General features: G+C 40.1%; 3 protein-coding genes and 1 long non-coding RNA gene across 5 annotated transcripts in view; 2 read left to right on the forward strand and 2 right to left on the reverse strand.

Annotated features, from left to right (window-relative positions):
- LOC137253720 (carboxypeptidase B1) overlaps positions 1 to 5,687 on the forward strand; it is a 7,561-nt gene extending 1,874 nt beyond the window's left edge. The window contains exons 2-3 of the mRNA XM_067791126.1: positions 4,998 to 5,102; positions 5,169 to 5,687. Coding sequence (XP_067647227.1) covers positions 4,998 to 5,102; positions 5,169 to 5,514 — 451 coding nt within the window. The 3' untranslated portion in view covers positions 5,515 to 5,687. The remainder of the gene's footprint in view (positions 1 to 4,997; positions 5,103 to 5,168) is intronic.
- Positions 5,688 to 6,510: 823 nt separating this feature from the next.
- On the reverse strand, positions 6,511 to 11,046 carry smid (nuclear valosin-containing protein-like smid). 2 transcript variants are annotated; one of them, XM_067757334.1, is made up of 11 exons: positions 10,888 to 11,046; positions 10,589 to 10,712; positions 10,384 to 10,472; positions 10,106 to 10,289; positions 9,818 to 10,021; positions 9,303 to 9,736; positions 8,730 to 9,235; positions 7,692 to 8,649; positions 7,294 to 7,623; positions 7,003 to 7,221; positions 6,511 to 6,942 (listed from the first exon to the last, which is right to left on the reverse strand). In XM_067757334.1, exons 1-11 carry the CDS (start codon positions 10,942 to 10,944, stop codon positions 6,871 to 6,873), a joined length of 3,177 nt encoding a protein of 1,058 aa, XP_067613435.1. In that variant the 5' UTR covers positions 10,945 to 11,046; the 3' UTR covers positions 6,511 to 6,870. The 2 variants fall into 2 exon arrangements, with proteins under 2 accessions (XP_067613435.1, XP_067613434.1); XM_067757333.1 differs by having other exon boundaries at positions 9,797 to 10,021.
- Positions 11,047 to 24,051: 13,005 nt separating this feature from the next.
- On the forward strand, positions 24,052 to 109,615 carry LOC137254335 (putative leucine-rich repeat-containing protein DDB_G0290503). Its single transcript, XM_067791989.1, has 6 exons — positions 24,052 to 25,746; positions 36,995 to 37,418; positions 37,495 to 37,595; positions 37,661 to 37,826; positions 39,587 to 39,811; positions 107,445 to 109,615. The coding sequence occupies exons 1-6, from the start codon at positions 24,127 to 24,129 to the stop codon at positions 109,085 to 109,087; spliced, it is 4,179 nt and encodes a 1,392-aa protein (XP_067648090.1). The 5' UTR covers positions 24,052 to 24,126; the 3' UTR covers positions 109,088 to 109,615.
- LOC137233862 (uncharacterized) lies at positions 73,582 to 84,226 on the reverse strand. Its single transcript, XR_010947577.1, has 3 exons — positions 84,081 to 84,226; positions 74,372 to 74,522; positions 73,582 to 74,301 (listed from the first exon to the last, which is right to left on the reverse strand). It is a non-coding gene; the product is annotated as an uncharacterized lncRNA (long non-coding RNA).
- Positions 109,616 to 144,179: the final 34,564 nt, after the last annotated feature.

A 144,179-nucleotide genomic window follows, 5' to 3' on the forward strand; every position in this document is an offset into this window, starting at 1 on the left:
CCTCTTCCGCAAGTTTTGGATAATTTACTTTAAGTAATGGATTCACCGGGCAATTCCCGGCATAACGGTCCGACGCCTGTTTATGGAGTTCACCAAGGACCTGCTTGTGTTTTTTCACTTCATACGGCTGGGTTCTCAGGTGCCGTATTTCCTCAAAATGCTTACGGAGATGACTCCTTAAGCCCCTAGGCGGTGCTGGTTCATCAATCAGATGTCTGTTGGGATGCCCAGGTTTCTGGGTATTCAACAGGAACTGTTTGGTCAGCATCTCATTTCTCTCCCTGATGGGGAGTATTCTCGCCTCATTATGCAGATGGTGTTCTGGGGACATAAGAAGACAGCCCGTGGCGATTCTGAGAGCAGTATTTTGGCAGGCCTGTAGTTTCTTCCAGTGGGTGATTTTTAGGCTTGGCGACCATATGGGTGACGCGTAGCACGTAATCGGCTGGCTAATTGCTTTGTATGTAGTCATGAGCGTTTCTTTATCTTTTCTCCAAGTACTGTCAGCGAGGGATTTGAGGATTTTGTTACGGCTCTGAATTCTCGGAACAATTGCGGCTGCGTGCTCAGCAAAATGTAGATCCTGATCAAACGTCACACCCAAGATGTTGGGGTGTAGGACAGTCGGTAGCGTAGTGCCATCGACGTGGATGTTTAAAATGGTCGACATTTGGGACGTCCATGTTGTAAATAAGGTCGCGGAAGATTTAGTCGGTGATAATGCCAGGATTCGCGAGGCGAAAAAACTGGAGAGATCAGGGAGGTAGCCGTTTATTTTATTGCATAGCGCATCGATCTTTGGGCCTGGGCCTGTGGCCATTATTGTGCAGTTATCGGCGTAGGAAACGATTGTGACTCCTTCCGGTGGTGAAGGTATCTTAGATATGTAGAAATTAAACAAAAGTGGGGATAGGACACCACCCTGTGGCACTCCTTGTTTAATTCTCCTTGGTTTTGATGTTTCGTTTCTAAATTGCACCGATGCCTGCCGACCACCCAGATAATTTGCCGTCCACCTTTTAAGACATGGGGAAGGGTAGACCCTTCAAGGTCCTGCAGTAACGAGCCATGGTTGACCGTATCAAAAGCTTTTGATAGGTCTAGCGCTACGAGTACTGTTCTATGGTGGGGGTATTGATTTAAACCGCAATTTATCTGGGTGCTAATGGAATTTAGCGCGGTGGTAGTGCTATGGAGTTTTCTGAAGCCATGCTGATGAGGGGCTAGCTGCAAATTTGCTTGGAAATAAGGGAGCAAAATGGCTTCAAGCGTCTTTGCCACTGGCGATAGGAGAGATATCGGACGATACGACTCACCTATGTCAGCTGGTTTCCCAGGCTTTAGTAGCGGGACCACCTTGGCCATTTTCCATTTCTCAGGTATGACAAAGGTGGAAAGAGGCAGATTGAAGACATGCGCTAAATATTTGAAACCCTCTTTCCCTAGGCTTTTAAGCATCGGCATGGCTATGCCGTCTGGGCCCACTGCTTTGGATGGTTTAGCACGACCAATGGCGTCCTCAACCTCTTTAGCGGTGATGGTGATTGGTGACGCGCTGAATTTGTGTTTATGTGCGTGTCTATTGGCTCTCCGTCTATCTTTGTCGACCGTAGGATGCATTATATATTGTCGGCAGAAAGCGCTCGCGCATTTTTTCGCGTCCGACAGCACTTTGTCGCCAAAGGCGATGGAAACTTTGGCTTTGTGCTTAGTCGGATTCGATAGGGACTTTACGGTGGACCAAAGTTTACCCACACCGGTAGAGAGGTTACAACCTCTTAGGTGCTCGCCCATTTCGCCCGCTTGTGTTCATCCACAAGCAATATGATGCGTTGGTTTATATCCCTTATTTGGGGGTCGCCTGGATCAAGCTGTCTTATAAGGTCACGTTCTCTCGCTAAGTTTGCGGCCTCCGCCGGGAAGTGGGCCGGATTTCGGGAATTCTCCCGGCGGGAATGAAATGTGCCGAGGCGGATTTAATGACCTTACGGAAGGCACGCTCCCCTTGGCGGGCATCAGTCGGGGTAGGGAGGGCAGCAAAGCGGCTGTCTGTAAAGGATTTATATTCTTCCCACTTTCCTTTTTTGAAGTGTATGAAAGTGCGTTTTTCAGTGACGATGGAGTCGGCGGTACGCTCAAGCGAAATAAGTATGGGCAGGTGGCGGATGCCAATGTTACCATCGGCTGCCAGTTGACGCAGTTTACGAGTTCTGCGCTCACTATTGAGATATCTGGCGAGCTGTGACAGCTTCCTACCATACGTGTGGGGGCGTCTCCGTTTATTGTGCAGAACGTCGTTTCTTCTATTTGATCCGCCAACATCTCACCCCTACTGTCCGCCCGCAAGTTTGAATGCCATAGATCATGATGGGTATTGAAATCGCCTAAGATAATGCGATTGGTGCCAGTGAGTAAGGTCCTGATATTAGGGCGGTATCCACTGGGGCAACAGGTGGCAGGAGGAATGTAGATGTTGATGATTTCTAAGTTTGCATCGCCTGACCGGACAGATAGGCCTTGACGTTCTAAGACATTGTCCCTGCGGTCGATGCCAGGATCAAATATATAATATTGCACAGAGTGGTGTATGATGAACGCGAGACCGCCTCCATTTCCGCTCTCGCGGTCTTTCCTGTGGACGTTATACCCAGAGCAGGTCTGCAATGCAGATCTTGCTGTGAGTTTAGTCTCTTGAATCGCAGCAATGCGGATGTTGTGCCGCTTCATGAAATCGACTATCTCCGTAATCTTCCCAGTTAGTCCATTACAGTTTAACTGCAGAATTCTGAAGTGCATAAGAGGAGACGTCGCCACTCTGGGGGTAAGTGACGGGTGACTACGCCTGGGTTGTGGAAGGCCAGGACGCAATTGCTGTTGTGGCCCAGGGACTGGGCGTCCTTGGGCAAAAATTTGGGGTACCCGGATGATTTGGGTTTGCGACCTGGCAACATGGCGCGATGAAACCCGTCGTGGGGTTGCCGTCGCGGAGACCAGAACATCTAGGAAAGTGGCACCACCCAAGGCAGGAGCTGCATTGGGCGGATGTCGCAAACCTATATATTCTGTGCTGGCAGACGGTGCAAACGGAGGTAGGGACTAAGAGTCTGTTTCCCTGACCTGCACGATTGCTGCCGGAAAAGAGGGGGGGGGGGGGGGGGGGGGGGGGGGGGGCGAAGAAGGGGGCAGGGGCTGATGCTCAGCAGTGCTACCAACTCTACTACGAAGGTAGTAGTTATGAGTGGTATCAGCTGTTTGAGTTGTTGGCGCCGTGGGGCGCGAGCAGCAGCGGGTACTTGTTGTGGCTTGCAGAGCAGCGGGGTTGCTGGAAGGTAGGGGGGGAGGGGGGGGGGGGGGGGGGGCGCTTAGGTGTAGACTACGGGACGCCCTTGGGCGTGAACAGCAAGGAGCCACAAAAGATTTATAAAAGTTACGTGGACGTTGGGTTTTGAGATCAAGCCCAGAACAACCTGTCCGATGCAACCATCCCTTGCACGAGACACACTGAACAGAGTATGACCGTCCTAAAAAGATTCTTTTCCGGCAGATGGAGCAAAACCATTTCTCAGGACCGGGGTCAGGAGACGGACCCGCATTGGATTCGATGCCTTCCCGGAGTAAGAGAATATGGAGCAGTCCTGCTGCAAGGAGCTGCTGGGAGGATGACAATTTGTGGGAGGGACGAAACAAATTTGATGGGGTCACACTGAAATGACAGTCCCTGATCGGTAAAAATCCCGAGTCGCTCCGGTACATAGAACCGACTGCCTTGGGAAGTGACGGGGCCTACGTGTTTTATGCCGATTTCGAACGGCATCTGCAAGCAGATGTATTTTGACGGAGGCCCTTCGTGGGAGAAATGCACTCGAGAATGTTTGCCAAACCACTGCCGTGGAGTGTCCCCGGTTAGGAAAACTTTTTTTCAATTGAAATAATTTGTTATATGTTGCTTTGTTCGGACTTTGAACGTGGATCCTCGGTGTAATGGGTGCAGCCCCCTACCACCAAACCACGGAGGCCCGTGAGGACCTCACATAGACTGAATGAGTCCATAGAATTACGAAAAGTTTGCTCAACCACCAAATTGGAAAACCCAATCCGAATCCAGAACCTACGTTTTAAATAACTCATTCCTCTTTGCAAAGACTATAAGCTTCTAGATCTGATAGCTTTGCCACTCCTTATAACTGGACTCTTAGTGGGGCGAGCGCAAGGCACTAGTATAAAACGTGCTCGATCGTTTCCTCCAATCCGCACTTCCTACATCTGCTATCACTGCCAAGGCCTAATTTAGAAGCATGTGATGCCAGAATGCAATGAAATGTTGGAAAGACTATAAGGGCATGGACCCGGAATGGGAATGCATACAGGACGCAGAATGAACTAGGCAGAGGACAAAAGCGCATTGTGATTTCTACTGTAGTGTGGCCAAAAGATAAGCGCATTTCGGAGCCGTGGTGTCAACCCTTTCACGGGTTGCCAGCACAATTTATAGCTTCTCCAACCCAAGCATCAAGCTCACCTACCCGTGGCGAATCCTCTTTCTTCAACAGGCGAGGCTCTGGCGACTCCAGGTTTCCCATGGGGACGGGATGGCCTATAAGATTGTTATCATATTAAATCGTTGCGAGATGATCGGTACGGAACGTGCCAGATCTATATCCGGAAAAGAATCATCGCCATCGATAACACTCTCCAAAACCTTCGGGGAGCGTCTTAATCGCTACAACAACAACAGCAAAAGTTATTAGTTGTGTCAGCCATGCACGAAGTTATTAGTTGTGTCAGCCATGCACGAGATCATCAACCAGCCTTACAGGAACTGTGCCCTTATTACGGGTTTAGGCAATCCAAGTGCATGTCGTCATATCACAGTACTTAGTGTTTTGTATAGCGGTCATTAAACGAGGTTAGACTGGCCGGAATTAGGTTTCGGGTTCCAAATCAGGCACAACTATTTTAACGTTGCTTAAGTACAGTTCCTTCAACTTTTATTGCAGACAGCTTCCCGAATCATGGCAAACTTTGGAAAGGTTGGCCTTAGCCGGACGCAAAGCTATCAAATCCTACAATGGAAGACATTATCGAGTCGGAAGCATAGCAAAGTTTGTTGTTGATATCGTAAATAATTTAGTTTTTTAACATTCTTTTTCGTCATACAAATTTATTAGATTAAGCAAACGTCATATAACCGGTTCGATTGTCGACTATGCCTTCGGTGTCATTAATGTACCCCTATCATTGGTAATGGAATTGCCATCACACGACTTGGGTTTCCAACCGCCAGCAGAATCAATTAGTTCCATTGGTCATGAATCTTGGTTTGGTATACGTGAAATGTGTAAAACGGCATATGATCTAATGCCACCATTTTTAAATCTACAAGCAGCTATATTGGCCAATAGTAAACTGTGTAAAAGCATCAATGACAAACAGCAGGAACCAATGCCAACAGTAGCAAATATTTCAAATCAATGCAATACAGCGCAAGTGCCTGTAAAAGGTTTAAAAAAGTAATTATAACGGCCATATAGATCTTAATAGCGCTCACTAAAAACCGTATGATCTCAGTATATATATGCAAAATAATAAACATAAAATATCTATAAAATCTGAAAACTTCTGCAGCACATCTGAATATCTTTTCTGAAAAATGTGTTTCTGTTTTAAGTTGACACATTAGCGTACGATTTTACAATGCATATGTACCATGTATTTAAAAGGTAATAAAATAAGTAATATTTTGAAGTACTAAAGAAAATCGATGGTCGGTCATGGTATTTTTTTATTGTTTTTATTTTATATACGCCCATTTTATAAACACATGTGTATTTGCATGAGTTGGTATCTTTATCGGTCGGCATATGTACTGAATTTTCATATCGGTAACTTAATTCACAAAGGCCCAACCAACTGCTTTTTCCGAAACCTCCCTTTTCATAGATTTTGGTATAATATATTAAATTAGACAATCACAAACAAACGATGGAATTATGTCACTTTTAAATATTCATATCTGCTTGCAAGTAATATGGAAATAAAATTGGGCCATTCACAAGAATGCAAAATTATAAGATTTGAGTTTCCATAGTTGCCCATAATAAAAAATTTGATTAAGGCGAATATGAGACCTTTTTAACAGCCTAAATGTTCTTGCTTCTCCTATCAAATTTTGAATTTTTTGATTAGGATTTTTGTTAGTTGAGTTAACAATGTTTCGTTGGACATAAATCTGAAGCATCTAACTCTTTGTCTGATAATGAAGAAGTTTTATATGATTACTTCCAAGGCGAATTCAGTACCAGGTATTGTTATCCCAACAGCAGATTGCTTCTTTTTTATTATTATTTTTTTTTTCATGCAACGCCTTGTCAGTTAATCGAAATCAATGAAAATTTGCTTTTGACATTCTTCTGCACGGCAAATTGGTTGAATTCGCTTTGCCATCACCTTGTATGAATTCGTCTTAACTACTGCTAAAATGTAATAAGAGAAAGTAAAATGTTTTCAATGTTTTGTGAGTCTTGCAAATTTTATTATGACCATTTTTTAATATATTTCAAGAAAAATTCTGATTTTCTTTTTTCGAATATATTTTAAGTTCAACATGCATAGTTTTTTTTTATTTATATTTACGAGTATATTTTAACGCTTGACAGAATAAAGTAAAAAACTTTTTGTGATAAAAACAGGATACTTAAAATTTGCTCTCCCTTAAATGTTGTTGTCCTGTAATGTACTTGGATACGTGAAAATTATGTGGGTAGGAAAAACTGGCGTTTTTTATGTGAGTACATGAATATGTAGTAGAGCTATAGTATTTTGTTATCGTTGACTACAACGAACTAATTGTTTTTCCTATATTTATAATATTTATTCAGCACATTCTGCTGTATTTCTGGGTGCTGCATATTTCAAACGCAATTTTTCATAAGTTTTACGATCCTAAAATAAAAAAAAAAATTTGTTTAATAAATTTTTTGATTCCAATATGCGCTGTCTTACCTGCACTGTAACTGAAGGTCGCACCAATTTCAGTGCGTAATCGAAATGTTTCTTTCGTACATGTAAGTCTGTGGATTCTGGATTATGTATTGACTCTTTTAAAGCTACCATGGAAGCTTGCCGTACCAGACCAGCTAAATCAGCACCAGTATAACCATCCGTGCTGTCAGATAAAGCAACGAAATCAACATCTTCAGCTAATTCAGGTTTTGTGCGATTCTAAAATGTAAACAAGCAAAAATTTATGAAAAATCTATATATATATCAAACTCAAAAAAAAAGAATCCTCACCTTCGTTGTCGCTTTAAGTATTTCAATTCGTTCCTCCTTTTGCGGCAGGCCTACATACAGTATTGTGTCTAAACGTCCAGGACGTAATATAGCTGGATCTATTATATCAGGTCGATTACTCGCCGCTAAAATATACACGCCTTTGCGCTCCTCAACGCCATCCATTTCTGTAAGCAATTGATTTACTACGCGTGTACCCGCACCACTTTCATTGCCATCGGAACGTTTCGGGCATAACGAATCAAACTCATCGAAGAAGATAACACAAGGGGCTGAATTACGTGCACGTTGAAAGCATGCACGCACTGCTCGCTCACTTTCGCCAACATACTAAAAGAAAAAACACAAGCATTTAGTTAATATTTTACACCGTGTGTTTTAAAGTTGTCTATTCCTACCATATTCATTAATTCGGGTCCCTTAACAGATATAAAATTTATTCCAGCCTCATTGGCTATAGCTTTAGCAAGCAGTGTTTTACCACAACCAGGTGGTCCACACAACAGCACACCAGAAGGTGCTGTCAATCCTAATGTAATTAACTTTTCGGGGAATTTTACAGGTGCCAAAACCGCCAGCTGCAACTCTTCCCGTATATCTTGCAATGCTCCTACATCGTTCCACGTTACATCCGGCACGGTTATAAAGCCTTCACGTTTCGATGATGGTTGCACGACTTTTACAGCCTCAAAAAAGTCATCTAATGTTATACAAAAATCTGAGGCGCATGTTAAATCTGCGGGCGGATTTTCCAACCAGTTTAAAAGTTCAAGGAGTGATGGTTCTGAAATGTTTTGGGGATCAATGGTATCAGCGGCCTCACGAACATCATTAGCAGATGTCTTATCTGCTGCAGTTGCGTTTGCAGTTTCTGTTTTTTTATTTGCGTCTTTTGTGGCTTCATCTGATCCGTCCAATTCTTTTCCAGTACTATCCGCCATTTGGACATTTTCATCTTTCTTTTCAGCATTTTCTTCCTCGGTTTTACTGGCATCTTCTTTTGTTTCTTCATTTACAACTTCATCAACATCCATTGCTTCTGAACCCTTTTTAGGTGTTTTGTCTGTTTCTTCTGCTTTTGCTGCTGTACCATTAGTACTGTTTTCGACGTTTTCCTCAGCATCTGCAGAAACCTCATTGGAGTCCCTTTTGGGATCATCAGATTTTTCTCCCACAACAACTATTTCTTCCTCGACTGTTTTATTTTGCTTTTTATCCTTGGCCAATTTTCCGGTTTTCTTTTGTTCAACTTGTTTGCTATTAACATCTGTACCCTCATCGGCTTCATCGTCTAAATCAACTATAGTTATGTTGCGTTGTGATTCTAATTGGAAAGCGCGTATGCATTCTGCACATCTATAATAAACAAAATAGTTAGAAATTGATTTTGATTTTATTTAACAACTATGTGTTTTTTAATTCTACGCAAACCATACTTTCTCTTCACAGCAATTGTTGCAGCACGTGAAACTAATGCCAAGAGATCAGCACCAACATAACCCGGTGTTAGTTCTGCTATTTTATCGAAATCACATTTCGGCTCGATCGAGAGACCATAACAAATAATCGTTAATATATCTTTGCGATCCTTACGTGTTGGTATGCCTATAGCAACTTCATGATCGAAACGTCCAACACGTCGTAGAGCCGGATCTAATACATCAGGTCGTGTGGTTGCACCTATAACTAAAACGCTTTGTCCGTCTTCGGTTAATTTCAGATTATCCAAACAACTTATCAATTGTGACACAACTCTACGTTCCATATCTTTTTGTGCAAACGAACGATTCGATGAGATAGCATCAATTTCATCAATAAATAAAACGCTAGGTGCATAAATTGCCGCTTGCTCGAATACATCGCGTATACGTTCTTCAGATTCACCCGAGACGCCAGCTATTAATTCTGTAGCAGCAACCTCTATTAATGGCAAATTTAATTGCTGTAAAGAAAATTTGGTAGTATATATAAAATAAAAGTTTACGTTTATAAATTGCATGTATATATACCCCAGCAATTGCATGCGCAAGTAACGTTTTTCCAGATCCAGGTGGTCCGTGCAATAATAAACCACGAGGTGGCATTAAACCCAAAACAAAATATATATCCGGTGCTTTTATATGCATTAATAATTCGCAAAGTTCTTTTAAAGTTTTCTCCATACCACCAATATCTTGAAAAGTTTCACGCGATTTACGTAGTACTACCTCTTTCTTGAATTTACGTTGCCGTTGTTGATTAATTTGATTGGAAGCAACAGTTGAAAATGGTCCGGCATCGTTATTTTGTTGTTGTTGCTGCTGCTGTTGTTGTTGGTAATTGGATAAACGATTCCAACGTTGATTTTGTTGATGTTGCAATTGTTGCTGTTGTTGTTGACGGTATTGTTGTGTATGTTGGTCATTTCTATCATATGGTTGAGACGAAGCCCTATCGTTCTTTTCTAATAATATTAAGTATGCATTCAAATTTTCGTTCGTATATTGTGGAGATATACTAATACCTCCGTTCAACAGCAACTTACGCTTTTTATTCGGTTGTTGTTGGTTTTGTTGATCAGAAGATTCCGGAAATTCGTGGCGCTTATGTGCTCCAGTTGCTGTTACAGACCCAGCACTGCCAATTGCATCTGTAGTTACTGTACTAGACGATCCCTTGGTAGAGTCATCTTTAATTTTATTTAATATAATTCCAGAAAGGGATTTTTTACTATTAGCAGCGGTGGCATCTATTTTTTAAAATTGAATTGAAGTTTTAATTAAATATACTATTTCAAAGGAAAATAAAATTTTATCTACTACATTTCACTTACTTGTGCCATCAGGTTTTCCATTGGTACAATTATCATCCACACTATCGTCATCACTACTAATATCAATAGCTTCGCCAGCGGTCTGTTTGTTTGCTGTTGCTGACTTTGGGGCGTTACTATTGTCCTTCGGTTTTTGATATAGGCTATTCATTAAATTATTCATCAAATTACTGGATGCAGAGTCCTTAGTAACAAAAAAGTTTAACGGACATTATAAACATACATAACTCCGTCTGTAACATAATAACCATCATTGATATAATATTCCGCATACTTACGTCCATTACTTCTAGATCAGAACCATCAGATTCATCCCCGCTTGAAGGCTGACTTTCCAAACCATAACTGTGCGAAACAATGCGATACGCTGTTAAGTAGTAAAAACGAGTTAATTGAATAATTTTTGCATATTCAAGGATGATGTGATATACATTTGGATATGTATGCATGTCAAGCCAAGTACATAAATCACACAGTACTCACCCTGTTCAACTAGAGCTCGAAATGGTGCTTGTTTACGACGCGTATACTCCGGATAGCGTTCCATCAGCTGCCTAGTCATCACGCTGACATCCAAAAATTTCTTGTCTACATTTTCCTCAAGATACTGTAATAGAAATAGTATTGATTGTATAAATCAAAAAGAAAACATATGCATGTTAATTCCTTATAGCCGCGTAAAGAACGCTAAAAAATGGCACTGACAAACATAACCTCAATGATGTCGCCGATAATTATAATTGTTGGTACACATATTAAAAACTTTCATTTAGCTATAATACCTGTTTAACACGATTAATAATATGCGGATCGTGGAGCATAGGCTTGTTTTTCTTCATTATAATGCTTTTTTATTACGATACTGAACAATTATAAACGATTGACCAAGTAAAAGTCCCGACGCCCGCTGCTAGTGATGGAACGATATTTCGCTATTGGCGATTGCATCGCCGTGAATGAAAAATCGCTAATAGCGATAGCTATTAATATCCAAATATATCAGTGATTGGCGATTTTCCTTCAGCATGAAATTCTACTACTAAAATAGTGATAGCGGCAAAGTAATCACTGATAGTGAAATATCGATCATCGCTACTACCCTGCAAAAATTGTTGAATTACGTGTTCCATTTTCTTGATGTTGGAGTACTCTAACAATACTCCTTTCCAATGCGTTTGCGGCCCACCATCAGCCGATCTTTGCTCGTTTTTTAACGACAGTGATCACGACACGATGACGATCGAACAGAGTTGCCAAAAGTAAAATATTGCATGCAAATAACTAATAATAAAATTTTACTTTGGCAACTCTGATAAAATGCAACAGCGCACTGGTTTTATGTATACATACTAAAGTATGTATAGAGAAATATTAGTTTCTTTATTCACGCAAATGCTAAATAACATAAGAATATTCGTAGTATAAAATATAAAAGTTGTATTGCCCCTCTTCATTTACTTTCATTTTAAATTTAATTCACTTCGATAATTCTTTCCGACACAATTCCTTTTTAGTACTTTGGTATATGATCCTCTGTGGGTACTTCATGGAGTACTACAGTGAAAGTACTTTGGAAAGTACTCTCACGTATGTACTCTATGGAATACTCACAAACAAAGCGAGAGTAGGATCACCTACTCCTCTCCTAGGACATCGCAATGTTAATTGGCGCACATTTTTTGTATGAATACAGAATAGATTTGGAGCAGTCCTATACTCCCAAAGGAGTATTCCTTACATTATTTATATAGTACTCGCGTTTTTTGAAGGGTAGCTATCCAAATATATCAGTGATTGGCATTTTGGCAGCATTTCGCCAATAGCGTTATTTCTTCATGAAGCTATATTTCTTCACTCGGTTGTGTTTACTTTTAGCTAGTTTGCTCTTTCAGGCGACGTTATTTTGAACTGATATTTTTATAAACGACGTTTTGATCTGGTTGGCAGTAGCCGTTAGCAGTTTTATAAAATTTGTGTTTTTAAATAAAAGAATTATATATATAAATAATAGAATTATATATATATCGCTCATCTTATTGTAAACAGATTAACTCAAACTTTAGGTTTTTTGGGAGAATGCAATTCAAGTTTTGTCATATTATATGGCTGAATTCTCCAGCTAGTTCCTAGGGCACTGAAGTGGGTGGCTAATTTTTATACTCAGTTGAGCAGAGCACACAGAGTATATTAAGTTTGATTGGATAACGGTTGGTTGTACATATATAAAGGAATCGAGATAGATATAGACTTCCATATATCAAAATAATCAGAATCGAAAAAAAATTTGATTGAGCCATGTCCGTCCGTCCGTCCGTTAACACGATAACTTGAGTAAATTTTGAGGTATCTTGATGAAATTTGGTATGTAGGTTCCTGAGCACTCATCTCAGATCGCTATTTAAAATGAACGATATCGGACTATAACCACGCCCACTTTTTCGATATCACAAATTACGAAAAACCGAAAAAGTGCGATAATTCATTACAAAAGACTGATAAAGCGACGAAAATTGGCAGATGAGTTGAACTTATGACGCAAAATAGAAAATTAGTAAAATTTTGGACAATGGGCGTGGTACCGCCCACTTTTAAAAGATGGTAATTTAAAACTTTTGCAAGCTGTAATTTGGCAGTCGTTGAAGGTATCATGATGAAATTTGGCAGGAACGTTACTCTTATTACTATATGTACGCTTAATAAAAATTAGCAAAATCGGAGAAGGACCACGCCCACTTTTAAAAAAAAATTTTTTAAAGTAAAATTTTAACAAAAAATTTAATATCTTTACAGTATATAAGTAAATTATGTCAAGATTCAACTCCAGTAATGATATGTATGTATGTATGTATGTATGTATTTATTTGAAAATTTGTTCCTAGCACAACAATTTTGACAAATTATTTAACAGTGCTAGTCATGAATAGCATGAGCTATAAAAATTGAACATTTATAATAATAAATTAGATTAATCAAATTAAATTAAATATAGCGGACAATAGTGAAATATTTATGTATGTAAATGTAAATCTTAAAACTAAAGAAAAGTAGTTAATAAATATTAAAAGACAGCAGTAGTGATGATAACCTTTGGCTGGTTATAGATTGAATAGTATTTAACAAACAAAGAAAGAAGACACAGAGAAAGGAAAAGGACTTAGAAATGAACATTTTAACAACAACAATTTGCGATCCAGTTTAAGAGTCGTTAAAAAATGATGTTAGCTCTTTTCTGAAGTGCAGAGCATTACTTAAGAGTCGAAGACTAGTAGGTAGCGAGTTCCAAAGACGTATTGCAGTAACAAAGAATTGGCGCTCAGAGGTTAGCGAGCGGTATCTGATGTGCTTAAGAAGAAGCACCGATCTTGATGATTGCAGAAAAATAAATATGGTGCAACAAAATACAAAAATAAAAGAAAATTTAAAAATGGGCGTGGCTCCGCCCTTTTTCATTTAATTTGTCTAGGATACTTTTAACGCCATAAGTCGAACAAAAATTAACCAATCCTTTGGTAGGGGCATAGATTTTATGGCGTTAACTGTTTTCTGTGAAAATGGGCGAAATCGGTTGATGTCACGCCCAGTTTTTATACACAGTCGTCCGTCTGTCCTTCCGCATGGCCGTTAACACGATAACTTGAGCAAAAATCGATATATCTTTACTAAACTCAGTTCACGTACTTATCTGAACTCACTTTATCTTGGTATGAAAAATTAACGAAATCCGACTATGACCACGCCCACTTTTTCGATATCGAGAATTACGAAAAATGAAAAAAATGCCATAATTCTAAACCAAATACGAAAAAAGTGATGAAATATGTTAAGGTAATTGGATTGTTTTATTGACGCGAAATATAACTTTAGAAAAAACTTTATAAAATGGTTGTGACACCTACCATATTAAGTAGAAGAAAATGAAAAAGTTCTGCAGGGCGAAATAAAAAAACCCTTCAAATCTTGGCAGGTATTACATATATAAATAAATTAGCGGTATCCAACAGATGATGTTCTGGGTCACCCTGGTCCACATTTTGGTCGATATCTGGAAAACGCCTTCACATATACAACTACCACCACTCCCTTTTAAAACTCTCATTAATACCTTTAATTTGATACCCATATCGTACAAACTCATTCTAGAGTCACCCCTGGTCCACCTTTATGGCGATATTTCGAAAAGGCGAACACCTATAGAACGAAGGCCCACTCCCTTTTAAAAATACTCATTAACACCTTTCATTTGATACCCATATCGTACAAACAAAGTCTAGAGTCACCCCTGGTCCAGAAAGGCCCACTCCCTCTTGAAATACTCATTAACTCCTTTCGTTTGATACCCATATTGCACAAACGAATTCTAGAGTCACCCCTGGCCCACCTTTATGGCGATATCTCGAAACGGCGTCCACCTATAGAACTACGGCTCACTCCCTTTTAAAATACTCATTAACACCTTTCGTTTGATGCCCATATTGTGCAAACAAATTCTAGGGTCACCCCTTGTCCACCTTTATGGCGTTATCTCGAAACGGCCTCCACCTATGGAACTAAGGATTACTCCCTTTTAAAATGCTCATTAGCACCTTTCATTTGATACCCATATCGTACAAACGCATTCTAGAGTCACCCCTGTTCCATCTTTACGGCGATATCTCGAAAAGGCGTCCATCTATAGAACTTAGGTCCACGCCCTTTTAAAATACTCATTAATACCTTTCATTTGATACCCATATCGTACAAACGCATTCTAGAGTCAACCCTGATCCACCTTTATGGCTATATCCCTAAATGGCGTCCAACTATAGAACTATGGCCCACTCCCTCATAAAATACTCTTTAATGCCTTTCCTTTGATACACATGTCATACAAACACATTCCAGGGTTTCCCTCGGTTCATTTTCCTACATGGTTATTTTCCCTTATGTTGTCACCATAGCTCTCAACTGAGTATGTAATGTTCGGTTACACCCGAACTTAACCTTCCTTACTTGTTATATTATATTTTTATAATAGTTTGAAGAATTTGTTATATTTTTACTCTGCATTTTTCATTAAAAATTAATTTACTTTACTATAAAAACATTATGCAGCCAAATACAATTTTCAGAACAAATTCATACGGAGTATTTCTGAATACATTAGTGTAGTATACAAATAATAGTAATAAATCATGTTTTTATGGTGTTGCATATACGCATTTATTTCGGGTTGGTTGATTCATCTTACATTTAAAAATCAAAGCATTTTCAATTAACAAAATTATACAACAAAGATGCATAGACATCTATTTCAGCTAGTTTCATCTCATTGAGTGTAATACGAGACTGAACCTAATGTCGTCAGCCACTTAATAATATATATCATAATGGCTCATAAAATTATGATTTCACACTACATCAGTTTACAATAAAAGGTACATATTTTTTTCTTTTTATTCCAATTTTGGTTCATATATTCTGTATACTAAACTAAATTAATATATAACATTCAATCTACTCCGGTAAACAAACTTAAATATTCATTTTTTGTATCCAAGTATACAAATTGCAGATTCGCTTATTAAAAATTAATGAAAGCGATCGCTATAGCTGTAAAAAAGAGCCCTGATTCAAAAATCGCCATATCTATTTTCACTGATAGCTCAATCGCTGTATCGTCCATCACTACCCGCTACTATAGTGTTTTTTATATGCAGCGTTGACAACGAATTGACCATAATACCTGTATGACACTACTATATTTTCGTGTATTTTTTCTTGTATTTTATCTTCAATTTTTTGTCGCACTCCCTCCCAATGCGGCTTCAGTACTGGTGTAAGTGTGCAAACTATATTTCAAAAAACTAACGAAATACAAGAAAAATACAAGCTAGTTCATTAAAAACAAACGAGCCAGTTTGTTTTTCGATAGGTTTTTTTGACATTCGGTCGTTTTTTCTTTATTTTTTTCTGAAAAATGAAAATTTTGTTTTTAGTTTGAAAATTTGGTGCATAAAAACACAATTAAAATCAACTTTCTTGTGAAAAAAGTGAACCATTAAAGACCGAAATAATTTTCGCGTGTTATTTGCATTGTTTTTACTGTTAAAACTGTTAATGAAAAAATAAAATGTAATACATAAACAAAAACATGCCAAACTCACTAATTATGGGGGAATAGTGGTCGCGCTTTTTCATGATAGAAATTGTTTTTGTTTTTTGAAGTTCCGATAAAGTTTCGTCAGTTTTTTTAGCTTGGAATCCAAGCAAAAAAAAATAGTGTCATATATGCTTAATGCCCAGTTCACATAAAGTGGCAAATATCCGTGAACCTGTGATTTTGTCACAGCTACTGAAATATTACAGTACATTTCAGCGACAGCTTATACGGCCCATACATGACATAAAAACCATGCGCAAATATAAAACACTGCGCAATATTCATTTTTAAAGTAGCGCTACAAATGAAACATGTATTTTAATTGTATAAAAAAAGCACTAATTGTATAAAAAATCACTATTTTCCATAGTGCTGGTAATTCACGCGCACAGAAGCGTTTATTTTCCATTGTATTGTTACGAATATTAGCAAAACTAAGGAGTGCTGCCATTTCCAGGCCGATGCTAAGCAGTGACGTGAATTCACATCAATAATTCAATCATTATGCATCTACATAAACGAATCAATAATTGCGTCTACACATATGTATACATTCCGACGAGCAAAATTTACATACAAGGCAGCGAGAGATGAGATGTCACACACAGATGAATTTACTTATACGCTTATGTGTGTGCGGGAGACTGTAAACTACAAACTCACATATGTACATCTGAGAAGCGCTAAAAAGTAGACAATTGTAAACAAGTAGAAACTATATGAGAACTATACACACACGAATATAGTTGGTAAGTTCTGGAAGTGGAAGAGCCTAGAAGTATGCAGCGTAAACTATAAAAGCGGGGCAGGCGAGTAAGAAGGAATTCAGTTTGAGTTGAGCTATCAATCAGTTTGATTAAGCACGCGATCTGGCGGCCAATAGTAGAGTTTCATTTGAGTTATCAATCAGTTTGGTTATTAAGCCAGCGAGTAGCAAAGTATAAGTGTTATTGTGAAGTACTTAATAAAGGCAATTTTTTTCCATCATTCAATATTGGAGTTATTTATTCAACAGTTTAGTGATTCGAACTTAGCAGAGGATTGCAAATAAGAGGAATTGCAAGCAATTTCGTTACAATTGGTGTCAGAAGAGGAATTGTTGAATAAATTCCAGAGGACAACAAGGACATGGCAAAGTTCAGTGAATTGAAGATCCAGAAACTAAAGAAGGATTTGGAGAGCCGTGGATTGAATACAAGCGGCGTTAAACTTGAACTTCAGGCACGGCTACGAGAGGCAATGGAAGCAGAAGGAATTGATGTGGAAGAGTATGACTTTCATCTTGATGGCGAGGAAATAATAAAAATGGAAGAAACAGCGCAGACAATGGCGAACACAGACCTGAACATGATATTGGCTGCAATATCTGCTCAAACATCGACAATGTCATCACAGATGGAATCTCAAGAGACACGTATAACATCAAAGATTGAAGCACAAGAAACGCGTATGTCAGAAATGTCGACACAGATTACATCGAAGATGGAAGCACAAGAAACGCGTATATCCGAAATGTCGTCGCAAATGTCATCTCAGCTGGAATCGCAGGAGAACCGTATAACAGCGAAGATTGAAGCACAAGAGGCACGGATATCCGAAATGTCGGCTCAAATTTCAGCACAGATATCATCGCAGATCTCTGCTCAACTGAAAGAGCAAGAAGGACGTATTTCCTCGAAGTTGGAGGCGCAAGATACAAAAATTTTACAGTTTGAAGAAAAAATCGAGGCCGAGGTGGATGCTTTGAGAGGACGTATCGAGCAGTTGCAACTAAATCGCACAGCAGTTTCAACTAGTAATCCAAAGGTAAAAACACCATCCTTTGACGGTTCTGTTCCTTTCCAGGTCTTTAAGCTACAGTTTGAGAAGGCCGCAGCAGTGAACCAATGGAATGCTGAAGATAAAGTTGCAGCTCTGTTCGTGGCACTGAAAGGGCCTGCCGCGGAAATCTTACAGACCATCCCAGAGTACGAGCGGAACCACTACGAAACATTGATGAGCGCTTAAGAGAGACGTTACGGAAGCGAGCATAGCAAACAGATATTCCAAATTGAGTTGCAAAACCGCTACCAAAAAGCTAATGAGACATTGCAGGAGTTTGCTTCAGATATTGAAAGATTGGCTCATCTTGCAAATGCGGATGCACCCGTGGAATACACTGAAAGGGTAAAGATTCAGAGCTTTATAAATGGCATACGAGATGTGGAAACGAAGCGGGCTACATATGCGAATCCAAAACTAACATTTGCTGAAACGGTATCGCATGCTCTGATTCAGGAAACAGCGTCGCTTCTGTGTAAGCCAGTTTTCAAAGCACGCCGTGTGGAAGTAGAAAGGCCAGAGTGGGTAGACGCAATATTGGAGGTGCTGAAAGGATCGCAAAAGCGGAGTGAAAAAGTTATCAAATGCTTCAAATGCGGAAAGTCCGGTCACATTGCACGTCATTGCGATCTTGGTCCTAATAGTTCCAACAATGTGGGTGGCCGTAAACGCAAAGCTGGAGGAGATGAGCAAGAGCGAGTAAGAGATAAAGAACGAAAACTTGCCCCGGCTATTGAATGTCCTGTGATATCTGTGTCGCAAATTGGAAGGAAATCAAGCAGTCTTACCGTCAGAGGGAATGTGGATGGCAAGGAGCGTGTACTGACTGTAGATACGGGCGCATCTTATTCCTTGATTCGATCTGATTTGGTCTACAAGAGAGTAAAGTCATTACCTGGAGCGAGGTTGCGTACGGTCACAGGCGAATATAACCAAGTCCAGGGAGAAGTAATATGTGAAGTCCTAATTGGGAAGGTCATGGTTCTACACAAATTCGTTGTGGCGGAGGTCGTTGATGAAGTTATATTGGGAGTGGATTTCTTGGTTGACCATGACATCAAGATCGATATGCAGAGAAGGGTGATGCATTATGAGAACCAAGATGTGCCACTTAACTTCAGTTTGGAAAAAGGGTTCAGCAGTAAGCGAGTGCTGGTGGAGGAGATTCGACAGAGACCACGAAAGTCAAGGAAAGTAGATCGAGCAAAGGTTGGTGGATCGAATGTGCCAAATAAAGCGAAATTAAAAGTACCTCCGAGGAAAAGACCGGCATCAACAAACCCTAATGGACGCACTAAAATGACTGAAAGAATTTTTCAGAAAGAATGCAAGGATGGTTTCAAGCCAGCGCGCACTTTTGTTGGGAAACGTCGGAACGGTACTGAGTATGTGAAGCCAATCCGTCAAGAACAAGCTCCACAAAGTATTTCTTCATTGGCCAAGCAACAGAGTGCGAGAGAACGATCCAGAATAATGAGTAGTAAGATGGAACGACAGGGAAAATAATTCGGAAGGTTTCCGGAATGGAGATTTGGTACTGTTAAACAACCCTCACCTGCGGAAAGGTGTTCCAGCCCAATTTCGGTGCAGTTGGGAAGGCCCGTGCAAAGTTGTGAAGAAGATCAGTGATACCATCTACCGCATACAAACCACTGGGAAACCACGGATTAGAAGGGTGGTACATTTGGAGATGCTAGCGGCGTTTAGATTGGGAGATTTGTCTGATCGGGACGATCAGACTTAGGTGGAGGGCAGTGTTACGAATATTAGCAAAACTAAGGAGTGCTGCCATTTCCAGGCCGATGCTAAGCAGTGACGTGAATTCACATCAATAATTCAATCATTATGTATCTACATAAACGAATCAATAATTGCGTCTACACATATGTACACATTCCGATGAGCAAAATTTACATACAAGGCAGCGAGAGATGAGATGTCACACACAGATGAATTTACTTATACGCTTATGTGTGTGCGGGAGACTGTAAACTATAAACTCACATACGTACATCTGAGAAGCGCTAAAAAGTAGACAATTGTAAACAAGTAGAAACTATATGAGAACTATACACACACGAATATAGTTGGTAAGTTCTGGAAGTGGAAGAGCCTAGAAGTATGCAGCGTAAACTATAAAAGCGGGGCAGACGAGTAAGAAGGAATTCAGTTTGAGTTGAGCTATCAATCAGTTTGATTAAGCACGCGATCTGGCGGCCAATCAGGCATGCTTAACCAACGAAACGATATCATTTCGTTACGATAATCAACGTTAATAAACGAAACGAACTCATTTCGTTTCGTTTATTAACGTTAAGATCGTCAAATTAACGAAATGATTTCGTTTCGTTTTCTGCCATATCAAAACGAAATCAAATCGTTTATGTTGATTATTAATTTCAAACTATGCTGGCAAAGCTGATTGATGGCGGAGTCATTAAAGGTGAAAGCATTAGCCAAGCTGATTGCAACTTTTCTCTTGAATTTTGACAGTACGAACATTTCTCAGAGTATTTTTGACATTACCACCAACGAATTACACAAACAAATTACATAGAGTTTGTGTGTGTATGTGCGCTCGTTGTTGCCACCTTACGGCTTCACCATGGCCGTAGCATTGCCAGCACAATTCAAACATAAAGTATCACGTTTTTGTTAACGTTTTTAACGTTAACGAAAGCTTTTCGTTTCGGTTAAAAACGAGATACAATTTATTTTGATAATTTCTTTATCGATAATATTTCGAAGTGTTTCAACGGAAACGGTGGAAATTTTTTGATAAACGATTAGCTTAACGTTAAGGTGCATCCCTGCGGCCAATAGTAGAGTTTCATTTGAGATATCAATCAGTTTGGTTATTAAGCCAGCGAGTAGCAAAGTATAAGTGTTATTGTGAAGTACTTAATAAAGGCCATTTTTTTCCATCATTCAATATTGGAGTTATTTATTCAACAGTTTAGTGATTCGAACTTAGCAGAGGATTGCAAATAAGAGGAATTGCAAGCACTTTCGTTACAGTATTTATAAAATATATATTTTAATTGCAATCCCAGCTCAACTCATTGCAGCACTGCGCAATATTCATTTTTCAACTAGCGCAACAAATGAAACATGTGTTCTAATTGTATAAAAAATTATTATTTATTATTGAATTTATGTGAATTCCTGTTACAAGCAAGAGATGGTCCTTGCGCCTTCGATATTAACATTTTTAAGCAATAATTACTGATGTTATATTATCAGGAACCACAGGTAAACTGTGTAAGATTCACCACACACGAAGAAAAAAGCATGTGCAATATTTGCAGACATGCGTAAATATCAAAATCGTTTTGATTTTAGCGCAGTTCTCTGCGCAAATAGTGCAAACAGTGCACGCACCGGGCAAATCCTCGTGCAAATTGGTAATTGGCACAAGGATACTTGAGCCGTGTAATCGGCGTATTACAAGGAATATTCGTGACTGATTACCTGTGACAGCATTATTTCACGTTACCAGTCACATACTCAAACATAGCTCTCATCACAGGAACAAATCGCTTTTATGCTAATGCTATGAACCAATATAATGAGCAAGTTACTTAAGGGTAATTCTTTACTTCAGCTCACAACTGCTAAAACTCGTCGAAAAATATCGGAAGAGGTGTCAAAAGACGCGTTTTGATCTCAGGACCACGAATCCGATAGCGGAAACTCCAATTTATTTCTGTCAAAAGATATTTCCAAAAAACCGAAAAATGGCCCAGAGTGCTCCGAAACCGATTGTGGGGTCCATAGTATTTTTGCGCAGAATAAATTATAAATAAATTATAAATAAAATTATAAATAAAATAAATAAATTACCCTGGGTGGGTCTAACACCGGTTTGGAGACCAAATCTATATCCGCGCAAAACACTTTTACCCACAGTTTTTCTTGTGGGTATGACATCATCAAAATTGCAACAATTTTCAGCTTTGTTTGGAAATATGGTAATAGTGCAGTTTACGGTACCCACCGAAATTTGGGCCAAAATTTTCGAGTGACGTATCAAAAGATATTAACGAAAAACCGAAAAAAGACCCGCGGGACCCTCCGAAACCGGGGGTGGGATCCATAGTATTTTTGCGCAGAACACCTTTCTGCATTGGCGGTCTTCGGCCGCGCTTATAAAAAATAACCCTCGACTACGCCATGCCAAGTCCGGGTGTGTGGTATAACCGTGGCTACCGCCACGGTGATGCACAATTTTTTTTTGTGGGTACAAACACAACAACACCACATTAAAATCGCCAACTTCAACTGCAAATATCTCCGGAAAGAGATACAATTTTTCTTTTCCGCCTTGGATTATTGTTATCGAGATTAATACGCGTCTTTTGATACCTCACTCGAAAATCTTGGCCCAACTTTAGGGTGGGTACCGTAAACTGCACTACTACCGGAAATATCTCCGAAAAGAATTAAAATGTCCAATTTCCGCTTTCGGATCCGTGATCCAAGGTCAAAAGCGCTCATTTGACACCTCTTCCGATATTTTTGGACGAGTTTTAGCAGTTGTGAACTAAAGTAAAGGATTGCCAGAATAATATAAAACGGATTCCTGTTGGTGTGGTATTTGTGTTTTTTTTTTTTCAGTCACAGTCACGGTTAAAAGCCGCTTTGACTGAGAGGTCACAATCACTGGTAATATTTTTCCTCAAAAATCACGGGATCGGCCAACATTAAAGAAAACATATGTGCACAGAGTTGCAAGTTTGACACTTGATATCTTGTAGTTGACGTACGATGTAAAGCTACACGATAAAGCTGCAGACATTGGTGCTTTATCGGTAACCGTGTCGGTAACCTTATAACAGCTGATTCGACCAACCTTATGAGAATCAACGCAATCGATTATTGGTGCCGCTAAGGTCGTAACCGTATCGTAGCCAACCAATTGGGTTTGGGTTTACCGTCGTAACGATAAACAGCTGATTACGTTAGGGATACGACTACAGCGATACGACAAACGGCACCAATGACTACAGCTTAAACGGCAACGTAAGATTCAGAATACCATGAGCACACGATATCGTCCAAGCAGGTATCGTTCGTTGAGGGGGTCGTTCCCCAAACAGAATAAGGCTGTAATTCTGCGCAGGAAAAATTTCACGACGACAATAGAACGCGTTGACAGTCAGTCACGGCGATTTCTTTCAAATTGTCGCTGAAAATTACTGTGATATTTATGTTCTATGACAAAATGATAGTTAAACGAGTTTTTACCAGCTCTAATCTGTTTTTTTTTTATTTGTATTTTTCTGTCATATTAGAAATTGTGGTAAAGAATTTAGTTTTGACTTCTGAGTTCAGTTGAAATTAAAATAATAATAAATGGGTGGCTGTCGGTGCACGTTTCGTGATTGTCCTGTTACCACTACAAAGTTTCCGGGCATGCATTTCTTCTGCTACCCCGTAGCCAACAAGGAGCACTTTGTGCGATGGCTCAAACTTTTTTTTTTTTTTTTTTAGAGGTTTAAGTTACTCCCGCGCCATGAAATTACTACGATTATGAGCTATTTCGCCATACACGCACGAACAGTTCGCGCAAATGTTCGCCAAAAATTAAAATATTTTGATTTTTGGCGAACATTTGCGCGAACTGGCAAACACCACCATACACGACGGAAAAGGTCGCAGAAACATGACATAACGGGAATGTTCGCGGAAATGTTCGTGTCGTGTATTTGGCGCTTTAGGTTGACATTGCTGACAATCAGATGATAGTCAATGTTCTTGTGGGGTTGTTACCTCTGGCTTGTAGGGCACTTGTACGAATTCACAATGGCACCTATTGTTGCTGAAAGTTATCAAAACTTCGAATGCTAAAAAAATCGAGCTATTCTATTTTTCGCGGCAATGTTCGTGTCGTGTATTTGGCGCTTAAAAAGAAAATCGATTCTTCAATTCTTCAAAAAAGATCGATTGAATCGATTAAAAATCGGATCGGATTCCAGCTCTAATTTCAGGCATATTAGAAATTGTAAACAAATTAGTTTTAACTTCTAAGAACAATTGAAATAAAAATAAATAATACACAATGGGTGGCTGTCGGTGCACGTTTCGTGATTGTCCTGTTGGCACTAAAAAGCTTCCAGGCATGCATTTCTTCTGCTACCCCATAGCCAACAAGGAGAGCTTTGTGCGATGGCTCAAACTTGCTGATAAAATGGATTTTATTAAACTTCCAAGTATTGTTCAAAAGAATAAGAAAATATGTGCTCGGCATTTTCGAATTGAATGTTTTGTTAATTATAAAATGGAAAGATTAACACGCGGAAAATATGTTGAACCAACACTAATGCCCCTAAACGGAAAACTATTTTTGGATTATGAGCATGAAGAGATGATCGGTGGGCCCGAATTGGTTAAAATTTCACCACCTGTACAGGCACACTTAATTCCATCACCTGGTTATGTATACCCTTTTACACTTCACGATAATGTTGATCCCAATGAATACATAAAAACACGATTGATTGATCTGGTGCTCACCGAAAATATTATCGAACTGTTACCAGCTACAACAAGTGCAGCACTAAAAAATAGTGGTATTAAAAGAATATTAGATGAAAATTGTGAATTAATGAAAAATTCCAAGAAATTTAAAATTTTTAATTCTGAAGTAACCAATAGCTCCTCATCACCACCATTATCATCCATAGCAAGTAGAGGAACAAAAAAGAAAGAGGAAAATGTTTTTCAGCTTGATGTCAAAGGATCTGATACGTTGGTAGATTGTCCAATCATGACTGATGAGAGTATTAGTGCACAACCAAAAGAAATTGAAACTATCACCATATGCAGTAAAGTGGAGGAAAGCGAGGACAATAACGAAATGGGCGAAGAGGAAGAGTTAAAGGATGTTTTAATTAACATGAACAATGTAGAGCCTAATCAGAATAACACAGATCCATTAGATAATCTTAAAGTTCACGACCAAAATCAAATGACTGCACATATTAACAAACTAGAAAATGAACTTATTAAATACAAAGCGAAACTAAAGCTTAAAATAAACGAATTACTTAAAACAGAAAGTTTTTTGGAAGAAGTAAAACATGAATATAAACAACTCGAACAAAAATATGAAGAATTGGAGAAGAATCATGAAGAAGTTATGGATGAGACAAACAAAAATAATTTAAAGGAGCTATTAACAACGGAAATCGAACACTTACAAGAGGAGAATAAACATTTACAGGAAAAATGCGCTAAATATGAAAAAGAAAAACAAGAACAAAAGCAAAAGAAAGTGGGGAAAGCGGCAGTTATTACAAGCCAGGCAACATCGTCTTCAACTGCTGCTGAGAAGCTTGTGATTTTCAATCAACAGCAATCCGTTACGTCTGCGGCAACTAATAGTGGCAATGTACAAATTCGGCATACAAATGCAAACCTTTCAAAGGCGCAACTATTTAATGGCGTGAAAAAATATGTTTCTTTATCAATGGCTGCGTTATTACGTATGGACATGTTTGGCAATGCAGATCGTGCATGGAAACCGGATGAAAGACGTGTTACAGTTGATTTACTACAACTTGGCGATGAAATATATAAGTACGTAAGCGATGAGTGGCGATTACGTTTACCAGCTATAAGCGAGGCACGTTGCTGGCGTGATTATGCTGTGAATATGGTAAAAGATGAAGAAGATCTATAAATGAAACTAAATTACATGACATTGCAAATTAAATGACTATAAAATATAATTTTTAAAAATGAAACTAATTAAGATGTATATGTAAGTACATACATAATTTATTATTAATTAGTAACTTTGAAGTAATGTCCAATATATAGATATATATTTTGCGAAGTTAATGTTCGTTCTGGGCCAACTAGACATTTTAAGCCTATTTTCCTGAAACAATGTAAAACCAAATTTTAAATAAATGAGCGCTTCTGTCAACATTACAGTTTTCACTCCAGCGCAAGATAGTCCGGAATCACGGTTTGGCAGTAAACAATAATTTATTCTCTCAATAATTGACAACCGTATTACTTTCCTTTGCAAACTATTCGCTAAATCTAAAAATTCTCTGTAGCTGAGCAGTTTTAGATCTCGATATAAAATTAAAATGATGCGGAACGCAGCAGCACTTTTGTGACTACATAAACCTTGTTACAATCGTTTATGTTCCTACACAGGGGGTAAATTCATGTTCGATGAAGTGATGGAGTGAAAAAAAATTCATGCTCGCTGTGAAATTTATTTTTTCATTTTATCACATCACTTTTTCATGTTAGGCGATTCGTGTTCTTTGCAATACTCGCTGTGAAAATCTTATAACGAGCACTGTGGTGAGTAAAAAAATAATATTTTCTGTAAAAAAAAATTTAATACATAAAAGTAGTAAATATGTTCAACTTTTCAATAAGAAAAGAAATAAATGCCCAATATTCGCCTTTTGATTTCTAGAATAGCGGAGGTAAGTGGGAGACGTGTGGAAAAGAAGGAAAGGAGAAGAATTGGAAAACGGAGAGGAGAGGGGGAGACACTGCAGTATATAGATAAATAGATATGTTGTGAGGTTAAGTACTGCGACCTATTGTTTTATTGTGCCCTCATTCTCTTCACAACACCTCGTCCAAACCGAGTTCTTTGAGAAAATCTCGGCTTCAAAGAGCGTACGTGACTACTTTCTAATTTTCGTGATCCTAGGATCCTAAGTCTTCCTATCACGACTGCATCGCATTCCATCAGGATGTGTTGTGCAGTCTCATCTGCGATCACAAAATCGACAGGATCTACTAGACGATATACCTAGTTTATGCATGTGGCTCATTAGCCTGCAGTGACCTGTGAGTATGCCTGTTAAAATTCGAAGGCTGCTTTTTGGGAGGTTGAGGCTTTGAGTTGTACCCTCCTATCCTGGACTTTCGCGTCAGTGTTGTCTCTGAGGCACGCTTCTTTTTGCCTGAACTCTTCCCTTATGGCGTGTCACCCTATTGGCATAATGGGCTCCGGTCCTATTGGCTTTTCAGGTACCCAGGTTAAACGGATGATGTTATTGGCCCCTAGACTCTTTAACCTCTACGCGCTCAAGGACTGTTGATGATTTAATCTCAACTGAAGATAGTGCCTTGAGCGCAGCCTGACTGTCGTTGTGTATAGCGATCCTCTGGTTTGTATATCTCCGCTGTAAATGTATCTCAGCACACCGGCTTATGGCGAAAACTTCGGCTTGGAAGATGCTCGAATATTTTCAGAGTGGTAGGAACATTTTGGCTCGGGGGTTGCAGATCCCAGCTCCTGTGCCCTTCGGTGTCTTCGAGCCATCGGTGTACCATATTATAGTGTGTTCCTGGTGAAGCGCTTCAATTCTGGAGGTGTCACAGGTACACTTGTTCCCGAGCTTTATTTGAAGCGCTTCTCAAACTTAATTAGCTTCCTCGGGTCATCACTGGGAAGTTGGATGAGTGGAATCCGCTCCTTCAGCTTCTCCATGTTCCGTGCCTGTATGGCTTTGCCTCTTCCACATCCCTCTTTAGCTATGTTTACTAAGGTACTCCTGGCTGCCCGCTCAATTATTATGTGTAGAGGCGTTAAATTAAGCATCACCTCTATTGCCGCCGTCGGGCATGTTCACATGGCTCCCATAATGCAGACACATGCCAAGCGTTGAAGCTCCGTGAGTGACTTGTACAGTCACCATGGTTGTCCTTGCTGCCCACGCAACTGCTCCATACACTATGAATGATATGATAAATTCCTCTGCCATGCACCAGAATTCTGTTAAATTCTTCTGCCACGCACCAGAATTCTGTTAAATTCCTCTGCCACGCACCAGAATTCTGTTAAATTCCTCTGCCATGCACCAGAATTCTGTTAAATTCTTCTGCCACGCACCAGAATTCTGTTCAATTCCTCTGCCAAACACAAGAATTCTGTTATTCCTCTGGAAAATTGCAAATCTGTTAAATTCCTCTGCCACGCACCAGAATTCTGTTAAATTCCTCTGCCATGCACCAGAATTCTGTTAAATTCTTCTGCCACGCACCAGAATTCTGTTCAATTCCTCTGCCAAACACAAGAATTCTGTTATTCCTCTGGAAAATTGCAAATTTGTTAAATTCCTCTGCCACGCACCAGAATTCTGTTAAATTCCTCTGCCATGCACCAGAATTCTGTTAAATTCTTCTGCCACGCACCAGAATTCTGTTCAATTCCTCTGCCAAACACAAGAATTCTGTTATTCCTCTGGAAAATTGCAAATCTGCCTTATCACCTAAAATTGTCCTATACACCTAAAATTGTGCTACAACAAATTAATGTAATTAATTAGTGCGCCTAAAATCAGGCAAAAGAAAAACCAAAAATATTGAATAGTGTTGTGCAAGATATAAGCAGCATTAAAAAAACATGTCATATGTGTTTCAGAAACATGGTTTTCTTCGTTTCATAAAAATGATATGGTGAAGATAAATGGATACCGGCTTTTCAGAGTTGATAGAAGTGGTCATGGTGGTGGTGTTGCGATATATGTAAAAAGTAGTATGTCCTGTAAATTGTGTTGTTGTTCTAGTCCAGGTGATCCTGTGGAATGTGTGTTTGTTCATATGTTTTCTGAAAATAATAGTAGGCTTCTTATCGGCTGTGTATACAGACCGAATCGACTAGTAGATTTTTCCGCGTTTATTGAATTTCTTCAATCGTTACTATTAGACTATGGCAATATTATCATCGCTGGAGATTTTAATAGTAACCTACTGGTGGATGCCACTTTAAAACAAAGCATGGAATCTCTGGGACTTTTTCCCACAAACTGTGATATACCAACGCATTTCACAAATACTAACTCTTCTCTATTAGATTTATTTTTTGTCAATGATCTTCATAAAATGATTCACTACACGCAACTATCCGCCTCCTGCTTCTCAAAACACGACCTGATATTCCTAAACTACAACTTCCAAACATCATGTAGGCCAAGTTCGTTCGCGTATCGCGATTACAGAAGTATAGATTATTATTCTCTTGCTGAGTCCATTGAGTCGGTTGATTGGAGCTTGATTCGTACGTTAACATCGGTTGATGACCAGACAAAGTTTCTGCAGGATAACATAAATAATTTATTCGATGATCACGTTCCACTAAAAATAAAAACACCTAAATACAATAATAGCCCTTAGTTCAATGCTACATTAAAACACCTTATCCACCTTCGTAACCAAGCCTACTCGCGGTGGAAAAGGTACAAAACAGTCGAAGCGTATATCTGCTTTAAAACAGCTCGGCTTACTGCAAACAAAGCCATAAGGCTGGCTAAGGCAAATTATTTTAAGTATAAGTTTAGTTCTGCTTTGAATACAAAAGAAAAGTGGAATAAAATCAAACAAATAGGAATTGGTAAGCCCAAAAGTGACCTGTCTCATCCCCCTGATGTCGACATCAACGAAATAAATAATACTTTTGTAAGACTACCAAACTCAGCCGACAATGTGTGTATTGATAACTACTCCGTGCGTGTTAATGTTGACACTAGCCCTTTCGAGTTTGTTTGTGTTGATAATTGTGATGTTGTCCAAGCCATAACTTCTGTGAAGTCTAACGCAATGGGGCTTGATGGTATATGTTCAAAGTTTTTAAAAGTCATTCTTCCCAAAATCCTTCCCCACATTACTTACTTGGTCAACTCAATTTTGACGACCGGTGTCTTCCCAATATACTGGAAAGCTGCAAAAGTTATTCCAATCCGTAAACAAAATAATGAGTATCGACCAATAGCCATACTCCCTTTCCTCTCTAAGGTCGTTGAACGTGTTCTACATGGGCAAATCGTATCATATGTACATGAATACAAGCTCCTGTCAGACAGTCAGTCTGGTTTCAGGTCAAAGCGGAGCTGTACAACGGCACTATTATCTGTGACAGAAGAAATTCGTGAGCGAGTGGATGAAAGTTACATTGCCTTCTTAACATTTTTTTGTATATGTATATTTACTCAGTTTATTTAATATGAGCGAATATGAACATTTCAATATAAAATGAACAAAAAGAACAAAAAAGAATAAGCAAAAACAGAGTTGCCAAAATGATAGTAAATTAATTCAGTGTGTGGCGTTACCACTTCGTTTCATACATAACACATTTCTTGACCACTCTAAAGCTTTTGATTCTGTAGAGCACACTCTGCTCTGTAGGAAGCTGGTAAACTTATTTAACTTCTCTGGTCATGCAGTTGCCCTTATAAGATCATATCTTGGCGATAGGACTCAAGCAGTATGTATAGATGGTGAAAAGTCTGACTTCCTACATGTCTTAAGAGGCGTCCCTCAAGGCTCTATCCTGGGTCCTCTGTTATTTGTTCTGTATATCAATGACTTACCCGATGTCCTTAAGCATTGTAATGTTCATATCTACGCTGATGATGTGCAGTTGTTTACGTGTTGTCCTCGTGATCAAACTAGCTTGTGCATAAGTAACTTAAACCACTATTTGAATCAAATATTTTCATGGGCTAATATGAATGGCTTATGTATAAACCCGAATAAGTCAAAATGTATTGTTATTCATAGACGGTCTTTTCCCACTAATGATTTAGAGAATGTAGTGTTCGACAATTCCGTTATAGAATACGTAGATACGGCGTAAAACTTAGGTGTAATTTTTAACAAAACATTGACATGGAAAGACCACATTTTTAGAACGGTTGGAAAAGTGTATGGAATGCTTCGTACACTATGGTTAACAAAGTATTTCACGCCTTTGCACATAAGACTACTTCTGGCTAAAGCGTACTTAATACCTACGCTACTCCATGGTTGTGTGATTTACTCAAACTGTGACTATCTGTGCAAGAACAAACTAAATGTTGTTTACAACAACATTGCTAGATATGTTTATGGGTTGAAAAGACTTGACCACGTATCACAACATGCTGAAAAGTTGCTAAACATTTCTTTCGAAAATCTTTTAAAAGTCAAAACACTGTCCTTCCTCCATAAATTGATACACACGAAGGAACCTGACTATCTATATCGTAAGCTTATTTTTCTGCAATCATCAATATCGGTGCTTCTTCTTAAGCACATTAGATACCGCACGCTAACCTCTGAGCGCCAATTCTTTATTACTGTAATACGTCTTTGGAACTCCCTACCTACAAGTCTTCGACTCTTAAGTAATGCTCTGCACTTTAAAAAAGAACTAACATCATTTTTTAACGACTCTTAAACTGGATCTCAAATTGTTGTTGTTAAAATGTTCATTTCTAAGTCCTTCTCCTTTCTCTGTGTCTTCTTCCTTTATTTGTTAAATACTATTCGATCTATAACCAGCCAAAGGTTATCATCACTACTGCTGTCTTTTAATATTTATTAATTACTTTTCTTTAGTTTTAAGATTTACATTTACATACATAAATATTTCACTATTATCCGCTATATTTAATTTAATTTGATTAATCTAATTTATTATTATTATAAATGTTCAGTTTAATAGCTCATGCTATTCATGACTAGCACTGTTAAATAATTTGTCAAAATTGTTGTGCTAGGAACAAATTTTCAAATAAATACATACATACATACATACATATTTTAACAACATCTACAATAAAAATATAAATCTATATTATCAACACTTCCAAAAACTGCGTTCCTACTGTTTTTGTGGAAGCCCTCAAGTCGGTGTTTATTGTCTTGGAATTTGTCAGCAGTGTTCTATTAAATTATCAATGTGGAATAGCATCGATCAACTTTTTTTTAAAAACTGTGTTTTTACAAGAAGGCTTCATTTATTATTAAACTACAATTAGCGTCTTCATTTATTCGTGATGTGTATGACGTTGTTGTTGTTGTTGCATGACGTTTGCACTATTTATTTAATTACTTACTTACTTAATTGGCGCTTAACCGTCTAAACGGTTATGGCCGTCCAACAAGGCGCGCCAGTCGCTCCTTCGCTCCGCCAACCGGCGCCAATTGGTCACACCAAGGGAGTTTAAATCGTTTTCCACCTGGTCCTTCCAACGGAGTGGGGGCCGCCCTCTACCTCTGCTTCCATAGGCGGGTTCCGATAGAAACACTTTCTTGGCCGGAGCATCATCTTTCATTCGCATAAATGGCCTAGGCAGCGCAGCCGCTGCGTTTTAATTCGCTGGACTATGTTGATGTCTGCGTATAGCTCGTACAGCTCATCATTAAATCTTCTTCGGTATTCGCCATCGCCAACGCGTAGAGGTCCATAAATCTTTCGAAGAACTTCTCTCGAACACTCCCAAAGCCGCTTCATCTGCTGTTGTCATGGTCCATGCTTCTGCCCCATATAGCAGGACGGGTACGATAAGTGACTTGTAGAGTATTATTTTCGTTCGCCGAGAGAGGACTTTACTTTTCAATTGCCTACCTAGTCCAAAGTAGCATTTATTGGCAAGATTGATTCTTCGCTGGATTTCAGTGCTGATGTTGTTGCTAGTGTTGATGCTGGTTCCCAAATAAACGAAGTCTTTTACTATTTCGAAATTATGGCTGCCAACAGTAGCGTGGTTGCCAAGGCGCATATGCGCTGACTCTTTGCTCGATGACAGCAGGTACTTCGTTTTGTCCTCATTCACCATCAAACCCATCTTTACCGCTTCTTTTTCCAGTTTGGAGTAAGCAGAACTAACAGCGCGGGTGTTTAGGCCGATGATATCAATGTCATCAGCATATGCCAGTAATTGCACGCTTTTATAGTATATTGTTCCAGTGCGGTTAAGTTCTGCAGCTAGTAAAATTAAAGAAATCGCACGATAGGGGCCGCCCTGTCTGAAACCTCGTTTAGTTTCGAACGGCTCGGAGAGGTCCTTCCCAATTCTGACTGAGCTGATGGTGTTGCTCAACGTCATTTTGCACAGCCGTATAAGTTTTGCGGGGAAACCAAATTCAGACATAGCGGCATATAGGCAGCTCCTTTTCGTGCTGTCGAAGGCGGCTTTAAAGTCGACGAAGAGGTGATGTGTGTCGATTCTCTTTTCACGGGTTTTTTCCAAGATTTGGCGCATTGTGAAAATCTGGTCAATGGTAGATTTACCAGGTCTGAAGCCGCACTGATAAGGTCCAATCAGCCGGTTCACGGTGGGCTTCAATCTTTCGCACAATACACTTGAAAGGACCTTATATGCGATATTAAGAAGGCTGATTCCACGATAGTTGGTGCATTTTGCAGTATCCCCCTTCTTGTGGACTGGGCAAAGAACACTTAGATTCCAACCGTCGGGCATGCTTTCGTCCGCCAATATTTTGCTAAGAACTGCTGCATGCGCCTTACAAACTCCTCGCCGCCGAACTTGAATAGCTCCGCAGGCAATCCATCAGCGCCCACGGCCTTGTTGTTTTTCAATCTGGTTATTGCTATTCTAACTTCGTCATAATCGGGCGGGGGGACATATATTCCATCATCATCGATTGCGGGATCGGGTTCTTCATCTCTGCGCGGTGAATTGCTGCCTCCATTTAGGAGAGCAGAGAAGTATTCCCTCCATTATCTAAGCACTCTCTGGACATCAGTTACAAGGTCGCCGTTTTCATTCCTACAGGAGTTTGGTGTTTTGGTAGAATTTTCGGGCGTTATTCCTGGTGGCTAGCAGCTCAAGCTCCTCGCACTAACGCCTTTCTGGTTCTGCTTTTTTCTTCCTGAAAAGGCGTCTCGCTTCCCTTTTCAACTCACGATAGCGTTCACACACTCCTCTTGTGGCGCTCGCTTTTAACGTAGCCCTGTAGGCAGCGTCTTTTCTTTCGGTTGCAACGCGGCATTATTCATAATTAGATTATTGACTAATTAATTATTAATTATTTGATTAAAAGAGTCAGCAGATATTGCAGTTTAGTAGAGACAAGGAGTAGCAGTATCAGCTTTTCATAACGGCATTCAAGCTTATTGGTCAAAATTGTTATGGATATGTATTTTTATTTATGCCACATTCATTGAGCTCAATTGAAATTATATTATAATTACCATCTACACACATCATATCTATCTACCCTTTGCAATAAAAGTCATCAAAAAAAGCCATTGCACATATCTCATCGCTCTATTGGTAACACAGTGAATAAAGTTGTATCATAACGATAAGAAATTAAAATTGAACATAAACCATGATTCAATCACAAGAGGTTTGCTCGACATACACATTTTTTGACAATTGCAGCCATTTTGCTCCCAAATCGAATTGACATCCGTTAACTGTGTTGTTTCTTTGCGAATTTCGGAAAATATTAGTAGTAGAAATAGGAAGCAATCAGTTTACAAATACCCGATAAGTACTTAACTGCATAATTCCTTAGAACATTTATTTTAATTTTATAATGAATTTATTAACTAATGGCAAGGATATATTAGTGTGGCTGAACATTGAAAATAGGTAATTTTATGAAAAGTGACGACACCAGGGAATCATCCACTTCCATAATCCTATGAACATACGAAAACTAAACCAATTCAAAATTCATCATTCAACGTCAAAGCTTCGTCTATTAAATCAATTCACGTAAAAATGTCATTAGTAAATAATGGAGATGCCATAACGAAATGTACTCATTGGGCATGTTAACTTATTCAGGTAAAAGTTTAGAACAGGAGTCTACTACTAATACGCGTCCAAAACTATCGAGAGAGGTGACCAAGACAACAATAATCCTAAGGCAGAAAAGAAAAATTGTATCTCTGTCCGGAGATATTTGCAGTTGAAGTTAGCAATTTTCATGTGGTTGTTGAAATTTTTTTGTGCACTGAAAAAGATTTTGTGTACAAAGGGATTTTGCATGCATTTAAATTTTGATCCCACCTCATTGATGGAACGGCCAGGGTATTTTTTATAAGCCCGGCTGAAGGCCGCCAACGCAACCCGGGCCATTTTTGGGTTTTTCGTCAATATCTTTGGAACGAGCTATATTTCCGCTTTCGCATTATTGTTATCTAGGTCAATACGCGTTTTTGACACTTCTCTCGATATTTTTGGGTGCGTATGAAAAGTTCTATTAATTCCGTATGTTCGGAACATTCGTCTCTATTTAAGAATTTGGAGAATCGGTTCATATTTAAAATATTGTGCATATTCGGACCCCGTGAGGTAGTATCAAATGAACGTAATCCGAATATTCTGAACTGAGGCTTTACCCGGAGCGCTTCCATGAATACTTAACGGAAAAGAGCAAAAAAAAGGTGAATACTCCCTGTGTAGCAGGGCCGTACAAATCTTAACTCTTCTGGCAAAGTCAAGGTAGGAATATAAAGTCCTAAGGCAATAAGCCATTTTCTTTATTTTTGTTTTTGTCAGTTCATTGCGGCTGCTGAGTAGCGTAACACCCCATATCGGCTGCCTGTTCAAAATCATGCTATCTCAAAATATTTTTCAAAAATTTCCCAATTCAGTATTTGTCACAAAACCGCCCTATATTAGAATTAGATCGAAGAACGCCTCAGAATGCTTTTCGTTAACTCCCTCTTATGACAAAATGCATTAAACTTATGCTCATGTAGGGAGTTTTGTAAACAAATTTTGAGATAGTGCATTTTTGAATAAAATACAAACGTACGACATTCCTCAAACAATTTCTGAAAGAATGACCAAACCAACATAACTTTATCAATTCACTCATTTTCACAATATTTAGTAGACATTGAATTATTTCCCCAAAAACTTTTCGCATTTACAAATTTATTATCACTACTAATATACAACCAAAGATACTTGTCTACTACAATTTCACTGAAGGGGATTGAATTACTCCCCGTTTTCCTTACTTCGTAAAAGCAACCCGTCCAGATTTTTCAATTCGGGAGTGTCAAAGGTCTGTCATCATTGAAGAACAAACCCCTAGTAATTGAATCATGAACATAAACAAGCGATCATCTAATTGGAATTACGGTCATATGCATATTTTCAACAAATCTCATTATCAATCATCCAACTAGTTATGAGCAATCAATTGCAACAACGAAAATTCAATCAAGAAGAAAACAGCAAATTAAATTTAGAAGTGTGAAAAATGCCCCTTTTTTATACAATATTAAAAGAGCGGGCAAATTTTAAAATATTGTAACGAATTTAGTGCAATTCCGCTTATTTGCAACCTTCTACTAACGTTCGTATCGCTAAACTGTTGAATAAACAACTCCAATATTCAATAATGCAAAATGGTCTTTATTAATAAGGCCGAGCTTCTCTTCCAATTTGCATCGTGCTCCTCTTGATTTTCCCTACAAATTGGCCGGACGGGACCTACATGTTTTATGCCGGCTCCGAACGGCATCTGCAAGGCAGATGAGTTTTCACTGAGAGCTTTTCATGGCAGAAATACACTCGGAGCGCTTGCCAAACACTGCCGAGGGGCGAACCCGCTTAGACAAATTTTTTTCTAATTGAAGAACCTTATTTATAAAATTTTGATGTAGCTTTGCCCGGGGTGTGAACCCAGGGCATACGGTGTGGTAGGTGGAGCACGCTACCATCACACCACGGTGGCCGCCTAGTGTCACTAATATTTGTCACAATATTAAAAATTAAGCAAATTAAAAACAAGTTTTAATTATACACTTAACAATAATATACATTACAATATTTTATTTTAAAATAATCATATATATATTTACATTTTAAAATTATTAATTCCTTCCTCAGAGATTTTTAATATTCATTAAATATGTATCATACACCACCACACGAAAGACATTCATCTACACCAACACATAATAGAAATTATTCACTTATTGATTTACAAGATCCTAGTCTTCAAAATGATCTTGTAAATCCTTATGAGAATCAAAATAACAATGAAATTTTTGCCACTTCAGTGAAGTTGTCTCAGTTTTGGACAAATTGTCCTGAAGCGTGGTTCATCCACTTGAAATGCAATTTAATAGCAAAAATATTAGTCAGGAAATAACCAAATATGAGTATGTAATTACTGCACTTACACAGGATATCATTATGACAATTTTAGATTTCATTCAGAACCCTCCTGAAAATAATAAATTCACTGCATTAAAGAAAGTTTTAATTGAACGACTTTCTTTGAGTGAGAATGCCAAATTTGACAAAGATTTATCTGATTCTGAGATGGGAGAACGTAAACCATCTGAATGTTATCGGTCTTTAGTATTACTCTCTGGTACTAACTTCAGCCAAGAAGTTCTTAAGAAACTTTGGATGAGAAAACCGCCAAGGAATTTGAATGTAATTTCAGCTAGTTCAAATTCTAGTGATATAAACGAATTAATGAAATTAGCTGACAATGTATGGGAGGTTGTCAATAAAAATGAAATCGCTTCTGTTAATAATTTTCAAAATTCAAAAAGCGAAAATACATTAATATCTAATTTGGTTCAAACGACTAATCTTATGTGTAAAGATTTTGAAAAATTGTCTTTAGAATTATCAGAAATTAATCAAAATTATTCAAGGTCTCGTTCTATAACTAGACATCGTTTTAGAAGTCTTTCCAGATACAGGTCCAATTCTCGTTAGAATCCTAATTGGCTCTGTAAATATCATTATAAATTCGGGAACAAAACTCGAAAATGTGAACAACCATGTGCCTTTTCAAAAACTAATAATTCAACAAACTAAATTATTCCTTTGTTGCAGCGACGAACTCGTCGCTTATGTATATTTGATAGGGATAATATATTAAATTTTCTAATAGACAGTGGTGCAGAAATTTCGGTACTTTCAGTTTCAAAATTTGTAAGTAAAAAGAAATCTTCCGATATTATTTTGACAGCGGCTAATGGTACTACTATTTCTACATACGGTAAAAAGCTTTTGAATTTAACTTAGGGCTAAGGCGTGAATTTCCATTTATGTTTTTTAATTGCCAATATCGCGAAACCAATCATAGGAGCTGATTTTTGGCTAAATATGGCTTGCTAATCGATATAAGAAACAAACGTTTAGTTGACCCGTTGACAAGCCTTTCAGTCAACACCATCTCTTGTTTTTGTAATGTTCCTCTTCCAAACATTTTTTCAGAAGTGTAAGATCGCAAAATAGAATGTAAGTTGTGTAACAACCCTGTATTACAAAACAGGTCATTTTATATTGTAACAACCCTGTGGTTGAAACATAAAGATAATGCAACTCTGAAAATAAAGAAGAAATAAAAGAAGAAGAGGAAGAGTACTTCCGGTTGAAGAGAAATCCAAAACTCGTATTTTTAACTTGCGGAAAAAATCTAGCGCAATCACTAAGGAAAACTCAAGTTTTCATCTCAGGTGTGAAGCTCTAAATCGACAAATCAATTATTTTATATAAAACAATATTATGGCCGCTCGAAATACACTATTGAGCTCGCTTAATGAGTTGGGGTGGATTTTCCATCTACGGCTACAAACGCCCAATTGCGCCGACTTTTGCAGGACGTAATTGGAGATGGAGCAAGCAATCTACCCATCGTTGTTCACGATAAATAATGCTGCTGCTGATATTGTAACCACTGCTGTTGTTGTAGCGATAAGGTTGCTCCCCGAAGGCTTTGGGGAGTGTTATCGATGAGATGGTCCTTTGCCGGATACAGATCCGGTACGCACCGGTACCACAGCACCATTAAGGTGCTAGCCCGACCATCTAGGAACGATTTATGTGGCCACATTAAACTTTCAGTCCATGCCCCCCTCCCCACCCCCAAGTTCCATGAGGAGCTACTTGGTGGCCGACGCAGTAACCACCATCACAGGAGGTAAACAGGCATCACGGCCATCTGAGGAAAATAAATTGAAATGTTTTAATTGCTCCAAAAACGGGCAAATTAAACCTAACTGCCCCTACCCGTTGCGGCCAGAAGGGTCATGTTTCCGCTGTTGGCGGATGACCATCGAAGGAAGAGTACTTCCGGTTGAAGAGAGAAATCCAAAACTCGTGTTTTTAACTTGCGGAAATAAATCTAGCGCAATCGCTAAGGAAAACTCAAGTTTTCAGAAGATAATAAATTTTCAAAATTATTTAAATCTTTTCCATCCTTGATTTCTGATCCAGATTATTCGAAGCCAGTCAAACATACTACTGTCCATAGACTTGTTACTGAAGGAAACCTTCCTTTTTCTAAGCCCATGCGCCTAGATCCGATTAAATTCAAATTGGCGAAACCCGACTTTGATTTTTTTTTAAGAACTAGAATTTGTAGACCATCAAATTCAGCCGTTGCATCCCCTCTTCATTTAGTGCCCAAAAAGAAGCTAATGACTGGCGTCCTTGTGGAGATTTTCGTAGCTTAATGTAGTAACAGTTCCTAATCGATATCCTTTACCCCATCTCCACTATTTTAATATGAATCTTAGAAACAAAAACATTTTTTTTAAATTGACTTAGTGAAAGCGTACCATCAAATAACAATGGCTGTAGAGGATATATACAATATATACAAAACCGCAATAACAACGCCCTTTGGGATGTTTGAATTTTTGCGAATGCCTTTCGGACTAAGGAACTGAGCCCAAACTTTTCAGAGATTTATAAACGAGGTAATTAGCGGTCTAGACTTTGTTTTTGCCAATGTAGATGATTTGCTTTTTGCAGGTAAAAATGAAGAACAACATCTACAGGATCTTAGCATACTTTTCAAGCGTTTAGCTGAGTACGGTTTGAATATAAAACCTAATAAATGCATCTTTGGATTTGCCAATATTGATTTCTTAGGATACAATATTTCTGGTTTTGGAATTAGACCATCAGATGAGAAAATTGCAGCCCTACGTAACGTTGAACTTCCAAAATCAATAAAACATGCACAAAAATTTATAGGTATGATAAACTACTATCACATATATTTCAAATCTTGCTGAGCGGACTTCGGTTTGTAACGTCGTCGCGTTAAGTTCGTTTTTCCCACAGCTCAACCTGTGCAAAAAATAGGACGTGATGCATGCGGTTGAGAACAAAATGGAGGATGGTGCGGAAATCGAAGTGGCAAAGATCAAATTAAATATTATCGTACTTGGAGTAAACCATTAAATCAAAATATATCTAAACATCATTTTGCGAAATTGTTTAAAAATATCCAGGTGCTATCGTGCCTAAAAATTCAAAGGAATAAATAAACCACATGTGTAGTGCAAACATATATGTATAAAACCTTCGTTTTATACGCTTTTCAGTGTCAAACACGGACAATTGCTAGCGGGCAATTATCCAATATAATAAATTTAATCAGTATTATTATATTAAAATAATAAATTTAAAACAATGCAAATTTATATATACATAAATCTATCTCGCTATGTACATACATACCGATTTGGAAATATATAATGTCACCGAGGACAAACGGAACATATAACTGTAATGAACACGAAGAAAAAAAAAACCTAACATAAATTTACAGTAATATACATATAATCAATCCACATAAACGTGTTATAATATAAAACATTTTACGACAAACATTTTCTTATTAAAACAAAACAATTTAAAAATAAAGACTGAAATTACCAAATGGTGGACTAGTTGAGAGGTCACATATGTGCGTTACAACCATAAAGTTACATTGTATCAAATTTGACAATAAATCTTGAAAAACATGAAATACCAATAATATATTAAGCTGCAGAAGAAAAACGGAAAAATCAAAGGGGCATTTAATGCCCTGCTATAGTCATCATATAAAGTTTCACAACCTCTTAAAACAAATCAAATTGAATATAACCTGGCGTACCTGTTTTCAACTTTACAATTAAATAAATTTCTAAGATTGGAGCTACAACGTTACAATTAAAAAATTAATAATCCACATAAAGAAAACAAGTCACCACTGGAAATTAACCAAAAGCTGAATTATCTAACAAATTACATGACACAAGATGACTATTTTAATATTATTAAAATGGGAGGATGCCTGAAGCCTCTGGCTTGGGCGTGATGGGGGTATCACTTGCTGGATGGGAGTGAAATTATGTGACATACATACATAAAAATATAATTCACGATGAATTGCAAATTTTGAAAAAGCACATGGCAACAAGCCATATATTTAGCAAAAAACTGACGTGATTTTTTTAAAAGTTGCATGTCATGTACACATAACCAGAATAAATATAAAATATAACACCTGAAAAGACTAAAATACTTTTACAAAAATGAAATAAACGAAAAATAATTACCATGATTGAATGGACTAGAGCATCTGTACATATTATATTAAAACTCACCGGATTATACAAATTACTGGATTCGAATCATACAACCATAAAGTGATATTGGAGATTGGAAAATAGAAAAAAAAAAAAATTTATGATACATACATACGTAAAAATATAATTCATGATGAATTGCAAATTTTGAAAAAGCACATGGCAACAAGCCATATATTTAGCAGTTACAAGGAAAAAATTTGTGCTACGGGTTTTTACTTTGCGACATATGTTAGCTGCTTATGTACGTCTAAATGTTGCAAGTATATTACCCTTATACGTTTGTTAACCTGGCGATATAAGAGGCAATTTAAAAGTCCTCTTGCCATTTATTGGAATTGGAACATTCAATTCCTAAAACGGAAAAAAAAATCTTGCTGAGTAGACAACCTGTTTATACAATTTAATTTATAAAACGAATAAGAAACGCGACAAAACATTAATTTGGGAAGACACATCAACTAAGGCTTTTGAATGTATTAAAGAACAAGTAAGGAAGGCTAAGTTCGGGTGTAACCGAACATTACACACTCAGCAGAGAGCTTTGGAGACAAAATAAGGGAAAATCACCATTTAGCAAAATGAACCTAGGGTAACCCTGGAATGTGTTTGTATGAAATGTCTATCAAATGAAAGGTGTTAATGATTATTTAAAGCGTAGTGGGCGTTAGTTCTATAGGTGGACGCCTTTTCGAGATATCGCAATAAGGGTGGACTAGGGGTGACTCTAGAATGTGTTTGTACGATATGGATACCAAATTAAAAGTATTAATGAGGGTTTTAAAAGGGAGTAGCCCTTAGTTGTATATGTGAAGGCGATTTCGAGATATTGACCAAAATGTGGCAGGGTGACCCAGAAAATCTTCTGTGGGCTACCGCTAATTTATTTATATATGTCATACCACGAACAGTATTCCAAGGGCCTTTGATTTCGCCCTACAGAACTTTTTCATTTTCTTCTACTTAATATGGTAGGTGTCACACCCATTTTACAAAGTTTTTTCTAAAGTTATATTTTGCGTCAATAAACCAATCCAATTACCATGTTTCATCCCATTTTTCGTATTTGGTAAAGAATTATGGCATTTTTTCATTTTTCGTAATTTTCGATATGGGAAACGTGGGCGTGGCCATAGTCGGATTTTGGCCATATTTTATACCAATATAAAGTGACTTCAGATAAGTACGTGAACTAAGTTTAGTTAAGATATATCGTTTTTTGCACAAGTTATCATATTAACGGCCGAGCGGAAGGACAGACGGTCGACTGTGTATAAAAACTGGGCGTGGCTTCAACCGATTTCGCCCATTTTCACAGAAAACAGTTATCGTCATAGAATCTATGTCCCTACTAAATTTCACAAGGATTGGTAAATTTTTGTTCGACTTATGGCATTAAAAGTATTCTAGACGAATTAAATGAAAAAGGGCGGAGTTACGCCCATTTTGAAATTTTCTTTTATCTTTGTATTTTATTGCACCATATCATTACTGGAGTCGAATGTTGACATAATTTACTTTTATACTGTAAAGATATTAACTTTTTTGTTAAAATTTGACTTAAAAATTTTTTTTTTTTAGAAGAGGGCGTGTTTGTCATCCGATTTCGCTAATTTTTATTTAGCACAAATATAGTAATAGGAGTAACGTGCCTACCAAATTTCATCATGATATCTTCAACGACTGCCAAATTACAGCTGTCAAAACTTTTAAATTACCTTCTTTTAAAAGTGGGCGGTGCCACGCCCATTGTCAAAATTTTTCTAATTTTCTATTTTGCGTCATAAGGTCAGCGACAGACGGACGGACGGGCGGACGGACGGACATGGCTAAATGAATTTCTTTTTTAACCCATATCATTTTGATATATAGAAGTCTATATCTATCTCGATTAGTTTATGCCGTTACGGATTACCGTTATGCGAACAAAGTTAATATACTCTGTGAGCTCTGCTCAGCTGAGTATTAAAATTTGCACCTACGATATTGTTAAATAATTTTAATAAAGATACAAAACTTTCTTTAAATTTTGATGCATATTGTTGTTGTTGTAGCAGTACTTCGCCCCACGTAATAAGTGCGACCGATCACAAATTGTCATCAATATCCTCTAACGGGAGTCCAAGGAAACTTGCAGTTTCAACAGGGGTGGACCATAATGAAAGGGATGTTAGAGGCGTTGGTTCCACAGTACAATTAAAGATATGGGTTTGGTTTGGTTTGTTTTTGTATGTCGGGTTGATTCTGGATGGGTAAGAGTTTACCCTGTACAGTATCCAGAACGAAGTTGAGCTAGAGTGACTCGCGTTTCCCTGGGGAGTATGCGTTCCTCTTCCGCAAGTTTTGGGTACAGTTCTTTGAGTACTGGATTCACCGGGCAATTCCTAGCATAGAAGTCCGACGCCTGTTTGTGGAGTTCACTGAGGACCTGCTTGTGTTTTTTTGCTTCATACGGCTGAGTTCTCAGGTGCCGTATTTCCTCATAATGCTTACGGAGATGGCTCCTTAAGCCCCTAGGCGGTGTTGGCTCATCAATCAGATGTCGGGATGCCCAGGTTTCTGGGTATTCAACAGGAACTGTTTGGTTAGCATCTCATATCTCTGTCTGATGGGGAGTATTCTCGCCTCATTATGTAGATGGTGTTCTGGGGACATAAGAAGACAGCCCGTGGCGGTTCTGAGAGCAGTATTTTGGCAGGCCTGTAGCTTTTTCCAGTGAGTAGTTTTTAGGCTTGGCGACCATATAGGGGACGCGTAGCATGCAATCGGCTGTCCAATTGCTTTGTATGTGGTAATAATAAACCCAACGGATTAATGGAGGGCCCAAAGCCCGCCCAACCGGCATGGGGGCGCATCCGCATGACGCACGGATTTGTTTTTGTTTTTGCTGAGTTGTTGATAGGCGGAGGTTTATTAAACGTTGAGATCTAAAACTGCTCTGCTACAGAAGAAAAATCATCAGCTGAGTATTATATACATAACAGTTGAAAATTATACATATAGTAAATTGTTAAATAAGTTAACGATTTAGTATATAAAGATTTTAATGGTTTTTAATTTTTTTATTTTTATTTTGTTACGAGTTAAGATAGGATAGGACAGTTTTCCTTATAGTAAAAAGTGAATCCCTTATATAAAATGAATTCGAATGATAGTTAAAATCATGACACAAACACCGGAAAGGTTCATTTAATTCGAAATTAGTTCTGCACTGCCTCAAAAGAAGAGGTTTGTAATGTCTTGACGCTCGTGATGGGACATTGAAGTTTACTTCGTTCAAAAGAAATGGGCTAGAGAATAGTCTATTTAGTAGTTTAGCCACAAATAATACGCCTGGCATTTCTCTACGACTAGCGAGAGTTGGAAGATTGATAAGCTTTAACCGGCTGGTATAAGGTAGAAGATTATATGCAGAGTCCCAATGAAAATTCCTTAAAGAAAAAAGTAAAAATTGCTTCTGTATTGACTCAAGCCTATCTGCATGAACTTGATATCGCGGATTCCAGACTACTGATCCGTATTCTAGTATCGGTCTAACTAATGTGGTAAAAAGGGCTTTAGTTACATAAGGGTCACTAAATTCTTTAGACCATCTCTTCACGAATGATAGAACACCTCTAGCCTTATTGGCAGTAGTCATAATATGAAGGTTGAAACTAAGTTTAGCATCCATCGTGACTCCCAAGTCAACAAAATAATTTACTGATACAAGACAAAAATTATTAATTACGTATGAGGCTGCTGGCAAAGATCTCCGAGAGAGGCATATCAACTTACATTTATTGATGTTCAGCGGTATTGAATTCGCGTTGCACCAAGCAACTAAGCAGTTTAAATTCGCCTGAAGCAAGGGACATTCTTCAATAGACACATAAGACCTAAAAAGTTTTACATCATCAGCAATGAGCGTTTCTTTGTCTTTTCCCTCAAGTACTGCCAGCAAGGGATTTGGCTGCATGCTCACCAAAATGGAGATCCTGATCAAACGTCACACCCAAGATTTTGTGGTGTAGGACAGTCGATAGCGTAGTGCCATCGACGTGGATGTTCAAAATGGTCGACATTTGGGACGTCCGTGTTATAAATAAGGTCGCGGAGGATTTAGTTGGTGTTAATGCCAGGTTTCGCGAGGCGAAAAAACTGGAGAGATCAGGGAAGTAGCCGCTTATTCCGTTGCAAAGCTCATCGATCTGTGGGCCTGGGCCTGTGGCCATTATTGTGTAGTCATCGGCGTAGGAAACGATAGTAACTCCTTCTGGTGGCGAAGGTAGCTTAGATATGTAGAAATTAAACAAAAGTGGGAATAGGACACCTCCCTGTGGCACCCCTTGTTTAATTCTTTTTGGTTTTGATGTTTCGTTTCTATTATTTCATATGCCTGCCGACCACCCAGATAATTTGCGGTCCACCTTTTAAGACATGGGGGAAGGGTAGACCCTTCCAGGTGTTGCAGTAACGTGCCATGGTTGACCGTATCAAAAGCTTTTGATAGGTCTATCGCAACGAGTACCGTTCTATGGTGGGGGCTTTGATTTAAACCGCAATTTATCTGGGTGCTAATGGCCTTTAGCGCGGTGGTGGTGCTATGGAGTTTTCTGAAGCCATGCTGATGACAGGCTAGCTGCAAATTTGCTTTGAAGTAGGGGAGCAAAATGGCTTCAAGCGTCTTGGCTACTGGCGATAGGAGAGATATCGGGCGATTGACTCTCCTATGTTAGCTGGTTTCCCAGGCTTTAGTAGCGGCACCACATTGGCCATTTTCCATTTTTCGGGAATGACAAAGGTGGAAAGAGAGCTAAGGTGCTCCACCCATTTCGCCCGCTTGTGTTCATCGACAAGCAATCTGATTCGTTGGTTTATATCCCTTATTTGCGGGTCGCCGGGATCGAGCTGTCTTATAAGGTCACGTTCTCTCCCTAAATTTGCGGCCTCCGCCGGAAATGAGGCCGAATTTGGGGAATTCTACCGGCGCACAGTGTTTCGTGTAGAACAAGCTAGTGGACAAAATTATTTTCAGTTTCATATGTAGTCATTACAAGTATAATATTTTTTCAGCCATATGTGCCTTTTTTCTTATTTCTTTCTAAAATTTTACTTCTTTTTACTTCACTTTACTACTTACTGATCAAGGAAAAAGTTATAGCGTAAAGTTTTCTTTTATAATTATGTTACCATTCATTATCGTCACTGTCATTCGATGAGTCACTTGTGAGTCATGAGCATCATTACTCTGAAAGCTTGAAACAACTGGGGTATTTATTGACTCCTCAACATTATCGGAGGACAGTAAATGTAAGACTTCTGAAGCCAGGCTTTTAAATTTTTTCTTGGGTATCTCCCTTAAGCTGTTAACTAAGGGATCCGATGTTATAAGTAGCATATTCATAAGATCTATATTCGTGGCTACACGCGACTGCTTTTGTGTGTTATCATCCCTGAATCGTCTCAAATTTTTGTTATGGGCTTCTTGTGCTTCTTCAGAAAGTTTACCAATAGGCAAAATTGCTGATTTTATAATATCAGTACTATGCACTAAGATTCTATGAACTGTAGCAGGCATATAAAACCACGGGTAGAGATCTATGTATAGTTTTTTAGTCTCACTCGCAAATATGCCAAATCTTTGGATATTGATATTATACCCAGATGCTAATGTGCGAAGGAGAGTATCGAATCTTTTGATGAGCATTACATCCAATCCCGTAATCTCAGCACTAGCGTCAGAATTTTCGAAAAACCTTCGAGCAGTATTACCATCATTGGTATTGCCGAATCCTGATTTTGGTTGATCTACTATCAATCCAAGTTCACTTTTAAATTTATTCTGGATTTCGTTGGAACGTTGCTTAACACTCTCTTTATCTGCCTCATTCCTAAGTTGCCATTTTTTTACTTCGAGGCGATAACTTATGTGAAGCAAGCATTCAAAACATCTTATCCAGGCATGGAGAGTAGACAAGCCAAAACCAAGATTATCTCGGTTAGGCATAAAAACCCGTGTCTCATCATTCATATCTTTTGGAGTGGCACCACAAATATAACACTTTTGTGCGGAAGAAGTTTCAGTCAAAGCATTGCAAACTTTTCCGTCAATCATTGTTAGGAGCATGTTGTGATTTACAGAAACCTCGCATTCTTCGAGAAAGTACTTTTTTGGCAACAAAGCATTTACCTCCTCTAAAACTTTGTTCGTTTCAGAAACAATAAAATCTTTTGTTTCCTTAGAGAAAATAAATTTAATTGGACGACAATACATCGTAGAAGGAGGTCGAGGATTCTGCCCATCAATGTTACCTTTTCGTCCTGTAACTGAAGATTAACGAAAGAAAATATAAGCAAAAACTCCTCAGTGTCAGCACTGCATGTGAATTTTTGCTTATATGTACTATAACCAGAACTTCCATCACAACCCCACCTGCTGATTAAAATAAATGACACAGATGTAGGTAACAAACTAACAAGAACTTCTTGATTTGCTTAAATTAAACGTTCAACAGTTTTATCTAATACGGCTTGAACTTTAATTTCAGCACTTGTTTCAGCCACATCAATCTCATTTGGGTTGCATTCTGCCTTAGCTTTTCTTAAACTATAAAATGATGGATAAACCTTGTGGCCTGCCTTTTGATATTCCACTTCCTAGTCGTTTTGTACCCATGAGTCGTCGACTTGCTGTCTACATAGTATGCCAAAGCTTCTACACTGCTAAAGCATCTTGCACCTTGCTCACATGTTACCTTGTTCGCCGTTTTTTGTGAACTTTTTATAATATTAGCAATATTCCTGTTGCAGGACATCCGCGTTAATACTTCTGCCGCATAAACTAACTCATCAGCACTTCTGGATTGCAGTAGGTCGTTCACTCGACGACGGTTGGGTTTTTGACTGGAAAGCAGAAAGTCCTTCTTTGGTCCTTGGGGTACTGGGTTACCTGAAGACGAATCCGTCATAATTGTAAACTTGAAATCTGTTCCCGAAAACCACTCCGAGTTTTTATTACAAAATCGCTCCCGATGTCTTCCAGAGCTATTCCATTTCTCATCGATGTTGGACGAATATTTTGAAATTTGTTGACTTAAATTTCTTAATGAATGCTTAGCTACTTCTCTTAAATCAGCCTTAAGTAAAATACAACTCAATAACTCCTTATTTCTCGATTCTTTCGAATATTTCAACCAAATTTCAAAAACTTGGTACGGTTAATACTAAATCTACAAAAAACAAGTAAGGAAGGTTAAGTTCGGGTGTAACCGAACATTACATACTCAGTTGAGAGCTATGGTGACAACATAAGGAAAATAACCATGTAGGAAAATGAACCGAGGGTAACCCTGGAATGTGTTTGTATGACATGTGTATCAAATGAATTATTAAAGAGTATTTTATGAGGGAATGGGCCATAGTTCCATGGGTGGACGCCGTTTCGAGATATCGCCATAAAGGTGGACCAGGGGTGACTCTAGAATGCGTTGTACAATATGGGTATCAAACGAAAGGTGTTAATGAGTATTTTAAAAGGGCGTGGGGCTTAGTTCTATAGGTGGACGCCTTTTCGAGATATCGCCATAAAGGTGGACCAGGGGTGACTCTAAAATGTGTTTGTACGAAATGGGTATCACATTAAAGGTATTAATGAGGGTTTTAAAAGGGAGTGGTGGTAGTTATATAGGTGGTCGCCTTTCCGAGATATCGGCATAAAGGTGGACCAGGTGTGACTCTAGAATGCGTTTGTACAATATGGGTATCAAATGAAAGGTGTTAATGAGTATTTTAAAAGGGCGTGGGGCTTAGTTCTATAGGTGGACGCCTTTTCGAGAATCGCCATAAAGGTGGACCAGGGGTGACTCTAAAATGTTTTTGTACGATACAGCTATCACATTAAAGGTATTAATGAGGGTTTTAAAAGGGAGTGGTGGTAGTTATATAGGTGGTCGCCTTTCCGAGATATCGGCATATAGGTGGAGCAGGTGTGACTCTAGAACGCGTTTGTACAATATGGGTATCAAACGAAAGGTGTTAATGAGTATTTTAAAAGAGAGTGGGCCTTAGTTCTATAGGTGAACGCCTTTTCGAGATATCGCCATAAAGGTGGACCAGGGGTGACTCTAGAATGCGTTTATACAATATGGGTATCAAACGAAAGGTGTTAATGAGTATTTCAAAAGGGCGTGGGGCTTAGTTCTATAGGTGGACGCCTTTTCGAGATATCGCCATAAAAATGGACCAGGGGTGACTCTAGAATGTGTTTGTACGATATGGGTATCAAACGAAAGGTGTTAATGAGTATTTTAAAAGGGCGTGGGGCTTAGTTCTATAGGTGGACGCCTTTTCGAGATATCGCCATAAAGGTGGACCAGGGGTGACTCTAAAATGTGTTTGTACGAAATGGGTATCACATTACAGGTATTAATGAGCGTTTTAAAAGGGAGTGGTGGTAGTTGTATGGCCGCCTTTTCAAGATATCGTCATAAAGGTGGACCAGGGGTGACTCTGGAATTTGTTTGTACGCTATGGGCTTCAAATGAAAGGTGTTAATGCGTATTTTAAAAGGGAGTGATCCTTAGTTCCATAGGTGGACGCCGTTTCGAGATATCGCCATAAAGGTGGACCAGAGGTGACTCTAGAATGCGTTTGTACAATATGGGTATCAAACGAAAGGTCTTAATGAGTATTTTAAAAGGGCGTGTGCCTTATTTCTATAGGTGGAAGCCCTTTCGAGATATCGCCATAAAGGTGGACCAGGGGTGACTCTAGAATGCGTTTGTACAATATGGGTATCAAACGAAAGGTGTTAATGAGTATTTTAAAAGGGCGTGGGGCTTAGTTCTATAGGTGGACGCCTTTTCGAGATATCGCCATAAAGGTGGACCAGGGGTGACTCTAAAATGTGTTTGTACGAAATGGGTATCACATTACAGGTATTAATGAGGGTTTTAAAAGGGAGTGGTGGTAGTTGTATGGCCGCCTTTTCAAGATATCGGCATAAAGGTGGACCAGGGGTGACTCTGGAATTTGTTTGTACGATATGGGCTTCAAATGAAAGGTGTTAATGCGTATTTTAAAAGGGAGTGATCCTTAGGTGGACGCCGTTTCGAGATATCGCCATAAAGGTGGACCAGAGGTGTAGAATGTGTTTGTACGATATGGGTATCATATTAAAGGGAGTGGTTGTAGTTGTAAAGGTGGTCGCTATTTCGAGATATCGCCATAAAGGTGGCCCAGGGGTGACTCTAGAATGTGTTTGTACGATATGGGTATCAAATTAAAGGTATTAATGAGGGTTTTAAAAGGGAGTGGTTGTAGTTGTATAGGTGGTCGCCTTTTCGAGATATCGGCATAAAGGTGGACCAGGGGTGACTTTAGAATGCGTTTGTACAATATGGGTATCAAACGAAATGTGTTAATGAGTATTTTTAAAAGGGATTTGACCTTAGATCTATAGGTCGTCGCCTTTTCGAGATATCACCATAAAGGTGGACCAGGGGTGACTCTAGAATATGTTTGTACAATATGGGTATCAAATGAAAGGTGTTAATGAGTATTTTTAAAAGGGAGTGGGCCTTAGTTCTATAGGTGGTCGCCTTTTCGAGATATCGCCATAAACAAGGAGCAGTGGTGACTCTAGAATGCGTTTGTACAATATGGGTATCAAACGAAAGGTGTTGATGAGTATTTTAAAACGGAGTGGGCCTTAATTCTATGGGTGGACGCCTTTTCGAGATATCGCCATAAAGGTGGACCAGGGGTGACTCTAGAATGCGTTTGTACAATATGGGTATCAAATGAAAGGTGTTAATGAGTATTTTAAAAGGGCGTTGGCCTAATTTCTATAGGTGGACCCCTTTTCGAGATATTGCCATAAAGGTGGACCAGGGGTGACTTTAGAATGCGTTTGTACAATATGGATATCAAATGAAGTGTTGAGTATTTTAAAAAGGAGTGGGCCTTAGTTCTATAGGTTGACGCCTTTTCGAGATATCGCCATAAAGGTGGACCAGGGGTGACTCTAGAATTTTTTTGTACGACATGGGTATCAAATGAAAGGTGTTAATGAGTATTTTAAAAGGGAGTGCGCTTTAAATCTATAAGTGGACGCCTTTTCGAGATATCGCCATAAACGTGGACCTGGGGTGACTCTAGAATGTGTTTGTACAATATGGGTATCAAACGAAAGGTGTTGATGAGTATTTTAAAACGGAGTGGGCCTTAGTTCTATAGGTGGACGCCTTTTCGAGATATCGCCATAAAGGTGGACCAGGGGTGACTCTAGAATTTTTTTGTAGGACATGGGTATCAAATGAAAAGTGTTAATGAGTATTTTAAAAGGGAGTGCGCTTTAAATCTATAAGTGGACGCCTTTTCGAGATATCGCCATAAAGGTGGACCAGGGGTGACTCTAGAATGTGTTTGTACGATATGGGTATCAAATTAAAAGTATTAATGAGGGTTTTAAAAGGGAGTGGTGGTAGTTGTATATGTGAAGGCGTTTTCGAGATATCGACCAAAATGTGGACCAGAGTGACCCAGAACATAATCTGTCGGGTACCGCTAATTTAAATAGTTATCCTTCCAAGATTCCAAGGGCTTTTGATTTCGCCCTGCAAAACTTTTTCATTTTTTCTACTTAATATGGTAGGTGTCACACCCATTTTACAAAGTTTTTTTCTAAAGTTATATTTTGCGTCAATAGACCAATCCAATTACCATGCGTCATCCCTTTTTTCGTATTTGGTACATTATTAAGGCATTTTTTTCATTTTTAGTAATTTTCGATATCGAAAAAGTGGGCATGGTCATAGTCGGATTTTGGCCTTTTTTTACACCAATATAAAGTGAGTTCAGATAAGTACGTGAACTGAGTTTAGTAAAGATATATCAATTTTTGCTCAAGTTATCGTGTTAACGGCCGAGCGGAAGGACAAACGGACGACTGTGTAAAAAAACTGGGCGTGGCTTCAACCGATTTCGCCCTTTTTCACAGAAAACAGTTATCGTCCTAGAATCTAAGCCTCTACCAAATTTCACAAGAATTTGTAGTGTTTTGTTCGACATATGGCATTAAAAGTATCCTATACAAATTAAATGAAAAAGGGCGGAGCCGCGGCCATTTTGAAAATTTCTTTTATTTTTGTATTTTGTGGCACCATACCATTACTGGAGTTGAATGTTGACATAATTTACTTATATACTGTAAAGATATTGTCACGGATATTACCACCCCTAAGTTATCCCATCACTAAGGCGATGCTAAGGCCATGCCAAGCAGTATTTACGTTAATAATCAAATCAAGTATACACATATATAAGGCAGCCCAGAGAGATGTCACACACAGATGCATTTACTTATACGGCTATGTGCGCGCGAGAGACTGTAAACTACAAACATTCACATCAATAATTCAATCTTTATGTGTTTACATAAACGAATAAATAATTGCGTCTACACATATGTACGTATACGAGCAGCGGAGCGGCAATGCACAAACACATGCATATATCTTATCTCAGTGGCCACAAGAGAGGGCAATAATTTGTGCACGTAGTTGTGGCTGGCGATTTTGTAGCCGAAACAACTAGTAACTTCTGGAAATCGAAGAGCCTAGAAGTATGCAGCGTAAACTATAAAAGCGGTGCAGGCGAGTAAGAAGTAATTCAGTTTGATTTGAATTGTCAAGCAGTTACGAGTAAGACGATATCTAGCGAGCAATAGCACTATTATTTTGAAAGTCAGTTTCTTTAAGCTATCAGTTTGGTTATTAAGCTATTCGTTGCACAGTTTGAATGTTATTGTGGAGTATTTTAATAAAGGCCATTTTTCCATTATTCAATATTGGAGTTATTTATTCGACAGTTTAGCGATACGATCCTAGCAAAAGGGCAAATAAGAGGATTTGCAGGAAATTCGTTACAATTGGTGTCAGAAGAGGAATTGTTGAATAAATTCCAAAGGACAACAAGGACATGGCAAAGTTCGGTGAATTGAAGATCCAGCAACCAAAGAAGGAGTTGGAGACCCGTGGATTGAATACAAGCGGCGTTAAACTTGAACTTCAGGCACGGCTACGAGAGGCAATGGAAGCAGAAGAAATTGATGTGGAAGAGTATGTCTTTCACCTTGATGGGGAGGAGACGACAAAAATTGAAGAGAAAAACGAAACATCGCAGACGGTTACCAGCACAGATTTGAACATGATTTTGGCTGCAATATCTGCTCAAACATCGACAGTGGCTTCTCAACTGGAATCGCAAAAGACAGATATAACATCTCAACTGGCATCTCAACTAGAAGAACAGAAAACGTATATGTCATCACAGATGGAATCCCAAGAGACACGAATAACATCGAAGATTGAAGCACAAGAAACGCGAATGTCAGAAATGTCGACACAGATTACATCCAAGATGGAAACGCAATTGGAAGAACAGAAGACATATATGGCATCCCAACTGGAATCGCAGGAGACACGCATAACATCAAAGATGGAAGAACAAGAGGAGCGCTTATCATTGCAGGTGGCACAAATGTCTTCACAGTTAGAAGCACAGGAAGCAAGGGTAACATCAAAGCTGGAAGCGCAGGATGCAAAAATCGCTCAATTTCAGGCAGAAGTCGATGATTTGAAGGGTCGTATGGAGCAGTTACAATTAAATCGTCCAGCAGTTTCAGCAAGTAATTCAAAGGTAAAAACACCATCCTTTGACGGTTCTGTTCCTTTCCAGGTCTTTAAGCTACAGTTTGAGAAGACCGCAGCAGTGAACAACTGGAATGTGGAAGATAAAGTTGCCGCACTCTTCGTAGCATTGAAAGGACCAGCTGCCGAAATCTTACAGACTATTCCAGAGTACGAACGGAACAGTTATGACGCATTGATGGCTGCTGTAGAACGGCGATACGGAAGCGAACACAGGAAACAGATATTTCAAATAGAATTGCAAAACCGCTACCAAAAAGCTAACGAGACCTTGCAGGAGTTTGCTTCTGACATCGAAAGATTGGCTCATCTTGCAAATGCGGATGCACCCGTGGAATACACGGAAAGAGTGAAGATTCAGAGCTTTATAAATGGCATACGAGATGTGGAAACGAAGCGAGCTACATACGCAAACCCAAAACTGACATTTGCTGAAACGGTATCACATGCATTGACTCAGGAAACGGCCTCACTATTAAGTAAACCAGCATATAAGGCTCATCGTGTAGAAGTAGAAAGGCCAGAATGGGTAGACACAATTTTGGAAGCACTGAAGGGATCACAACAGAAAAATGCCGGAGTTATTAAGTGTTTCAAGTGCGGCAACCCAGGTCATATTGCACGACATTGCAGCACCGGTCCCAATAGCTCCAACAATATGGGTGGCCGTAAACGCAGAGCTGAAGGAGATGAGCAAATCTCCAAGTCCACTCAATCGTTAAACTAAAGCGAGTCAGCCGCAAGGGGCGACAGCTGGCTCCCTCAATTGAATGCCCCATAATCTCTATCTCACAAATTGGAAGAAGGTCAAACAATCTTACTGTCGGAGGACATGTGGATAAAAAGGAACGTTTACTGACTGTAGATACGGGTGCATCTCATTCCATCATTCGAGCGGATTTAGTCAACAAGAAGATAACACCATTGCATGGAGCAAGATTGCGTACAGCCACTGGAGAAGACAGCACGGTTCTAGGAGAAGTATCATGTGAAGTCGCAATTGGGAACGTCACGGTAGTACACAATTTTATAGTGGCAGAGATTGTTGATGAAATCATAATTGGAGTGGACTTCTTAATCGACCAGGGCATCAAGATCGACATGCAGAGCAAGACGATGCGATATAAGAACATGGATGTACCACTTAATTTCGGCTACGAGAGAGGCTACAGCAGTAAACGAGTGCTGGTGGAAGAGAGTCTGCGAATACCACCAAAATCCGAAGCAGTCATCTGGGCAAAGGTTGATGGAGATTGTGGGACAAACAAATTGTGGGTTGTCGAAGCAGCAAACAAATCAGCACTGAACATACTTGTAGGAAAAACCCTGGCTATGACAAAACAAGATGGACGTGTTCCGGTAAGAGTACTCAATGAGTTCAATTCACCACTCAAACTGACTAAAGGAGCTATTTTGGGAAGATGCCAAGAGGCTGAAGTAGTTATTAACTGTGAACAGCTCAGGAACACGTTTCAGCTAGTAATACTAGTCTTTCAAATGACATCACGGCATGGACGTAGGGGCTAGAGGAAGCATATCAGAGTAAGGCAAAACAACTGCTCCTAAAGTACGCGAACATATTTGACCAGGATGGTTCTAAACCAGGCCGCACCAACGTTGTGAAACATCAAATTGACACTGGAGATGCGAGACCGATCCGTCAAGCTCCACGTAGTGTTCCACTGGCGAAGCGGGAAGTTGTGAGTCAAATCATTCAAGAAATGAACGATAGCGGCGTCATCGAACCATCAGCTAGTCCATGGAGCTCACCGGTAGTACTTGTAAAAAAGAAGGATGGAAAAATGAGGTTTTGCGTGGACTACCGGAAGTTGAATGACGTAACGAAAAAGGATAGCTACCCATTGCCAAGAATTGACGACACTCTGGACTCGCTATCTGGTACGAAATGGTTTTCCACGCTGGACTTGAAAAGCGGCTACTGGCAAGTGGAGGTGAAGGAGGAAGATAAAGAGAAAACAGCCTTCAGTGTCGGTGATGGTCTTTGGCAATTTACAGTGATGCCTTTTGGACTTTGTAATGCACCAGCTACTTTCGAGAGACTCATGGATCAGGTATTGAAAGGACTACATTGGAAAACATGCTTGGTGTACCTGGACGACATCATCGTATTGGGCAAGAATTTCGATGAACATCTTAAGAACTTGGAGGAAGTTTTCCAGAGAATAGCTGGCGCTGGTCTGAAGTTAAGTCCCAAAAAGTGTGCGCTGTTTAAAAAGGAAGTAAATTATTTGGGTCACAAGGTAACGACAGAGGGCATCTGCACTGCGAACGAAAAGATAGAGGCTGTAAAGGATTGGCCAAGACCACAGAACCTACATGAATTAAGAAGTTTCCTTGGGCTGTGCACATATTACCGCCGATTTGTACAAAATTTTTCCAGCGTAGCCCATAGCCTCCATGAGCTTACAAGAAAAAATAAAGCTTTTGAATGGAAGAAGGAGCAAGAAGTGGCTTTCCAAACATTGAAGGAGCGTTTGTGCACTGCCCCAATGTTAGCATATCCGATTCCAGGAGATACAGATGCGAGTGGATATGCTATAGGAGGCGTTTTATCACAACTGGTCGATGGACAGGAGAAGGTAGTTGCATATTACAGCCGTTCGATTGGAAAACCAGAGAGGAACTACTGCGTTACGCGGAGAGAGCTGTTGGCATTGGTAGAGTGCGTTAAAAATTTTCACAAATACCTCTACGGCCAGCGATTCCGTGCCAGGACAGATCACGCAGCTTTAAAATGGCTACTGCAGTTCCGTAATCCGGAAGGACAATTGGCACGGTGGATCGAGCGACTACAAAGCTATGACTTTTCCATTGAGCATCGAAAAGGTAGTACCCATGGAAATGCCGATGCAATGTCACGGAGACCATGTAGTTTGGAATGCAAGCACTGTTCAAAAGCCGAGGCTAAAGAAGACATTATAGATGTCCGGCTAATGACTATAACATGTACAGATGAATGGGACAAGGAACAGCTAAGAAAGTGCCAGCTAGAAGATGCAGATCTGTCACGTGTTATGCAAGGGCTCGAACGAAATGAAAGACCAAACAGAGAAGAGATGTCAGCAGAGAGTCCCATTGCGAAGTCATATTGGGCACAGTGGAACAGTTTAGAATTGATATCCGGTTGCCTTCATCGAGTATGGGAGAGTGAGGATGGTAAATACAAGAATAAACTGATAGTTGTTCCCAGAAAGAGGATTCCTGATGTGCTCAGCGAGCTGCATAATGGTCCAAGCGGAGGTCATCTTGGAATCACGAAGACGCTCGAGAAGATTAAACAGAGATTCTATTGGGTTGGTTGCCGTCAGTCGGTCACTGAGTGGATTGCGAACTGCGAGGTTTGCAGCAGAGCGAAAGGGCCCAGAACACGAAGTCATGGCCAGATGAAGCAATATAACTCAGGTGCGCCATTTGAAAGGATCGCTATGGATGTCGCCGGTCCATTTCCTACTAGCAAAGGCGGAAACAAATATGTACTGGTAGTTATGGATTATTTCAGCAAATGGCCAGAGGTATACCCAATCCCAAATCAAGAAGCGGAAACGGTAGCAGAAGTGTTTATAAACAATTGGGTTGCAAGGTATGGTGTACCAATGGAGTTACATTCTGACCAAGGCAGGAATTTCGAATCAGCTGCGTTCCAGGAAATGTGTAAGTCATTGGGCATTCGAAAAACACGGACAACTGCATAGCATCCTCAATCCGATGGTATGGTAGAACGATTCAATAGAACATTGGAGGAGCACTTAAGGAAAGTAGTGGACAAGTACCATAAAGAATGGGATACCCGCATACCATTATTCTTGATGGCTTACCGATCAGCAGTGCATGAGACAACGGGCCAAACCCCTGCAAAAGTAATTTTTGGCAATGACCTTAGATTGCCAGCTGATTTGAAGTATGGAATAGATGCCGATGCGGAGAGCAATGTCAAGAAATCCACTGGTGTCTTGGAAGAAGAGCTGAGAGAGATACACGATCTGGTAAGGCAACGAGCAAAGATTATGAGTGACAAGATGAAAGCGAGGTACGATAAAGCAATTAATCCGGAAGGGTTTCAGGAAGGAGATTTGGTGCTGCTATACAACCCACAACGTAAAAAAGGTTTGTCCCCGAAATTGCAGTGTAATTGGGAAGGCCCATACAAAGTTGTAAAACGGATCAACGATGTAGTGTACCGCATACAAACCATCGGTAAACCACGAACCAAAATGAAAGTGGTCCATTTGGAAAGGCTGGCAACGTTTAGATCGAGAGATTTGTCTGATCGGGACGATCAGACTTAGGTGGAGGGCAGTGTCACGGATATTACCACCCCTAAGTTATCCCATCACTAAGGCGATGCTAAGGCCATGCCAAGCAGTATTTACGTTAATAATCAAATCAAGTATACACATATATAAGGCAGCCCAGAGAGATGTCACACACAGATGCATTTACTTATACGGCTATGTGCGCGCGAGAGACTGTAAACTACAAACATTCACATCAATAATTCAATCTTTATGTGTTTACATAAACGAATAAATAATTGCGTCTACACATATGTACGTATACGAGCAGCGGAGCGGCAATGCACAAACACATGCATATATCTTATCTCAGTGGCCACAAGAGAGGGCAATAATTTGTGCACGTAGTTGTGGCTGGCGATTTTGTAGCCGAAACAACTAGTAACTTCTGGAAATCGAAGAGCCTAGAAGTATGCAGCGTAAACTATAAAAGCGGTGCAGGCGAGTAAGAAGTAATTCAGTTTGATTTGAATTGTCAAGCAGTTACGAGTAAGACGATATCTAGCGAGCAATAGCACTATTATTTTGAAAGTCAGTTTCTTTAAGCTATCAGTTTGGTTATTAAGCTATTCGTTGCACAGTTTGAGTGTTATTGTGGAGTATTTTAATAAAGGCCATTTTTCCATTATTCAATATTGGAGTTATTTTTTCGACAGTTTAGCGATACGATCCTAGCAAAAGGGCAAATAAGAGGATTTGCAGGAAATTCGTTACAATATTAACTTTTCTTTTAAAATTTGACTTTAAAAATTTTTTTTTTTAAAGTGGGCGTGGTCGTTCTCCGATTTTGCTAATTTTTATTAAGCATACGTATAGTAATAAGAGTAACGCTCCTGCCAAATTTCATCATAATATCTTCAACGACTGCCAAATTACGGCTTGCAAAACTTCTAAATTACCTTCTTTTAAAAGTGGGCAGTGCCACGCCCATTGTCCAAAATTTTACTAGTTTTCTATTCTGAGTCATAAGTTCAACTTACCTACCAAGTTTCATCGATTTATCCGTATTTGGTAATGAATTATCGCACTTTTTCGATTTTTCGAAATTTTCGATATCGAAAAAGTGGGCGTGGTTATAGTCCGATATCGTTCATTTTAAATAGCGATCTGTGATGAGTGCCCAGGAACCTTCGTACCAAATTTCATCAAGATACCTCAAAATTTACTCAAGTTATCGTGTTAACGGACGGACGGACGGACATGGCTCAATCGAATTTTTTTTCGATACTGATGATTTTGATATATGGAAGTCTATATCTATCTCGATTCCTTTATACCTGTACAACCAACCGTTATCCAATCAAAGTTAATATGCTCTGTGAGCTCTGCTCAACTGAGTATAAAAAGAGGGTTACTTTTAATTTAACAATAAATCTTTTGAAGGGTGAGTATTGTAGTGTATTAGTAATAAATTAATTGTATTAATTTAACTTTGTAAATTTATTACTTTGAATTTTTATAATTTTCAATATGTATCTAAATGTTATTTTTATACTCAGCGTGCTTTGCACACAGAGTATATTAACTTTGATTGGATAACGGTTGGTTGTACAGGTATAAAATAATCGAGATAGATATATACTTCCATATATCAAAATCATCAGTACCGAAAAAAATTTGATTAAGCCATGTCCGTCCGTCTGTCCGTTAAAACGATAACTTGAGTAAATATTGAGATATCTTCACCAAATTTGGTACACGGGCTTATCTGGAGCCAGAATAGATTGGTATTGAAAATGAGCGAAATCGGATGATAACCACGCCCACTTTTTATATATAAAACATTTTGGAAAACACAAAAAACCTGATTATTTAGTCAATAATACATCTAGAATGCCGAAATTTGACATGTGGACTGAACTTGAGACTCTTGATAAAAATTTTAAAATGGGCGTGGCACCGCCCACTTGTGATAACATCAATTTTAGAGAGGCTGCCTGTACTATAAGGAATGCTTTGAAAAAAAATTAACGAAATCGGTTAAGGACCACGCACACTTTTATATAAAAGATTTTTAAAAGGTTCGTGCACGAATAAAATAAGCTGTATCTTTGCAAAAAAGAGCTTTATAACAATGGTATTTCATTTCCCAAGTGGATTTATAACAATAAATAGGAAAAACTTCAAATTAAAAAAAAATAGACTAAACAATTTTCTATGTTTCGGGAGCCATAACTCGAAGAAAAATTAACGGATCTTAATAAAATTGGGTACACAAATTTTCCCTATAGCAGGAAATATTTCTAGAAAAAATAGAAGAGATCGGTTAAATACCACGCCCACTTTTATATTAAAGATTTTTAAAAGGGTCGTAGACGAAATTAATAAGCTATATCTTAGCGAAAAAGAGCTTTGTATCAATAGAAATTTACTTTCTAAATTGAATTATAACATTAAGTTGAAATACACTTAAATTTGAAAAAATGGGTGTGGCACCGCACCTTTCTTGTCTAAGCAATTTTCAATGTTTCGGGGGCCATAACTCGAAGAAACTTAACATATCGTAATGAAATTGTGTACACATATTTTCCTTATAGCGTAAAATATTTCTAGTGAAAATGGACGGGATCGGGGTCGTAGACTAGAGTAATAACCTTTAACTTAGCAAAAATAGTTTTGAATCAATGATATTTCACTTATCAAGTTTTATTGTAAGAGGAAATGGGGAGACATTATTTTTTAAACGGGCGGCGCCACGTGTTATGTAGAAAAGTAAATTATCTGAAATGAAATGTGCAATTGAAGCTCACGCTGAGTATATAATGTTCGGTTACTCCCGAACTTAGACACCTTTACTTGTTCAATGTTGAATTTTATAACATCAACAATTTTCAATCTTTGAAATTTGGTTAAACAAAAAGATTTGAAATAAACTTAAACCAAAATACGTTTTCTATTAAAAAAAATGTTAATCGTAAACTACAATACTTAGCCCTACCTCAGTACACCGATCTTTCGTTAACCTCAATGCCCTTTGCATCATGTCGCAAGGGATGCTCTCAAATCTGTATCCTACAATTATAACAATATCATCCGCGTACCCCTGACATCGGATTCCATTTTCTGAGAGCCTCTGTAGAAGTTCATCTACTAACAGGCTCCACAGCAGGTGTGACAAGATGACCCTTGTGGACATCCCTTCGTTGTCTTGATCTCTACTATACCGTCCCCACTCGAAGTTCGTTAATCCCCGTAAGCAGTAGGGCCTTTATCCACATACGGATCGGACGTTTCTCTCCTCTTTAGTGCCCCATTCTCACTCTCGTGGGCCGTGCTGTCGAATGCCCCTCTATGTTCTAAAAATTCGCATAGCGCAACCTCCCCGCATTCGAACGCACTTTGGATTTCTGTGGACAGCTGATCCAATGCAGTTTCTGTCGACCTGCCTGTCCTATATGTATGCTGATATCGATGTAGTGGTATTCTATCGAGAGCCCTTGATCTAATCTCGTGGTCTACAATCTTCTCCATTGCTTTCAGAGCAAAGGATGTCAGATTCTGCAGTGACCAGCCAACTTAAATTTGCGGCTTACATTTAGCTCTTGACAAAATACTCCCGACCAAGCTGAAAAAGTAAACCGGTCCCCTTCCCCGGATGAGTCCTCTTCCCCATTCCTCTCCCGGGGAATAACTGGGGTGAAGGTTGCACAGGGAGCAGTTATCGGCATACAATAGTCCGCCCTGTCAGGGATAAAGTGTTGTTGTTGTTGTTGTTGTAGCGATTAGGTTACTCCCCGAAGGCTTTGGGGAGTGTTATCGATGTGATGGTCCTTTGTCGGATACAGATCCGATACGCTCCGGTAACACAGCACCATTAAGGTGCTGGCCCGACCATCTCGGGAACGATTTATATGGCCACATTAAACCTTCAGGCCATCCCTCCCTCCCCACCCCCAAGTTCCATGAGGAGCTTGGGGTCGCCAGAGCTTCGTCTGTTAGTGAAACGGGATTCGCCGCTCACAACCCCTTGAATCCCCAGGGATAAAGTCGAAGGCTACAGTGTCCGAAGTCAGAAAGCCCATAGCCCATATCAGTGAATCTCCTCCTAGTAAATAACAAACAACTTCTTAAAGAATTTTGGCAATTAGTGCGGCTAATTTATTATTGGTTTCTTTTTGGGCATTTAGCATCTCTTTAGCCTCATTCTTATGGCTCTTGCTCTTCTCCATATTTTTATCTCCCTCCCTCTCATTCTCCTTCCTCTCGCTCTCCTCTCCCTCCGCCTTTCCTCTCCACCTCTTTTCCTTCCTTCTTCTTCCCCTTTACCTTTTCCGTTCCGTTTTTCTTTTGTTTTCCATTTTCCCTCCCATTATCCTTTCCTTTTCCGTTCCGTTTTTCTTCTCCTTTCCTTCCCTTTCTTTTCGTTTCCTTTTTCTTCCCCTTTTTCTACCCCTTTTCTTCTCCTTCACCTCTCCATCCTCCTCTCCTTCTCTTCCATCTTTTTATCGCTTTCCTTCTCATCCTCCCTCTAGTTCGCCCTCCCGATCTCCTACTTCATTTTCGTTTCCGTTCCCTTTCCCTTCTCTACCTTCTTCCTCTCCCTATTCCTATGCTTTTTCTACCCTTATCTGTATTCTTGTATCTATTCTTATTCGTAGGATAGGGGCCATTCCCAAGAAGTGGGTTTACCTCAAGTGGTATACATCACTCTTTTATCACTGCTATAAATATATTAGCCTTTACTCGCGGCCTCCTTTGCAAGGAGAAAATAAAATATATGGACTATTCACGTTAACCTGCTGATCAAAATAGGTATTTGTTTTAAAAAATTGACTGTCTAATACATTTCATTTTGTAATAGAGTAAAAAAATTACTAAATGAGCTGATAACCTGAAAGGATCCCCGAATAATCGAAATGACCCCGACGTGATCCCGCACGGATCCTGAAAACCATCCAGACCCTGACGGTATCCCGGAATGGATCCCAAGCACCATCCAGAAATGATCCCGGAAGGACCCCCAAATGGCCGTAACATAGTCCCGAAAATGTTCCAAAATAACCCCGACGGTATCCTGGTCGGACCCCGAAAACTATACAGAATTGATCCCGGATGAGTCCCAAAATGATCCCGAAATAGTACCGAAAAAGTCTCGAAATGACCCCGACGGATCCTGAAAACCACTCAGACGGGATAAAAAGTATCCTATTCCCGACTCCTGATTCTAAGTCACCTTTCGCACCAATTTCTAACCAAATCTGTTCATCCGTTCTTGAGTTATAGTGTAACTAACACCACTTTCTTTTATATATATAGATTTTTCACAGGCAAATTCTACGGTGAAAAAATATTCGTTATATGAAAAAAATATCACTTTTTTTACTGAATCGCATATCAGCTGAAGTGGTGCAAAATGCTTTCACTTCACCACGCGAACGTAAACGTACATATACATATGCGTGTAAAAAAACGGCTATTGTTGCACAATCGCTATTTGGATCACTATTCAATGGAAAGCGAGGATAGTCAGTCAGTCACGGCGATTTCTTGCAAGTTGTCGCCGAAATTTGCAGTGATATTTATGTCGCTGTGATAAAATAACAAACGAATATTTGCCAACTCAACCGTTTTTTAGTATATTTACGGGGTTGGATTTTATATAAGGTGCCACGATTTTCAAACTTTTGTTGATTTGTAGGGTTAGAGGGGGTCCTAGAAATCACAAAATTATCATCCGCAACTCTAGGAAACTCTTAGTTTATGAAATATAAGCTTTTTAATTTCCAAATTTAGTAAAATTTCAACTAAGTCATGCACTTAAAATTGGGTTCGCACATGTCGATAGTGGTATCAAAAGACGCGAATTTGCGTCAAGATTCAGAATCCGAAAACAGAAACTATACTTATTTATCTCGTTTAAAAGTTATTCGCGGAAAACCCGTCGGTACTATTGTCGCTTTTTTCGTTGTTGCAATTAAACAAACGAAAACATAGGTGGTAAATAGTGTTGCCAGCTCCGCAACAAAATCTTTTTATCATGGTAGAACATTATAAGGTGGTGGCACGTCGACATAAATGCAAACAAACATACACTATCAATGTATTTTGGGCTTTAGTGCAGAATACATACATTTGTCACAAAAAAATAATTTATATGAGTATCGGTAGTGGTGTTTATGGTGAGTTCAACCGTATAATTTTTTTTTGGTGAAAATAGATACTATAGGGGTAATTCCACGTCAAAAGGTACGCAGAAGGGTGTACTACGCAGAAGAACATCACCGTGGCGGTAGCCACGGTTATACCACACATCCGGACTTGGCATGGCGTAGCCCAGGGTTATTTTTTATAAGCGCGGCCGAAGGCCGCCTATGCAGAAAGGTGTTCTACGCAGAATTAAAATTTAAAAAATTTCCACCAAAAAAGAGCTTTTTCAAATTTTTGGTAAATAAAGACTGGATAAGTTAAAGATATATATACATCAGATGAAAGGTATTTTTATAAGTTATTTTTCGATTTTTTTTTAATTTCAAATCAATCCACTAGTTTCGGAGATAGTTTGATTTGAAAAATTCATAATTTCGCCTTATGACATGAAATTACCCCCAAACCTTTCATTTGCACCAAAAAAGAAATATACCGTTGGAATCAAAATAAAATCCTCTACAAAGTCCGATTTTTTATTTTATTTTTTTGACAAATGTATGTATTCTGCACTTAAGCCCAAAATACATTGATAGTGTATGTTTGTTTGCATTTATCTCGACGTGCCACCACCTTATAATTTATTAAGTCAATTAAATCGAGCTGAAAAAAATTTGATTGCTGCTCAATTGTTTACCAAGGGAATACCGCTAAATAAAGCTCGGGAAAATTTTAGAATAGCCCCCCCCCGAGTTCGGGGTTAAACTTGGTATCAAATGAAAGAGGGAGTTCTCCCGATCACAAATATGTATATTTTAAAGTGCGCAAACTTATAATTTAAAAGTTATTTGTTGTTAAAATTTAGCAGATTTCTAGAGCTCTTTAACTTAAGCGGGAGTCATTGGTGCCGTTTGTCGTATCGCTGTAGTCGTATCCCTAACGTAATCAGCTGTTTATCGTTACGACGGTCAACCAAAAACCAATTGGTTGGCTATGATACGGTTACGACCTTAGCGACACCAATAATCGATTGCATTGATTCCCATAAGGTTGGTTGAATCAGCTGTTATAAGGTTACCGATACGGTTACCGATAAAGCACCAATGTCTGCAGCCTTACAATTTACACATCTTTCAAAACCTTAATCCACATACATATCTATATAAATTGGCAACGATAAACTTAAATTGCATTTTTATAAATTTCACATTTCATTTTTGCATTGTTTCTACTTATTATAAATGTTTTTATTAAATCAATCGCGCTTTTGTAGTATCAAAGAGGATAAATACAATAAGAGCCGTCACTCGTTATTTTTTAGGCATTTACTCGATGTATACTGAGAGGTAGTCGCTACTTTTTTTTGGGCGAGATGTTTATAAATGTCTTCTATACATTTTCGTGGGGCTTTTGTGTTTATTTTTCCGACTGTAATTAACTAACTTATTTAATTCTCTTTCCAAAAATCACAGTTGCACAAGGGGCCTACACGGCATGGATAAATGCGAGACAATTAAAAATGTCCCTCTCAGAAAACATTCGGCATCAATTTTTTCAATTTCCAGCGAAATACTCGTCACTAAATAACGAGTGACGGCTCTTATCGTCTTAATGACTTTTACATTGCTGTCGTGAAAAAGGTAACGCATGCGCTCTCTCAAAATAGTGACTCGCTTTCTCGCTCTTACCTATTGTGTTTTCGACAATCCTTCTCGCTGTTGTTGTTGTTGTTGTAGCAATGCTTCGCCCCACCTAATAGCCGCGACCGATCACAAATTGTCATCAATATCCTCTAACGGGAGTCCAAGGAAACTTGCCGTTTCAACAGGGGGGGACCATAAGGAAAGGGGTATTAGAGGCGTTGATTCCACATTACAATTAAAGAAATGGTTGGTGTCATGTGTGGACACATTGCAAGCGGGGCATACATTTTGTATGTCGGGGTTGATTCTGGATAGGTAAGAGTTTAACCTGTTACACTATCCAGAACGAAGTTGAGCAAGAGTGACACGCGTTTCCCTGGGGAGTATGCGTTCCTCTTCCTCGAGTTTTGGATAATTTTCTTTAAGTACTGGATTCACCGGGCAATTCCCGGCATAAAGGTCCGACGCCTTTTTATGGAGTTCACCAACGACCTGCTTGTGTTTTTTCGCTTCATACGGCTGGGTTCTCAGGTGCCGTATTTCCTCAAAATGCTTACGGAGATTACTCCTTAAGCCCCTAGGCGGTGCTGGTTCATCAATCAGATGTCTGTTGGGAAGCTCAGGTTTCTGGGTATTCAACATGAACTGTTTGGTCAGCATCTCATTTCTCTCCCTGATGGGGAGTATTCTCGCCTATTTATGCAGATGGTGTTCTGGGGACATAAGAAGACAGCTCGTGGCAATTCTGAGAGCAGTATTTTGGCAGGCCTGTAGCTTCTTCCAGTGGGTAATTTTTAGGCTTGGCGACCATATGGGTGACACGTAGCACGTAATCGGCTGGCTAATTGCTTTGTATGTAGTTGTTGTTGTTGTTGTAGCGATAAGGTTGCTCCCCGAAGGCTTTGTGGAGTGTTATCGATGTGATGGTCCTTTGCCGGATACAGATCCGGTACGCTCCGGTACCACAGCACCATTAAAGTGCTAGCCCGACCACCTCTGTAACGATTTATGTGGCCACATTAAACCTTCAGGCCATCCCCTCCCTCCCCACCCCCAGGTTCCATGAGGAGCTTGGGGTCGCCAGAGCCTCGTCTGTTAGTGAAACAGGATTCGCCGCGAACAGGTGAGGTTCACAATTGAGTTTGGAGAAGCTATATATTGCGCTGGCAACCTGAAGGGTTGCGCTACACACCCCTTGAATCTGGTATTTTAGTCGCCTCTTACGACAGGCATACCTACCGCGGGTATATTCTTACCCCCTTACCGTAGTCATGAGCGTTTCTTTATCTTTTCGCCAGGTGCTGCCAGCGAGGGATTTGAAGATTTTGTTACGGCTCTGAATTCTCGGAACAATTGCGGCTGCGTCCTCACCAAAATGTAGATCCTGATCAAACGTCACACCCAAGATTTTGGGGTGTAGGACAGTCGGTAGCGTAGTGCCATCGACGTGGATGTTCATAATGGTCGACATTTGGGACGTCCATGTTGTAAATAAGGTCGCGGAAGATTTAGACGTTGATAATGCCAGGTTTCGCGAGGCGAAAAAACTGGAGAGATCAGGGAGGTAGCCGTTTATTTTATTGCATAGCTCATCGATCAAAGTATACGATGGTGTTGATATAACAATGTGTTTTAAATGTAAAGGATACAACCATAAAGCTAGTGAATGCAAAAATGAAGATGTTTGTAGCAAATGCTTGGGTAAACATAAACCCATGGAGTGCAAGGAACAACCAAAAAACATGTGCATAAATTGTATTAGGGCTAATGAGAAATTAAATCTAGGGCTTGATACCAATCACCCTTGCAATAGCAGACATTGCCCTGTCTACTTAAAACACTTAAATGTAAAAAAACAAAGGCTAGGATACTAGCAACTAACAATCAGGCCACTGGCTCACCTGGAGCACGCTAATGTTATGCAACGTAGAGTATCAAAGTACCAAAAACGATCCACAAAGGACATCAACAATGACTTTAAATGCATCTATTTAAACATAAATAGCCTAGTAGCTAACAAATCAGAGTTGGAAGTGTTGGCTGAAGTTCATAGACCAGGCATCATACTGTGCTCTGAAACTTGTACAACCAAAGATATTCTAGACAATGAATTAAAAATAGCAACCTATAAAATGATAAGATGTGATTCCCATAGTAGGCACACAGGAGGTGTGTTAGTTTGTGTACATAGTACAATTGATGTTAAAGTAATCTATAATGATAACATAAATGAAAACGTTTGGTGCATTGTAATAAAACTGAAGAAGGTTGATAAAAAGTGGCAGATTGGAGTTCTTTACCACTCGCCGAGCACTAGTGATGCAGCTTTCGTTGAATACCTAAATGAAATTCTAATTGATAAATATGAAAAAAGTAACCATAATATAGTAGTCGGTGATTTTAATATTAACATGAACTGCATTTCAACATATAGTACTAAATTAAATGAGATATTTGCTGTGATGGGGATGAGCCAAAAAATAGAATTTAATACGCGAATCACAGATACAAGTGAATCGAAAATTGATCTATTATTTTCAAACTCGGATGAAATTCTCTGTAATAATTTGCAGGAATACAAAATATCTGATCATGAAACTATAAAATTTAATAAAACGTCCAAAGTATACAAGATGAGACTGACCAAAAAAATCATAGCATGGGACAAATATAATAGTGATATTTTAATAAGCGTCCTTAGCACAAATGAATAAATATAAATACAATATGTACACGCGTGCGTTACAAACTGGAGAGTGGGATGAATATAAAAATATAAATAGGTCTTACAAAAAATTAGTCAAATTGAAAAAAATAAAGTATATGGAGAATAAAATCATTTTGAATGAATATAATGCTAAAGAAATGTGGAAATATCTCAAACAAACGGTCAACCAAACTAAAGATAACGAAGGGATAAAAAAGGTGATACTGGATGGCATACTGGTTGAAAACGAAACCGATCTGGCGAATGGTCTAAATAGATTTTTTGTAAACAGTGTAATTGAAATTAATAATAACATCGAAACCTGTCAAGTAGCACTAGAGGATACACAAGTCCATTCAAAATTAAAGTTTGCTGAAATTGCCACCGATGATGTTATTAATATCTTAACAGACTTTAAATATAAAATAGGTGGAAGAAAACTGCTATCCGAAGGTGTACTAAAAGATTGTATATCGTATACCGGATATTTCTATGCTCAAATAATTAATAACAGCTTAGAAGATGGTGTAGTACCTGAAATGTGGAAAACGTCAACAATAATACTTGTGGAAAAAGTTAAAAAGACAATGCAACCTGAAGAACTTAGACCCATAAATACCCTGCCAAGTGATGCTAAAATTCTCGAAGTCGTTGTTAAGAATCAGTTGGTGAATCATCTTGAAGTAAATAATATATTAGTCTACCAACAGTCAGGATTTAGGAAAAAACACTCCTGTGAGACAGCGCTGAACTTGGTGATATCTGATTGGAAAGAAGAGCTAAACAACAAAAATGTAGTGGTTTCAGTTTTCCTTGACCTCAAAAGAGCTTTTGAAACGGTGGATAGAGAGATATTAATAAAAAAAATGCAGCGGACTGGCATAACTGATATTGAACTTAAATGGTTCCGCAACTATTTGAAGCAGAGAAAGCAGAAAACAGTTATAAATGCTGTGACGTCGGATGAATTAGAGGTACCCATAGGGTTACCTCAAGGCTCAGTATTGGCACCTATATTATTTCTTATATACATAAATGACATAGTCAATGCTATCGAAGGTTGTGAAATTACACTTTTTGCGGATGATGCATTAATTATGATAAGTGAAAATAATATTAATACTGCACTCGCCAAAATGCAACATGAAATAAATAACTTGTATAAATGGTTGTGTGGTAATAGACTGAAACTAAACATAAATAAAACTAAATATATGATAATAACAAGTAGGAATATCAATGAGGAGGATATAGCCGAGCTAAAAATAAATGATGAAATCATACAAAGAGTTAACAGTATAAAATACTTAGGAATAATAATTGATAATAAACTCAAATTTGAAGATCATATAAATTATACAATTAAAAAAGTTGCTAATAAAATAGGAGTGATGCAGAGAACAACGAAATTCATTCAGAAAAAGTACAAAATAATCTTATATAAATCAGTTATAGAACCGCACTTCGTGTACTGCCTGTCCATTCTATTCATAATATCGGATAAAGAAGTAGACAAGCTCCAAAAGCTTCAAAATAGATGCATGAGATTTATTCTTCAGAAACCTAGAGATACACGAACGGCTGACATGTTGAAGACTTTAGACTGGTTAAGTGTGAAACAAAAGATTTTTTTCCACTCCATGAAATTCATATTTAATATTAAAATGGAAATATACCTGAGTATTTAAATAAAAATATAGCATTAGTTGAGCAAACTCACAACATAAATACGAGGAGCAAACATAATTTCAAATTGCCGTTTTTTAGAACTGAAATTGATCAACAGAACATTTTCTACAAGGGTCTGAAAAGTTACAATGAACTGCCTATGGATATAAAAAGTTGCAACCAAATAACAGTATTTAAAACAAAATTATATGAATATTGTAAAACCTTAGCTATAAGATAAAAAACTGTAATATTTTCAAATTTACGAATTAGGCTTCTGGCCGTAATAAATAAATAATCTAATCTAATCTAATCTTTGGGCCTGGGCCTGTGGCCATTATTGTGCAGTCATCGGCGTAGGAAACGATTGTGACTCCTTCCGGTGGTGAAGGTAGCTTAGATATGTAGAAATTAAACAAAAGTGGGGATAAGACACCACCCTGTGGCACCCCTTGTTTAATTCTCCTTGGTTTTGATGTTTCGTTTCTAAATTGCACCGATGCTTGCCGACCACCCAGATAATTTGCGGTCCACCTTTCAAGACATGGGGGAAGGGTAGACCCTTCCAGGTCTTGCAGTAACGAGCCATGGTTGACCGTATCAAAAGCTTTTGATAGGTCGAGCGCTACGAGTACTGTTCTATGGTGGGGGTATTGATTTAAACCGCGATATGTCTGGGTGCTAATGGCATTTAGTGCGGTGGTAGTGCTATGGAGTTTTCTGAAGCCATGCTGATGAGAGGCTAGCTGCAAATTTGCTTGGAAATAAGGGAGCAAAATGGCTTCAAGCGTCTTTGCTACTGGCGATAGGAGAGATATCGGACGATACGACTCTCCTATGTTAGCTGGTTTCCCAGGCTTTAGTAGCGGGAACACCTTGGCCATTTTCCATTTCTCGGGTATGACAAAGGTGGAAAGAGACAGGTTGAAGACATGCGTTAAATATTTGAAATCCTCTTTCCCTAGGCTTTTAAAAGCATCGGCATGGCTATGCCGTCTGGGACCACTGCTTTGGATGGTTTAGCGCGACCAATGGCGTCCTCAACCTCTTTAGCGGTGATGGTGATTGGTGATGCGCTGAATTTGTGTTTATGTGCGTGTCTATTGGCTCTCCGTCTATATTTGTCGACCGTAGAATGCATTATATATTGTCGGCAGAAAGCGCTCGCGCATTTTTTCGCATCCGACAGCACTTTGTCGCCAAAGACGATGGAAACTTTGTCTTTGTGCTTAGTCGGATTCGATAGGGACTTTACGGTGGACCAAAGTTTACCCACACCAGTAGAGGTTACAACCTCTTAGGTGCTCCTCCCATTTCGCCCGCTTGTGTTCGTCCACAAGCAATCTGATGCGTTGGTTTATATCCCTTATTTGGGGGTCGCCTGGATCAAGCTGTCTTACAAGGTCACGTTCTCTCGCTAAGTTTGCGGCCTCCGCCGGGAAGTGGGGCCGAATTTCCGGAATTCTCCCGGCGGGAATGAAACGTGCCGAGGCGGATTCAATGACCTTACGGAAGGCACGCTCCCCTTGGCGGGCTTCAGTCGGGATAGGGAGGGCAGCAAAGCGGTTGTCTGTAAAAGATTTATATTCTTCCCACTTTCCTTTTTTGAAGTTTATGAAAGTGCGTTTTTCGGTGACGATGAAGTCGGCGGTACGCTCGAGCGAAAAAAGTATAGGCAGGTGGTCGGATGCCAATGTTACCATCGGCTGCCAGTTGACGCAGTTTACGAGTTCTGCGCTCACGATTGAGATATCTGGCGAACTGTGACTGCTACTCCTACCATACGTGTGGGGGCGTCTCCGTTTATTGTGCAGAACGTCGTTTCCTCTATTTGATCCGCCAACATCTCACCCCTACTGTCCGCCCGCAAGTTTGAGTGCCATAGATCGTGATGGGCATTGAAATCGCCTAAGATAATGCGATTTTTGCCAGTGAGTAAAGCCCTGATATTAGGGCGGTATCCACTGGGGCAACAGGTGGCAGGAGGGATGTAGATGTTGATGATTTCAAGGTTTGCATCGCCTGACCGGACAGATATGCCTTGACGTTCTAAGACATTGTCCCTGCGGTCGATGCCAGGATCAAATATATAATATTGCACAGAGTGGTGTATGATAAACGCGAGGCCGCCTCCATTTCCGCTCTCGCGGTCTTTCTGTGGACATTATACCCAGAGCAGATCTGCAATGCAGATCTTGCTGTGAGTTTAGTCTCTTGAATATCAGCAATGCGGATGTTGTGCCGCTTCATGAAATCGACTATCTCCGTAATCTTCCCAGTTAGCCCATTACAGTTTAACTGCTGAATTTTGAAGTGCATAAGGGGAGACGCCGCCACTCTGGGGGTAAGTGACGGGTGACTACGCATGGGTTGTGGAAGGCCAGGACGCAATTGCTGTTGTGGCCCTGGGACTAGGCGTCCTTGGGCAAGCATTGGGGTACCCGGATGATTTGGGTTTGCGACCTGGCAACATGGCGCGATGAAACCCGTCCGGGGGTTGCCGTCGCGGAGACCAGAACATCTAGGAAAGTGGCACCACCCAAGTGAGGAGCTGCATTGGGCGGATGTCGGAAACATATATATTCTGTGCTGGCAAACGGTGCAAACGGAGGTAGGGACTAAGAGTCTGTTTCCCTGACCTACCGATTGCTGCCGGAAAAGGGGGGTGGGGCAGAAGACGTGGGCAGGGGCTGATGCTCAGCATTGCTGCCGACTCTACTACGAAGGTAGTAGTTATGAGTGGTAGCAGCTGTTTGAGTTGAAGGCGCGGGGCGCGAGCAGCAGCGGGTACTTGTTGTGGCTTGCTGAGCAGCGGGGCTGCTGGAAGGTAGTGGGGCGCTTAGGCGTAGACTACGGGACGCCCTTGGGCGTGAACAGCAAGGAGCCACAAAAGATTTATAAAAGTTACGTGGACGTTGGGTTTTGGGATCAAGCCCAGAAAAACCTCTCCGATGCAATTGTAAATGTTCTGGGTTCTCTAGACGATGCATAAAGTTTAGATCCTTTTTCCAACAATGTGCTGAATTTAATTGAAGTTCATACATTGGGCATTGTCTCATGATAAATTTTCCATAAATATACTGAGCACTCTTTATGTAGGCTCTTTTCTTAACATTTAATTCTGGTCGTACCGGATATGACAGTTTTGCTTCAGGTCCACACTCATACTATTTTCAGATTCTGTTTCATAATTTTCATCATTCTCAACATTGGACTTGGCATCAACATCATTATCATCATCGTAATTTTTTGATAACTCTGTTTTAAGCTTCATATTTATCAAAGGTTCAGCTTCCTTAGTATTATAATTAGAAACATCGTCATCTCCCGTTAAGTTTTTATGGAGTTTAGTTTTATTCCTAGGTTTAAATTCTTCACTATCCGTACTAGAATTAATACCATTATCAAAATTTTTCGTAAAGTCTGTTTGAGTTTTTAAATTTGCCAATGGTTCGCCTTTATCAGTATTAGAATCAGAATGGCCTTGGCCATCTTCACGGGGAATATATTTATATTCGGGCGAATAAACAAATGGACCACTTATAATTGCACACCTGATGTTTATTCGCATACATATGTTGCATATGTGAAACATATAACGGTGTACCAGTGGCTTGTTATGCAGCTGACGCTGGATGAGGCATTGGATTTTGTGTTGCAAAGTAGGCGACATACGTTGCTGTTGATGGATGCGCATATTGCGGATATGTTGGTGGTTCACAAGTCATTAATTGATTAGAAGTTTCAACTTGTTGCGATTGTTGTTGTTGTTGCTGGTTGTTGATGTGGTGTTAACGTTTGTTGTACTATTTATTCGGGTGCTTGCACATATTGTTGGTGTTGTTATGGTGCTGGAAAACCTTCCGATGTTGAAAGTCGTTGATTAGTGTAATCTCCACGTAGTGAACTACACCCACGACCGCGTCCGCGGTAACTATTACATCTGAAGCCGCTTAAGTTACAGGCATAGCTGACATCGCTTATATAACCGGTTGAATCTAAAGTAAAAACCAAAACAAAATATTAGAATCAATGTTTATGAATAACATATTTAAAATAGGCTCTTACAACAACGTGATCGGCGGCTACATCCCCGTGAAAGTAGTGTGGTGTTCCTCCTTGTATAAACGTGGGTACTGGATGTGCTCAACCGTGCAGTTTTCTTCTAATTTGAGCAAATGTATGTTCTTACAGCCACAGCTGGAATATTTGGGTATTGCTATACGCACATCGCCAAAATCAAAATCAGTAAGAATAGATTAAAAGTTTTTAATATAAGCCGAAAAGTGTTCTATAAATAGGGTTCCACAATTAACTCTTTTCTGAGAGGCCAAAGTCACAAGAGACATTTCACATAACTAGAATTAGAACCTGGTAAAGTAACTTCAAGTGAACCTCCACCATGCCTATGCATCTTCCGATGGCAGGGGTACCCAAAGATACTTTGCTGTTGCATTCATAGAGAACATACAATTGTAACAAGGGACAATTGATTGATGTTACGAAGTTAGACGTGCTACGAAATCAAATAAATACAGATGACTGTTTAATCTATTATGCGAAGTTGTTGAATGGATGTTCAAATTGAAAAGGGCAAAGTACTGCTAAAACTGCTTTCCCCGAGAAACCCGGGAACGAATTCATATGACTACGCCTATCCTTGTTGTTGTTGTTGTAGCAATGCTCGCCCCACCTAATAGCCGCGACCGATCACAAATTGTCATCAATATCCTCTAACGGGAGTCCAAGGAAACTTGCCGTTTCAACAGGGGTGGACCATAAGGAAAGGGGTGTTAGAGGCGTTGGTTCCACATTACAATTAAAGAGATGGTTGGTGTCATGTGGGGACACATTGCAAGCGGGGCATACATTTTGTATGTCGGGGTTGATTCTGGATAGGTAAGAGTTTAACCTGTTACAGTAACCAGAACGAAGTTGAGCAAGAGTGACACGCGTTTCCCTGGGGAGTATGCGTTCCCCTTCCGCGAGTTCTGGATATTTTTCTTCAAGTACTGGATTCACCGGGCAATTCCCGACATAAAGGTCCGACGCCTGTCTATGGAGTTCACCAAGGACCTGCTTGTGTTTTTCGCTTCATACGGCTGGGTTCTCAGGTGCCATATTTCCTAAAAATGCTTACGGAGATGACTCCTTAGGCCCCTAGGCGGTGCTGGTTCGTCAATCAGATGTCTGTTGGGATGCCCAGGTTTCTGGGTATTCAACAGAAAATGTTTGGTCAGCATCTCATTTCTCTCCCTGATGGGGAGTATTCTCGCCTCATTATGCAGATGGTGTTCTGGGGACATAAGAAGACAGCCCGTGGCGATTCTGAGAGCAGTATTTTGGCAGGCCTGTAGTATCTTCCAGTGGGTAGTTTTTAGGCTTGGCGACCATATGGGTGACGCGTAGCACGTAATCGGCTGGCTAATTGCTTTGTATGTGGTCATGAGCGTTTCTTTATCTTTTCCCCAGGTACTGCCAGCAAGGGATTTGAGGATTTTATTACGGCTCTGAATTCTCGGAACAATTGCGGTTGCGTGCGCACCAAAATGTAGATCCTGATCAATCGTCACACCCAAGATTTTGGGGTGTAGGACAGTCGGTAGCGTAGTGCCATCGACGTGGATGTTCAATATGGTCGACATTTGGGGCTCCATGTTGTAAATAAGGTCGCGGAAGATTTAGTCGGCGAAAATGCCAGGTTTCGCGAGGCGAAAAAACTGGAGAGATCAGGGAGATAGCCGTTTATTTTATTGCATAGCTCATCGATCTCTGGGCCTGGGCCTGTGGCCATTATTGTGCAGTCATCGGCGTAGGAAACGATTGTGACTCCTTCCGGTGGTGAAGGTAGCTTAGATATGTAGAAATTAAACAAAAGTGGGGATAGGACACCACCCTGTGGCACCCCTTGTTTAATTCTCCTTGGTTTTGATGTTTCGTTTTTGAACTGCACCGATGCCTGCCGACCACCCAGATAATTTGCGGTCCACCTTTAAAGACATGGGGGAAGGGTAGACCCTACCAGGTCTTGCAGTAATGAGCCATGGTTGACCGTATCAAAGGCTTTTGATAGGTCTAGCGCTACGAGTACTATTCTATGGTGGGGGTATTGATTCAAACCGCAATTTATCTGGGTGTGCTTGGAAATAAGGGAGCAAAATGGCTTCAAGCGTCTTTGCCACTGGCGATAGGAGAGATATCGGACGATATGACTCACCTACGTTAGCTGGTTTCCCAGGCTTTAGTAGCGGGACCACCTTGGCCATTTTCCATTTCTCGGGTATGGCAGAGGTGGAGAGAGACAGGTTGAAGACATGCGCTAAATATTTGAAACCCTCTTTCCGTAGGTTTTTAAGCATCGGCATGGCTATGCCGTCTGGGCCCACTGCTTTGGATGGTTTAGCGCGACCAATGGCGTCCTCAACCTCTCTAGCGGTGATGGTGATTGGTGACGCGCTGAATTTGTGTTTATGTGCGTGTCTATTGGCTCTCCGTCTATCTTTGTCGACCGTAGGATGCATTATATATTGTCGGCAGAAAGCGCTCGCGCATTTTTCCGCATCCGACAGCACCTTATCGCCAAAGGCGATGGAAACTTTGTCTTTGTGCTTAGTCGGATTCGATAGGGACTTTACGGTGGACCAAAGTTTACCTACACCGGTAGAGAGGTTACAACCTCTTAGGTGCTCTTCCCATTTCGCCCGCTTGTGTTCGTCCACAAGCAATCTGATGCGTTGGTTTATATCCCTTATTTGGGGGTCGCCTGGATCAAGCTGTCTTATAAGGTCGCGTTCCCTCGCTAAGCTCGCGGCCTCCGCCGGGAAGTGGGGCCGGATTTCGGGAATTCTCCCGGCGGGAATGAAATGTGCCCAGGCGGATTCAATGACCTTACGGAAGGCACGCTCCCCTTGGCGGGCATCAGTCGGGATAGGGAGGGCAGCAAAGCTACTGTCTGTTGCAGATTTATATTCTTCCCACTTTCCTTTTTTGAAGTTTATGAAAGTGCGTTTTTCGGTGACGATGAAGTCGGCGGTACGCTCGAACGAAATAAGTATGGGAAGGTGGTCGGATGCCAATGTTACCATCGGCTGCCAGTTGACGCAGTTTACGAGTTCTGCGCTCACGATTGAGATATCTGGCGAGCTATGATAGCTTCCTACCATACGAGTGGGGGCGTCTCCGTTTATTGTGCAGAACGTCGTTTCTTCTATTTGATCCGCCAACATCTCACCCCTACTGTCCGCCCGCAAGTTTGAATGCCATAGGTTGTTGTTGTTGTTGTAGCAATGCTCGCCCCACCTAATAGCCGCGACCGATCACAAATTGTCAATATCCTCTAACGGGAGTCCAAGGAAACTTGCCGTTTCAACAGGGGTGGACCATAAGGAAAGGGGTGTTCGAGGCGTTGGTTCCACATTACAATTAAAGAGATGGTTGGTGTCATGTGGGGACACATTGCAAGCAGGGCATACATTTTGTATGTCGGGGTTGATTCTGGATAGGTAAGAGTTTAACCTGTTACAGTATCCAGAACGAAGTTGAGCAAGAGTGACACGCGTTTCCCTGGGGAGTATGCGTTCCTCTTCTGCGAGTTCTGGATATTTTTCTTCAAGCACTGGATTCACCGGGCAATTCCCGACATAAAGGTCCGACGCCTGTCTATGGAGTTCACCAAGGACCTGCTTGTGTTTTTCCGCTTCATACGGCTGGGTTCTCAGGTGCCGTATTTCCTCAAAATGCTTACGTAGATGACTCCTTAGGCCCCTAGGCGGTGCTGGTTCGTCGCAGATGGTTTTGTGGGGACATAAGAAGACAGCCCGTGGCGATTCTGAGAGCAGTATTTTTGCAGGCCTGTAGTTTCTTCCAGTGGGTGGTTTTTAGGCTTGGCGACCATATGGGTGACGCGTAGCACGTAATCGGCTGGCTAATTGCTTTGTATGTGGTCAAGAGCGTTTCTTTATCTTTTCCCCAGGTACTGCCAGCAAGGGATTTGAGGATTTTATTACGGCTCTGAATTCTTGGAACAATTGCGGTTGCGTGCGCACCAAAATGTAGATCCTGATCAAACGTCACACCCAAGATTTTGGGATGTAGGACAGTCGGTAGCGTAGTGCCATCGACGTGGATGTTCAATATGGTCGACATTTGGGGCGTCCATGTTGTAAATAAGGTCGCGGAAGATTTAGTCGGTGACAATGCCAGGTTTCGCGAGCCGAAAAAACTGGAGAGATCAGGGAGATAGCCGTTTATTTTATTGCATAGATCATCGATCTTTGGGCCTGGGCCTGTGGCCATTATTGTGCAGTCATCGGCGTAGGAAACCATGTGACTCCTTCCGGTGGTTAAGGTAGCTTAGATATGTAGAAATTAAACAAAAGCGATGATAGGACACCACCCTGTGGCACCCCTTGTTTAATTCTCCTTTGTTTTGATGTTTCGTTTCTGAATTGCACCGATGCCTGCCGACCACCCAGATAATTTGCGGTCCACCTTTTAAGACATGGGGGAAGGGTAGACCCTTCCAGGTCTTGCAGTAACGAGCCATGGTTGACCGTATCAAAAGCTTTTGATAGGTCTAACGCTACGAGTACTGTTCTATGGTGGAGATATTGATTCAAACCGCAATTTATCTGGGTGCTAATGACATTTAGCGCGGAGGTAGCGCTATGGAGTTTTCTGAAGCCATGCTGATGAGGGGCTAGCTGCAAATGTGCTTGGAAATAAGGGAGCAAAATGGCTTCAAGCGTCTTTGCCACTGGCGATAGGAGAGATATCGGACGATATGACGTTAGCTGGTTTCCCAGGCTTTAGTAGCGGGACCACCTTGGTCATTTTCCATTTCTCGGGTATGACAAAGGTGGAAAGAGACAGGTTGAAGACATGCGCTAAATATTTGAAACCCTCTTTCCCTAGGTTTTTAAGCATCGGCATGGCTATGCCGTCTGGGCCCACTGCTTTGGATGGTTTAGCGCGACCAATGGCGTCCTCAACCTCTCTAGCGGTGATGGTAATTGGTGACGCGCTGAGTTTGTGTTTATGTGCGTGTCTATTGGCTCTCCGTCTATCTTTGTCGACCGTAGGATGAATTATATATTGTCGGCAGAAAGCGCTCGCGCATTTTTTCGCATCCGACAGCACCTTATCGCCAAAGGCGATGGAAACTTTGTCTTTGTGCTTAGTCGGATTCGATAGGGACTTTACTGTGGACCAAAGTTTACCTACACCGGTAGAGAGGTTACAACCTCTTAGGTGCTCTTCCCATTTCGCCCGCTTGTGTTCGTCCACAAGCAATCTGATGCGTTGGTTTATATCCCTTATTTGGGGGTCGCCTGGATCAAGCTGTCTTATAAGGTCGCGTTCCCTCGCTAAGCTCGCGGCCTCCGCCGGGAAGTGGGGCCGGATTTCGGGAATTCTCCCGGCGGGAATGAAATGTGCCGAGGCGGATTCAATGACCTTACGGAAGGCACGCTCCCCTTTGCGGGCATCAGTCGGGATAGGGAGGGCAGCAAAGCTGCTGTCTGTTGCAGATTTATATTCTTCCCACTTTCCTTTTTTGAAGTTTATTCAAGTGCGTTTTTCGGTGACGATGAAGTCGGCGGTACGCTCGAACGAAATAAGTATGGGCAGGTGGTCGGATGCCAATGTTACCATCGGCTGCCAGTTGACGCAGTTTACGAGTTCTGCGCTCACGATTGAGATATCTGGCGAGCTATGACAGCTTCCTACCATACGTGTGGGGGCGTCTCCGTTTATTGTGCAGAACGTCGTTTCGTCTATTTGATCCGCCAACATCTCACCCCTACTGTCCGCCCGCAAGTTTGAATGCCATAGGTCGTGATGGGCATTGAAATCGCCTAAGATAATGCGATTGTTGCCAGTGAGTAAGGCCTCGATATTAGGGCGGTATCCACTGGGGCAACAGGTGACAGGAGGGATGTAGATGTTGATGATTTCTAGATTTGCATCGCCTGACCGGACAGATAGGCCTTGACGTTCTAAGACATTGTCCCTGCGGTCGATGCCAGGATCAAATATATGATATTGCACAGAGTGGTGTATAATAAACGCGAGGCCGCCTCCATTTCCGCTCTCACGGTCTTTCCTATGGACATTATAACCAGAGCAGGTCTGCAATGCAGATCTTGCTGTGAGTTTAGTCTCTTGAATCGCAGCAATGCGGATGTTGTGCCGCTTTATGAAATCGACTATATCCGTAATCTTCCCAGTTAGTCCATTACAGTTTAACTGCAGAATTCTGAAGTGCATGAGGGGTGACGCCGCCACCCTAGGGGTAAGTGACGGGTGACTACGCCTAGGTTGTGGAAGGCCAGGACGCAATTGCTGTTGTGGCCTTGGGACTGGGCGCCCTTGGGCAAGCATTGGGGTACCCGGATGATTTGGGTTTGCGACCTGGCAACATGGCGCGATGAAACCCGTCGAGGGGTTGCCGTCGCGGAGACCAGAACATCTAGGAAAGTGGCACCACCCAAGGCAGGAGCTGCATTGAGCGGATGTCGCAAACCTATATATTCTGTGCTGGCAGACGGTGCAAACGGAGGTAGGGACTAAGATTCTGTTTCCCTGACCTGCACGATTGCTGCCAGAAAAGAGGGGGGGAGAAGAAGACGGGGGCAGGGGCTGATGCACAGCATTGCTACCAGCTCTACTACGAAGGTAGTAGTTATGAGTGGTATCAGCTGTTTGAGTTGTTGGCGCCGTGGGGCGCGAGCAGCAGCGGATACTTGTTGTGGCTTGCTGAGCAGCGAGGCTGCTGGAGGGTAGTGGAGGGGCGCTTAGGCGTAGACTACGGGACGCCCTTGGGCGTGAGCAGCAAGGAGCCACAAAAGCTTTATAAAAGTTACGTGGACGTCGGGTTTTGGGATCAAGCCCAGAACAACCTGTCCGATGCAACCATCCCTTGCGCGAGACACACTGAACAGAGTATGACCGTCCTAAAAAGATTCTTTTCTGGCAAATGCAGCAAAACCATTTCTCAGGACCGGGGTCAGGAGACGGACCCGGATTGGGTTCGATACCTTCCCGGAGTAAGAGAATATGTAGCAGTCCTGCTGCAAGGAGCTGCTGGGAGGATGACAATTTGTGGGAGGGACGAAACAAATTAAATGGGGTCACACTGAAATGACAGTCCTTGGTCGGGAAAAATCCCGAGTCGCTCCGGTACATAGAACCGACGCCTATCCTTCCTTAGCAGCAGCGCCGAGCACCAGTTCCGTGCTGGACAGGAAAATAAAACCTTGGTTGTCTCCAAGTTGATCATATGATATAGAATATAATCGTTTGCTGCATCTGACCAGTATATCTAATTTTCCCCGATTTTCTGGGCTCAGAGAGGGTATTCTCCTGAAAGGTGCATTTATTGCACCCTGCTGCCTGGCCGCTCACCCATCAACACCAGGCACGACGCCAGGTTTGAGACAATCTATGTTACTGTTAGGAGGTTATGTTACAAGTCGCTACAGGGCAATAATAGACTTCTCGAAAGATAACCTAAGAATCCCAAGAGCTTTCTTGCAGGGCATTATAGACTGAACCGCCGTATGCAAAAACTGGGCATACTATCGAATAACACCCTGCAAAAATCGCGAGTACTCCATGCATGCATGTATGGATTACTCGCTAAGGACCAAGTGCGTGCTCCAAAATTAACCACAATTCATACAATAAATATGGTCCAATTAACATTGCGATGCCCTAGGACTGGACCATATACTCCAGCTCCGCATTACACCAGCTCTAAGTAAAAACGTAGTATTATTTATTATTATTATTTATTATTAAAAATTTTCAATGAACTGCCTATAGATATAAAAAGTTTTAATGAAATCGTAGATTTTAAAGCAAAACTTTATGAATATTGTAAAACCTTAGCAATAAGATAGTAAATTGTAATATAATTTAATTTATGAATTAGGCTTTTTTGCCGTAATAAATAAATGAAATGAAATGAAATGAAAAATCAGTGTAATCCATGGAGTACCCACAGTCCAATAAACAGCGTGTAGTGATTACAATCGTTAAAAACGAGCAATGATCGATCAGCAGACGGCGGACCATATCCTTCTAGAATGCGACTCAATTTCAAGACGTAGGGCTAAGTTTATGGGCTCACCATGGCTAGAGCATTCCCACATTTAATCCCTCAAGCCAAGAACACTGCTAGGGTTCATCAAGGAAGTCGGCTAGGATGAGGTGCTGTGAAGGAGATGTGCAAGTCACTGTGCAATCCTAATAAATTATCTATCTATCTACGTTCCGGTAACAAGCACCATTGAGGTACTAGCCCGACCATCTCGGGAACTATTGATATGACTACATTAAACCTTCTAGGGATTGAATATTAATGACCGCAGTACGAAAGTTAGCTAAAGTTTACCATTCTCCATGAATGCTCGATATAAAACTTTCCACGTTTTGAATCAGTAATGAAGAGCAAAATTTACTAAAATTTTAAATGGCTGTGGGTAATAAGGTGTTGATGTCCTATCCTAACGCAATGTAATGGCAACGGCGACGCAGGGAAAATGAAAAATATCTTGTAAATCTACTGATAATAATTAATTAATTCCTCCCTTTCTATGCAGTTCTATGCATACAAACATATGTATTTTTCTCTCCAACGCTAGTTAAATAAATCAATTGGTAATTCGATTTCTTTGGTATTTGCATTCTTCAGTTGGTTATCAACAAGAGCATGACAAATTGTCACTAACAAATTCATACATGTTGTTTATATATTTAATATGCTAGGCAATTTACTTACCCTTTCTGGTGCGATGATTCCTGGACAATCGGGCCTGACTAGTCGCGATTTATTTTGCCTAAAGAGAGCGTGCTTAACGCGAACCATATCATAATAAGGCACACCTTCGGTGATGCAGCAATCAAAGAAATTTCTGCTTCTAATGCTGCTAGGATAGCAGCAGCAGCTCCCAGTGGCGGCACATAAATAAGAGTTGCATGCGGATCAGATGCCTTTTTTGCTTCGGCTACCTATTCAATTTTAATTCACTTTACATTATCTACTATTGCAATTTTTATTCAATATAAGTTACTGAAGCAAATACTGGCAACCCAGTGAGGCGAGAATACTCCCCATCAGGGAGAGAAATGAGATGCTGACCAAACAGTTCCTGTTGAATACGCATAAACCTGGGCATCCCAACATACATCTGATTGATGAACCAGCACCGCCTAGGGGCTTAAGGAGTAATCTCCGTAAGCATTTTGCGGAAATACGGCACCTGAGAACCCAGCCGTATGAAGCGAAAAAACACAAGCAGGTGAACTCCATAAACAGGCGTCGGACCTTTATGCCGGGAATTGCCCGGTGAATCCAGTACTTAACGAAAATTATCCAAAACTCGCGGAAGAGGAACGCATACTCCCCAGGGAAACGCGTGTCACTCTTGCTCAACTTCGTTCTGGATACTGTAACAGGTTAAACTCTTACCTATCCAGAATCAACCCCGACATACAAAATGTATGCCCCGCTTGCAATGTGTCCCCACATGACACCAACCATCTCTTCAATTGTAATGTGGAACCAACGCCTCTAACACCCCTTTCCTTATGGTCCACCCCTGTTGAAACGGCAAGTTTCCTTGGACTCCCGTTAGAGGATATTGATGACAACGCAGAAAGGTTTTCTGTGCAACAAAATTTTTAATTTCCGCTTTCGGATTCTAAAAACGGAGCTCGACACGCGTCTTTTAATACCACCTTTGTTTAGGTTATGCACTGTCTTGTAAAACGTTACCTTTTTTGGTTTTGGAAATCGAATCTTCCAATTCAAATTGGTGGCAAGAGGACTTGGTTGCCTATAGTTAAAGCGCCAGGTTAATTTAGAAGTGCCTAAACAGCTAACACATGTCACAACTTAACTTAAAGGCCCGTAGAACAATATTTTTTTCTTTTTACACACCAGCCCAGCAAAAATGTGCCCGTAAATTGACTAGGAAAATGACTAACAGCTGTGTCGATGGAACACGTAAATCGCTAAGTAGCATTTGTACAGGGCAGCAGTAACATTTGTGACCAGTCCATTCCGTCGTACCTATTTATGTGATTGTCCATACTGCTCACACATATACGGTTTTAGGTTATCGAAAAGTAAACAAACTATAGTGCTGTACTGTTCTTACATTCACGTTCTGGCAATCATTTTTTGAGTTATATACCTGTAACTTTACGAGTATTTTTACGTTAATATGACCGTCTTTTGACTAGTGTTATGACAACTTTCAAGTTTTATTTCTATTATTTTCACTTTTTTCTTTTCTTTGTGTTAGCAAATTCACTTCAAATTTTCAACTCATTCTAATTCTTCTAACACCTTTTCATAAGCAGTTAATGCTGCAAATGCTAGTTTGTTGTCTATATTTTCATTTGATCACATAAATATTGTTTTTTGATTATAGATTTTTTTGCAAGAAAGAAATTCCTTAGCAAACTTACCTGCAAAGCATTAGAAGTCTCAGCAGAAGCATAAATTAATTTTGTCTCCACTTTCTGCGTAGCCGACAATTTCTTAAATTCTTCATCTGAACGACGAGCTACTTGTTTGAAATTATATGCTGCCTGCAAATTATCTGTACAATTTACTTGTTTGAAATTATATGCTGCTTGCAAATTATCTGTACAATTTATGCATACAATTTTTGGAAGATTATCAATTGATGTTGAGTGTAACTATGGTAAACGGAATGGCTGATTCGCAGAAAATTTTTGTGACGTATTTGAGGGTACATAGCATGTAAGAAAAGGCAAGCATATATGTATCGGGCATTGCAATTAGGCCATCTCATTCTGCCATACTAACAATTGTGGAACAATGTGGGATATTTTGTTGTTGGTCGCCATCTTTGGTCACTAGATTTTTGCTGGGGTGTTATGACAACTTTCAGGTTTTATTTCTATTATTTTCACTTTTTTCTTTTCTTTGTGTTAGCAAATTCACTTCAAATTTTCAACTCATTCTAATTCTTCTAACACCTTTTCATAAGCAGTTAATGCTGCAAATGCTAGTTTGTTGTCTATATTTTCATTTGATCACATAAATATTGTTTTTTGATTATAGATTTTTTTGCAAGAAAGAAATTCCTTAGCAAACTTACCTGCAAAGCATTAGAAGTCTCAGCAGAAGCATAAATTAATTTTGTCTCCACTTTCTGCGTAGCCGACAATTTCTTAAATTCTTCATCTGAACGACGAGCTACTTGTTTGAAATTATATGCTGCCTGCAAATTATCTGTACAATTTACTTGTTTGAAATTATATGCTGCTTGCAAATTATCTGTACAATTTATGCATACAATTTTTGGAAGATTATCAATTGATGTTGCGTGTAACTATGGTAAACGGAATGGCTGATTCGCAGAAAATTTTTGTGACGTATTTGAGGGTACATAGCATGTAAGAAAAGGCAAGCATATATGTATCGGGCATTGCAATTAGGCCATCTCATTCTGCCATACTAACAATTGTGGAACAATGTGGGATATTTTGTTGTTGGTCGCCATCTTTGGTCACTAGATTTTTGCTGGGAGGTTGTAAGCTTGTAAGTTTTATTATCACAATTATAATTAATAAATTGTTAATCCGATGACAGCATGAAACGTCGATGGGTTAAGCGCCAAATACACGACACGAACCTTTCCTCGAACATTCCCGTTATGTCATCTTTCTGCGACCTTTTCTGTCGTGTATGGTGGTGTTTGCCAGTTCGCCAAAAATCAAAATATTTTAATTTTTGGCGAACATTTGCGCGGACTGTTCGTGCGTGTATGGCGAAATAGCTCATAATCGTAGTAATTTCTGAACGGAACAGACGTGCGCGGAAAAGTAAAATGGACAATAAAAAATTTCTGAGTGAATTTATTGAAATGTATAAATCTTTGCCATCATTGTGGCAAGTAAAAAGCAAAGATTATTGTAATAGAATTAAAAAGAATAATGATTATGCGAATTTAATCGAAAAATTAAAAGAAGTAGATCCTGATGCCACAAAGGATACAGTTATAAAAAAAATAAGTAGTTTGCGGGCGCAATACCGGCGTGAATCAAAAAAAGAGAGATATAGTTTTTTTACGCTTAATTGCCACAGCGAGCAATATTGCTGCAGCACAATTGTTGTCCGTATTCATCGCTGTCTGAAAGAGAACTAATGTTCGGCCAAAAGTTCGTATGGTATATGGCCAAAGCTGCGAACAAGATTGCGGAATGTTCGCGAAAATGTTCGTGTCGTGTATTTGGCGCTTTAGTGGAGAGCGAAAAAAGCTTTGAATGTGTGGGTGAACTACCCTACAAGAAACGCTGATAGTTTTACTAATACACTCACTTGTAATTGACAATGCCGATTCTGCGATGACGTAAACATTGATACTCAAATTTATGTATGATCCTTTGATCGCTCACGCATGTCCGCATGTTCCCAGCGACAGCCTATAATCATGAAAAAGGACTCAAACTGGGAAAGCTTCGGACACCTGGTATAGAACAAAAGACCATACAGCAGATACCATTATGCATGTGAGACAGATACATAATTATCAACGGAATTTTATGTATGCGAGAACAGTTTATCCGATTTAATCATGTTGTCACTACTGACTGTCATATGACAATCAAATGATTATCACGTTTGTTTTGTTATTTTTTAAATTCCGCCATTTTCAACCGACGAAAACCATATAAAAAATAAGTTTAAAAAGTGAAAAAGAGATCATTTCAAAGCTCCATGCTAAAAGAAAAAAAATCGAAAATAATATTCAAAAATACCAAAAGCTGTCGGAATGTATGGGGCGCACTCAAAAAATTGATACGCGAAAAATAATAGTGGTTAGTGGTGATTCATTTTTAAATGTGTTTCCGAATAAGGAAAGCGCTATTCTATTGTTTTGTTATTTTCTGAAATCAAATTGAACATTCTGAAGTCGAATTTTTATAAACCTATTTATTTTAAACAAATAAGAAACGCGTATGCTTTTATCACGTACAAAATTAAAAACGTAATGAAATAAAGTAAATAAAAAGCAAAAAGCATTGTTTCATTTTTGGCGGAATATAACAATTGTCATTTATGATAGTATAACAGTCAAACCTGATATCTACAGTAAACTACCATTTATGACATTTTTTGATAGTTAGAGTGTCAGCACTGATCCAGGAAAAGGATTGAGAGTGAGCAGTACGGCTATATACTTAATCAGTAGGCGATGTTGGTGTATAAACAGGAGACAAAAACTCACACGTACACAGTTGTTTACATCACATTTGCGCAAGTCCCCTTAAGTTTGTGATAGAAAGTTTGTATGAGGCGCTGATCGTTATGCGGCAGTTACTCACGAACGTACGTACCAAAAACGTGTCAGCTGACACGACCTATCTTATGAGTGTGCAATGTAAACGAAAACTCACCGACGTGCAACGCCCGTACGTACGTAGCCCGGAACGTAGAAATCAAAACAATTTTGATTTTTTCCGTAAGAACGTGTGAGCTGATCGCTCTCTCACTAGATAGCACGACACGAACATTTCCGCGAACATTCCGCAATCTTGTTCGCAGCTTTGGCCATACACCATACGAACTTTTGGCCGAACATTAGTTCTCTTTCAGACAGCGATGAATACGGACAACAATTGTACTGCAGCAATATTGCTCACTGTGGCAATTAAGCGTAAAAAAAGAGAGAAGATCGCAAAAAAAGAATTTGGTGCAAAGAATGGTTTAAAAAACGAGCAGTTATTGGACAAAGTGAGCTTATTAAAGAACTGGAATTCACGTCGAAAATTGATTTTAAAAATTTTGACTTTTTTTCTTACCTCAAATGTGTTTGTATTTTCATCCTACATTGTGGTAACGCCTGCCATAGGTTCTTCTTGATCTTTCAAAAAGCATAGGAAATCATAGCACCAAAGAGTAGGAACATATTCATCCTCAGCACCAGCACCAGACTTCAAACTATCTCTCTTTTTTTTTGGTTCACGCCGGTATTGCGCCCGCAAACTACTTATTTTTTTTTATAGCTGTATCCTTTGTGGTATCAGGATCTACTTCTTTTAATTTTTCGATTAAAGTCGCATAATCATTATTCTTTTTAATTCTATTACAATGATCTTTGCTTTTTACTTGCCACAATGATGGCAAAGATTTATACATTTCAATAAATTCACTCAGAAATTTTTTATTGTCCATTTTACTTTTCCGCGCATGTCTGTTCCGTTCAGAAATTACTACGATTATGAGCTATTTCGCCATACACGCACGATCAGTTCGCGCAAATGTTCGCCAAAAATTAAAATATTTTGATTTTTGGCGAACATTTGCGCGAACTGGCAAACACCACCATACACGAGCGGAAAAGGTCGCAGAAACATGACATAACGGGAATGTTCGCGGAAATGTTCGTGTCGTGTATTTGGCGCTTTAGGTTGACATTGCTGACAATCAGATGATATGTGGCGAGACCGATTCCGGCGTAGCCAAAATGGTCTCCATGTAAAATTGAAAATTGCCGTCTTCCTCTTCTATGGCTCGTGCAATTGCTCGCTGCAATCTTTGCACGCACGTTGTTTCCACTTTTCCACTTGAAATAAAATAGTTCATACACTGATGTCGGTGTAACCATTTATTCAGATATTATTTATTTAAAAAACGTTCTAGATAAAGAGAAGAACCGTCACGGTACTCAATATTAATTAGTTTTCTTTTCACACGCTCGTGAGCTATATCTTCTTTTTTCCACAACCGGTCGGATTGAATGCGCGTAAAAATCTGGCGTCATTCAATTTGACATTATGTGAGGTAACCCTCATTGTGAATGTTGCTTTGACAGGCAACCCCTATTGTGAATTATTGTTGTGTTCAATAGGGATTGTTTGACTTTATGGTCACGCAACTCTTGCCGTAAGGGTTACCTTACATCATTCCCCTTTGGAAAAGAATTGGCCAAATTCTTCTGTCCCAAAAGCGATGTAATTAACTTTAAAAGTTTAAGACTGTTAAACTAAGTTTAAATCTACATCTATGTTTAGATCTAAATTAAGAATTAAATTGTAAAGTCTAGTTCTAAATTAGAACTTAAATTTAGTTTTTATAATTAGAAAACAAATTTTTTTTTGTGTTTTAATTCTACTGTATACATTCAGTTCTTAATTTTTAATGATTGCTTAAATTTATTTGATTTCATTGTCTTTTTTTTCAGGTTTGGAAGAAAAACATTTTATTTCTAATTTAAGAATAGAGATTAACTTTAAATAATCTTGAATTTAAAAATTTAATTTAATTAATTTTTCTTATTCTATTTTTATGTACTATTTTTTTCTTTTTCGTTTCGTCATCAATTAACGTGACGTTTAAGCTGGAGTCATTGGTGCCGTTTGTCGTATCGCTGTAGTCGTATCCCTAACGGAATCAGCTGTTTATCGTTACGACGGTAAACTAAAACCCAATTGGTTGGCTACGATACGGTTACGATCTTAGCGGCACCAATAATCGATTGCATTGATTCTCATAAGGTTGGTCGAATCAGCTGTTAAAAGGTTACCGATACGGATACCGATAAAGCACCAATGTCTCCAGCTTAACACCGTCAATACCTATTACGGTATACGGACCCATATAGATACTACTATGCTTGTCGCGGGGTTCTTTTTCAAGCAATACCTTGTCAAATACCTTGACAGATATTGGTTGTGAACTTTTGTTACATCTGGTTTGATTTTTTAATTTGTGTTCTGTAACGGCTTTTTTTGCTAATTCGTGAGTTTTTTGAAAGCGAAATTTAACTTCTTTCGAATAGTTTTCTATGGTATAAATCGGGTCTATTTTATCGGTTTGCAGTTCTTTTGGTAAATTAGCTGCTTTGCCAAAGACTAATTCATATGATGAGAATTTATTATCGAATACTGTGTTTGTTGTTGTGTTGTGAAGAAAAGTGAAATATTTCAAGTAAACATCCCAGTCGGAAAAATTGGGATTTAGAAAAGATCTTAAATATTCATTGAAAACTCTGTGATTTCGCTCTACTGTGCCAAGAGTTTCATTATGGTACGCTGTGGAAAATTTATGTTCTATTTTTAATAGTTTTGTTAACTCTGAAAAAATTTCATTTTTGTATTCGGTACCTAAATCAGTCTTAATTGTTTTCATAATGCCATATATTAGTATGAAATTTTCAAAAATAGCTGATGCGACCGTTTTTGCACTTTTGTCAGGTATCGCAATCGTTACTAAGTATTTGCTGAGATCGCATATAATGGTGACAGCGAACTTGTTACCATTATCGGATTGAGGTAGAGGTCCTATAGTGTCAATGACAACAATGTCGAATGGCTTACATGGTATTTCGGTTAGGACTAAATTTTCTTTTGTTTTTGGCTTAACCTTATTCAAAAGACATTTTTCGCAGTTTTTAACAAATTTCGCTATATCGCGCGTCATGCCTTTCCAATAATATTTGGTTCTGAGTTTTGCATAAACTTTTTTGCTACCGAAATGTCCTCCTAAAATTGGGTCGGTATGGTAAATTGTTATTAATTGTTGTTTTTTGTCTTCGTCTGTCACAGTTTCTACGGGTTCGGTTAGGACGATTTCTAAATGTTTTAAAATTTTATTCCCAGTGGTTTTCAGATCTGATATCGAAAAATATTTAAAAAGATTATCATTTTTTTGCAATTCAATTATATTAATATTGCGCTTGCCAGCTTCTTTTTGTAGCTTCAAAAGTAATTCATCTAAATGTATTATTTTGTTAGCACACGCAACCTTAATTAACTCAATCTTTTTGTGTTTTAGATGCGCATTTAATTCAAAATTCGTAATTTTACCACTTTTATCATAACTTATTTGGGATTTTACTCTGGGTATTTTCTTTGAAAATTTGTTTGAAAAATTATCATAAACTTGTAATTTTATGTTTTCTTTTACTTTTTCTTCTTTGAGTATTTCTTGTTGCATTAATTGTTCTTGTTTTGTCTGTGATCTTGTCTGTACTGCTAAAATTGATGTTCCTGAATTTTTAATTTCTTCTATTGTGATGCGAGAGACTGCATCTGCTCCTACGTTCATTTTACCTTTTATGTATTCAATAGTGAAGTTGTATTCTGTCAGTTCAAGTCTGATACGTGAAAGTTTTGAAGAGGGATCTTTCATATTGAACAAGTAAACTAATGGACGATGATCGGACTTGACTGTAAAGTGTGTGCCATATATGTACGTATGGTCTGAACTGTTTTATTGCAAAAAATATAGCTAAAAGCTCTAACTCAATTATTGATTTCTTTTGTTCTGAATTATTAAATGATTTGGACGCGAAACAAATTGGTAAGTCAATGCCATCTTTATTTTGACTTAAAATGGCACCACAACCAATTTTTGAAGCGCCGACGGTAATTATAAATTCCTTTTTGAAGTCTGGGTATTGGAGAATTTGAGGAGAAATTAAAGATTTTCGAAGTTTTTCAAATGCTATATCACATGACTCATCCCATTTAAATTCTACTCTTTTCCTGCTAAGTTTATTTAAAGGTGCTGCTATGGAAGCAAAATTTGGTATAAACCTTCTGTAATAATTGGCGAATGCCACGAATCGTCTTACTGCATCTTTATCGCAAGTTTCGGATATTTCTTTATTGCAATTATTTTGGAATCGTCTGGAAGTAGACCTTTTGACGAACATTTGTGTCCTAGGAAAGTGACTTCTGAACGCATGAAGTTGCATTTTTCGGGATTTAGACGCAAATTAAATTTTTTGCATGTTTGAAAGACTTGTTCTAAATTTTTAAGATGGTGAGCTTCGCTACACCCAATGACTATAAGATCATCGACATATAAAAAGGCTTGGTTTGGAGAAATTCCTGAAAAGGCAATTGACATCATTCTTGAGAATGAATTCGGAGCTACGTTTAAACCGAATGGTAAAACTTTCCATCGAAAAGCACCACGATCAGTGCTGAATGAAGTGATGTCTCTAGAATCTTTATTTAATGGGATTTGGTGGAAACCTGAATACAGATCCAATGTAGAAAAATATTTGGCTCTGCCTAGATTATCAAGAATATCGTCTATTCGTGCAAGTGGGAATTTGTCTGCTATCAATTTTTTGTTTACGGCTCTAAAGTCAACACACATCCTGTAGGATTTCTGTCCATTTAGATTTTTCTTTGGCACAAGTATCAATGGACTATTATAGTTGGAATAGCTGTGTTCTATAAGATCGTTTTGCAATAAATTATCAACTTGTTTATTAATTTCCTCTCTCTGACAATATGGTAAACGGTAATTTTTTATGTAAACAGGAATTTTATCTGTCAATCGTAGTTTCTGTTCATAAAAGTTGTTAAGTGTCATACGATCGGTCTTTAGTGCAAAAATATCATCATATTTTAGACATAAATCGAGAAGTTTTGGTTTGGCATAGTTTGGCATTTATTTTTCTAAAATTGATTTTAATTCCTCTGACCTTTTCGAATTTTTTGAAAGATCATTGATTTTATACACGTTGTAGTTGGTGATTTCATCCGTAACTATGTTACAATTTCTTACGTATTGTAACGAATTTGCTTGCAAATCCTCTTATTTGCAATCCTCTGCTAAGTTCGAATCACTAAACTGTTGAATAAATAGCTCCAATTTGTAATAATGCAAAATGGCCTTTATTAAAGTACTTCACAATAACAAACTGTGCAACGAATAGCTTGCTTAATAACCACACTGATTGATAGCTCAATGAAACTCTACTATTCAAAATAACACTGCTATTGCTCGCTAGATATCGTCTTAATCAAACTGCTTGACAACTCAAATCAAACTGAATTCCTTCTTACTCGCCTGCATCGCTTTTATAGTTTACGCTGCATACTTCTAGGCTCTTCGATTTCCAGAAGTTACTAGTTGTTTCGGCTACAAAATCGCCAGCCACAACTACGTGCACAAATTATTGCTCTCTCTTGTGACAACTCAGATAAGGTATATGCATGTGTTTGTAGTTTACAGTCTCCCGCACACACATAAGCGTATAAGTAAATTCATCGGTGTGTGACATCTCATCTCTCGCTGCCTTGTATGTAAATGTTGCTCGTCGGAATGTGTACATATGTGTAGACGCAATTATTGATTCGTTTATGTAGATACATAATGATTGAATTATTGATGTGCATTCACGTCACTGCTTAGATCGGCTTAGAGCTGGCAGCACTCCTTAGTTTTGCTAATATTCGTAACACTGCCCTCCACCTAAGTCTGATCGTCCCGATCAGACAAATCTCCCAATCTAAACGCCGCTAGCATCTCCAAATGTACCACCCTTCTAATCCGTGGTTTCCCAGTGGTTTGTATGCGGTAGATGGTATCACTGATCTTCTTCACAACTTTGTACGGGCCTTCCCAACTGCACCGAAATTGGGCTGGAACACCTTTCCGCCGGTGAGGGTTGTTTAACAGTACCAAATCTCCATTCCGGAAACCTTCCGAATTATTTTCTCATTGTACCTGCGTTTCATCTTACTACTCATTATTCTGGATCGTTCCATCGCACTCTGTTGCTTGGCCAATGAAGAACTACTTTGTAGAGCTTGTTCTTGACGGATTGGCTTCACACACTCAGTATCGTTCCGACGTTTCCCAAAAAAAGTGAGCGCTGACTTGAAACCATCCTTGCATTCTTTCTGGAAAATTCTTTTAGTCGTTTTAGTACGTCCATCATGTTTTGTCAATGCCAGTGTTTCTCTCGCAGGTACATTTGATTTCGCTTTATTTGGCCCATTCGATCCATAAACTTTTGCCCGATCTACTTTCCTTGACTTTCGTGGTCTCTGTGGAGTCTTTTCCACCAGTACTCGGTTACTACTGAACCCTTTCTGCAAACTGAAGTTAAGTGGTATATCCCGGTTCTTATAACGCATCACCCTTCTCTGCATATCGATCTTGATGTCATGGTCAACCAAGAAGTCCTCTCCCAATATGACTTCATCAACGATCTCCGCCACAACGAATTTGTGTAGAACTGTAACCTTTCCAATCAAGACTTCACATACCACTTCTCCCTGGACTTGGTTACACTCACCAGTGACCGTACGCAACTTTGCTCCAGGTAACGGCTTTACTCTCTTGTTGGCCAAGTCAGATCGGATCAAGGAATGAGATGCGCCCATATCTACAGTCAGTACACTTTCTTTACCATCCACATTCCCTCTGACGGTAAGACTGCTCGATTTTCTACCAATTTGCAACACAGATATCACAGGGCATTCAATAGCTGAATCTAGCTTTCGATCTCTACCTCTTACTCGCTCTTGCTCATCTCCTCCAGCTTTGTGTTTACGGCCAAACACATTGTTGGAACTATTAGGACCAAGATCGCAATGACTTGAAATGTGACCGGACTTCCCGCATTTGAAGCATTTGATAACTTTTTCACTCCGCTTTTGCGATTCTTTCAGCGCCTCCAATATTGCGTCTACCCACTCTGGCCTTTCTACTTCCACACGGCGTGCTTTGAAAACTGGCTTACACAGAAGCGACGCTGTTTCTTGAATCAGGGCTTGTGACACCGTTTCTGCGAATGTTGGCTTTGGGTTTGCGTATGTAGTCCGCTTCGTTTCCACATCTCGTATGCCATTTATGAAGCTCTGGATTTTTACCCTTTCAGTGTATTCCACGGGTGCGTCTGCATTCGCTAAATGTGCTAGCCTTTCAATATCCGACGCAAACTCTTGCAATGTTTCACCAGGCTTCTGGAAGCGGTTCAGCAACTCCATTTGGTATATCTGTCTCCTATGCTCAGTTCCGTATCGCCTCTCTAGAGCGCCCATCAATGCTTCATAACAGTTCCGTTCACTCTCTGGAATGGTTTGTAAAATCTCAGCTGCAGGCCCTTTCAACGCCATGAATAGTGCAGCAACTTTATCTACCACATTCCAGTTGTTCACTGCTGCGGTTTTCTCAAACTGAAGCTTGAAGACCTGGAAAGGAACAGAACCGTCAAAGGATGGTGTTTTTACCTTTGGATTACTCGCTGAAACTGCTGGGCGATTCATTTGCAACTCCTGTATACGACCTCTCAAAGCTTCTATCTCGGCATCAATTTTGTCCTCGAGCTGCACAATTTTTGTATCCTGTGCTTCCAGCTTTGATGTTACCCTTATCTCCTGTGCCTCCAGCTGCGAGGATATGCGGGCCTCCTGTGCTTTCAACTGCTCAGCGAACTGAGATGTCATATATGTGTTTTGCTCTTCCAGTTGAGTTTCCATCTTGGATGTAATCTGTGTCGACATTTCTGACATACGCGTTTCTTGTGCTTCAATCTTCGATGTAATCTGTGTCGACATTTCTGACATAGGCGTTTCTTGTGCTTCAATCTTGGATGTTATGCGTGCCTCCTGCGATTCTAGTTGTGATGCCATATATGTCTTCTGTTCTGCCAGTTGAGATGACACTGTCGATGTTTGAGCAGATATTGCAGCTAAAATCATGTTCAAGTCTGTACTGGTAACCGTCTGCGATGTTTCGTTCTTCTCTTCAAATTTTGTTGTCTCCTCGCCATCAAGATGAAACACATGCTCTTCCACATCAATTCCTTCTGCTTCCATTGCTTCTCGTAGCCGTGCCTGAAGTTCGAGTTTAACGCCGCTTGTATTTAATCCACGGCTCTCCAACTCCTTCTTCAGTTGCGGGATCTTCAATTCACTAAACTTTGCCATGTCCTTGTTGTCCTCTAGAATTTATTTAACAATTCCTCTTCTGACACCAATTGTAACGAATTTGCTTGCAAATCCTCTTATTTGCAATCCTCTGCTAAGTTCGAATCACTAAACTGTTGAATAAATAGCTCCAATTTGTAATAATGCAAAATGGCCTTTATTAAAGTACTTCACAATAACAAACTGTGCAACGAATAGCTTGCTTAATAACCACACTGATTGATAGCTCAATGAAACTCTACTATTCAAAATAACACTGCTATTGCTCGCTAGATATCGTCTTAATCAAACTGCTTGACAACTCAAATCAAACTGAATTCCTTCTTACTCGCCTGCATCGCTTTTATAGTTTACGCTGCATACTTCTAGGCTCTTCGATTTCCAGAAGTTACTAGTTGTTTCGGCTACAAAATCGCCAGCCACAACTACGTGCACAAATTATTGCTCTCTCTTGTGACAACTCAGATAAGGTATATGCATGTGTTTGTAGTTTACAGTCTCCCGCACACACATAAGCGTATAAGTAAATTCATCGGTGTGTGACATCTCATCTCTCGCTGCCTTGTATGTGAATGTTGCTCGTCGGAATGTGTACATATGTGTAGACGCAATTATTGATTCGTTTATGTAGATACATAATGATTGAATTATTGATGTGCATTCACGTCACTGCTTAGATCGGCTTAGAGCTGGCAGCACTCCTTAGTTTTGCTAATATTCGTAACAGTATTTTACCTCGTCAGTGACGTTTAATACCTTTATTATCGGATTGTTAGTGTCAACAATACACTTTGCGGTGAACACACCATTACAAATTTCCTGTGCGTCTATAAAAACTGGATGTTTAGATTTTTTCAGCTTAAATAAAATAAAAATAGTTCATACACTGATGTCGGTGTAACCATTTATTCAGATATTATTTATTTAAAAAACGTTCTTTTATCAAATTACAAAAAAAGATAAAGAGAAGAACCGTCACGGTACTCAATATTAATTAGTTTTCTTTTCACACGCTCGTGAGCTATATCTTCTTTTTTCCACAACCGGTCGGATTGAATGCGCGTAAAAATCTGGCGTCATTCAATTTGACATTATGTGAGGTAACCCTCATTGTGAATGTTGCTTTGACAGGCAACCCCTATTGTGAATTATTGTTGTGTTCAATAGGGATTGCTTTACTTTATGGTCACGCAACACTTGCCGTAAGGGTTACCTTACATCATTCCCCTTTGGAAAAGAATTGGCCAAATTCTTCTGTCCCAAAAGAGATGTAATTAACTTTAAAAGTTTAAGACTGTTAAACTAAGTTTAAATCTACATCTATGTTTAGATCTAAATTAAGAATTAAATTGTAAAGTCTAGTTCTAAGTAGAACTTAAATTTAGTTTTTATAATTAGAAAACAAATTTTTTTTTTTGTGTTTTAATTCTACTGTATACATTCAGTTCTTAATTTTTAATGATTGCTTAAATTTATTTGATTTCATTGTCTTTTTTTTCAGGTTTGGAAGAAAAACATTTTATTTCTAATTTAACAATAGAGATTAACTTTAAATAATCTTGAATTTAAAAATTTAATTTAATTAATTTTTCTTATTCTATTTTTATGTACTATTTTTTTCTTTTTCGTTTCGTCATCAATTAACGTGACGTTTACACCGTCAATACCTATTACGGTATACGGACCCATATAGATACTATTATGCTTGTCGCGGGGTTCTTTTTCAAGCAATACCTTGTCAAATACCTTGACAGATATTGGTTGTGAACTTTTGTTACATCTGGTTTGATTTTTTAATTTGTGTTCTGTAACGGCTTTTTTTTGCTAATTCGTGAGTTTTTTGAAAGCGAAATTTAACTTCTTTCGAATAGTTTTCTATGGTATAAATCGGGTCTATTTTATCGGTTTGCAGTTCTTTTGGTAAATTAGCTGCTTTGCCAAAGACTTAAGCCCCCATTACTGATACTTAGCATAGACTTGACTTGACTTGGCGTAAACTTTGCAACTTAGCCACGATTATACTCCACTTGGGGCATAAAATCTGGCATCATAATCAGCGTTGAAATTTATTTTTAAATAAATGTCAATTTGTACGACAAAATGTCAAAATGAAATGGAAACAAACAAATGGCATCTCAAACTGTAAACGTCACTTAGAACTTACATAGAAAATCAAAATTCAACAGACTTCTAAGTCAAGTTAAGTTTTGAGTAATCAGTAACATGCAATGTTCATTTAACAGAACTGTAAGTGACAGTTCGCAAGCCAAGTCAAGTTCATGCTAAGTATCAGTAATGGAGCCTTAATTCATATGGTGAGAATTTATTACCGAATACTGTGTTTGTTGTTGTGTTGTGAAGAAAAGTGAAATATTTCAAGTAAACAACCCAGTCGGAAAAATTGGGATTTAGAAAAGATCTTAAATATTCATTGAAAACTCTGTGATTTCGCTATACTGTGCCAAGAGTTTCATGATGGTACGCTGTGGAAAATTTATGTTCTATTTTTAATAGTTTTGTTAACTCTGAAAAAATTTCATTTTTGTATTCGGTACCTAAATCAGTCTTAATTGTTTTCATAATGCCATATATTAGTATGAAATTTTCAAAAATAGCTGATGCGACCGTTTTTGCACTTTTGTCAGGTATCGCAATCGTTACTAAGTATTTGCTGAGATCGCATATAATGGTGACAGCGAACTTGTTACCATTATCGGATTGAGGTAGAGGTCCTATAGTGTCAATGACAACAATGTCGAATGGCTTACATGGTATTTCGGTTAGGACTAAATTTTCTTTTGTTTTTGGCTTAACCTTATTCAAAAGACATTTTTCGCAGTTTTTAACAAATTTCGCTATATCGCGCGTCATGCCTTTCCAATAATATTTGGTTCTGAGTTTTGCATAAACTTTTTTGCTACCGAAATGTCCTCCTAAAATTGGGTCGGTATGGTAAATTGTTATTAATTGTTGTTTTTTGTCTTCGTCTGTCACAGTTTCTACGGGTTTGGTTAGGACGATTTCTAAATGTTTTAAAATTTTATTCCCAGTGGTTTTCAGATCTGATATCGAAAAATATTTAAAAAGATTATCATTTTTTTGCAATTCAATTATATTAATATTGCGCTTGCCAGCTTCTTTTTGTAGCTTCAAAAGTAATTCATCTAAATGTATTATTTTGTTAGCACACGCAACCTTAATTAACTCAATCTTTTTGTGTTTTAGATGCGCATTTAATTCAAAATTCGTAATTTTACCACTTTTATCATAACTTATTTGGGATTTTACTCTGGGTATTTTCTTTGAAAATTTGTTTGAAAAATTATCATAAACTTGTAATTTTATGTTTTCTTTTACTTTTTCTTCTTTGAGTATTTCTTGTTGCATTAATTGTTCTTGTTTTGTCTGTGATCTTGTCTGTACTGCTAAAATTGATGTTCCTGAATTTTTAATTTCTTCTATTGTGATGCGAGAGACTGCATCTGCTCCTACGTTCGTTTTACCTTTTATGTATTCAATAGTGAAGTTGTATTCTGTCAGTTCAAGTCTGATACGTGAAAGGTTTGAAGAGGGATCTTTCATATTGAACAAGTAAACTAATGGACGATGATCGGACTTGACTGTAAAGTGTGTGCCATATACGTATGGTCTGAACTGTTTTATTGCAAAAAATATAGCTAAAAGCTCTAACTCAATTATTGATTTCTTTTGTTCTGAATTATTAAATGATTTGGACGCGAAACAAATTGGTAAGTCAATGCCATCTTTATTTTGACTTAAAATGGCACCACAACCAATTTTTGAAGCGCCGACGGTAATTATAAATTCCTTTTTGAAGTCTGGGTATTGGAGAATTTGAGGAGAAATTAAAGATTTTCGAAGTTTTTCAAATGCTATATCACATGACTCATCCCATTTAAATTCTACTCTTTTCCTGCTAAGTTTATTTAAAGGTGCTGCTATGGAAGCAAAATTTGGTATAAACCTTCTGTAATAATTGGCGAATGCCACGAATCGTCTTACTGCATCTTTATCGCAAGGTTTCGGATATTTCTTTATTGCAATTATTTTGGAATCGTCTGGAAGTAGACCTTTTGACGAACATTTGTGTCCTAGGAAAGTGACTTCTGAACGCATGAAGTTGCATTTTTCGGGATTTAGACGCAAATTAAATTTTTTGCATGTTTGAAAGACTTGTTCTAAATTTTTAAGATGGTGAGCTTCGCTACACCCAATGACTATAAGATCATCGACATATAAAAAGGCTTGGTTTGGAGAAATTCCTGAAAAGGCAATTGACATCATTCTTGAGAATGAATTCGGAGCTACCTTTAAACCGAATGGTAAAACTTTCCATCGAAAAGCACCACGATCAGTGCTGAATGAAGTGATGTCTCTAGAATCTTTATTTAATGGGATTTGGTGGAAACCTGAATACAGATCCAATGTAGAAAAATATTTGGCTCTGCCTAGATTATCAAGAATATCGTCTATTCGTGCAAGTGGGAATTTGTCTGCTATCAATTTTTTGTTTACGGCTCTAAAGTCAACACACATCCTGTAGGATTTCTGTCCATTTAGATTTTTCTTTGGCACAAGTATCAATGGACTATTATAGTTGGAATAGCTGTGTTCTATAAGATCGTTTTGCAATAAATTATCAACTTGTTTATTAATTTCCTCTCTCTGACAATATGGTAAACGGTAATTTTTTATGTAAACAGGAATTTTATCTGTCAATCGTAGTTTCTGTTCATAAAAGTTGTTAAGTGTCATACGATCGGTCTTTAGTGCAAAAATATCATCATATTTTAGACATAAATCGAGAAGTTTTGGTTTGGCATAGTTTGGCATTTGTTTTTCTAAAATTGATTTCAATTCCTCTGACCTTTTCGAATTTTTTGAAAGATCATTGATTTTATACACGTTGTAGTTGGTGATTTCATCCGTAACTATGTTACAATTTCTTACGTATTTTACCTCGTCAGTGACGTTTAATACCTTTATTATCGGATTGTTAGTGTCAACAATACACTTTGCGGTGAACACACCATTACAAATTTCCTGTGCGTCTATAAAAACTGGATGTTTAGATTTTTTCAGCTTAAATAAGCGATAAACTTCGCATCTAGGAGGAATTACCAATGTATTATCGGTTGTATTATGTAAAATTGAAATTTTATGAATATTTTTGCCAATGCCAATTGTTATGCTCTCGTTTGCATAGTCTATGATGCAATTGTATTTTTTCAAAAAGTCTTTGCCTAAAATACCATCTGACGGTATGTTGAATTTGTCATCTACTACATTTAGAGTATGTGGAATTGAAAATTTTGAATAAAAAAGTTCGGTTTTAATGGTACCCAATGTTGAAACTGTATCTGTCGTAACACCCGTTATATTTATAATATTGTTGTTATTTATAGAAACATTTTGTTTTAAACTTGAAAGTTTTATAATTGATATATCAGCCTGTGTATCTACTAAGAAAGTGCATGTTTTAAAAGAGTCATTGCAATTCAGTTCGATAAAATCTGAGTAGTTCAGGTTTAAACAATAAATTGATTTATTTTGAAAACGTTATTTAATTCAGATTCTGGTCCCCCAGTGTTCGCTCCTGAGGGCCGTTGGCGTTTAAAGTGCGAACACTAGCGTTATTTGTAGTATTTTAACGTCGATTGTTGTTGTTACTGTTGTTATTGCTGTTGTTTCTGTTTACGGGCCTGCTATTGTTATTTCGAAAATTACCATTATTTCGCGAGCCATAATTATTGTTGTTATTATGCCTATAATTGCTATTGTTGTTTCTGTTAAAATTGTTGTTGTACCTCGAAAAGTTGTTCCTATTATATTTATTTGACCTGAAGTTACCTCGAAAACTATTATTTTGCCTGTTATAACGTGATCTAAACGCTAGTACCTGCCTTTCACTTGTTTGGTTATTTTGTTCTACCATCATTTTCGCAACTACATCCTTAGAATCAGTAAACGTAGTTGACGCTAAAATTGATTTTACTAGGTCTGAGCGAGTGTTAAGCCGACAAACGTTGACGGTTTGTTCGACTGCCATTTCGTGCGCTTTTTCCTGAGTCATTCCTTCTATAACTAATGATCGTTCTAAAGCATCGGAGAGTTCCTCAACACGTTTGGCAAATTCAGTATGATTATTATTAAAAACTTTTAACGATGCAATTTTTCCTGCAACAACTTTTGAGTTGTCAGGTTTTATTCTACCTTTTAATGCATCTTTTATTTGTTGAATTGTTGTTACTTCATTTGGAATTGCCTCACGCGCTTTCCCTTCTAACTTGGATTTTATAAACGAAATGAAAGTATTTGTCAAATTTTCTTCCATCAAATCTTCTATCAAGTGAAAGCGGATCGCCGCTGTAGTTTTCTCTAATTATGGATGCACACATAGTAATAAAAGTTTTCTTTTGCTCTGGAGTCGCCATTGTTGGTTGTTCTTCGCTAATTGTGTCTAAATTATTATTGTGGAGTGAATTGGAAAATCCAGGGAAATCCTCAATAAAAGATACGTGACTCTTTTTTATAATACAAGCTTTGTATGCTGAAGTTGTCGGTGCGTCAGCTAATTCTTCCTCAGTGTCAAAATCAGAACTTGATTCGCTTTCTTGTATTAAGTCAGAAAGATCTTTGGGTATTTTTATATTGCAGTTAATTCTAGAAAAACAGTTAGTGAGTTGTTCTCTGCACTTTGATAAACTTTCGATTATTGAACTAGGCTTATCACGATTTTCAGAATATGAATTTACTTGTATTATAATTTCGTTATAGCTTTTAATTAAAGCATCTTCATATTCTATTGACTTTTTCGCTGAGATTGATCGGTTATTTAAAACTCGTTTAGTAACTTTAGTGAAATTAGAGCGTAAACTTTTGAAATTGGAATCAAAATCTGACATTTGACAACTGACATCTGAAAACTTTATTACATTTATTGAAAATGTTTACCTCCGTGGCAGAAAAAATGTTTCATGAAAAAAATTCGGAAAAATGTTAAGATTAACGCTGTAGGCACTGTTTATACAAAAATGAATTTGAAGCTATTCAATCACTGTGTAATTGTGGTATGTATGTATGTATGTATTTATTTGAAAATTTGTTCCTAGCACAACAATTTTGACAAATTATTTAACAGTGCTAGTCATGAATAGCATGAGCTATAAAAATTGAACATTTATAATAATAAATTAGATTAATCAAATTAAATTAAATATAGCGGACAATAGTGAAATATTTATGTATGTAAATGTAAATCTTAAAACTAAAGAAAAGTAGTTAATAAATATTAAAAGACAGCAGTAGTGATGATAACCTTTGGCTGGTTATAGATTGAATAGTATTTAACAAACAAAGAAAGAAGACACAGAGAAAGGAAAAGGACTTAGAAATGAACATTTTAACAACAACAATTTGAGATCCAGTTTAAGAGTCGTTAAAAAATGATGTTAGCTCTTTTCTGAAGTGCAGAGCATTACTTAAGAGTCGAAGACTAGTAGGTAGCGAGTTCCAAAGACGTATTGCAGTAACAAAGAATTGGCGCTCAGAGGTTAGCGAGCGGTATCTGATGTGCTTAAGAAGAAGCACCGATCTTGATGATTGCAGAAAAATAAGCTTACGATATAGATAGTCAGGTTCCTTCGTGTGTATCAGTTTATGGAGGAAGGACAGTGTTTTGACTTTTAAAAGATTTTCGAAAGAAATGTTTAGCAACCTTTCAGCATGTTGAGATACGTGGTCAAATCTTTTCAACCCATAAACATATCTAGCAATGTTGTTGTAAACAACATTTAGTTTGTTCTTGCACAGATAGTCACAGTTTGAGTAAATCACACAACCATGGAGTAGCGTAGGTATTAAGTACGCTTTAGCCAGAAGTAGTCGTATGTGCAAAGGCGTGAAATACTGTGTTAACCATAGTGTACGAAGCATTCCATACACTTTCCCAACCGTTCTAAAAATATGGTCTTTCCATGTCAATGTTTTGTTAAAAATTACACCTAAGTTTTTCGCCGTATCTACGTATTCTATAACGGAATTGTCGAACACTACATTCTCTAAATCATTAGTGGGAAAAGACCTTCTATGAATAACAATACATTTTGACTTATTCGGGTTTATACATAAGCCATTCATAGCAGCCCATGAAAATATTTGATTCAAATCGTGGTTTAAGTTACTTATGCACAAGCTAGTTTGATCACGAGGACAACACGTAAATAACTGCACATCATCAGCGTAGATATGAACATTACAATACTTAAGGACATCGGGTAAGTCATTGATGTACAGAACAAATAACAGAGGACCCAGGATAGAGCCTTGAGGGACGCCTCTTAAGACATGAAGGAAGTCAGACTTTTCACCATCTATACATACTGCTTGAGTCCTATCGCCAAGATATGATCTTATAAGGGCAACTGCATGACCAGAGAAGTTAAATAGGTTTTCCAGCTTCCTACAGAGCAGAGTGTGGTCTACAGAATCGAAAGCTTTGGAGTGGTCAAGAAGTGTTAAGAAGGCAATGTAACTTTCATCCACTCGCTCACGAATTTCTTCTGTCACAGATAATAGTGCCGTTGTACAGCTCCGCTTTGGTATGCAATTTAAAAAGAAAAAAAAAAATTTTGTGAAATCAGAGAATATTCGAAATATTCAAAATCGATGAGTTAATTGGTAAATGGTAAAGATTCGCATATTCAAAGGCACTGTATTTAAGACTTATTTTGTAAATGCAAGTGAATGTTGAAATATTTTAACCGCACTGTATTCGTTTAATAATGCAAAGAGAAAAAAAAACTGTTGGAATATTTGAAAGACACTTTATATGATACACAGTTTGAAAAGAGTCGCAAATGTAAGATATGTTGAAATATTTGGAATACACTGTATTCGTGTGATGCTTCGAAGGAATTGTTAACTATTTGATTGGCACTGTATTTGTTGCAAAAAAATATGTAAATGTTTATGATATTCACTATGTTCAATTTCCGAAGAAATAATTGGAAAAAGAGAAAAGTAAACTTTCACCGATAAAATAAATTTTCACCATTACCATTATGTGACTGTAACCTGTCTATATTGATATTTGAAGTCAATGAGAGATTTCAAAATTGATTAGCTTCGAATAATTATCGCAAACTTTTGGCGAAAAGATTTGATACTTTTGGTATTATACATATAAAATTGATGTATAATTTGCGTTTCAAAAAGGTTTTTAAAAAAATGTGTAAATTTGAAAAAATATTTTTCCGATTGTATTTATTACGAAGCAGTGTTCGCATTTAAAATAAAAAATTCAAGTTCCATGTTAATGTTTGAAAAAGAAAGAATATAGTAATATATGCGTGATAATTTGCATGTGGTGGCCGTATATTTAAAATTATTTTTAATGTACATTCAAAAAGTTTTCGATATTTAAATGTTTATATTAAATATTTGGTTAAATTGTGAGAAGAAAAATGTGTTGCTACATGCGCAGTATACAAATGTTTAGAAACAAAGTGTCAATTTTTGTTGCTACATGCATAGTATACAAATGTTTATAGAAAAGTACATATGTAAAAAGGCAAAAGTGTCAAGTTGATTTGCTACATGCATAGTATACAGGTATTGAAAAAGATTACATACAGAAGCAAAGTGTCTACTTATACACGGAAATGAAATATTAGATATGTACGTATGTTCTAATCTACTCTACTGTACCGCTCTTTGTCTTTTCTGCTTGCTGATGTATGTGTTGTTGGTATTTTTCCGCTTCTTGCCGATGTAGCTGTTGCCGTCCAAGTGATGCCGTCGCCGACTGGTTTTTTTCTTCTTACTTTTGTTATGTATAGCATGATTTTACCGCTACTAACGGTACTGCGTATTAAAACGTAGCGGGTGGTTGTGCTTATGTGTCAACGTTATGGTATGGTACAGCAGCTTCCAAAAACTTTTTACATATCTATATGTATGTACCACCACAATTCCACACGTAACTTTGGTTCAAGTTCAAATTAATTTTTAAATGAATGTATATACGAAGTTCTAAAAAGTATATTTTGCCATTTAGGATGTACCTTTTTCTTGTAGTTTATGAAATTTTATTAAAAAATTTTTTTTGTAGTATTTGAAATTTTATGATTTTTTTGTAGTTTTTGATATTTTAAATTTTTTGTAGTTTTTGAAATGTTTAAATTTTTTTTTTTGTAGTTTTTGTAGTTTTTGAAATTTTTAAATTTTTTTGTCGTTTTTGAAATTTTTAAATTTTTTTGTAGTTTTTGAAATTTTTAAATTTTTTTGTATTTTTTGAAATTTTGTAATTTTTTTTTTTGAAATTTTGTATGTTTTTTGAAATTTTGTAATTTTTGTAGTTTTAAATTATAGATTACTTCATGTAATTTTTTGAATTTGTTGCAATCAGCTTTGTGTAATTTATATCATTTTATGTAAAATTTTTTTGTATGTATGTACTTTCTTTTTATTACAACCACCACCGCATCACAACCACCACGCACTCAGTTTTTCGCAAATTTGTAAGTGTCTTTTAATTTTGTGCTGCAAGGAATTATTCCAGGTCCCCGGAGCCACCATTTTTCTGCAGGCATGGTCACGGTCGCCATGTGGCGAGACCGATTCCGGCGTAGCCAAAATGGTCTCCATGTAAAATTGAAAATTGCCGCCTTCCTCTTCTATGGCTCGTGCAATTGCTCGCTGCAATCTTTGCACGCACGTTGTTTCCACTTTTCCACTTGAAATAAAATAGTTCATACACTGATGTCGGTGTAACCATTTATTCAGATATTATTTATTTAAAAAACGTTCTTTTATCAAATTACAAAAAAAGGCAAAGAGAAGAACCGTCACGGTACTCAATATTAATTAGTTTTCTTTTCACACGCTCGTGAGCTATATCTTCTTTTTTCCACAACCGGTCGGATTGAATGCGCGTAAAAATCTGGCGTCATTCAATTTGACATTATGTGAGGTAACCCTCATTGTGAATGTTGCTTTGACAGGCAACCCTTATTGTGAATTATTGTTGTGTTCAATAGGGATTGCTTGACTTTATGGTCACGCAACACTTGCCGTAAGGGTTACCTTACAGATAGTCAATATTCTTGTGGGGCTGTTACCTCTGGCTTGTAGGGCACTTGTACGAATTCACAATGGCACCTATTGTTGCTGAAAGTTATCAAAACTTCGAATGCTAAAAAAATCGAGGTATTCTATTTTCCGCGGAAATGTTCGTGTCGTGTATTTGGCGCTTAAAAAGAAAATCGATTCTTCAATTCTTCAAAAAAGATCGATTGAATCGATAAAAAATCGGATCGGAATCCAGCTCTAATTTCAGGCATATTAGAAATTGTAAACAAATTAGTTTTAACTTCTAAGAACAATTGAAATAAAAATAAATAATACACAATGGGTGGCTGTCGGTGCACGTTTCGTGATTGTCCTGTTGGCACTAAAAAGCTTCCAGGCATGCATTTCTTCTGCTACCCCATAGCCAACAAGGAGAGCTTTGTGCGATGGCTCAAACTTGCTGATAAAATGCATTTTATTGAACTTTCAAGAAGTGTTCAAAAGAATAAGAAAATATGTGCTCGACATTTTCGAATTGAATGTTTTGTCAATTATAAAATGGACGGATTATTACGCGGGCAATATGTTGAACCAACACTAATGCCCCTAAACGGAAAACTATTTTTGGATTATGAGCATGAAGAGATGAACGGTGGGCCCGAATTGGTTGAAATTGCACCACCTGTACACAAACACTTAATTCCATCACCTGGTTATGTATACCCTTTTACACTTCACGATAATGTTGATCCCTATGATTACATAAAAACACGAAGGATTGATCTGGCACTCATCGGCAATAGCATTGAACTGTTACCAGCTACAACAAGTGCAACATTAAAAAATAATGATATTAGAAGAATATTAAATAAAAAATGTTTATCAATGAAAAATACTAAAAAATTTAAAATTTTAAATTCTGAAGAAAACAATAGCTCCTCTTCACCACCATTATTATCCATGGCAAGTAGAGTAACAAAAAAGAAAGAGGAAAAGGTTATTCAACTTGATATCAGTGGATCTGGCACGTTAGTAGATTGTGCAATCATGACTGATGAGAGTAGTAGTGAACAATCAAATGAAATTGAAACTAGCATCATATGGAGTGATGTGGAGGAAATCGAGGACAATAACGAAATGTGCGAAGAGCAGGAGTTAGATGATGTTTTAATGAACGATGTAGAGCCTAATCAGAATACAACAGATCCATCAGATAATCTAAAAGTTCAAGACCAAAATCAAACAAGTGAAATCAATGAAATGTCTGCGTATATTAACAAACTAGAAAATGAACTTATTATATACAAAGCGAAACTAAAACTTAAAATAAATGAATTACTTAAAAAAGAAAGGTTGCTGGAAGAAGTAAAACATGAATATAAACAACTCGAACAAAAATATGAAGAATTGGAGAAGAATCATGAAGAAGTTATGGATGAGACAAACAAAAATAATTTAAAGGAGCTATTAACAACGGAAATCGAACACTTACAAGAGGAGAATAAACATTTACAGGAAAAATGCGCTAAATATGAAAATGAAAAACAAGAACAAAAGCAAAACAAAGTGGGGAAAGCGGCAGTTATTACAAGCCAGGCAACATCGTCTTCAACTGCTGCTGAGAAGCTTGTGATTTTCAATCAACAGCAATCCGTTACGTCTGCGGCAACTAATAGTTGCAATGTACAAATTCCGCATACAAATGCAAACCTTTCCAAGGCGCAACTATTTAATGGCGTAAAAAAATATGTTTCTTCCTCAATGGCTGCGTTATTACGTATGGACATGTTTGGTAATACAGATCGTGCATGGAAACCGGATGAAAGACGTGTTGCAATTGATTTAATACAACTTGGCGATGAAGTATATAATTATGTAAGCGATGAGTGGCGATTACGTTTACCAACTATAAGCGAGGCACGTTGCTGGCGTGATTATGATGTGAATATGGTAAATGATGAAGAAGATCTATAAATGCAACTGAAATACATGACATTGCAAATTAAATTACTATAATATATAATTTTTAAGAAAGAAACTAATTAAGATGTATATGTAAGTACATACATTATTTATTATAAATTAGCTAAGTTTGAAGTAATGTACAATATTATATATATATTTTGCGAAGTTAATGTTCGTTCTGGGCCAACTAGACATCTTAAGCCTCTTTCCCTGAAACAATATTGAACCAAATTTTAATTAAACCCTGCAAAAATCGTGAGTACTCCATGCATGCATGTATGGAGTACTCGCTATGGACCAAGCGAGTGCTCCAAAATTAACCACAATTCATACAAAAAATATGGTCCAATTAACATTGCGATATACTCCAGCTCTGCATTACATCAGAGTAATCCATGGAGTACCCACAGTCCAATAAACATCGTGTAGTGATTACAATCGTTAAAAACGAGCAATGATCAATATGTTCGTTTAGTAACATGGGTTTAGTCCATTGCTGCATTACTGTGGAGTATAAATATAAGTACTCCAGTGGACCACATGATCCAACGATTTTTACATGGAATGAGCCCTTTCCCTGCAAAAATTGTTGGATCATGTGGTCCACTGGAGTACTTACCATTATACTCCACTGTAGTGCAGCAATGGACCAACTCATGTTTCTACACGAACCAATTGTAAGCCCCTTTTTAACGATTGTAATCACTACACGATGTCTATGGGGACTGCGGGTACTCCATGGATAACTCTGATGTATGTAGTGCGGAGCTGGAGTATATGGTCCAGTCATAGGGCATCGCAATGTTAATTGGACCATATTTTTTGTATGAATTGTGGTTAATTTTGAAGCACTCGGTTGGTCCATAGCGAGTACTCCATAAATGCATGGAGTACTCGCGATTTTTGCAGGGGTATAGCACTTTTGTCTTTGTTTTGCTTTGAAGAATAGGCACAGATACCAACACGCTGATTTTGACAATCTGAACAAAGGTATATTGTTGCTGTAGAGATGAGCCAACCATATAGTTGAACCAAGATTTGGATATAAAACAAATTCCATAGCACTCCCATATGCCTTCACATACATATTTATATGAAAGTGCCTGAATTTCCTATGAAAGTGCAAAGGAAAAGCCCTTACATATGAAGCCAAGGCACTTCGTTATGGTATTCAAATTTACACTAACAAATTGACACCAGACAATTTTTTAAGACTATTGTAACACTTTAATTCAAAATTTATTCATAATTAAGGGAACCATCAAAATACTTTAAACATTTAAAATACATTTTTTTTTATTTAAAAAAGTTTAATTGTACTTATAATGTGATTTGCACTTAGGTTAGGTTAGGTGGTAGCTGCCCTGATAAGGATAGCTCACTTGGACAACACGAAGGTTCGTTGTGATACCACATACATCAAAAATAACGGTGACTTAGATCTAGCTACTTAGAGAATCGTTGAGTAGCAACGATAAAGCTCCGAATGATACCGATCTCAACTTTGGATAAATCCTCGGGAGAGTACTTTCGCCTAGTTCTGGAAAAAGCTGGGCAATCAAGCATAAAGTGATTTGGTGATTCCACCTCATCATCCTCCATACGGCTGCAGCAGGATGGAGTTTCCCGTATATTGAGACTTACCGCATGGACAGTGCCCTGTCAAAATCCCAATGACCATCGATAGCTGAGCCTTAGTGAACCCAATTGTTTCAGCAGACTTCCTGCCATCCACTTTCGGCCAGAAAGATCTTGCTACACTGCAAGACGTGGTGTCCGCCCAACGTTTGCTGAGCTGACTTGAGACTCAGCTATGAAGAAGCAATCCACAGGTGGCCAGCGGAATCCCGAAATCCCTACAGCCATCTTCATGTTGTTGTTGTTGTTGTTGTAGCAATGCTCGCCCCACCTAATAGCCGCGACCCATCACAAATTGTCATCAATATCCTCTAACGGGAGTCCAAGGAAACTTGCCGTTTCAACAGGGGTGGACCATAAGGAAAGGGGGCGGTTCCCAAGGCAGTCGGTTCTATGTACCGGAGCGACTCGGGATTTTTCCCGACCAAGGACTGTCATTTCAGTGTGACCCCATTTAATTTGTTTCGTCCCTCCCACAAATTGTCATCCTCCCAGCAGCTCCTTGCAGCAGGACTGCTACATATTCTCTTACTCCGGGAAGGTATCGAACCCAATCCTGGTCCGTCTCCTGACCCCGGTCCTGAGAAATGGTTTTGCTGCATTTGCCAGAAAAGAATCTTTTTAGGACGGTCATACTCTGTTTAGTGTGTCTCGTGCAAGGGATGGTTGCATCGGACAGGTTGTTCTGGGCTTGATCCCAAAACCCGACGTCCACGTAACTTTTATAAATCTTTTGTGGCTCCTTGCTGCTCACGCCCAAGGGCGTCCCGTAGTCTACGCCTAAGCGCCCCTCCACTACCTTCCAGCAGCCTCGCTGCTCAGCAAGCCACAACAAGTACCCGCTGCTGCTCGCGCCCCACGGCGCCAACAACTCAAACAGCTGATACCACTCATAACTACTACCTTCGTAGTAGAGCTGGTAGCAATGCTGACCATCAGCCCGTGCCCCCGTCTTCTTCTCCCCCCTCTTTTCTGGCAGCAATCGTGCAGGTCAGGGAAACAGACTCTTAGTCCCTACCTCCGTTTGCACCGTCTGCCAGCACAGAATATATAGGTTTGCGACATCCGCTCAATGCAGCTCCTGCCTTGGATGGTGCCACTTTCCTAGATGTTCTGGTCTCCGCGACGGCAACCCCTCGACGGGTTTCATCGCGCCATGTTGCCAGGTCACAAACCCAACTCATCCGGGTACCCCAATGCTTGCCCAAGGGCTCCCAGTCCCAAGGCCACAACAGCAATTGCGTCCTGGCCTTCCACAACCTAGGCGTAGTCACCCGTCACTTACCCCTAGAGTGGCGGCGTCACCCCTCATGCACTTCAGAATTCTGCAGTTAAACTGTAATGGACTAACTGGGACAACAACAACAACAATAACAACTGGGAAGATTACCGAGATAGTCGATTTCATGAAGCGGCACAACATCCGCATTGCTGCGATTCAAGAGACTAAACTCACAGCAAGATCTGCATTGCAGACCTGCTCTGGGTATAATGTCCACAGGAAGGACCGCGAGAGCGGAAATGGAGGCGGCCTCGCGTTTATTATACACCACTCTGTGCAATATCATATATTTGATCCTGGCATCGACCGCAGGGACAATTTCTTAGAACGTCAAGGCCTATCTGTCCGGTCAGGCGATGCAAATCTAGAAATCATCAACATCTACATCCCTCCTGTCACCTGTTGCCCCAGTGGATACCGCCCTAAAATCGAGGCCTTACTCACTGGCAACAATCGCATTATCTTAGGCGATTTCAATGCCCATCACGACCTATGGCATTCAAACTTGCGGGCGGACAGTAGGGGTGAGATGTTGGCGGATCAAATAGAAGAAACGACGTTCTGCACAATAAACGGAGACGCCCCCACACGTATGGTAGGAAGCTGTCATAGCTCGCCAGATATCTCAATCGTGAGCGCAGAACTCGTAAACTGCGTCAACTGGCAGCCGATGGTAACATTGGCAACCGACCACCTGCCCATACTTATTTCGTTCGAGCGTACCGCCGACTTCATCGTCACCGAAAAACGCACTTTCATAAACTTCAAAAAAGGAAAGTGGGAAGAATATAAATCTGCAACAGACAGCAGCTTTGCTGCCCTCCCTATCCCGACTGATGCCCGCCAAGGGGAGCGTGCCTTCCGTAAGGTCATTGAATCCGCCTCGGCACATTTCATTCCCGCCGGGAGAATTCCCGAAATCCGGCCCCACTTCCCGGCGGAGGCCGCGAGCTTAGCGAGGGAACGCGACCTTATAAGACAGCTTGATCCAGGCGACCCCCAAATAAGGGATATAAACCAACGCATCAGATTGCTTGTGGACGAACACAAGCGGGCGAAATGGGAAGAGCACCTAAGAGGTTGTAGCCTCTCTACCGGTGTATTTAAACTTTGGTCCACCGTAAAGTCCCTATCGAATCCGACTAAGCACAAAGACAAAGTTTCCATTGGCCCAGCGGGTCAGGGGGTTAGAATATACCCGCGGTAGGTATGCCTGTCGTAAGAGGCGACTAAAATACCGGATTGGCCTGAAGGTTTAATGTGGCCATATAAATCGTTCCCGAGATGGTCGGGCCAGCACCTTAATGATGCTGTGTTACCGGAGCGTACCGGATCTGTAAACGGCAAAGGACCATCACATCGATCACTCTCTAAACCTTCGGGGAGCAACCGTATCGCTACAACAACAACAACAACAAATTTTCCATCGCCTTTGGCGATATGGTGCTGTCGGATGCGGAAAAATGCGCGAGCGCTTTCTGCCGACAATATATAATGCACCTTACGGTCGACAAAGATAGACGGAGAGCCAATAGACACGCACATAAACACAAATTCAGCGCGTCACCAATCACCATCACCGCTAGAGAGGTTGAGGACGCCATTGGTCGCGCTAAACCATCCAAAGCAGTGGGCCCAGACGGCATAGCCAAGCCGATGCTTAAAAACCTAGGGAAAGAGGGTTTCAAATATTTAGCGCATGTCTTCAACCTGTCTCTCTCCACCTTTGCCATACCCGAGAAATGGAAAATGGCCAAGGTGGTCCCGCTACTAAAGCCTGGGAAACCAGCTAACGTAGGTGAGTCATATCGTCCGATATCTCTCCTATTGCCAGTGGCAAAGACGCTTGAAGCCATTTTGCTCCCTTATTTCCAAGCACATTTGCAGCTAGCCCCTCATCAGCATGGCTTCAGAAAACTCTATAGCACTACCTCCGCGCTAAATGTCATTAGCACCCAGATAAATTGCGGTTTGAATCAATACCCTCACCATAGAACAGTACTCGTAGCGCTAGACCTATCAAAAGCCTTTGATACGGTCAACCATGGCTCATTACTGCAAGACCTGGAAGGGTCTACCCTTCCCCCATGTCTTAAAAGGTGGACCGCAAATTATCTGGGTGGTCGGCAGGCATCGGTGCAATTCAGAAACGAAACATCAAACCAAGGAGAATTAAACAAGGGGTGCCACAGGGTGGTGTCCTATCCCCACTTTTGTTTAATTTCTACATATCTAAGCTACCTTCACCACCGGAAGGAGTCACAATCGTTTCCTACGCCGATGACTGCACAATAATGGCCACAGGCCCAGGCCCAGAGATCGATGAGCTATGCAATAAAATAAACGGCTATCTCCCTGATCTCTCCAGTTTTTTCGCCTGGCGAAACCTGGCATTGTCACCGACTAAATCTTCCGCGACCTTATTTACAACATGGACGCCCCAAATGTCGACCATATTGAACATCCACGTCGATGGCACTACGCTACCGACTGTCCTACACCCCAAAATCTTGGGTGTGACGTTTGATCAGGATCTACATTTTGGTGCGAACCAGCACCGCCTAGGGGCCTAAGGAGTCATCTTCGTAAACATTTTGAGGAAATACGGCACCTGAGAACCCAGCCGTATGAAGCGAAAAAACACAAGCAGGTCCTTGGTGAACTCCATAGACAGGCGTCGGACCTTTATGTCGGGAATTGCCCGGTGAATCCAGTACTTGAAGAAAAATATCCAGAACTCGCGGAAGAGGAACGCATACTCCCCAGGGAAACGCGTGTCAATCTTGCTCAACTTCGTTCTGGATACTGTAACAGGTTAAACTCTTACCTATCCAGAATCAACCCCGACATACAAAATGTATGCCCGGCTTGCAATGTGTCCCCACATGACACCAACCATCTCTTTAATTGTAATGTGGAACCAACGCCTCTAACATCCCTTTCCTTATGGTCCACCCCTGTTGAAACGGCAAGTTTCCTTGGACTCCCGTTAGAGGATATTGATGACAATTTGTGATCGGTCGCGGCTATTAGGTGGGGCGAGCATTGCTACAACAACAACAACAGGGGTGGACCATAAGGAAAGGGGTGTTAGAGGCGTTGGTTCCACATTACAATTAAAGAGATGGTTGGTGTCATGTGGGGACACATTGCAAGCGGGGCATACATTTTGTATGTCGGGGTTGATTCTGGATAGGTTACAGTATCCAGAACGAAGTTGAGCAAGAGTGACACGCGTTTCCCTGGGGAGTATGCGTTCCTCTTCCGCGAGTTTTGGATACTTTTCTTTAAGTACTGGATTCACCGGGCAATTCCCGTCATAAAGGTCCGACGCCTGTTTATGGAGTTTACCAAGGACCTGCTTGTGTTTTTTCGCTTCATGCGGCTGGGTTTTCAGGTGCCGTATTTCCTCAAAATGCTTACGGAGATGACTCCTTAAGCCCCTAGGCGGTGCTGGTTCATCAATCAGATGTCTGTTGGGATGCCCAGGATTCAGGGTATTCAACAGGAACTGTTTGGTCAGCATCTCATTTCTCTCCCTGATGGGGAGTATTCTCGCCTCATTATGCAGATGGTGTTCTGGGGACATAAGAAGATGTGGCGATTCTGAGAGCAGTATTTTGGCGGAACTGTAGTTTCTTCCAGTGGGTAATTTTTAGGCTTGGCGACCATATAGGTGACGCGTAGCACCTAATCGGCTGGCTAATTGCTTTTGTTATGGGATCGCATTTTCGGTGGAAGCAGTAAGGAAGGCAGTCGGCATGATCTGGGGGTGCACAGTGGCTAGTCATTGTCGGCTGGTGCGGGTCCTTGCCAACCTTACTGCTCCTGTGCCATAAACAGAAAAAAATTCCTATCAAGCCTATCAAATCTGCCTATCAAAACTAGCGCAGAGACGACTCAAAACGCTTATAATTCAAAATAAAACAACATCCGGCCGAACCGGATGTCACGGACAGACCGTTAACATTCAAAAAATATTCAAATTCAAAAAACTCAAAAAAAAATCTAACGCAAAAGGAGACAAAGCTAACCGAACCGGAAATGACCGGTTACTTACTGAGGAAATTTAAAATACAAAAAAAAAAAAAACGCTGAAAATAAAAATTTAAAAAACTGAAAAGGGAAAAGGAAGGCAAAAAGAAAAATAAACAAAGAGGGCCGAATATATAAAGGGGCGCCGCGGGTGGTGTTGCGACGCCCGGTGCTTTGCCCACCCTCAAAAACCATGGCCACCGACGCACCTAAATTTCGGTGGCCCCTTACCTGAATGCCTACGTGCCTTATAAATAAAAAAGAACGCCAGCATTCCCATTACTACAATATTTTTATTGACAAGTCATTATATAAACGAAAAAAAAGCTGAATTAATACTAGGCAAAACTCGAGAGATTACAGCTAACTAATGTTAAATCTTCCAAAATCACGATCAAAAGAGACGGAGGCTTGCTTATCATTGAAAGTTAATTTAGCTTTTATACCTTAATTGTATCTCCTGTTAATGGGGATAATAAAAGAAGACTGAGTCTGTTTGGATGTTGAAATTGTAAGATAATATTCCTTACAAACGTTCTGATACAAAACCTAGATACATTAATTCCAGGAGTTAGGTACTCAGACGTTACATACATCAATTTCGCAATTCAGATTGATAGAACGAAAACTGAGGTCATCTTGATACAACTGTGATCATGCTAGTTCGAAAGTTTGTTTTTAAAATAGTAGTCTGAAGACAGTTGACTTGAAGTCGAAAATAACAGATCCTGTCGCTTCGATTGCTGAATGATTGGTCTACATCGGTCAACTTCAAAATCAACTACATTCTTCTTTTGGTTCCTTTTTTTTTGAACTTAGTGTAAAAGCGTTTAAATGTTACTGCCAAAGCAATTTGGAAGTTTGTTGCTAACTGGTTGGAGCGAGGTAAAAAAAAAAACTTTCTAGAACATTGATCAAAGTTAAATCAATTGGCCAACTACTTATAATCTCCTCACCTACTATACAAATTTACTTATCACAACTACATTGTATATCTGTGTTGCTATTGTTCTGCACAACACTGTAGGTGCTTGTGAACCTTGCACTTATCTAGAATCTGGCCGAAGTACATACTAAAAAAAAATGTATTGGTTGCTAAGTTAGAGGAAGGCCCTAGATGTAACCAGTAAGAGGGGGAGGGATACATTTAGAAAAAAAAAATTGTGGTATTTTATTTTAGTTTGTTTTACTGTAGTTTATTTTATTTTATTCTATTTTATTTCTTTTCTTTATTTTATTTAGGTTAGGTTATTTCCTTTTAGTCTATTTTATTTCAATTAATTTATTTTAGTTTAGGCAACTTTATTTTAATTTAATATTCATTTTTGTTTAATTTTACCGTTACTTTTACGTTTACATTTTTAACTTTGCAACAAGTGGATGCTGCTTTCTCTCTTTAATTTAGGTATATGTATGTATGTATTACGTGTTAAGATTTTAGACTAGTGTTGTAGCCTTAAGCTGGTGACGTTTGTCGTATCGCTGTAGTCGTATCCCTAACGTAATCAGCTGTTTATCGTTACGACGGTAAACCAAAACCCAATTGGTTGGCTACGATACGGTTACGACCTTAGCGGCACCAATAATCGATTGCATTGATTCTCATAAGGTTGGTCGAATCAGCTGTTAAAAGATTACCGATACGGTTACCGATAAAGCACCAATGTCTCCAGCTTTAAGTTTGAATATGTTTGTATATTAATAACTATTGGGCCGTTCCATTGGTTTATCGAGCTCTGGCTCTGGCTCAAATCTCATTGGAACGATCTGGATCAACTTTATGAGAGCTGGCAGCACTAATATAAAACATCTGTTTTGTAGAAAATAAGAAGAAACGTAAAAAAATTTTTAAGATACTGATAGAATTATTAACATTTAAATAGTTTCGCACGTAAGCAAACTATTTATTTTCTTTACATCATCTTCAAGTTGTTTACTCTTTCAGTGTTTTTGCTTATAAATATGGCGAGATCTTTTATGTATACACAAATGTACACGTATTTAGTTCAGTGCTACAATGGCTCAACTATATGGTTGGCTCATCTCACCAGCCGATTTTATTTTTTTCATTTCACTGGAGTAGGGATTGTCAGAAGGAGATGGCAAACTTAAAAAACCACCAACACGCTAATTTTGGCAATGTGAACAAATGTATGTTATTGCTGTAGAGATGAGCCAACCATATAGTTGAGCTATGAGTGCTACCAACTCAAAAGTGGTTAGCTGTCAAAAAATCTACTACAGAAAACGAAACGAACAGAACTGCTATACGGATCAGAAATTGAACCAGATAAATATCAGGATCACAACGTTGTTGTTGCATTTGCATGTTAAATTTCTATCCGTATCTCGCTCAAGTCTCAATGGAACGTAACATATGTTGTTGCAGAGTCAAAATTGAAAGAAAAAGGTTGAGAGTACAAATACGTATATTTTGTCAGTATCGGAACGAACTCACCGCTTTAACCGCAGATATTTGTTGTCGTAATCGGGATGGCAGCAGGTCTATGTTCGCGGCCCTGCGGTTTTTGTTGTAGCTGGTATTGTTACGGCTGGTATTGTTGTAGCTGGTATGGTCGTAGCTGATATTGTTGCGGCTGGTATTGTTGTCTGTGGTGCCGCCTGTTGTTGCTGTTAACAGTAGTGGCGGCAGGTCTATGTTCGGCGGCCCTGCTACGTACGTTGCAACTGGTGGTGGTGGTACATCTGGTGGTTGTTGCGCTCGTGGTTGGCGCTATCGAAGGGGTTGTGGTTGTACTGACGATGGTGATTGCTCGTTGTAATAGTAGGCGCTGTTGGTGGTGGTTGGCGCGTTGTAATGGTTGTGGTTGCTCTGGCGATGGTGGTTGGCACGTTTGGTTGGCGCTGCTGAGATGGTTGGGGTTGCTGGTGGTTGTGGTAAGCATGTGCGTTATCAACAATGATTGTGTCGCATTGATTTTGATAGCCAACGGGAGGATTGGTTCTACGCCCCAGATCCCAATTGACACCTACTGTTTTCAGGCGATGTATAGATTTAGGGCGTCTGGATTTCAGGCATGGCGCGACGGGGACGAAGCTTGATAGGTCGAATGCCTCAATATAATGGACGAATTCTTATCAAAATCGGTTCGCATGTCCAGGTTGCCGATTAAAATTATTTAAGTGATCCTCGAAAATATCTTCTGCGGACAGTCACCCTTGCCCAGCTTTTGCAAAATGCTTTTACCAACTTGTAGCCAAATAAGTGAACTACACAAGAATTGGAAAACGGTAGTGCCTGCGTTGTTTCATCAGCTTGTAGCAAAAAGAGTGAATCAATATGAAATTGAAAAATTGCAGTTGCACATCACTTGTTTGTGCAGATCACCATAACCATGGAAGCGCACCATCCATGTCTTGGTCAAATCCACCACTTATTCGTGAAATTATTTTAGCATTCTCAGCATCAGGGATGCACCTTAACGTTAAGCTAATCGTTTATCAAAAAATTTCCACCGTTTCCGTTGAAGCACTTCGAAATATTATCGATAAAGAAATTATCAAGATAAATTGTATCTCGTTTTTAACCGAAACGAAAAGCTTTCGTTAACGTTAAAAACGTTAACGAAAACGTGATACTTTATGTTTGAATTGTGCTGGCAATGCTATAGCCATGGTGAAGCCGTAAGGTGGCAACAACGAGCGCACATACACACACAAACTCTATGTAATTTGTTTGTGTAATTCGTTGGTGGTAATGTCAAAAATACTCTGAGAAATGTTCGTACTGTCAAAATTCATGAGAAAAGTTGCAATCAGCTTGGATAATGCTTTCACCTTTAATGACTCCGCCATCAATCAGCTTTGCCAGCATAGTTTGAAATTAATAATCAACATAAACGATTTGATTTCGTTTTGATATGGCAGAAAACGAAACGAAATCATTTCGTTAATTTGACGATCTTAACGTTAATAAACGAAACGAAATGACTTCGTTTCGTTTATTAACGTTGATTATCGTAACGAAATGATATCGTTTCGTTGGTTAAGCATGCCTGCTCAGCATAATCTTTCTATACGTTAGATTGCTGTTTCCAATGCCACTTACACGCAAAAAAAAATTAGCTTGACCACTTAATTGCACCTTACTTGAATTTTTGCCTCAGCATTGGCAGTACCAGGGAAAAAACCAACCTCTCTCGAGTCCAATCCAGCAGAAAAAGGAAAAGACCAACCCGCTTCCGTATATGGTTCCGCTATCTAGATCCACCGATCAATCGATACTTCGATGTTTTTATCGGTTCGTTCAACCCACGTGTTGGCTCATGTCCCTGTCACACATACCATGTTCCAATTTTAAAGTCGTCGTGTTGATGATAGGCGTATGGGATTTAGGGGAAGCAACTTTTGTGTCGTGAGAGAATAGTAACTACCAAGGTGTTGATTATGTTTTACTTTTGCCATCTCTTTGTGGCAATCTTTATACCATTGAAAATACAAAAAAACACAGAACCAGCTGATAAGATGAATTACCCAGCAAAGTGTTTAACCACCCCAGGCAACCATGAGTGAGGGTGAATTCAGCCCTTTTCCTATCCTCAGCCAACTGGTACGTTCCAAGGGTGACTCTCCCAAGTGGACCATAACAAACCTGCTTCGCTTTGAAGACCAGGCGATGAAGCGAACAGGAAACCGGTTCATCTGTGGGGAGCCACTACCAGGAACCTTCGATGCCAGCAACGTGGGGCACGACTCACCCCTAAGATAAGAGTCTCAAAGTTCTACCGCGAAGCTAGCCGGGCAACAAGGTCCATCTAAAAAAAATCAAGTCAATTTGTGAATTAATTTTGGTTCTTAGTTAAAAAGGCTTTGCGGCAATTAGACATTTGTTATGGAGAACTCGTCAAAATTCCGTATGGTATTATCTAGTGGTTATCGCCCCCACAGAAAGGCAAACAAAAAATATGGGTGTAGACAATTTGATAAGGAGAACTCGTCCAAACTCCGAATGGCTAGTCCAACCCAAGCTTTGACTGCCAGGCTGTTCACGGTTCTCGGTGAGTACGCGTGTGAACATTCTATGAGGTCATTGCTCGGGGAGAATACTGGGCGAGATGTCCCCGACCGCCAAAACGCCCAGACAAAAAAAGTCCGATTGGTAGGTTTATATAAAAAAGGTCAATTGGTAATTTAGCAAAAAAAATGTTCTTGTTGGTTCATTGTGGACGTATATCCGAAGCGTGGAAGCGACCTATCAATTTCCCGTTTAGGTCCCCGAGATCACACAGTGCATTGCCTATTTTTCGGAGCACGCGACACTTAAGGTATTTTGGCGCTAATGCCCTGTTTGAAGTTACTTAAGGCAAAATTTTTCCGGAAAACTTCTTGGCCTTCCTTGTAGTTGACTTGCCTAGAGCGCTTGTTATTGGTGTTTATCCCCCTATCCTTGGACTGATCTAAATTTCTAAGGATCTGATCGCGAATATTAGTTAACTTGTCCGTTCTGCTCACTATCGTAGCCTGGTCTTCCCGAAGGCTGCCGAGTTTCTCTAATATACTGTACGCTGAGGCATGTTGGACCATATTTTGGCCGTATAATGCAAAGTATGGAGAGCACTGAATCGCCGTATGAAAATCACTTCTCAAAACTGATAAAATTTCGGGTATATGCTTATCCCAATCGGTATGGTCTGGTTTATCCTTCAGGAAAATTCTAATCTTCGAAACGATTTCTCTATTAACGCGCTCGGATGCGTTTGCTTGGGGAGAATATAACTCCGTCCTCACGTGCGTCACCCCGTAATTTGCAAAAAATTGGTTCATTTCCTTCGAGATAAACTGCTTACCATTGTCACGGTGAATAAATTCAGGGACCCCTACAGCTGGAAAAGTTTCGGAAGCGAAGTAATTTATAACGTCAACAGTGGTGGCTCTCTGCATGGGCTTTAGCCAAACGTATTTTGAAAAATGGTCTAGTACTATGAAAAGAAATTGATTTCGCCGCTTAGATCTCGGATACGGCCCTAGGAAATCGCAATATAATCGCTGAAATGGCATCTCGGATGCAAAGGTATTTTCTACAGGCGGTCTCAACTGCTGATTAGTAGGTTTTACTGATTTGCAGGTATCACAACGTTGGACGTAGTCCCTGACGTCCTTAGCCTGCTGCGGCCAGAAGTATTTCTGCCTAACGCGTTCTAAGGTTTTCTGCCACCCGCCATGGTAACTCCGGTTAGCGTCATGTGCTAGTCTCACTGCTTCCTCAGTCAACCCTTTCGGCAACCATAATCGCCACAGCGAGTCTTCTTCCCCTTCTACCCCCTTACAAAATTTAACTCTTTTGAAAATTACCCCGTCCACCACTCGTAAATCCGGAAGCGATTCCTCATTTTCGGTGATGGTCCGAATCAGTTCTAAATATTCGTTACTGCTGAATTCGGGAGAGACTAAATCTATTTCCCCGGGTGTGGTAATGAAAGTTAACTCATCCGCATCAACCGCGAAAGCGCATCGGGTACTAAATTCAGGGTGCCCTTACGATGATCCATTTTAAAATCGTATCTTTGCAGTAAGAGCGACCACCTCGCCAACCTCCCGCTCAAGTCCTTTTGAGTCATTAACCACTTGAGACTGGAGTGGTCCGTGATAATCCGAAACGGCAATCCCTCAACATAGGGTCGGAAGCGCTTCACGCTGATTATGGCGGCGAGACATTCCAGCCCTGTTACCGTATAATTGCGCTGAGCATTATTCAGCTTTTTCGACACGAACGCGATTGGATGCTCAGCGCCCTCATCATCGACCTGGAATAACACTCCGCCAACACCTATTTTGGAAGCGTCGCATTGTATTACGAATTCCTTGGAAAAGTCTGGTTGTGCCAAGACAGGAGCGGAACTCAAGGCTACTTTTAGTTTTTCGAAGGCCTCTATAGCTTCAGGGGTAAGCTTGAACGGGCCTGATGACTTACGGAGACAGCCGGTCAAGGGACCTGCCAAGTCAGCAAAATTGGTAATAAACTGTACCAATTCGCCATGCCCACAAACCTACGCACTTGCCGAGGGGATTTAGGGATCGGGAAGTTTTGCATTGCTTCTATTTTTCCCGGATCCACTTTCAAACACCCGCTGCCTATCAAGTACCCTAAGTAGCGTATTTCCTTCTAACAAAATTTACTTTTTTCACGTTTATTGTCAGCCCTGCGTCTCTCAAACATTTGGCCACTTCCGCTAGCAATTTCAGGTGGTCTTCAAAATTAGTGCTGCATACCATCAGGTCGTCCAGGTAGACAAAGACGTTCTCTCGCAGACGCGAAGGGATTGCCTTGTCCATCAGCCTACTCATAGTCTGCGGTCCATTGCACAGCCCAAATGGCATTACTTTGAAGTGGTACAGAGGCCTCCCCGGAACTGCGAATGCTGTTTTTTCCTTGGAGGACTCTGTCAATTTGATCTGGCAGAACGCGTCGTTCAGATCAATGCCACTAATAAAATGCGTTTCTTTCAGTCTGCTCAATAACCCGTTGATATGAGGCAGGGGGTATGAGTCCTTCTTAGTCACCGCGTTGACCTTCCTGGAATCTATGCACAGCCTAACTTTACCTGGTTTCCGGACCAGTACTACAGGACTACACCACGGGGAGTTTGATTCTTCTATGACTCCTAATTCGAGTAACCTGTCTAGTTCGCTAAAAGCTTCGGCTTGCCTCGGTGGCGAAAGAGGGAAATGTTTGCTTTTTATGGGAACTGCATCACCGGTGTCAATGTGATGCTCCACTAATTTAGTTTGCCCTAGGCCTAACTTCTCGTACGAAGGAAACGTCTCGATGACCTTTTGTAATTCTAATTTCCGGTCTGGTGACAATTCATGGAGGTTAAGTTCCTCTTCCTTTTCAAGTCTAATCTCGATGCACTCTACGCTTGGGAATATTTCGGGAGCTAACGCAAATGCTCTCCAAAAATCTACCCCGAAGTAGGCTTCTTGGAGAAGTGAAGGGACAAGGTAAAAACGAATAACCTTTGTGATATTTTTAAAGGTGACCGGTAGAGATACTGAGCCTAAAATTTTTTGCTTGTTGCCGCCCGCGGTATATACGAACGCATGTAAGGGCTGATATTCGAAGCCGTTATCCTCTAGGAATTCTAATCCATTTTTTCTTAAGATGGAGATGTTGGCTCCCGAGTCCAACAGCCCTACAAGAAAACTATCTTTAATTTTAGCCTTTACGAGAGGCCTTTCATCCTCTGTAAGCGTTAACGTGGTGGCTTGCAGCAGTCTACGCTCCTGTACTTTCCTGTGGTATCTCTTCCTACACTTCAAAATATTGTCCGATACCGGGTATTGTTCAAAAATGGTATGTCTTATTCGCTCATACCTACGTTCCCTTTCTTCTAGACTTGGTGAAAAATGCGTCTGGCAAGCAACATCCCTATGTTGGCGTTGCAGTATTCTGGTCGGTTCGCCCATCGCGGATGAAGACGTTTGACTCTCGGATTCAGAACTATTCGAATTGTCCGTACAGGGTAAGTTATTATCACGTTTGAGGATTCTTCTGCCAGGGTACTACTGCACCTCGGAAGTTCACCACCTCCATGCAGAGATTCACCCTCTGGTTCGGTGCACGGGACGACATCTCGAGCACCGGCTGGTGTGGGAGCTATGAAGCCGAACGAGGTTCCCCCGCCTTCTCGCTCGGGTACTGGTTTCCCTGCCTGCGATGGTCCCTAGGGTATTTTGGAGTTAATACTCCCCTATGGCCACATTTAAAACAAAAGGAATTCCTGATGGGTTCCTCACAGTATATGTAAGAGTGGCCCATTGCCTGGCAATTCCAGCATTGGATTCCCGAATAGTCTGGCCTCCTGTTGCGCCGATATTCCAGCGCCTCGATCTGCGGATCCATTTCGCCGTCTTCGCCTTCCATCCTCATGTCCAAGATTGTCACGCGTGCTTCGTTTACATGCCGTCCTGGGTAAGTGGCTCCCAACAGCTTGCTTTCTTTCAGCACTTGTTCACCTCTGCGTGCTACATCGCGTAGATCATGAAGGGTCCTTACATCTGCGTTGAAAAGCATCAGCTTAAGGCTACTGTTGACGTTTCCTTTTATTATGTCAATCAGTAGAAGCTCCGACATGGGTTCTCTTAAGCACGCGTTCAAGGAAATTATGTCCGTGTGGAACACGTCATAGCACTCGCTTGCTTTCTGCTTGCGCATGGAGATCTCCATCATGATCTCGTGGTCAGTTCTCAAAGTGCCAAACTCTTTTCAATGAGTAGCACAAAAAGGCATAAGTCGCATTTGGGTTTTGTTTCGTGAACAGCCAGTACCATTCTTCGGCCCGCCCGGAAAGAAACAGGTGGAAACTAACCATGATTTGTTCGTCCGTGCATTGTGTGCGCTCACACAAGGTGTTCAGCTTAAAAAGGAAATCGGCTACGCTCCCAGTGCCGTCGAACGAGATTTTCCACTACTGCGGTTTCACTACTATGCTGCTCGGAGCAGGGTACATTGGTGGTATTACTGTTGGCATTGGGTTACGGTCCATCCTATTCGCGTTCCGGTTCTGATTCGCTGATTGCTGCGCCGATTCGAGAGCGGCGTTGAGCTGGTCCATATTGTTTCTGATTGACCCCATCTCTCTCCGCATTTCCTCCTGCGAAGCCTGGAACAGCTGGTGTAGCACGTCCAACCACGAGTAGCTTTGTCCTGCATTCCTGGGGTATTCGCCCGATCACCTGCAGCTTCTCTTATATTTTCCATTCCTTGATGTAATGGTGAGGCACCAGCTCCATCCGGTGCGTAGGTCGACACATTGGTCATTAGCCCCGAGATATCATGCGCGTTTAATAGGGGCGCGTTGAAATGACTGTTGCTTCCCGGTCTGTCCAATTTTTCGCGGTGGTCGTTCAGGTCTAAGTCGGTATGTGTCCCCGCGGGATTTCCGTATTGCCCCCCTACTGGGGTGTGCACCACCAAGGGGCGCCTGGCCTTGGGGAAAGCCCCCCTATTATTACCGCCCCGGTTCTGGCTCCCCCGAAAGCTTCCCGCACTCCCGAACGGAGTATTTCGGCCCGGTTGGCCGTACGATTGCTCGCGTGACATAATTCAAAAAAAAAAAAAGTGGTCAAGTAGTAGATCAAAAAAAAACTTTGGCCACGTAAGGCAGTTAGGGATTAGAGGGAGAAAAAAAAGTTAAAGTCCACCCCCTTCACCTTATATACCGAACGATGATTGATAAAAAAAATTTATATATAAAAAAAAAGGTGCGCGAGGAAATACAAAAAAACTCGCAAATAATAATTACTAAAATAGATAGCCGTACCTAAGGAAAAAAGTCAAAGCTGTAAAAAAAGGAATGCTCAGTTATATATATATATATATTTTGTATGATAAATGGGAATGCTGATGGTTCGATTCCTCAAGAAGGCACAGGGTAGAGGCAGAAAAAAAAACACAAATCCATTCATACTTGTCCCTAGTGCTCCCAACCGCTGTGCGAGGGGGTCTTAAGGCCCCCCTCCGAGACTGGTTGGGGCCACTAGGATCACTCCAGGCACACACGGGTTGGTCTCAACACGCCCAGCCGCAACGCAGGGGCAGTCTCCAGGGGCTTGCCCCTGGGACTGGTTGGGGGTGTTGAGGCCTCCCGTCCATTCACCCGGGACACCCCTCCTGCCTCCGCCGCAATGGGTGGATCGGTTTCGAAACCGCTCCCCAGTCTGGTGGGACAGGAATTTAGCGGACAAAATTATTCCTAGCCGACTAACGGACAACTTCCAGTAACAAAAAAAACCCCAATTACAAAAAACCGAAGTGCGTTCAGCACTGCCTCATCGGTTGAAAAAAAAGTTCGGATGACTGACGTTCAGTCTCGTGGCTCCTTCGGCCACTGCCCCCGATGACCAGCCCGGATAACCTGATCCGTCCAACCATCCCACCGCAACGTAGGTGGCAGCTCCTGTGGCTGCTCACTCGGACTGGTGAGATGGTCAACTTCACAGGTTGACCCGACTGACCCTCGCGACCAGCGCCTCAGGCGCCACGTTGGACGCCATCTGTTATGGAATCGCATTTTCGGTGGAAGAAGTAAGGAAGGCGGTCGGCATGATGTGGTGGTGCACAGTGGCTAGTCATTGCCGGCTGGGGCGGGTCCTTGCCAACCTTACTGTTCCTGCGCCATAAACAGAAAAAAATTCCTATCAAGCCTATCAAAACTAGCTGTCAAAAAGCGCAGAGACGACTCAAAACGCTTATAATTCAAAATAAAACAACATCCGGCCGAACCGGATGTCACGGACAGACCGTTAACATTCAAAAAATATTCAAATTCAAAAAAAACTCAAAAAAAATCTAACGCAAAAGGAGACAAAGCTAACCGAACCGGAAATGACCGGTTACTAACTGATGAAATTTAAAATACAAAAAAAAAAAACGCTGAAAATAAAAATTAAAAAAACTGAAAAGGGAAAAGGAAAGCAAAAAGAAAAATAAACAAAGAGGGCCGAATATATATAGGGGGCGCCGCGGGTGGTGTTGCGACGTCCAGTGCTTTGCCCACCCTCAAAAACCATGGCCACCGACGCACCTAAATTTCGGTGGCCCCTTACCTGAATGCCTACGTGCCTTCTAAATAAAAAAGAATGCCAGCATTCCCATTAGTACAATATTTTTATTGACAAGTCATTATATAAACGAAAAAAAGCTGAATTAATACTAGGAAAAAACTCGAGAGATTACAGCTAACTAATGTTAAATCTTCCAAAATCACGATCAAAAGAGACGGAGGCTTGCTTATCATTGAAAGTAAATTTGGCTTTTATACCTTAATTGTATCTCCTGTTAATGGGGATAATAAAAGAAAACTGAGTCTGTTTGGATGTTGAAATTGTAAGACAATATTCCTTACAAACGTTCTGATACAAAACCTAGATACATTAATTCCAGGAGTTAGGTACTCAGACGTTACATATATCAATTTCGCAATTCAGATTGATAGAACGAAAACTGAGGTCATCCTGATACAACTGTGATCATGCTAGTTCGAAAGTTTGTTTTTAAAATAGTAGTCTGAAGACAGTTGACTTGAAGTCGAAAATAACAGATCCTGTCGCTTCGATTGCTGAACGATTGGTCTAAATCGGTCAACTTCAAAATCAACTACATTCTTCTTTTGGTTCCTTTTTTTTTTTGAACTTAGTGTAAAAGCGTTTAAATGTTACTGCCAATGCAATTTGGAAGTTTGTTGCTAACTGGTTGGAGCGAGGTAAAAAAAAAAACTTTCTAGAACATTGATCAAAGTTAAATCAATTGGCCAACTACTTATAATCTCCTCACCTACTATACAAATTTACTTATCACAACTACATTGTATATCTGTGTTGCTATTGTCCTGCACAACACTGTAGGTGCTTGTGAACCTTGCATTTATCTAGAATCTGGCCGAAGTACCTACTCCAAAAAAAAATGTATTGGTTGCTAAGTTAGAGGAAGGCCCTAGATGTAACCAGTAAGATGGGGAGGGGTACATTTAGAAAAAAAATTGTGGTATTTTATTTTAGTTTGTTTTACTGTAGTTTATTTTATTTTATTCTGTTTTATTTGATTTTTATATCTTTTCTTTATTTTATTTAGGTTAGGTTATTTCCTTTTAGTCTATTTTATTTCAATTAATTTATTTTAGTTTAGGCAACTTTATTTTAATTTAATATTCATTTTTGTTTAATTTTACCATTACTTTCATTTGAACATATTTATAACGCACATAGTGTATAGTTTAAATTTTTTGTAATATTGTTTTTTTGTATTCCTAGTAAATATATTTAAGTAAAATGTAAACTTTTAAATCTATAGTAAATCATACTCATTCAAGAAATTGTTTTACATTTAACAATCAGTGTTGGTATTGTTTTGTTTTTTTTTTTTTTTTTTGCTTCTTGCTTCTAAATTAATTAAACTTCTTTAACTTTACTTTACTTTACGTTTACATTTTTAACTTTGCAACAAGTGGATGCTGCTGTCTCTCTTTAATTTAGGTATATGTATGTATGTATTACGTGTTAAGATTTTAGACTAGTGTTGTAGCCTTAAGCTGGTGACGTTTGTCGTATCGCTGTAGTCGTATCCCTAACGTAATCAGCTGTTTATCGTTACGACGGTAAACCAAAACCCAATTGGTTGGCTACGATACGGTTACGACCTTAGCGGCACCAATAATCGATTGCATTGATTCTCATAAGGTTGGTCGAATCAGCTGTTAAAAGATTACCGATACGGTTACCGACAAAGCACCAATGTCTCCAGCTTTAAGTTTGAATATGTTTGTATATTAATAACTATTGGGCCGTTCCATTGGTTTATCGAGCTCTGGCTCTGGCTCAAATCTCATTGGAACGATCTGGATCAACTTTATGAGAGCTGGCAGCACTAATATAAAACATCTGTTTTGTAGAAAATAAGAAGAAACGTAAAAAAATTTTTAAGATACTGATAGAATTATTAACATTTAAATAGTTTCGCACGTAAGCAAACTATTTATTTTCTTTACATCATCTTCAAGTTGTTTACTCTTTCAGTGTTTTTGCTTATAAATATGGCGAGATCTTTTATGTATACACAAATGTACACGTATTTAGTTCAGTGCTACAATGGCTCAACTATATGGTTGGCTCATCTCACCAGCCGATTTTATTTTTTTCATTTCACTGGAGTAGGGATTGTCAGAAGGAGATGGCAAACTTAAAAAACCACCAACACGCTAATTTTGGCAATGTGAACAAATGTATGTTATTGCTGTAGAGATGAGCCAACCATATAGTTGAGCTATGAGTGCTACCAACTCAAAAGTGGTTAGCTGTCAAAAAATCTACTACAGAAAACGAAACGCACAGAACTGCTATACGGATCAGAAATTGAACCAGCCAGATTAATATCAGGATCACAACGTTGTTGTTGCATTTGCATGTTAAATTTCTATCCGTATCTCGCTCAAGTCTCAATGGAACGTAACATATGTTGTTGCAGAGTCAAAATTGAAAGAAAAAGGTTGAGAGTACAAATACGTATATTTTGTCAGTATCGGAACGAACTCACCGCTTTAACCGCAGATATTTGTTGTCGTAATCGGGATGGCAGCAGGTCTATGTTCGCGGCCCTGCGGTTTTTGTTGTAGCTGGTATTGTTACGGCTGGTATTGTTGTAGCTGGTATGGTCGTAGCTGATATTGTTGCGGCTGGTATTGTTGTCTGTGGTGCCGCCTGTTGTTGCTGTTAACAGTAGTGGCGGCAGGCCTATGTTCGGCGGCCCTGCTACGTACGTTGCAACTGGTGGTGGTGGTACATCTGGTGGTTGTTGCGCTCGTGGTTGGCGCTATCGAAGGGGTTGTGGTTGTACTGACGATGGTGATTGCTCGTTGTAATAGTAGGCGCTGTTGGTGGTAGTTGGCACGTTGTAATGGTTGTGGTTGCTCTGGCGATGGTGGTTGGCGCGTTTGGTTGGCGCGTTTGGTTGGCGCTGTTGAGATGGTTGGGGTTGCTGGTGGTTGTGGTAAGTATGTGCGTTATCAACAATGGTTGTGTCGCATTGATTTTGATAGCCAACGGGAGGATTGGTTCTGCGCCCCAGATCCCAATTGACACCTACTGTTTTCGGGCGATGTATAGATTTAGGGCGTCTGGATTTCAGGCATGGCGCGACGGGGACGAAGCTTGATAGGTCGAATGCCTCAATATAATGGACGAATTCTTATCAAAATCGGTTCGCATGTCCAGGTTGCCGATTAAAATTATTTAAGTGATCCTCGAAAATATCTTCTGCTTACGGTCACCCTTGCCCAGCTTTTGCAAAATGCTTTTACCAACTTGTAGCCAAATAAGTGAACCACACAAGAACTGCGTTGTTTCATCAGCTTGTAGCAAAATGAGTGAATCAATATGAAATTGAAAAATTGCAGTTGCACATCACTTGTTTGTGCAGATCACCATTACCATCGAAGCGCACCATCCATGTCTTGGTCAAATCCACCACTTATTCGTGAAATTATTTTAGCATTCTCAGTTTCTGTGTTAGATTGCTGTTTCCAATGCCACTTACACGCAAAAAAAATTAGCTTGACCACTTAATTGCACCTTACTTGAATTTTTGCCTCAGCATTGGCAGTACCAGGGAAAAAACCAACCTCTCTCGAGTCCAATCCAGCAGAAAAAGGAAAAGACCAACCCGCTTCCGTATATGGTTCCGCTATCTAGATCCACCGATCAATCGATACTTCGATGTTTTTATCGGTTCGTTCAACCCACGTGTTGGCTCATGTCCCTGTCACACATACCATGTTCCAATTTTAAAGTCGTCGTGTTGATGATAGGCGTATGGGATTTAGGGGAAGCAACTTTTGTGTCGTGAGAGAATAGTAACTACCAAGGTGTTGATTATGTTTTACTTTTGCCATCTCCTTGTGGCAATCTTTATACCAGTGAAAATACAAAAAAGCACAGAACCAGCTGATAAGATGAATTACCCAGCAAAGTGTTTAACCACCCCCAGGCAACCATGAGTGAGGGTGAATCCTAGCCCTTTTCCTATCCTCAGCCAACTGGTACGTTCCAAGGGTGACTCTCCCAAGTGGACCATAACACTTTGTATGTAGTCATGAGCGTTTTTATCTTTTCCCCAGGTACATCCAGCGAGGGATTTGAGGATTTTGTTACGGCTCTGAATTCTCGGAACGATTGCGGCTGCGTGCTCACCAAAATGTAGATCTTGATCAAACGTCACACCCAAGACGTAGGACAGTCGGTAGCGTAGTGCCATCGACGTGGATGTTCAAAATGGTCGACATTTGGGACGTCCATGTTGTGAGAAGGTTTCGCGTGGCGAAGAAACTGGAGAGATCAGGGAGGTAGCCGTTTATTTTATTGCATAGCGCATCGATCTTTGGGCCTGGGCCTGTGGCCATTATTGTGCAGTCATCGGCGTAGGACACGATTGTGACTCCTTCTGGTGGTGAAGGTAGCTTAGATATGTAGAAATTAAACAAAAGTGGGGATAGGACACCACCCTGTGGCACCCCTTGTTTAATTCTATTTGGTTTTGATGTTTCGTTTCTAAATTGCACCGATGCCTGCTGACCACCCAGATAATTTGCGGTCCACCTTTTAAGACATGGGGGAAGGGTAGACCCCTCCAGGTCTTGCAGTAACGAGCCATAGTTTATCGTATCAAAAGCTTTTGATAGGTCTAGCGCTACGAGTACTGTTCTATGGTGGGGGTATTAATTTAAACCGCAATTTATCTTGGTGCTAATGGCATTTAGCGCGGTGGTAGTGCTATAGAGTTTTCTGAAGCCATGCTGATGAGGGACTAGCTGCAAATTTGCTTGAAAATAAGGGAGCAAAATGGCTTCAAGCGTCTTTACCACTGGCGATAGGAGAGATATCGGACGATACGACTCACCTATGTTAGCTGGTTTCCCAGGCTTTAGTAGCGGGACCACCTTGGCCATTTTCCATTTCTCGGGTATGACAAAGGTGGAAAGAGACAGGTTGAAGACATGCGCTAAACATTTGAAACCCTCTTTCCCTAGGCTTTTAAGCATCGGAATGGCTATGCCGCCTGGGCCCACTGCTTTGGATGGTTTAGCGCGACCAATGGCTTCCCCAACCTCTTTAGCGGTGATGGTGATTGATGACGCGCTGAATTTGTGTTTATGTGCGTGTATATTGGCTCTCCGTCTATCTTTGTCAACCGTAGGATGCATTATATATTGTCGGCAGAAAGCGTTCGCGCATTTTTTCGCATCCGACAGCACTTTGTCGCCAAAGGCGATGGAAACTTTGTCTTTGTGCTTAGTCGGATTCGATAGGGACTTTACGGTGGACCAAAGTTTACCCACACCGGTAGAGAGGTTACAGCCTCTTAGGTGCTCCTCCCATTTTGCCCGCTTGTGTTCGTCCACAAGCAATCTGATGCGTTGGTTTATATCCCTTATTTGGGGGTCGCCTGGATCAAGCTGTCTTATAAGGTCACGTTCTCTCGCTAAGTTTGCGGCCTCCGCCGGGAAGTGGGGCCGGATTTCGGGAATTCTCCCTGCGGGAATGAAACGTGCCGAGGCGGATTCAATGACGTTACGGAAGGCGCACTCCCCTTGGCGGGCATCAGTCGGGATAGGGAGGGTAGCAAAGCGGTTGTCTGTAAAAGATTTAAATTCTTCCCACTTTCCTTTTTTGAAGTTTATGAAAGTGCGTTTTTCGGTGACGATGAAGTCGGCGGTACGCTCGAGCGAAATAAGTATGGGCAGGTGGTCGGATGCCAATGTTACCATCGGCTGCCAACTGACGCAGTTTACGAGTTCTGCGCTCACGATTGATATATCTGGCGAGCTGTGACAGCTTCCTACCATACGTGTGGGGGCGTCTCCATTTATTGTGCAGAACGTTGTTTCTTCTATTTGATCCGCCAACATCTCACCCCTACTGTCCGCCCGCAAGTTTGAATGCCATAGATCATGGTGGGCATTGACCGTAACCGTAGTAGCACTGGATAGCATTCCATCCACCGCATCCTTATTCGCAACAACTTCCGCTTGGAATACACTGCAAGGATCAGCCAACTTAAACTTGCGACTTACATTTAGCTCTTGACAAAAGACCCCCCACCAACCTTTCCGTCCAGCTTCGACCCATCCGTGAACAAGTTACCCGGTCCCGTGCCCACCCCTCTCGGTGGAATGACTGGGGTGAAGGTTGTATAGGGAGCAGTTATCGGCATACAATAGTCCGTTCTGTCCGGGATAAAGTCGAAACTGGTAAGAAGGTTAGAGAGTCCGCAGTCAGAAAGCCCATAGCCCATAGCACGAAGCCTGACCAACGACCTTGCCGCGGCCGCTTTTCCCGCAATATCTACTGGATATATGTTCAGCATGGCGCCCACCGTGGTGTGATGGTAACGTGCTCCGCCTACCACACCGGATGCCCTGGGTTCACACCCCGGGCAAAGCAATATCAAACATTTTAGAAATAAGGTTTTTCAATTAGAAGAAAATTTTTCTAAGCGGGGTCGCCCCTCGGCAATGTTTGGCAAGCGCTCCGGGTGTATTTCTGCCATGAAAAGCTCTCAGTGAAAACTCGTATGCCTTGCAGATGCCGTTCGGAGTCGGCATAAAACATGTAGGTATCGTCCGGCCAATTTATAGGGAAAATCAAGAGGAGTACAACGCAAATTGGAAGAGAAACTTGGCCTTAGATCTCTTCGGAGGTTATTGCGCCTTACATTTATTTATTTATTTATTATATGTTCAGCATGACGTTCAGTGCCAAGGTAGGTGTTTTTCTGAGAGCGCCACTGATACCGATCAGCGCCGTCCGTTGCACGGACATTAACATTTTGGAGGTGCTCCCCGTGTCCAGTGCTTTCAGCCAGACCAGCACTCCATATAGCTGAATCAGTTTGACCACCATCTGAAAAAGTCAGTGTACTACTCCTGGCGAGAGTTCCCATCTCTTTCCGATAGCCCCTCTGCAGCAGTACAAGACAACGGCGGCCTTCCTGGCCCGATCATCCACATTGGGTCTCCAGGACAGTTTCTTGTCCAAAACAATCCAAAATATTTAACCCTATCAGAAAGTACCCCTCCAATCGATGGAGTTCTGAAATCGGGCATCTTATATCTCCTTGTAAAAAGGACCAATTCCGTTTTTCCCGGGCTGACTGCCACGTAGCCACAATATCCAGGTAGCCCTGCATAACATCGCGCAGGGTGCCCAGAAATTTGCTTCTGACTAGGATAGCGAGGTCATCTGCATAGGTAACCACCTGACAACCATTGGCTTCCAGCTCCACAAGAAGCTCGTTGACTACCACAACCCAGAGCAGAGGAGATAGGACACCCCCCTGTGACATGCCCCTGTACACCTTCCTCTTAATTATGGCCCATCCCCACTCCGCTACGTCAACTCTGCCGCATAGAAGTTTGCTAATAAATTAAACTAGAGCCGCCTTGACTCCTAAACCCACCAGAGCTCTTTCGATTGCCCCCGGTAAGACATTGTTAGAAGTCCCCTCGATGTCTAGAAAGGCACCCAAACCATACTCTTTGTGTTCTAGGGACCCCTATATTTGCTTTACAATAGAATGGAGAGCCGTTTCCGTCGATCTGCCCTTGCAGTACGCATGCTGTGAAGCCGACAGTAACCCCCGAGGTATCCTTTCCCGTAGGTACAGGTCAATCAACCGCTCAAGCGTCTTAAGAAGAGACGACTAGAGACTGATTGGCCTGAAATCCTTAGGTGATACATGGGAGCTTCTGCCGGCCTTCGGAATGAAAATAACCCTAACCGTGTGCCAAGACTTCGGGATATAATTAAGCCTGAGGCAGTTAGTGTAGATGATGGCCAACCAGCGGCAGGAAATCCCCAAAGACTTTTGAAGTTGCGCAGTAATGATTACATCAGGGCCCGGAGACTTAAAGGGCTTGAACGACCCTATAGCCTAGGTTATTTGATACCCCAGAGGTGCGGGATTCCTAGAGAGTATTTTTCTAAGCCTCGAGGATTCATTGCAGCCTTCTACGTTTTCGCAGAAGTTTCGCCATGAATCTCGCTTGGCTATCCTTATTTCATATTTATAAATCCCCAGACACACCTTTAAGAGCTCCCAGTCCGAGGGTAATTTACTCCTCCTGGCTCTGTTGAAGAGCCGCCGACTGAACGATCTTAGGTCGTCAAGAGAATCCGACCACCAGGGCGGCTTGCCCTTCCCCCTGTAAGTTTTCAATGTACAGGACAGTTGAAAGCCGCTATTGCTTGCCGAGGTGAAGCTTTCCACCAGAACGTCTATCTCAGACTCGGACAGATCCGAACTAACGGTAGGCGCCGCAGGCAACATCTCTCCCAGCTTCCTACAATACAAGTCCCAGTTAGTACGTTTAGGGTTCCTGAAAGATATTTTACCGGGACGTTCTTCGTTCACCGAGAACTGAATATATCGGTGATCAGAGAAGAACCCTCCAACCAGATATCCGACCTTTCAGTTCTCTAATAACCAGGGTGAGGTCCAGGACCTCCACCCTTATCGCAGTAATAAAAGTCGGGTCATTCCCCCTATTACATATACAAAGTCCTCATCTACAATAAAAGTAAATAAAGACTCACCTCTAGTGTTGGTATCCGAGCTTCCTCAGATGCTATGATGGGCATTAGCATCGGCACCGATGAAATGGAAAATGGCCACGGTGGTCCCGCTACTAAAGTCTGGGAAACCAGCTAACATAGGAGAGTCGTATCGTCCGATATCTCTCCTATCGCCAGTAGCAAAGACGCTTGAAGCCATTTTGCTCCCTTATTTCCAAGCAAATTTGCAGCTAGCCTCTCATCAGCATGGCTTCAGAAAACTCCATAGCACTACCACCGCGCTAAATGCCATTAGCACCCAGAGAAATTGCGGTTTAAATCAATACCCCCACCATAGAACAGTACTCGTAGGGCTAGACCTATCAAAAGCTTTTGATACGGTCAACCATGGCTCGTTACTGCAAGACCTGGAAGGGTCTACCCTTCCCCCATGTCTTAAAAGGTGGACCGCAAATTATCTGGGTGGTCGGCAGGCATCGGTGCAATTTAGAAACGAAACATCAAAACCAAGGAGAATTAAACAAGGTGTGCCACAGGGTGGTGTCCAATCCTCACTTTTGTTTAATTTCTACATATCTAAGCTACCTTCACCAGCGGAAGGAGTCACAATCGTTTCCTACGCCGATGACTGCACAATAATGGCCACAGGCCCAGGCCCAAAGATCGATAAGTTATGCAATAAAATAAACGGCTACCTCCCTGATCTCTCCAGTTTTTTCGCCTCGCGAAACCTGGCATTATCACCGACTAAATCTTCCGCAACCTTATTTACAACATGGACGTCCCAAATGTCGACCATTTTGAACATCCACGTCGATGGCACTACGCTACCGACTGTCCTACACCCCAAAATCTTGGGTGTGACGTTTGATAAGGATCTACATTTTGGTGAGCACGCAGCCGCAGTTGTTCCGAGAATTCAGAGCCGTAACAAAATCCTCAAATCCCTCGCTGGCAGTACCTGGGGAAAAGATAAAAAAACGCTCATGACTACATACAAAGCAATTAGCCAGCCGATTACGTGCTACGCGTCACCCATATGGTCGCCAAGCCTAAAAATTACCCACTGGAAGAAGCTACAGGCCTGCCAAAATTCTGCTCTCAGAATGGCCACGGGCTGTCTTCTTATGTCCCCAGAACACCATCTGCATAATGAGGCGAGAATACTCCCCATCTGGGAGAGAAATGAGATGCTGATCAAACAGTTCCTGTTGAATACCCAGAAACCTGAGCATCCCAACAGACATCTGATTGATGAACCAGCACCGCCTAGGGGCTTAAGGAGTCATCTCCGTAAGCATTTTGAGGAAATACGGCACCTGAGAACCCAGCCGTATGAAGCGAAAAAACACAAGCAGGTCCTTGGTGAACTCTATAAACAGGCGTCGGACCTTTATGCCGGGAATTGCCCGGTGAATCCAGTACTCAAAAAAAAGTATCCAAAACTCGCGGAAGAGGAACGCGTACTCTCCAGGGAAACGCGTGTCACTCTTGCTCAACTTCGTTCCGGATACTGTAACAGGTTAAACTCTTACCTATCCAGAATCAACCCCGACATACAAAATGTATGTCCCGCTTGCAATGTGTCCCCACATGACACCAACCATCTCTTTAATTGTAATGTGGAACCAACGCCTCTAACACCCATTTCCTTATGGTCCACCCCTGTTGAAACAGCAAGTTTCCTTGGACTTCCGTTAGAGGATATTGATGACAATTTGTGATCGGTCGCGGCTGCTAGGTGGGGCGAAGCATTGCTACAACAACAACACCACGCCAACACCTCTCCGCCTTGCTTCAGCGGTGATTTCGTCCAGTATCGCAGGTGGTGGTCCCGCTACGTCCCCATGGGGCATGTACGCTGAGACCACCCACATTTCATTACTGCCTCGCTCGAGGCAGACCGTGGTGAACGTTTCCCAAGGCAGTCGGTTCTATGTACCGAAGCGACTCGGGATTTTTCCCGACCAAGGACTGTCATTTCAGTGTAACCCCATTTAATTTGTTGCGTCCCTCCCACAAATTGTCATCCTCCCAGCAGCTCCTTGCAGCGGGACTGCTCCATATTCTCTTGCTCCGGGAAGGTATCGAACCCAATCTGAGTCCGTCTCCTGACCCCGGTCCTGAGAAATGGTTTTGCTGCATCTGCCGGAAAAGAATCTTTTTAGGACGGTCATACTCTTGTCAGTGTGTCTCGTGTAAGGGATGGTTGCACCGGATAGGTTGTTCTGGGCTAGATCCCAAAACCAGACGTCTACGTAACTTCTATATATCTTTTGTGGCTCCTTGCTGTTCACGCCCTAAGGCGTCCCGTAATCTACACCTTAGCGCCCCACTACCTTCCAGCAGGCCCCCTTCTCAGCAAGCCACAACAAGTACCCGCTGCTGCTCGCGCCCCAGGCGCCACCAACTCATACGGCTGCTCCCACTCATACCTAAAATCTCTGTAGTAGAGTCGGGAGCAATGCCGAGCATCGGCGCCTGCCCCCGTATTCCCCCCCCCCCCCCCCCCACCCTCTTTTACGGCAGTAATTGTGTAGGTCAGGGAAACTGCAATGCAGCTCCTGTCATGGACGGTGCTACTTTCCTAGATGTTCTGGTCTTCCAAATATACCGGGTACCCCTATGGTAACCCAAGGACGTCCAGTCCCAGGGCCAAAACAGCAGTTGCATCCTAGCCTTCCACAACCCAGGCGTAGTCACCCGTCACTTACTCCCAGAGTGACGACGTCTCCCCCCATGCACTTAAGAATTCTGCAGTTAAACTGTAATGGATTAACTGGGAAGATCACGGAGATAGTCGATTTGATGAAGCGGCACAAGATCCACATTGCTGCGATTCACTAAATTCACAGCAAGATCTGCTCTGCAGACCTGTTCTGGGTATAATGTCCACAGAAAAGATCGCGAGAGCGGAAATGGAGGTGGCCTCGCGTTTATCATACATCACTCTGTGCAATATCATACATTTGATCCTGACATCGGCCGCAGGGACAGTGTCTTAGAACGTCAAGGCTTATCTGTCCGGTCAGGCCGCCCTAATATCAGCGCCTTACAATCGCATTATCTTAGGCGATTTAAATGCCCATCACGATCTATGGCATTCAAACTTGCGGGCGGACAGTAGGGGTGAGATGTTGGCGGATCAAAAAGAAGAAACGACGTTCTGCACAATAAACGGAGACGCCCCCACACGTATGGTAGGAAGCTGTCGCAGTTCGCCGGATATATCAATCGTGAGCGCAGGACTCGTAACTGGCAGCCGATGGTAACATTCGATTTGTGATGGATTCTAAGCTCGAAGGTAAGTTGAATTTTTTAATAGTAATCTTTTCGCAATTAGAATATTTTTATTATATTTAAGTTTCCGTTATTAGGAAGAAAATGTACTTTTTACCTTCATCTTTAATTTTAGAAAGGGAAAAGTTATATGTACCCGCTTGTACTCGCTCCAAATGTTACATATGTTATAGTCCCAAGTATTTTCTAATAGTCGAAAGAAAAAACCATTGCGAATTCTGTGCACATCTATTTTTAATGTTTTTTGTTTTTTGTAGATTTAGTATTAACCATATTGTAGATTTAATATTACCATATTTATATTAACCAAATGGAGTTTTTTGAAATTTGGTTGAAATATTCGAAAGAATCGAGAAATAAGGAGTTATTGAGTAGTATTTTACTTAAGGCTGATTTAAGAGAAGTAGCTGAGCATTCATTAAGAAATTTAAGTCAACAAATTTCAAAATATTCGTCCAAAATCGATGAGAAATGGAACAGCTCTGGAAGACATCGGGAGCGATTTTGTAATAAAAACTCGGAGTGGCTTTCGGGAACAGATTTCAAGTTTACAATTACGACGGATTCGTCTTCAGGTAACCCAGGACCCGGAAGACTACAGAAGGACTTTCTGCTTTCCAGTCAAAAGGCCAAACGTCGTCGAGTGAACGACCTACTGCAATCCAGAAGTGCTGATGAGTTAGTTTATGCGGCAGAAGTATCAACGCGGATGTCCGGCAACATGAATATTGCTAATATTATAAAAAGTTCACAAAAAACTACACAAAAAACGACGAACAAGGTAACATGTGAGCAAGCTGCAAGATGCTTGAGAAGTGTAGAAGCTTTGGCATACTATGTAGACAGCAAGTCGACGACTCATGGGTACAAAACGACTAGGAAGTGGAATATCCAGGCAGGCCACAAGATTTATCCATCATTTTATAGTTTAAGAAAAGCTAAGGCAGAATGCAACCCAAATGAGATTGATGTCGCTGAAACAAATGCTGAAATTAAAGTTCAAGCCGTATTAGATAAAACTGTTGAACGTTTAATTTTAGCAAATCAAGAAGTTCTTGTTAGTTTTTTACCTACATCTGTGTCATTTACTTTAATCTGCAAGTGGGGTTGCGATTGAAGTTCTGGTTATAGTACATATAAGCAAAAATTCACATGCAGTGCTGACACTGGGGAGTTTTTGCTTATATTTTCTTTCGTTAATCTTCAGTTACAGGACGAAAGGGTAACATTGATGGGCAGAATCCTCGACCTTCTTCTACGATGTATTGTCGTCCAATTAAATTTATTTTCTCTAAGGAAACAAAAGATTTTATTGTTTCTGAAACGAACAAAGTTTTAGAGGAGGTAAATGCTTTGTTGCCAAAAAAGTACTTTCTCGAAGAATGCGAGGTTTCTGTAAATCACAACATGCTCCTAACAATGATTGACGGAAAAGTTTGCAATGCCTTGACTGAAACTTCTTCCGCACAAAATTGTTATATTTGTGGTGCCACTCCAAAAGATATGAATGATGAGACACGGGTCTTTATGCCTAACCGAGATAATCTTGGTTTTGGCTTGTCTACTCTCCATGCCTTGATAAGATGTTTTGAATGCTTGCTTCACATAAGTTATCGCCTCGAAGTAAAAAAATGGCAACTTAGGAATGAGGCAGATAAAAAGAGTGTTAAGCAACGTTCCAACGAAATCCAGACTAAATTTTAAAGTGAACTTGGATTGATAGTAGATCAACCAAAATCAGGATTCGGCAATACCAATGATGGTAATACTGCTCGAAGGTTTTTCGAAAATTCTGACGCTAGTGCTGAGATTACGGGATTGGATGTAACGCTCATCAAAAGATTCGATACTCTCCTTCGCACATTAGCATCTGGGTATAATATCAATATCCAAAGATTTGGCATATTTGCGAGTGAGACTAAAAAACTATACATAGATCTCTACCCGTGGTTTTATATGCCTGCTACAGTTCATAGAATCTTAGTGCATAGTACTGATATTATAAAATCAGCAATTTTGCCTATTGGTAAACTTTCTGAAGAAGCACAAGAAGCCCATAACAAAAATTTGAGACGATTCAGGGATGATAACACACAAAAGCAGTCGCGTGTAGCCACGAATATAGATCTTATGAATATGCTACTTATAACATCGGATCCCTTAGTTAACAGCTTAAGGGAGATACCCAAGAAAAAATTTAAAAGCCTGGCTTCAGAAGTCTTACATTTACTGTCCTCCGATAATGTTGAGGAGTCAATAAATACCCCAGTTGTTTCAAGCTTTCAGAGTAATGATGCTCATGACTCACAAGTGACTCATCGAATGACAGTGAGGATAATGAATGGTAACATAATTATAAAAGAAAACTTTACGCTATAACTTTTTCCTTGATCAGTAAGTAGTAAAGTGAAGTAAAAAGAAGTAAAATTTTAGAAAGAAATAAGAAAAAAGGCACATATGGCTGAAAAAATATTATACTTGTAATGACTACATATGAAACTGAAAATAATTTTGTCCACTAGCTTGTTCTACACGAAACACTGTGCGCCGGTAGAATTCCCGAAATTCGGCCTCATTTCCGGCGGAGGCCGCAAATTTAGGGAGAGAACGTGACCTTATAAGACAGCTCGATCCCGGCGACCCGCAAATAAGGGATATAAACCAACGAATCAGATTGCTTGTCGATGAACACAAGCGGGCGAAATGGGTGGAGCACCTTAGCTCTCTTTCCACCTTTGTCATTCCCGAAAAATGGAAAATGGCCAATGTGGTGCCGCTACTAAAGCCTGGGAAACCAGCTAACATAGGAGAGTCAATCGCCCGATATCTCTCCTATCGCCAGTAGCCAAGACGCTTGAAGCCATTTTGCTCCCCTACTTCAAAGCAAATTTGCAGCTAGCCTGTCATCAGCATGGCTTCAGAAAACTCCATAGCACCACCACCGCGCTAAATGCCATTAGCACCCAAATAAATTGCGGTTTAAATCAAAGCCCCCACCATAGAACGGTACTCGTTGCGATAGACCTATCAAAAGCTTTTGATACGGTCAACCATGGCACGTTACTGCAACACCTGGAAGGGTCTACCCTTCCCCCATGTCTTAAAAGGTGGACCGCAAATTATCTGGGTGGTCGGCAGGCATATGAAATAATAGAAACGAAACATCAAAACCAAAAAGAATTAAACAAGGGGTGCCACAGGGAGGTGTCCTATTCCCACTTTTGTTTAATTTCTACATATCTAAGCTACCTTCGCCACCAGAAGGAGTTACTATCGTTTCCTACGCCGATGACTACACAATAATGGCCACAGGCCCAGGCCCACAGATCGATGAGCTTTGCAACGGAATAAGCGGCTACTTCCCTGATCTCCAGTTTTTTCGCCTCGCGAAACCTGGCATTAACACCAACTAAATCCTCCGCGACCTTATTTATAACACGGACGTCCCAAATGTCGACCATTTTGAACATCCACGTCGATGGCACTACGCTATCGACTGTCCTACACCACAAAATCTTGGGTGTGACGTTTGATCAGGATCTCCATTTTGGTGAGCATGCAGCCACAATTGTACCGAAAATCCAGAGCCGTAATAAAATCCTCAAATCCCTTGCTGGCAGTACTTGAGGCAAAAGACAAAGAAACGCTCATTGTTGATGATGTAAAACCTTTTAGGTCCTATGCGTCTATTGAAGAATGTCCCTTGCTTCGGGCGGATTTAAACTGCTTAGTTGCTTGGTGCAACGCGAATTCAATACCGCTGTACATCAATAAATGTAAGTTCATGTGCCTCTCTCGGAAATCTTTGCCAGCGTCCTCTTACGTAATTGATAATTTTTGTCTTGTATCAGTAAATTATTTTGTTGACTTGGGAGTCACGATGGATGCTAAACTTGGTTTCAACCTTCATATTATGACTACTGCCAATAAGGCTAGAGGTGTTCTATCATTCGTGAAGAGATGGTCTAAAGAATTTAGTGACCCTTATGTAACTAGATCCCTTTTTACCACATTAGTTAGACCGATACTAGAATACGGATCAGTAGTCTGGAATCCGCGATATCAAGTTCATGCAGATAGGCTTGAGTCAATACAGAAGCAATTTTTACTTTTTTCTTTAAGGAATTTTCATTGGGACTCTGCATATAATCTTCTACCTTATACCAGCCGGTTAAAGCTTATCAATCTTCCAACTCTCGCTAGTCGTAGAGAAATGCTAGGCATATTATTTTATTTCTTTTGAACGAAGTAAACTTCAATGTCCCATCAAGAGCGTCAAGACATTACAAACCTCTTCTTTTGAGGCAGTGCAGAACTAATTTCGAATTAAATGAACCTTTCCGGTGTTTGTGTCAAGATTTTAACTATCATTCGAATTCATTTGATATAACGGATTCACTTTTTACTATAAGGAAAACTGTCCTATCCTATCTTAACTCGTAACAAAATAAAAATTAAAAAATTAAAAACCATTAAAATCTTTATATACTAAATCGTTAACTTATTTAACAATTTACTATATGTATAATTTTCAACTGTTATGTATATAACACTCAGCTGATGATTTTTATTCTGTAGCAGAACAGTTTTAGATCTCGACGCTTAACAAACCTCCGCCTATCAACAACTCGGCAAAAACAAAAATAAATCCGTGCGTCATGCGGATGCGCCCCTCATGCCGGTTGGGCGGGCTTTGGACCCTCCATTAATCCGTTGGGTTTATTATTACCACATACAAAGCAATTGGACAGCCGATTGCATGCT

Source organism: Eurosta solidaginis, chromosome 5 (genome assembly GCF_040869045.1).
Source record: "Eurosta solidaginis isolate ZX-2024a chromosome 5, ASM4086904v1, whole genome shotgun sequence".
Taxonomy (NCBI): domain Eukaryota; kingdom Metazoa; phylum Arthropoda; class Insecta; order Diptera; family Tephritidae; genus Eurosta; species Eurosta solidaginis.

Bases quoted from the DNA above. Each gene is read 5' to 3' on its own strand.
- smid (XM_067757333.1), bottom strand. From the start codon at position 10,944: ATGAAGAAAAACAAGCCTATGCTCCACGATCCGCATATTATTAATCGT. The intron at 10,022-10,105 runs GTAAGTGAAATG...TTTAAAAAATAG, and splicing joins TGGAAAACCTGATGGCACAA to ATGCCACCGCTGCTAATAGT. The intron at 7,222-7,293 runs GTGAGGATTCTT...TTTACATTTTAG, and splicing joins TACTTAAAGCGACAACGAAG to AATCGCACAAAACCTGAATT.
- LOC137254335 (XM_067791989.1), top strand. From the start codon at position 24,127: ATGGGTGGCTGTCGGTGCACGTTTCGTGATTGTCCTGTTGGCACTAAA. The intron at 37,419-37,494 runs GTAAAGATTTTG...TTCTATAACTAG, and splicing joins TCAAACGACTAATCTTATGT to ACATCGTTTTAGAAGTCTTT. The intron at 39,812-107,444 runs GTATGATAAACT...ATAAAAATAAAT, and splicing joins ACATGCACAAAAATTTATAG to AATACACAATGGGTGGCTGT.